The sequence below is a fragment of the Tiliqua scincoides genome, chromosome 3 (assembly GCF_035046505.1).
Source record: "Tiliqua scincoides isolate rTilSci1 chromosome 3, rTilSci1.hap2, whole genome shotgun sequence".
Lineage (NCBI taxonomy): Eukaryota > Metazoa > Chordata > Lepidosauria > Squamata > Scincidae > Tiliqua > Tiliqua scincoides.
The window spans coordinates 139,644,607-139,767,274 of NC_089823.1; the positions used below are offsets into that span (position 1 = coordinate 139,644,607).

Here is a 122,668-nt window from a genome sequence, read left to right on the forward strand (position 1 = left end):
TCTATTGGATTGCTTACTGTTTTAGACTCTGTCTCCGAGATTGCTGTGGTCAAACACTTCCTGGATGGACTGCACTATGAGCTTGCAGTGCAGGAATGCAACATGGGACTTCTGCAACACACAGCCTCCTGCGAATTTTTCTATGGTCTGGCAATGAGCTGAGAGTTCATACCATTGTACTTCACATTCGGGAATGCCACATTTAAAGGAACTCTAGCCTTTTTCCTTGAAAGCTGCTTTTAAGTGGGGGTACATCATAGATGAAAACGTTCCTGGTTTTTTTGCATCATTTGGGTGGGGAGAGAGGAGTTTGTCTCTATTCTGCATCATAGTTAGGTTCCCTTAATGCTACAGTATAATATCAACTGTGTGTCAATATCAGGGCTATAAGGGTCTGTGGCATTTGGAAATTCAAACTATTCCCTTCATATAAGAAGCAACTTTTAGAAGTAGGCTTGGCTAGCAACCTTTTCATCTGTTTTGTCTCTGTTGCCATGAATGAGAATTTATTTTTAAAAAAGAAAAGAGTATGCCAATGTCTGATTTGCGACAGGGTGATCCTCTTGTTTTGTATGTATGAAGAACCTTGAAACAGGTTGAAAAAATTCAGGAATATCACCATGGGACAACATGGGATTGTGTCAGATGCAACCAGCCCATCTGTGAAGCAGGAGATACAGCTTGAGGCGGGTGGTGGAGAGAGGCAAACAGATTTGAGATGCTCTTCAAGCCCGGTCTGCCAGCACTTCCATCTTGTCTCTTGTGGATGGATCCACTCAGATCTGTGTGATCCCCTTAAACAAATTCGGTAGTGCACAAATCAGTGAAGAAGGAGCAAGGTATACCAATCAGCACTGTTGCCTGGGCACCTATTAAAAACCACACAGAAAGCGGTGATCTGGTCCCCTAACTCTTCACTCTATTCCTTCTTCATGTGGTCCCTTTAAACCAAATAGGAAGTGTAGCACAATCTGGGAGCTTCCAGTGTGCCCCACACTTCCTGTTTATTGAAAGGTTTTGTGGGGGAAGAAGCAATGTGAGGAGGTAGTGAGCTGGATTGCCATCTTCTGTGTGTGTGTGTGTGTGTGTGTGTGTGTGTGTGTGTGTGTGTGTGTGTGTGTGTTTTAGTTTCTCTTTTTTGGAGGGGGGGGGTTGGATCAGCCATCAGATCCCCTTGGACCATGTGCAGTGATGAACCCAGAACCAGCATAGTAGAATGCTGAATGATGTCCCCCTCCAAAGTAAACATGATAGGATGAAAACCACTGCTGATGGCAGGGAGGATGTGGGGATTACCTGTGGTACCTTATGGAAGATCTTGAAAGATCTGTCAGCTCCACAGAAGGGGTGCAACCCTGCACTTGTTTTTGTGAGATGTGTTGCGGATGATATTTCCCTGCGATTAAGACAGATCAGACGGGCTAGGTCTGCTCTGCTCTGCTTGGCAGAGCTCAACTCTAGCTTTGGTGAGCTGTCAGGTTGTACCGCTACACTTCCTAGAGCAATAACATGTAACCGATTGCATTCTTTCATATATGTCCATTGGTAACCTTTCCATTCGCTTCCTTCATAAGAGATGAAACTTTGGAAAGTTGAAGTAATGAGGCTTTTGTAGTAATGATGTAATCGGCCGCCTTGGGTGCCCTTAGGGGAGAAAGGCGGAATACAAATCTAATAAATAAATAAATTTTGATGTCTGCATTCTGCTCCTGGTGTCATTCAAACCCACCAAAGTTAATGAAATAACTTTATAAAGCTGGGCCCACCTTGTTGTGTAGTTTGCAATGTCATCCTTGCCTTTCCCTGTGCTCCTTTGTTAACAAATGTATTTAGCTGTGGTCAGACTTGTCTTACAGGATAGAGGGGCAAAGGCAATTGTCCAAGAAAGGAAGTACAGACCCACACTTCAAAGCTGCCTACTGAGAATGAATGAAGTGGTAGGAAATGGGTTCTGAGTGTGCTCTAATTAAATAAAGTGCTTAGTACTACAAAGAGAAATAAAAATGGGACGGAGACAGAATGAGCCAGCATAGCTCAGCTAATTGCTTTCACCACAGACTGCATCAAACAAACATTTTGAGGGTTTTTGTATATCATTGAAAGAGTCGGAAATTGCCATTAAATCAGTTGAAGTCTACAGCAAAGGCACTTTATCAAATCGGCTTGTAACTCTATTTGGAGTTACATTGTAACTCTATTTGGAGAACATTGGTTCATGCCTTGGCTGTAGGAAGACAAGTGTTCACAAGACACACTCCTTCTAATCTGGAAAGGCGCAAAGTGAAGGAGGCTTTGGGCTGGAAAAATTACTCCAACGTGCAAAAAGTCAGCAGTGAAAGCAGCCAAGGTTGATCAGCTAACCTGGGACTTTCCCCATTTATTAAGTTTCATTCTTGGGTAGCATATGCAATTTCTCTAACATTCATTTTTCTTAAATGTTTCATACATGCAAAAAGATAGAGGAACAAATTAACAAAGCAACTGTACTGAGATAAACAGTGTTTCTGTATGAAATGGACAGTCTATGGCTATACTTACTGTAACTAAGTTTAAGTGTGGCTAACTGAAAGCACCACATCTTTTCCCTGCCTCCATTTACCTCCCATTCCTACAGCCCAATCCAAGCTAAGATTTGGGCTGCCAAGTGGAGTGTGTCATGACAGCAGAACACACTTTCAGTGTTGCAAAAGCGCTCCATCGGCAGCCATTTTGGGACCACTGCTGCCAGAAGTGGCAGCACTCCCAGGCCACCATCAGTTCTCACTGTGCCTGCTAGACTAAGTAAGGGTGCAAGACCCAGGAGGGTCGCAAATGTGCCATAAGGCATGTTTACACCTCCTCTGGAGGAAGCCGGGCTAGTGTTCAGAGAAGCGCCGGCCTGCGGAGGCCAATGCAAGCACCCGTGCTGGTTTCCTCTGAGAGACTTGCATCGGCCCTGCTGGGCTGATGCAAGCCTCTGAGTAGGCAGGGGAGCGGGGAGGAAGCGGGAGGGAGGCGTTCCTGGGCGGGCAGAAGGCGGGTGGTGGGCGGCCCTAGGGGTGGGCGGGGAGCGGGAGGCAGGGTTGGGATCCTGCAGTAAGGCCGGATCCCAACCCCCATTCCCTAGGAGGACAGAGCGGCTCCAAGCCATAGGGACCCGTAGGGGCCAGTGGTCCTTACCCAGAGGTGAGGGCAAATGTTTCTGGCCGAGCCGCTTATGGCCCCTATGCTGCACTGGGTCTTGGCTTGCCTGTTCCAGTGCAGGATAGGATTGCACTCTAAGGCAGAGGCAGGGGGCAAGGAGGGGTGAAACTGGCTGGAGAAACTGGTGATATGTACTGTTTAATTGCAACTTGCACCAACTGTATAGGAGAGCACAGGGCTGATCTAGGACTAAATGTTGGAAAAAGAGATCTGTGGATGTAAATCATGCAGAATCATGTCATGGAAGATCCTTTTTTTCCGGCTGCCCGCCAGTCCCCACTAGTTCACTGCTAACAAGAGCAGAGGCAATACAAAAGTTTTAAAGAAAAGTACATGATTTACAGTTTACAACCATATATATTTCTGTTATTTGTACAGGTCCTAAACTTGGAACAGGGAATCCTAGAGCTATTCCATTTGCATGGATACGTGAGACCCCACAGCACAGTGGACTCCATGCGGCTGGTCTGAGCTCATGGAGAGATCTTGCATGTTACAGGATCATAGGGGGTGGGGTGGGAAGGAAGTCAGGTAGGGATACACCCCATTGGTTAAAGGGAACAAGAATAAAGGTCTGAGATAGGTAGCCTCTGAGTCATCTGCCTCCTGTGTAGTTCACAGCCCTCCAATTGTGCAGGTGACATCATAATTTGCAACACTAGCCCCTTTCAGTAAGATGATAATGGATATTACTTTGGATATCTTAAGTCAGAACTGTCAGCAATGATGACTGGCAGTACTCTTTGGGGTTTCAGGCAGAGGTCTTTCCTACCCTACCTGGAGGTACTGGGGATTGAACCACAAGCTTTCTGTATACAAGGCCAGGTGCTCTACCACTGATCCATTGCTCTTCTTCCAATTTTGGGGATATTTTCATTTGGTAATTGCTGCTCCCCAATAAGTTCTAAGTGGTGTAGCTTCTGTGGTGTACAAAGACCTGCTCTCCAGTTTGATCAACCAAAGAATCAGTTGGACATACCATTCCTTTCTTAAAAGTGCATTTCTAGAATGTCCACCCAGAAATTGTGCAGCCTACAACTTTCTTTCTTTCTTGTTTGCATCCTTTGCAGTTGCCTTTGGCCTCTACTTTCCCAGGGGAGGATATTATGAGAACATCTACCTTGATGAACCAGAGGGCACCCCCCTGTTGCAGATCCATGCCTTGAAAGATTCAGAGGAAGAGGAGGTCTACTTTTGGCTATGCCCACAGCTCCGCATACCACAAGCTGGACTTAAAGACAACCTCTGGTTTCAGATTGGAGAGAAAACAGGACTTCTCTTCCTCAATAAGAGTCTGGAGAGCGAAGATGTTGACAAGCTCTGTAAGTCGTGAAGACAAAGCCTTCAGCGCAGGGGTGTAAATGGTATATGATGCTAACCTTCATTTCCATCAGGTGGGATTGAACTAGCAGCCGTGGATATAACATTGACATGTTTTTGTTAGTGAGTGGAGAGTAGTCTCAAACCTCTTCATACACAAAATGGATTTGGACAATATGGAAATGAAGACTAACGAGAGTTGTCGTGTTGCTAGTCTGCTGAAGCAAAACTTCTGGGGCCTGCATCCTAACCAGCTTTCCAGCACTAACTTAGGTGCGCCAATGGGGCATGTGCTGCATTCTGCAGTTGGTTGACAGCCATGGAGGCCTCCTCAAGATAAAGGAGTGTTTGTTCCCTTACCTCAGAGTTGCAGTGCCCTTACCTTGGTGCAGAAAAGTTGGTTAGGATTGTGCCCTGAGAGCCTTGTGGCACCTCAAAACCTCGCAGATTCATTGTGGCATGAATTTTCTGAAAGAAACTCCTTCTGCCCCCACAACCCACCTTCAACGTGGAGCTCAGCACCTTGGAGGTTATGGCGATGGCATGATGATGTCATCATGCCACCACCAAAATGTCTGGGTTGCTGACCTTTCCCTTTTTTTATTCAAAAAGCCTGCCACTGGCACCCCTGCTCAGCGGTTTTCTGCCCATTCTGAGCCTCATCTTGTTGTGTTCTCATTGACACATGTTTTCAACAGCAAGAACACGACTTGACAAGTTTGAGAGCAGGCCAAAAATTGCCAAGCATGTAAAAAATCCACGAAAGCTCAGCAACCTGGATGTTTTGGTGGGGCAGAGGGTGGTGTTACACATCCCAACAAAAACTGCACTGCAACCCACTTGTGGGTCACAGCCCAAAATTCAAGAAATGGTGCTATAAAGTATAGAGCACCATCTGAAGTATAGAGCACCATTTGTATTAGTCTGAAGGTGTCACAGCAAGAAGAAATGCAGTCATGATTGGCTGGTCTTGTTTCTGGTGAGCAGTAGCAGACCTCCCCAGCCCTGCACCCCAGAACAAAGGTTCATAATGGCCACCCCCCAACTTAGCCTCGCGTGACTCCAAGACGCATCGGGGATGCCTCCTGAAGGTTCCCTGATGCTTTAAGCCGTGCTTCCGGCAAAGCAGAAGCGCGGTTTCCAACCGTGTCGGGAGCCTCAAAGAGGCTTCTGCGGGGTCCTAAAGTTGCACGAGGCTCTGTGCCTGGGCCATTTGCCCCATCAAGTGAATGGCAGGTCTGCCACTGCTGGTGAGACCCATAACTTGAGATTGGTACGAAAATCTGCACCAGTCATAGACTTGCTGTTAACTTGAAGGGGGGGGGGTGAAAACTGGTGCTTATAAAAAGTCATCATATGATCATTGCCAAATGTGTTTTGACCAATAACCTTACTCAGAGTCAAAAGGTCTGCTTGTGTCATACTATAGTACATCGGGTAAAAGAACTCTGAATGAACTGTCCTTGACGGAATGATTTTAGTTGTTGTGTCACAAATACTGTGGAACTTCTACTTCACGTTGAGCCATAGAAATTATTGGGTTTGCTATCCCATGTTGAGCCACAGAACTTAATGGGATGCGTTCTCTTTCTGTGTTCTGGTATTCCCTGGTGTTATAAAATTTGAGGTTTAATAATGTGCTTAGAGTGGATAATACAAAATTAGTCTAGTTGGATCGAACAGTAGATGATACTAAGAACTCTTCTATACGTTTCTTTGTAATCTTTTCTTCTTTTTATAATAGTTGCAGGGAAATGGGTTCCAATGCCAAAGCTGACACTCCAGGTTTATCTCTCATCCCAGCCTTTCCAAGGGAGAGAATGCCTAGATACAACACACAACAGGGTGTGGGTTCAGCTCTCCGTTATCAGTGCCCCCATGCCAGCTTGCAGTGCGCTGATGCCAAGCCAGCTGTGTTTCGTCGGTATGGATTTTTCTTTCCACATCAAGGAGAACAAACCACCAGGAACCTTTCACCAGCTTCAGTCACGTTCTCTACAATACCTGTGTCAGAATGTGAGCGTTTCCTACATGGTGATAGCAGGTAAAGCAACAGTTTAGCCTGTCGGCTCCCAAACATGCAGAGAGAGCGCATTTACACTTGAAATCCTTGTTTTATTGGATTGCCTATACATGCCCGATCTCGTCTGATCTCGGAAGCTAAGCAGGGTAAGGCCTGGTTAGTACTTGGATGGGAGACCGCCTGGGAATACCGGGTGCTGTAGGCTTATACCATAGTCTTTCGAGACTGAAGGTTGCCAACCAACCGATTTGAGGGGATACTCTTTGGAAAAAGTTATGTACATAGGCAAAAGGCATTTGCAGGAGACGTCTGAAGCAGAACTTGTTCAGTGCCTTTGGATACTTATGCATGGTGTATCCTCAGATACAGTAGAAATGATGCCAAATTATTCAGTATGTGTAATTGTCCAGTCGAGACCTCAAGGGCCCAGTCCTAGCCAATTTTCCAACAGTGATGCAGCCACAATGTAGCCCTGAGGTAACAAATGTTCCCTTGAGGAAGACTCCCTGACTGTCCCCCAACCTCAGGACGCAGTGCATGCCCTGTTGGCATGACTGCACCAGCACTGGAAGATTAGATAGAATTCGGCCCTAGATGCGTATGTCAACTCCACCTCCTCTTGTGGCAGGAGCTCAACCTTCAGAAGGTTTGGGAAGCCAAGTAACATATTGGGCAGGACACATGGGGCGTGCTTTGCTAATGCAACCCTTTTATCTGTTCTTGGGACAACTGACAAAAAGGCAGTGGTTGTTCCTTCTCCCTGTGGTTTCCTTCATCTCGCTCCATCTTCACGGCTGCGGAGGGGTCACCGTACATGGGGGCATGCCTTCTGAATTGCAACCGGGATATGACCTCCTTGTGTATTCCAAGCCCCCTGTTGAACTACTAGAGTGCCCCAGTTCCTGCCAGGGATAGGGTCTCTGTCTCTGAGGCTCTGCCTCTTGAAGGTGTGGTAACTGAAGAAAGGTATTCCCATTCGGATTGGGGATCCTTGTTCATGTTCTCCTCCTGATGGTAGAGAGGCCATAGTTCTGCTTGCCTCTCCTGGCAGGCTCAGTATCCTCCTCTCCCCCACTGTTTCTCTCTGCTTCCTTGTTTAAGGGCTGGGCCCGGCCCCACACATGTTCAGGGAGGTGCTGCTGGTTTACGTCTGCCCCAGCATAAAACAGGTTTCGAGGGGTGGCTTCACCAGCTGTTGTTCCCTCCTCTCACTTGTGGGTGTGGCTGCTGTGTTTGCTCTCCCACCGGATGGCATCGCTGTGCTTTGCCACCCTGTTTGGTGGTGCTGCTGCGTAGGCTGTCTCCCAGCCAGCCAGCTGGTCTGCATCCTTAAGAACCAGTTTTAGAGCCATAATTATTCTATTGAGAATATTTCATTATTTTCTGAAAAGTACAGTATTAGATAATCATTGTATGAGTGATGGTTGACACTTCTTTCATCAGTAACATAAGAACAATTTATGGAGGCTTCTTGTAAATGCCTTATAACTTGCATGAAAAGAGCAATTTTTTGCTGTTTGCTATGGCAAAAATCTAGGAAATATATACATTATTTGCTAATAAAGTTAAGACATCAGAATGGATTCTGGAAAGGCCTCCCAGTGATCAAGTTTTTAACCTCTCTGAGCCACCTTGAGCACCTTGGAAAGAGGGGATAGAAACCTTTTGAATGAATGAATGAATGAATGAATGAATGAATATGGCATGGCTTCTACATATTTGCTATAAGGTGCTGTTGGTCTCAAACTGGAAACTCTGTCCATAGGAGGGTATAGGTGCTTGCTCTCTACAGTCTTGTGATAGCTTTCCATAGCAGGAAACAGTTGACTTGATGTTTGCTATCCTTTAGCAATGCTGCTATGGTTGATCACATTTCCAGTTTCTAACAAAAATGTAACTGAAAGGATCTAAAGTAATAAAAAAAATTGAATAAAATAAGGAATAGATATGCATCGTGGAAATGAATAGTTAATTCCAGGGATAAAATGTATTCATTGCAGATTATGGATTTCTGATGAGGAATTGCAGAATGCTCAGTCACAAGGTGTATAATTCGTAGCCCCTACTTTGTTCGTGTTTAATGAGAAATAGATTTTTTAAAAACTGTGTTCCAGATGAAGGTCTGCCATTTCGTTACGATGAAGACACCACAAGTATTAGCGTGACACAGATTCTGGATCGGGAGGAACGAGAGAAGTATGAGCTGATTGCTAAGTGTACGGCAAGAGAAGGTTCCATGGAGACTACCGAGGAGGTGCCCTTACTTGTCAGCGTACTTGATGAAGACGACACACCTCCCTTCCTTCCCAATGGCACTAGCACAGCAGATGCTGTTGTGGAGTTCAGTAGGAAAGAGGTAGGAAATGTTCCATGAGGAAATTACCTAGGGTGTTTGGTTAGTAATTTACAGCACAATGCAGTGCATGTCTCTGTAGAAGTAAGCCCCTTTGAGCTAAGTGGGATTTACTCCCAGGTAAATATGTGTAAGGTTGCAGCCTCAGAGTGTTGCATCTTGTACAAGAGCATCTTGTAGATACCACTTGTTAGGTGGTATGATTTTCTGCACTTATAGGTTCCTGTTATGAAGTGGGAGAGAATACAGCCAGTATAGAACATATCTCTGTTTGATAGAGAGACTGGATAACAGATCATGTACACAAGAGTTTGAGGCTTGACAGAAGTGCATTAGAAACATGGCATGTATGTCAGAGATATAGGCCCAAACCCTAACCAACTTTCCAGCACTGGCATGCTGTGCCAGTGGGGCATGTGCTGCATCCCGCAGTTGGAGGGCAGTCATGGAGGCCTCCCCAAAATCAGGGAATGTTTGTTCCCTTCCCTTGGAGCTGATTGACCTTATGTCAGTGCTGGAAAGTGAGTTAGGATTGCGCCCAAAGTCTTTACTGTCCATTTTATGCACAGAAGTTCTGAGAAAACTGTTCATCTTGCACCCTGGCACCTATTGATGTTGGCATATGAAGCTGTTGCTTGGTATCAGAGTTCATATAGTCCTTTATTATTATGCGAGCGCACAACATTACAAAGAATGGAAAGAAAACAAAGGAAAAAAAGAAGGCTGGAAGTAATGTGTCTAACAAAAGAAAATGTGGAGGGGGAGGGAGATTTATCCCTAAAAATATGGAGCAATGGGCGAGACTTAATTTGCTCAACTGATCAGTGAACTGAGTGTGCCGTCTTCAGTGCTCCCCTGAAGACTTTGTAAGATGCATGGGCTCCATAGCAGTATACAGGGCCTCCTTGGGCGATGTCACTGTAGAAGGGGTTCACCAAGACACTTGTTTAAAAAAAAAAGTATCCTTGACTCTTGAGAAACATTTTAAAATGTACATAGATTAGGTAAAATCAAGCCTTAGCCTCTTTCCACATCCTTGTTCTCTTATGAGAATGAAAATGAGGAGATATCAAGATACTTCTCCTAAGGCCAGGACCTCTCTTATGAGGTCCTGGTATTAGGAGAAAGTATCTTCATAGCTCCTCATTTTTTATTTTATCTCCAGTGCAACGAAAGAGCCGTCTGTCTGCAAACTCTTCCACTGTTTGGATACTTTTTTACAAACTTGTACAGGAACCAAGAGAAGAGGACTCTCCAAGGGAAAATGTGACCTAGCAACACCTTATTGGTGGGGCATTTCTCACCAAAACGCCCATTTCTCTTTAGTTCTTCACTGACCAAGACAGACAGACAGGCAGGCAGCCCAATCCACCGCAGCTCCCCATGCAGTGATGCAGCAGTGCCAACACACACATGCACTCTTTTTCTTTTAATACAGTTTTAAACATTAGGTAGGCAAATTGTTCCTTTGGCAGGCAAATTGTTCGTCCAACAGCGAGGGCAGTGCTCCACTTTTGGATGTTTGTTGCCCCCTACAGGCCAGAATTATCTTTGTTATTTTGTTTACCGCCAACTCTTTTCTAGCTATAGAGTTGAAGCAGAAGGACCCTTGGATACTGACAATGCTAAATGGTAATCCATGTACTGGCCCACTAGCAGGGTTAATTATGTTTGCAGTATTGGCTAGGGAAAGCACATCTGTGCAGCTCATGTAGGAGCCCTGTGAAAATGGAATTTACATAATAGCAGTACTTGTTGGTTTGCACTGTGATTCCACCCTTTTAGGTAGATAAAAACACACCGCCTCTAAAACTGCATTCACACCACTGTGCAAGCAGAAGATCACAACCTATTTTGACTCCACTTCTATTCTCTCTGTCACTAAAAGGAAAGTAAAATGTGCGTGAGCGACAGTAAGCTAGAGAGGACCATGCATCCCTGCTTTTAGTCATACATACCCATACATTCTCATGCAGTTCTTGAGTAAACTACCTATTCCTGGATTACCTATAGTAGAGGACCGAAAGGCCACTGTCTGCACAGCTTAAAAAGACTAACGTGGTGAACCAAAAAGGGAGGAAAAACTTCCACATAACCTAATCAAGTGTTCAACTTATTGAAAACATGGTTGTGTAAATCTGTTCCGCATAGGAGCACCGTCACCCAGATTGTTTTTGTCCAGTAGTAACATTAAAGACTATGCCAGAAAAGAGCCTTGTAATTGCAAGCAATTTTTCTCTGCTTGTACTCTCGTTCTTTTAAAGGGCACTGTCCTAGCAACACTGATGGTCTATGATGCCGACACCACCTCTGTTTACCCTATAGAAAGTAGCAGAAAGAAGTACACTGGTACCATCACTACCTCCGATCCATGGATAAAAGAAAGATTTCGAGTGGAGCATGACTTCCATGAGATCAATTTCAGCCCAAATGGCAGCCAAGTGAGAGGAACCCAACATGAATACAGTGAGTTTACATGCATCTTCCTTATTACCAAAGCAGATGTAGTGTGCTTATTTGCTACCATTGCTGCATCTATGCCTCACTTATCCTCATTTCTCTTCATAATTATTAGCTCCGGAGCACTTTAGACTCCTAAAAGGAGTTTGGGGAGCCTCGATGACACATGTGTGGAGTCTTGGGGAGCCCCAGTGCACGCAGAGAGCAGTGCAGCACCAAGTCTAATGCTGGATACCAGTGAAGAGCCAGAACAGGAGGGTAATGTGGAAGGAGAGCCACATAACGTAGAAGCGGAACTGATGAATGAGCAAACCAAGCAGGGGGGAGATGGCAGCCACTTATGGTGTGCTCATGGAGTCCCTGGTGGTGTGCTCATGGAGTCTCATTAAGCCCCAGGAGAAAGACTGAGCTAGAGGATTAATATGATGATGATGATAACGAGCATTTGTATAGTTCTTTCTGAGTGTATAAAATGCTTCACATGTATTAACTATATGGTATCCTTACAAGAACTCTGTAGAGAGGCTTGCCTACGATCTCGGAGTGAAAATTCATGGCAGAGATTAGATTTGACCTGGGGAAGTCCCATTTCACAGCCCAGTGCCTTATAGCCCACTACCCCCCTGTTGGTGCAGCAGTGCCAAAAGGGCAACCACTGCATCCTGTGGTGGGGAGGCAATCCAGGAGGTCTCCTCTGGGTAAGGGGACATTTGTTCTGCAGCATGGGATGGGTTCTACTCAGACCTGCAACTACTACACAGCTGGGGCAGGTCCACATGGATCCATGCTGCAGGATTGGGTCCAGGAAGGATATTGGTGCCAGTGCTGCTGATTCCACCCTTTCCTGGGCCCGATCTACCCACCCCAACTGCTTTTCTCCCTCTCCCTGTCCCCATTTCGCTCTCCTACTGACTTATCTTCATTGACGTTCAGCAGGAGATATAGTGTGGTTGGGAAGGTGCAGGCCTTCCCACTGGTGCTGCCAGTGGTGTACTGACAGTGCCCTTTGTTACTGGTGCTGACTGCTTTATGGCAGTTGGTGCTGGTTGAAGAGAAGACCTGATGATAGTAGGTAAGTTTAAGATTGGACTGTTAGCTGCTATAGCACACCAGGTCTCCCACATATCAGCCATGAGAAAAAAATGTCTGCTGACACAGTGATTCACTGAGGTTTAATGCTCAGAACAACAGAAATGGAAATGATGATGGCAATGATGATAAAATAGTAAAAATGCCTTATTCCAGCTCAATACAATCAGAGAGGTACCCAGTGAATAGTCCTAAGAGGGGATGTATCTTTCCATGTTCATTTGTAAACACAGTGTATTCAGTGTGGCCAGAATGCATTCTGCAGTGTGGAATTTTGTCCATCTTGAGATGCTCATCAGCTACACCAGCGGTTCTCAAACTTTTAGCACCAGGATCCACTTATTCTAAAAAGTGGGTCCTGGTGCTAAAAGTTAGAGAGAACCTGTCAGGACCCAGTGGAAGTGATGACATGGCCAGAAGTGACATAATCAAGCAGGAACACTTTTAACAATCCTAGGCTGTAATTCTACCCACACTTAACCTGGGAGTAAGTCCCATTTACTATCATGGTTAAAAGCATATAAAGTGCAGATCTGTTAACATTTCCCCAAATGCAGTCACATGCCATGGTAGCATCAAGTCTAACAGATTAAAAATAAAATATTGAAATGAATGGGGTCCCACTTGAAATTGGCTTGCAACCCACCTAGTGGGTCCTGACCCACAGTTTGAGAAAAACCGAGCTACACACATGGAACTTGCTGGACAGTAGCAACAGTTTATATCCACATTTCTGTAGTGGCAAAACAGAAGATTAAGTAGGTTTTTTTTTTTACCTCAAAAAAAGCCCAGACGGTCATCCAGCAACTGAGGGCCTAAGCCTATCCAATTTTCCAGTTCCAGTGCAGCCATGCTAATCTCCTGTGGTGGGGAGACAGTCACAGAGGCCTCCTTAACATATGGGAACATTTGTTCCCTTACCTTGGGGCTGCATTGTGACCGCACAAATAGTGCTGGAAAATTGGATAGAATTGGGCCCTGAGTCTTCTGCGTGACTGAGTTGTTTGTGTTGGAAGTCAAGAATATGAATGCACAAGCCCATAGCCAACCATAGGAAAGTGCCAGCTTTCCCTTGCCAACAGTAGGATGCCATTATGCCTGCCGCATGCTTCACTAGATCAGGGTCACCAGCTTCAATCCAGAACTCTCTTGTAGACACAAGTCCCAGTAACCTTATGGATTAAAAATGTATCCAAGAATAAGGTAAAAGACCCCAGTGTATTATTATTTTAAAGCTGCTGGTTGTTCCATAATACTTAGCATGGGTATAGCACTGCACTTTCAAAAATATATTCACTTGTTATAATCTTTACAACAACCCTGTAAAATAAGTAAATATTGTTATCCCCATATTGCAATAGAGGGCTGAGGAAGAGTGGCTTGCCTACGGCCAGCAAGTGAGTTCATAGCAAATGTGAGATTTGAACTAGGAAAGTCCAGATTTGCAACACGGGGTGCAATCCTAACCCACTTTCCAGCCCTGACATAAGGGCAATGCAGCTCCAAGGTAAGGGAACAAACATTGCCTTACTTTGAGGAGGCCTCCGTGAGTGCCACCCAACTGCAGGATACAGCACACATTCCATTGACACTGCTATACCAGGGCTGGAAAATGGGTTAGGATTTGGGCCTTGATTTTAAAGCTCTGCATCAACTCTTAGGCTATTTTCAAATGTCATGACACTGGATTCTTAATTGACAAACTTTCTTGATATTTTACATGGTGACAAACCAAGAGTTTTAATTGCAGCCTGTTGTGAAACCTAATGCTGATATCTTTACTCGTCCGCACAACGGGCTACAGTACTGAAGGCTAAATGGAAGCTTAGTAATACCAGTGTTCAAATGTATTCATTTTTCAGCCATCATTCAGTTCCTCCAGAGGAAACTTTCAGTTCAAAAAAGATTCTGTATAATGTTTTGTTACCATAGGAGCTTAGCAAAATGGCATTGTGACTGCACTTTAGTAAAAGCTAAAAGAGGAGGCAGCTACCCACGGAGAAGGAAGAATCCCCTGTTCCACAGGCTCTACTAAGCTGGAGATAATCCCCACTGATGCCATCTTAATTAGCTTGTGTGTGCAAGATCAGAATTACAATGGGTTCTGAGCTGTCGGATTCAGTTATGCCGTCCTTCAGATCCCTGAGATTTCCCTTGGTTCAAGGGTAGCATGAAGAAGGCATCACAGCTGTTTCACCCCCTCTCTTCCATTTTCAATCACAGCCTTAGGAGAGGGTTGCATGTCCTGTGTCACCACCCACAGGCAAATAGCTTCTGTTTTCTCTCCCTACTGGCAGTTTTTGGTTTGCCTTACAGAACAGTGCACGCTCATCTGTGTTTTCCTGTGAGCTTTTGCCTTTGCCAATACGACCTCTTCACTCCTGCCTGTCCAGCACTTGTTCTTTGCCCTGTCTTCTGTGTCCACTGGGTGTCTCCCTTGGTTGCTTCTTTGCTCTTTGTAAGGTTGTCTTCATTGTGATTGAGCCTCATCTTCTGTTTTGCAGAACTGGTGTTAAATAAGAACATTTCAGTTACGGAAAGCCGTGCCTTTCAACTGGACGTTGTAGTGAATGACACGGAATATAAGGGACCTGACAAATCCCTGATGCTCCACTTCAATGTCTCCATTCTTCCAATCAGCATCCAATTTTCCAATGTGTCATATCAGTTCAGAGTAAACAGAAATGCAGCCAACTTTTCACAAGTAAGGATGGCTTACTCTTTTGTTCTGCTTTTGAAAATAAAAGGTTTAGAATTGAGTCATCTTGCATTGAAACATGAATAAATTAACATCCTCCAGACCAGGGGTGTCCAAACTTTTTGGCAGGAGGGCCACATCATCTCTCTGACACTGTGTGGGGGGCCAGGGGAAAAAAAGAATTAATTTACATTTCAAATTTGAATACATTTACATAAATGAATATAGTAGAGATGGAACTTTTATGAATAAATGAAGGTCTTGCAATAGTTTAAGGCCCATAAAAGGCCTTACACAAAGCAAGGCTGACCTTTCTGTCACTGCTGCATCACAGACATGAAATAGCAAGCAGTGGAGGGAGCCTTCATCCCACAGTCCACACAAGAGGTTGAACACTGAGAGAGTGAGTCACTCTCACACTGACAGCAGTTGTGTCAGGCCAGCACGGGCTCCAGCAAGTCTCTGGAGGGCCAGAGACTCATTGGAGACTGGGAGCTCCCTGTGGGCCAGACTGGAAGTTCCAGAGGGCCGCAAGTGGCCCCCAGGCTGGGGTTTGGGCACCCCTGCTCCAGACTGATACCAGACTTTGTTCTCTTTCTGGTTTTTTAAAAAAGTGAACTGGGGAATGTTTCTTCTCATCCTGGGAAGGAGGAGATGTTGTCCTCCTTGGTATTATCTGTTCACTACATTCCCTTGAAACCCAGAGGGAAGATCTGGAAGAGCATCCTGTGCCTCTTTCTCCTCATCGCTCTCAGCTCTGATCTCAAGAGGTGTAGGGCTTCCTCCCTGCCTCTTGACCTCCACCCTCATGCCCTTTTAGGATGGTATAAACTGTACACATCAGGACCCAGCAGAGCCATACCTGCGAGCAATCAGTTGGAGGGCTCAGAAGCAACTAGTATGGTTCAGGGAAGGCACTGATCGGACAATGTTCCTATTGCAAGATTGGAGCCAGTGTGCTTGATTGTCTAGTGCAGCAGATGCCAAACCCCAGCCCGTGGGCCAAATCCAGCAGCTGGAAAAAGCCTTCCCCATCCTTCTCCTTCCTCTTATCCTCCCAGGCAGTCTTGTCAAAAAGTCATGCTGGGCAGCTCCTTCTGCTGCTCCTCGCCCCAGAAGGCTCTGCGCCCTGATTTCAGGGTGGAAGTGGCTGCTTAGAGAAACTTCCTCACAAGATTGGCTGGAAGGTTAGAGGCAACAGTGCAGAGCAATAAGCACTGCATGCAGTTGTCCCTGTGGGCCAGATTGAAGACTGCTGGTCTAGTGTAAATAGATGGGGGGGGACACCAATGGGAGCTTTTCTCCTGGGCAAATAGCAGCCATGTTGGAGGTATGTGATCTAGATGGAGACCATTATGGGACCAAATTTAAAAGTCTCCATCCTCCTGCCAGGGTTCCAGTCTGAATTGGGAGCCTGTATATGCTATTTATGTTAGAATAATCAAATATACGAGCCCCAATCCCACCATAAGTGTATCATTTAGTTTGGTCATCCGGAGCAAATTGTAATGGAGGAGTGGAATGACTCCTTTCTCTCCGTCATACAACTCATGTCTCAAGTGAGCCAAGCACTTCATGCAAACTCTCAATTGTGCAAGGATCCAGTTTGCATGATTCTTTCCTTGGGATGGAAACTCACTCTGCTGCCATGTGAGGTGTCTTCCTCACATATCACCCCCTCCTCCCTTTGAGTCGGATGGGAATGTTGGGAGTTTGGCAAAGGAAACTTAATGCAAGAACTCGGTCCCTAGATGGCACTCTGCATCCCTGAAGTGTTGGGTAAACTGAAATGATTAGCTTGCGCAAGGACTAGTGCAGGATGAAACTAATGTGAAAGTTACATGGCCTTTTGCCCAGAGGAAAATATGAATGTGTGGAGGAAGCAATTAACCTTTGGGCTGATGCCATTTCTCCATTTTGACAGCCAAATGGGTGAAACAGCAGGAACACGATTCATCAGCAGCCTGACCCATATCAAAAATTAGACTTAAGTCTTGGTTTCAGAGTGTAACACTGTCCACATTTGTGTGCACAAATAATCCCCTGTGATGATGATGAGGGGAAGTTGCTGTGAATCTTACTGTTCTGCAGAGTTTTCCATGTAATCTGTATGACAACAGATGCCTATGAAGGAACACACACGCACACCCCTCCTCTGTTTAGAAGTGTCTTATTGTCTATCTGTACAATAAAGACTTCTGTACATTTTTAAAACCTAAGGGCTGAACTAGACATTCATGCAGATGTGTCAAAGTGAAAGTACCTCATATTTATAAAAGGTGGCCCAGGAGGGGGCGCACACAGGGAGAAGCTCTTTCTTTCCCCATGGACCATTTTTAAACTGCCCGAAACAGCCATTAGACCCTAAAGTGGTGATTTGAGGAAATCCCTGATTCAGGGGAGTGATTTTTAGTTTGAAGACGACATGTGGAAAGAGTGAGCCACATTTTATAGTAAAGATGTGGCATTGCTGATTTGAAGCATGCTTCAGTTTCATGCGTTTCTGTGAGCGTATTGTTTTGCCGTGATGGAAGTATTGTGGCGAAAGCTTTCATGGACTCCTGCCCTCTTCGTCACATGCATGATGTGTTATCTTGAGTTGGCAGATGCAAGGGCAAAGGGGGGGGGGAATGTGAATAGTGGTCCCTCCAAGCCATGAAAGACAAGAAGTCTTGGCACATCTTTATGCAAAGCTCAGATATATACAGAATGAGAAGAGGGACCATTCTTGTTGCATACAAATGTCATGGATCTTTTGTACCTCTTGCATTTCATGGTCTTTTGGACTCGCTGTTTACCTTCCCCCCCCCCACCCCAAAGCTCTGTGTGTCTAATATCTGCCAGCTGAGAATAGCAAGTCATTGCATCTGATAAAGTGGGATTTGGTCAACAAAAGCTTGTGCCACAATAACTCCATTAGTCATTAAGCTGCCACAAGACTCGCCTTAGCCCAGAATGCTCCAGAATGTATCTGTTTTGCACAGTGTGGATATATCTGAAAGCTGGCACTACTGTTCAAAGACACATAAATGGAGTATAGTGGGGCCCCCCCATCCATGGGCTCAGCATCCTTGCGTTTGAATATCTGCAGAGGCCAAGCCTGTGGCTGGAGGGCTTAAAAAGGCCTCCTGGATGCAACCGCAAAGCCTGTTATGGTTCATGCCCCCTTCTGGTTTGCGCCAGTGACCTCTGGTTGCATCTGGTGGTATCCTCAGGATGCCTCCCAGACGTAACTAGAGGGAACTTCCGAGGGATGCAGTCAGATGCAACTGGAAGTCACCAGCCCAAACCAGAAGGGGTCACGAACCGGAATTGACCTTCCAGTTGTACCCGGGAGGCCTGCTGGCGCAAACTCGAACTGCCTTCCAGTTGTGTCCGGGACGTTTCTGAGGAGGCCAGGAGGCCACGTGTGTCTTCCAGAGGGTTGGGTGCAGTCTCCTGATAAAACCCCAAGGGTAGGGCTCTTCAGATGCAGAGGTGAGACTATGCCTGTTGGGACTGGTATTTGGCTCCCATTGTGGTCTTTGGGACAATGTAAGGAATTGCAGGGTCATAGCTGAGGAAGGGAAATCGACTTCTCCCTTCCAGCCCTGGATCAGCAGTGGCACCGTTAGCTTGTCGTCCTGAGTGTTTACTGTTTCCTATATCAGTGAATGACTGTCATGGGGAGAAGGACATTGTTTGGGAGCATGTCACAAGGGAGGTAGCATTTGCCCATTTGGCACTAGGTGGCCTGACCACCATCAGTGGAGAACTCATAAAAGAGTGATGCTACCATCACCACCACCACCCGCATCTTCCTGCAGGGAAAGGGGTAACATTTTCTTTGGACAAACCAGAAGCTGAATTCAGGGAGAGAAAGAAACAATATGTTGTAAATATGTGTGGGGAGTAGGATGTAGGAGAAAAGACCAGAATTCTCCATTCTTTTCTCCTTAACAAGCCTTTAGTTCTTTTCCTTATTTTGTATATTCTGAGATGGAACCTCTAAAAGACTGGATGCAACCAATTGATTATCCTTTCCTCTTCTTTTTGTTGGTGACATTTTTTGTCGGGCTTTCTTTTTTTGAGCCTAGATAGGAAAAATCTGCATCGACAACTGTATGCGGTTTTATGGCGTCAACATCACGTACAGCTTACAGACCCCTAATGTCAGCTGCTATGCAATGAAGATTGCACAGGGTCACGATGACAAGTATGGACGACTCTATGTGAATGATTCTGCTGTGCTGCAGAGACCTGACTGCAAAGAAATACAGTACCCTGTGCTGGCTAAAGAAGAGCGGAGCAGTAAAGAAGCCCGAGCCTATATTACAGTGGTGCTAGATGGAGCATGTAAGTGATTTTGATCTCTCTAGTGCAGTGAGTTCTGAATACCTTAGAGCAGTGGTTCTCAAACTCACCGGGAGTCCACTGGGAGGTAGTTGCAGAGGCGGGGACTGGGATGGCGGGGGTGTCCCGTCGGCATTGTGGCACTGTGAGCACCCAGAAGTATACCTGGGGGGAATATGCAGCCTCTTGGAGGGTCATGGGGCTCGCTGCCCCATCTGTGAGCCTCCCTCTGCAGCAGTGGGCTCCAATCTGCAGTCCAAGCCCACTTCCTGTTTCAGGAACTCCAAGCTCTTGAGCTCAAACTGCAAACCGGAAGTGGGCTCCAGATCGGAGGCCACTGCTGCAGAGGGGAGGCTCATGGAGGGAGCTGCAAGCCTCCAGGACCCTCCAGGAGGCTGCATATTCCTCTCCAGGTACTTTAAATGCTTCTGGGTGCCTGCAGTGCTGCGAATGCTGAGGCACCTTCGGGACACCCATTTCTGGGTAACACCCCTTAAGGGGAGTGTGACCCAAATATGTTTCAATGATAGGTCATGACCCACCAGTTTGAGCACCACTGCCTTAATGCCTGCACTATTTGAACATGAAGTGTATCCGCTTTCACCCTGTAAGTCACACTCAGGCCCAGAATAAACATGCAAAAAGCCCATGTAGAAATCTGCATTTCCCATGGATGTCGTGCACATTTGGATGCAAAACACTTGTGGGTTTCCTTATCTGTGAGTTTTCCCCCATGGAATAAGCAAGTACCTTTTCTACTTCTTAATCCATAAGTTCAGAATCATCCACATGAGTTTTGAACATATGGTTGGAAAGTCATGTGGTTGTCCAATATCTATGGGTTTTGAGCCCTTGATGAGGTGGTGTTTTAGACTGTATCTCCAGGGAATCTATTTTTATCCCTTTCCCAGTCCTTTAAAGGCTTTTAAATTCCTGCCCCTTTGGCAGGAAAGTGGTATTGGAATATGTGCAGGCACAGACATAGGAAGACCGCCAGGATGACTGGCAATGCTGGGGGATGGACTAGCATTTCTTTTTCCATGGGTTGAAGTGGATTTTTTCCAGACTGAAGTGAATGTGTAGTTGCAAATTCCATATGGATTGACTCACATAAATGTAACTCACATATGTAATTTTGTATGGATGTGTTGCACGTTTAGCCTGGGCCTCGGTTCCTCCTCGTCCTAGCGTGAACAGCAGCAAAAACTTTATCAGAATTTCCCCCTCATATTTCAGTTGCTCACGTCTGTGTGGGTGGTGCATAGGTAAAGAAAGACACAGGCAAATGAGAGTAGTCGCTGAGGTACATAAAGAGAAAGCTCCTGCTTTGTGTGTGTTTGTACAGTGGTATAGTGGTAAATTTTGAAGTGCAGGAGCTTCAGAAGGAGCTGTCATGACACCCCCATAGCTATGCACCACTAACACAATACCAAAAAATTTAAAAAAGAACTTTAAATTGCTTTATTAGAATATTTTTCTCCTCCTACACTTATTCCTACTCTGAAACTTATTATACTTCCTTTAAAGATCTAGCTAATTTCATCTCAAATTCTTGAAAGAGATTTGCAGTCGTTTAAAATAAATGTATAAAAATTGAAATAAGGGATAAATACTTTTTATATCTATCAGGGGTATCTTATGGCCCAATTCTATTCGGATACCACACCAACATTACTTGGGCACTGTCGTGATGTCCATCATATCCGAAGCCTGTACAAGCAGTGCTGTACCAGCATAACTCTCCGATTAATGCTGGAGCAGCCCTTCCCAGTAATGCTGATAGTATCCATGGAAACTCTGACACAGCCCACATGGGTGATCATGGAGCAGAGTCCTGACATTGGTGTGTCATCAGCATAATGTCCATGGATCTTAGGAGAGGTGCCCCAAGGGCACCACACATACACACGCACAAGACAAGGATGCCACACCACCCCAACCTCCTACAGGAGCTACAGTGGGATCTTTCAGTGGGTGAACTTCTAGGCCAGCAGGACTGTTGTGGAGATACACTAGTGTACCTCAAGGATAGAATTGAGCCTGCAGAATGCCAGCCAGAATGCCATGTTTATTTGGAAGTAAGTCCAACTGTGATTGGTATGGATCAGAATTAAATTTGGCTGGGATTGTAACCTTAATGTAACATGAGCTACATTCTTTCTCAGGCAGCCCTAGGCATAGATGATGATCTGGGCATTAACATATGTCCTTAGGCAACTTTCTCAGTCAGCTTCCTGCTGAGTCTGAAGCCTAGACTTCTTGTCTCAAGTCCTTTTGACAAAGTTTCAAAGGCAGAGTCTGAGTGCTCCTGCTGTAGGAGAAGTTCCAGAGCTGCTCCCCTTCTGCCACCTCCTCAACTACACTCTTCTGGGTGAATGAGGTTTTTGTGTTTCTGTGCAAGAGAAAGTCATATTGCATAATAAAGTGGGGGGGGGGAATTCACTCCACTTGTATAGTAAGGTGGGGACTGGAAGCTGTAGGCAAGACTTGAGAAGCACACATGAAGGTTAAAAAAAAACCCCACTGCTGAGTAGACTTCAGTTTATACAGACTCATTGTCTCTCTCAAGGAGGAGACAAGGATACCAGTGAATAATGGTGAGCAAATGCAGTTATGCATTTTTCAACCTTGGCTCATTAGGGGATGGGAACTAAAGGTTATGGTTGCAAACAAGAGGATTTCATGGATTCTGGTGGTGTGTTCCACCCCAAAATATTTTGAATTAGCTTGTAAAAAATAAACCTTCACATGCACATTTTTGCCTGTTGTTATATTAACAGTATTTATATACCGCTTTTCAACAGAAAGTTCACAAAGTGGTTTACAAAGAAAATCAAATAACTCATGGCTGCCTGTCCCAAAGAGGCTCACAATCTAAAAAGATGCAAAAGAACACCAGCAGACAGCCACTAGGAAAGACACTGTTGGGGTGAGGAGGGCCGGTTTCTCTCCTCCCTGCCCCCCTCCCCGGCTAAATAAAAGAGGAACACCCACTTGACAAAGGGCCTCTTAACCAGTTAGCAGGTATTTAAATGAAATGCTAAAGTTGTTCAATTGCAGCTGTGTATCAGAGGCATTATTATGGTAGCCAGATTCTGCTAATTGTCAGATGTTTTATAGTAGGCACATTCACTACACAATAGCAATTTGTGCAAACAGTAAGAAAATGGGTATTTGACGTTGAAGGAAATCCTTTGCCTTAGTTTGAGTCCAAAGGAGATAATTTTCCTGCTTCATTTTGATAAGAGCTTAGGAGAATTTTCCACATAAATATTGTGTGTTTCCCTACCCTTACAAACATTTCTGATGATGGCACAACTCTTCTGCTTCTCTCCTTTATAGTTAAACAGAATGATCATGACTGCGTAGAGTCCTGTGCTGTTAGCAAAAGCCGATCAAAATGTGAAGTTTGTGGTGGCCTTGGAGTGCTAACGGGGAAATGCCAGTGGAGACAGGGAAATGGAAAAGGTAAGCCCAGATTGTGCAACTGAACAGGAATCCAGAAGAGAACTGAACCAGCTTTGTGACAAAGAGAGAGAAAGTGAGGACTTCTGTCAGTGTGGGGACAATAGTCTGATGTGCAGGAGGAGAGAAAATGCGACACCCCCTTCTCCAAATGCTTATCCCTGAGCCACTGATGGAAATATCGCCTTGATTTATGAATTTGCTCCTTGTAATGGGCCTTTACTATCCCACTGTTTCCATATCATGCACAGAAGGTGGCGTTCTTTGTTAATGTCCTCCCTTGCCCATTCTTCTCCCAGAGAAAAAGGTTTGTATGAAATGCTGTGCAGAACTGGGGAAGGAATGACTGAGAATTCACATTGCCTACTGTAGAGCATGCAGTGCAGTGCTGTACATGTCGAAGTACGTCCTGTGGAGTTCAATAAGACATATTCCTGGGGAAATGTGAATGGTATTGCAATCTAAGACAGCTTAGTTTTCAGGGGCAGCACGTTAATTTATAAGTGAATTCCTACAGACCAATATAGTAAATTGCCATGGAAAAAGGTTATATTAGGATTGATTCAGTAGTGAATTAAGGCATGGACTGATTATATAACTATTAACTTTTGTTAATAATTTGCAGTGACCTCTGGATTTATAACCTAAGTGAAATTACTTTAGCAAGATTGTGTTTACTCTTGACATTATATTAGTTTAGCATAATCTTTCTAAGCTGTCTATGGAATCTGTGGTATTCCTGGTTGTAGATAGCGAGTCCTTTCTAAACTGCTAAATTAATTTAACAGTTGTAAAGATCTCAGGATAATTTTAAAATGGATCATCTTGCTTAGTTCTAAGAGTGACATGGGAAGGTCTTTCCTTTGTTCCTGTTTTTTAGGCATTACTACAAACTATTCTACTTGCAGCCCTAGCATCAAAACCTGTCCAGATGGCACCTGCGATGCTGTTGAGAGCCTGGAGGAAGGAATATGTCCTCAAGATTGCACAAGTATGGAGACTCTTTCACATCAGCTTTTCCACTGTTATGAGTTTTGCGCTTCTGCTTGAGAGCTGAATATTTTCTTTATCTTAAGTGCAAAAAGACAGAACCAAAAATATTGGCATTGACTGTAGGATTATGGCAGATAGATAGGTCTTGTGTAGCTCAGTTCCACGCTATTGAAACTCATTGCATTCAAAGAAAGAGACATAACTTTGGTTACGTGCTTTAAATTGCTTACAGAAGAGGAATCTTCTTGGCTTATTTGGTGGGTGTGTAAAATCATGCTGAGTTTTGGGTGTGATGCTTTATTTACTTATTCAACTTGTATCCAACCCTTCCTCCAAAAAAGCTCAGCCACATGTGATTCATCCCAGCTCCATTTTGCCCTTAACAACATTGCTGTGGTGTATGTTAGGCTCAGAGACCATGATTGGCCTGATGTCACGCAGTGAGCTGCATTCAGTAAGAATTTGAACATTGGTCATCTTGGTCCTCTTTTTAATACTATGTTCACCACTTTGGCAATTCAAAAAATTACCAGTAGTCCACATGTACTTGACAAGTAAGAATATCAAGTTACTTGGGCAAGTACATAGAAAGATAATTAAGGTTTTGGTAGATCAGTCATTAGCTGAAGTAGAAACAATTGTTGCACCCCAAACTGCTGAGCCTGGTGCTTCTTTTCACCCAAGATCCTTTGAAAAAAGTTACAAAAGCAGCACCTGAGGGCTTCTGCTGATTGCATTACTCAGACTTCCAGTTCCCTTGACTACATCCCTGCTCAGATCACATCCTGAAATGCTTGTGCTTAGTGGACTCTCGTCATCTGGTAGCACAATTCAGTTTGTCAAACCCTGGTGGAGATTTCTTTTTTTCCACACAGCTCTCCACGTCTGTATGTGGAAGGAAGTTGTAAGGGCAGCTGCTATAGGGTCTCTTGTGAGGAGAGAGCACTGGAAACTTACGAAATGCCTGTAATATCTGCTCACTTTCAATTATACATGTTGAACCCAGGGGAGAAGACAACATACAGAATGTAAAATAGAATCATTTGTCCCCAAAGCAAGTAGCATCCCCTTGGACCCCCTACCCAGGTTCCTTTCCAGTCAGTTTTAAAACTTGGGTCTTTGTCCCATTCATGGGCTACATTCTCCCAATGCAAAATGTAAGGTTCCCCCCTTAGCCTCATGCACACATCTGCACATGTGCACATACTAGCAGATCATTGGCTTTGACCTCCGCCTGGCAAATAGGTGTGCCTTGCATTTCCACCTCTAGAAATATCAATACATCATCCTGTCTTGACACTAACGCAACCTCATAGAGCTGTGCTGCGTTAGTGTCACACAACCCTTACAAATGCACACGTGCATGCCAGCCACATCGTGCTGGGGGTTTTGGTTTCCCCATTTGCATTCTCAGTGTATTAGGGCTAGGCTATCAGTTCAGATAGGCTACCACTATTTGTTTATTTATTTATTTTTTGACAATTTATATCCCACTTCTCTAGTCAAAGACAACCCAGACCTATCTCCTTCAGTCCCACTGCAGTGATCCTCTTCTTGATCATTTCCCTTCCCTTGTGGGAAAGGTGAGTGAGCAGGAAGAGGGTTATGTAGATGTAGCTGTCACAGTGAGCAGCTGACTGAGCCAGTAGAGGTGGTGGGCAGGCATGGGTACAGGGTGTCCCCATGGGCAGTGGGCAGGCTTGGGGTGCAGGGTGTTGCCCTGCCGCCCCCTTCTGCCTAAAGCATGAACTAAACCTGCCTCATGTGCAGGCTTGCCCTGCCCCTAACCTGAGAAACCATTCTCCCCCTTGAGATTTGCCTTAGACCGTTTCTGCTGACCTTTAGGCAACACTGCAGAAACTTTTTGTTTAAATATGCATGTAGATGTCTTGGTTTAATACTCAATTTAATATTGTAGCATTTGGGCTTTTAAACATGTAAATTGATACCGTCGATTAATTTATTGCAAGTTGCTTTAAGTTTATTAAAGAAAACAAAACAGGCATGATGCAATGTTTAAATATGTAAATGCATAAATGAAACACAACCTTAGCGAATTCTGCAAACGTACATACATTCTGGATACAGCGCAGGTTATGGTTGGGCTGCAGGTCATTTGGGGATGAAAACCAAGCAGTCATCAGGCATCCCCCAGCTCTTTCTCTGCCTACAGATCCCTGCCTGACAGCTCCATCATCAGTTTGCCAGCTTGGCAGCCTAACTACTTTCCCCGCTCCCTACCTGTCTACTATGTTAATCTGCCTGCTTTGCTTCACCTCCTTCAGACTGCCAGCATTGACAAGAACATTAGATAATTATGTAGGAATGGAAATCAACACTGTAACATGATTATACAGCAAATTTTTATACTGATGAGTGTTACTCAAAGTTGCATATAGATAAATCCCATTGATTTGATGGAACTTACTTGTGTTTAGGTGTGGACAGGGTAATAGCTTTGAAGAATATTTTCATTGAAATTAGCAATAATTTAACTGCTTTTGCATAATCTCTCTCAAAACACTGCTTTATTTGCTGAAATTTTGTTATAAATAAATGCTCCCTGAAGCATTTGGTGGGCCACTGTGAGATTCAGGAAGCTGGACTAGATGGGCCTTTGGCCTGATCCAGCGGGGCTCTTCTTATGTTCTTATAGAATTCTTTGGCCTTACTGTGATTGACAGCTGCTGCAGCCAATGGGAGCAGTGTATTTTGGCTAGTGTGAACCACTCAGTGCCACTTTCCTACCTTATCCTTTAGAGCAGGGGTGCTCAAACTTTCAACTTTACGGATGCTGGACCTTTAACAAGTGTATAGAAGAGAGAATTGCAGCAGGTGCAACTTGTCATCCCACAGATGACAAGCTACACCTGCTGAAATTCTCTCTTCTATACACTTGTTAAAGGTCCAGCATCCCTAAAGTTGAAAGTTTGAGCACCCCTGCTTTAGAGTATCTCCTATAGTACTGTTTTACAGCATTCCTTGGTTTTGCAGGAGCGTATCCCCATGTTATGGGAGGCATTGCTTATTCAGAAAATGTGTAGACCAGTATGAATTCCACTACACACCTACATCATTTTCTTTCCCTGTCTTAAAATAATAAATATACAAATGAATACATGTCTAAATCATTTTCTAATATCATATTTAAGGCAGGCTGTACTGTACCAGCCATTGTTACTCAGTTTGTTAGCTGCACAAAGCAAGCACTCATGCAACCTTACAGCTAAAGCCCAAAGAGAGCGATCAATTTTCTCACCCAGGGTTCATTTCTCCTGCTTTAAACTGAGCCAGATTTTTAATAGGTGGAATAAGTGCGTAGAGCATATTGACATGTGCTCTTATGCCCTGCCTATATGGAAAGGAGCTTGCTTACATCTGTATTTAATTTAGGGAATGAGATTGTTGGTGGCCATCAGAGAGGCATTCTTGGAATCAAGGCAGGACATGGAGTTTGCCACTGCTTCCATAGAGGGCGCTGTATTTGCGAGAAGAGTGATATCAGAGGTGAGTCTGGGGCTTATTGGTCTGGTTTTACGCTTGCAGTCACATGCTTCCAAAGCATTTCATCCTGGATGGATAATGCATGTCTGAAAAAGTATTAAAAGAATGGAAGGAAGTGTACTTAATCACAGATAAACACATAGATAATGTATAGCAACAGGGTAGTCTGGATCCAATTCAAACAATTAGGTTTCTTCTTGGTATGGAAGCATTTGACATGGGAGGAACTTTGGACGTAGAGCACATTTAAACATAAATGATTCCACATATGCATTTTGAAATCATGAAATAAAGTTTTAGGCTTATTCTAGGTGGGACTTTAAAAAAAAATTATCTGCCAACAATTGATTTATAGATGTGAATCAATTGTTGGCAGATAATTTTTTTAAGTGTTTAAAATGTTTTAACTGCTACCCTTGCCCCAATACTGATTATTCTTAGTAATTAAGGTTACAAAGAGATTACTATGAATTATGAAATTTGTGTCACTATGAATTTGATTTTGTCAATTACTTTTGCCATCATGATCAGTATTCCCTTTGTTGTAATGTAAAGCGAAACACATTGCATAATTTCGAGTCATCTGGTTGTGAGTCTCTCTTCTCCTAGTTTTTATCAATAGTAGCATCACATGACATGATGATCCCAACAGTTTTGGCAATAATTTGCTTCCAGAAGGGGGCAATACCTTGTTGTGAAAGTCAAGTATATGGACTGAATTTACTCAGTCAAGTGCAATCTATATTGATGGTAGTAATAAGAATAATATCGAGATAGTGATCGGCCTCTGTATAGATCAGTGATTCTCAAACTTTTTTGTCTCCTGAGCACTTGGGGAGCCCTGCCAGTGTGAGAGCACTGGTACATGTATGGAGTGGTACAACACTGAGCAGATGGTGGCCACTTATGGTGTGTTAATTGAGCCCCTGGAGGGGTTTCAAGGAGCCCCAGGGCTCCTAGGAGCACACTTGGAGAAACACTGGTTTAGATTATCGCTTTTAAATTGATGAACACAGAGGAAAAGTGAAGACTCCAAAATTCAAGGGCATTTTCTCACTTATAATGAATGTCATCTTCCTGCTAAGTCTTGACCAAGAGGAAGACTGACAGAATAGAGGACAGGGAGGAAACATCTGACTACTTTGGTGGCATAAACTGATACAGCCTGCTAATCTGAGGGGACAAGACTAACAAAATTTGTTGGTGATAGTAGAGGCAGTCGTAACATTTGAGAGAAAGCTTTCTTGGGATAAATTAAGTAGATGTTCTTTTATGTGATCTCCCACCAGCTAATTATTTCCTAGTCCTTGCCTCTGTAGAGGTGCAACATACGTGGCAGATTTTAAAACTTAAGTGGTGTAGAAAGAGAGAAATTGCAATGAATGACTTCATAAAATTATTCTTTATCTGCAGAGCCATTGTGCGATGACATGTGCAAAACTGTGATTGCCGGGGCAGTTCTGCTATCTTTCATTATTTCGGTGCTCCTTTCTTCCTACTTCATCCATCGTTACCACAAGAATTCTCCAAAGCCACCTATTGCCTCAGCAGAGATGACCTTCCGGCGCCCAGCCCAGTCCTACCCTATAAACTACCCATCTGCTAATGTCCGGCGACCATCAATGGATTCTGAAAACCAGGTGTCAGTAGACACATTTAAAATACCTGTAAGTTCTTGCAGTCTTATGATGCTTAGTGTGAAGGGAATCTCATGAACCTTTAGTTGTTCCATAGCCTTGTCACCAGAGAGTGTTTCATCTGAAGAAAGAAATAATTGCTAGTTGCTAAAATTATGTTATACGCTAGATTCAGCATCCTTGTCTTTGTATAATAACACCTCTTATCAGGACCAAAATGACATAATGAATTATAATAACATTCAGGTTATAGGGACATAATTCCTTGAAAATGGGGGGGGGGTGCCTTAGGAAGTAACATCATCAAGCAGGAAAATTTGTAACAATCTTATCCACACTTACCCAGGAGTAAGTCCCATTTACTATCATTGTTAAAAGCATATACAGAGTAGCCTGTTAACATTTTCACAAAGGCAGTCACATACCATTGCAGCATTAAGTCTAATATATTAAAAATAAAATATTGAAATGAATGGGGACCAACCTGAAATTGGCTCACGACCCACCCAGTGGGTCCTGACCCACAGTTTGAGAAACACTGCTTTATTGTATCTGCAGCAAAAAAACAACAAAAACTCTTGCAGTACTTTAAAGACTAGCCAACTGATTATATTAATAAATATATATTTATTATATTAATAAATAGAACTAAAAAGTAATTAAGGTGCCACCAGACACACTGTTGCTTTTGCTGCAACATACATGTGACTGCCCTCTGGAAGCTCTATTTGCAGATAATGACTGAGTCATAAACTTCTTATTTCTGTTTTGAAACCAACATGATGTAAGAGTTAAAGCGTTTTAATGAGTAATGTAATGTGCAAGGGAAAAAAGTTGCTTCAGCTCTGCAATTTGCATTTCCTTGATAAATTATTCCTTGATTACATTTCTATTCCATCCTTTCCAGAAGGCTCAAAGCAGATAGCATATTAAAATCTAAAGTTTTTAAAAAAAGAACCCAAAATCATTAGTTCAGTACCTCTCTACTGGATTAACTCCTGGCCATAGATACTGTAGCAAATCTCCAAAGGAAACTGAGGTGAGACTGCTTGTCTGTGTGTCTGATGTTTCAGGGTGGCAAGAAGATGCCTTAGGCTTAGACCATTTTTCAGCCATATAGGTAAATATGTCATCAACCTTTTTCCTAGAGCCAAGTGCAAAGAGAATGGTGGGGTCCTGCCTCTGGCAAAGCAAAAGATTCCAAAAGAGTTTTGATATGACTACCAAAATATCTAAGGAGAGTTTCACACCTTCCTGTATGTAGCACCCAGTTAGTCAGAGTCTTGGTTGAGTCATACCACCGCAATCCAGCAAGGGAGATCCTCTTTCAATAAACAATAATAATATTGTTTGCCTCCATGGACATGGGGAATGAAGATGCTTGGCTGGATATGCATCTGTTGTGCGATACTTATCCAGGGGCAGGATGTATCTTTTGGTACGCAGCCACATCCCCATCTGGGGCTACTAGTTTTTTTTTCCTCCCCCATATGAGCTCACTGGGTGGTCCCAGGCAAGCAACTCTCTTTCAGTCTCAGCCTCCCATCTGCAGTTTGTGGATAATAATAATGACCAACCTGACAAGATTTTTAGAGAGTTTGAGTAGGAGAATGAATGTGAGGTGCATTGAACATTCAAAGGTCCGCTATATAAATCTGAAGTGTTATTATCACAAGCTCCTCATTTCCTCCCTTTATTTCCATTTGGACTTGAGATTTTGGAAAACAAATTACTGTGAGTTTATCCACTAGAAAATGAGGCATGCATGAATAGCAAATGTTCCGTTCAATCCTGTGGCTGTTCTGTCAAATATAATAGCTTGTTTGTTGGTTATACGTCCTCTGTTATGGAACCATAAGTGATCACTTGTTCTACTGGAATGAACAACTAGATTTCAGCAAACTAGTTCTCCATAAAGGCTGCAACTAATTATTTTAATGTTTCCAAGCAACCCCACTTGGCTACACCCTGGTACAGCTGAATCAACACCTCATACTGGCCTAGCATAATATGCAAAGCTTATTTTGTGCTTGCTTGAACATTGCTCATCTTTATTTATACAGCATCTTTTTGAAATAGCATTTAAAAATTAATGTTTTTTAAATTAGATTTGGGGGCATTATTTCCCCCCCATTTTTGCACAGATATTGTATTGAGTATGATTTGATCATGTTCTGCACTAGAAATAGCACTACTGGTGCCCCCTCCCATATCTTTGGTACCCATATCTGCAATTTCTCTTATCCATGATTCTCAAATTCCCCCCCCCCATTGCGACAGGAGGTGACAGTGAGAATACTACCAGGAAGCAAAGTCTGCCATTCTTGCTGTCTGTCTGCTTCCTCTGTTGTCCTCTTCCTATCAGTGTTCTGTCACCTCCTCCAGTTTTCCTCTAGCACAGCAATTTTCCATCTTTTTCATCTCATGGCACACTGACAAGGTGCTAAAATTGTCAAGGCGCACTCTCAGTTTTTGGACAATTGCCAAGGCACACCATATTGTTGGTGGGAAACTTGCATCTCCCAATGGCCTACTAAGAAATGACCCTCCCCCAAACTCTGTGGCACACTGTGGCCTATTCATGGCAAGGTGTGCCACGGCGCACTGGTTGAAAATCACTGCTCCAGCAGTTACGAGTCTACGTTCTCGCTGTCTACCTCCTTTTCCAAAGAGTTCCAATGCAAAAGGAAGAAAAAGCTGCCTTTTGTAAAGCATTTGTAGATGAAGAGAGGTGAGTCATGAGTGCGACAGGGTGGGGAATTTGAGTAGGGTTTGTCCACAGTTTCAGGTATCCACAGTAGCAGCAGGAGTGTATCCCCCTTGGATACCTGTGCAGTTTTATTTCCTTGAAGATAAGCTACTGACAGGCAGCCAAGCAACCCCACCCCGGGGTTTTCTCAAAGTCCTGCTGCTCTTCCTATGCCAAACTAGGAATGTAGGGCTCACTACCGGTTCTTGTTTGACATTTTCCAAGGGTAGGGGTGTCTTGCACTCACAAATCTAGCACAGAAAGGTGTTGCAGGAGTTGGGAGAACCACACATTGTAGATGCTCCTTTCCTTGAAAGATGGTCTTTCATTTCTCAAAGAGGGCCAAAGAATGACTCGGTTCATCATTAGCGCTGATGCGCTTTTTTCTTTCAAAAATAGTAGCTCTTGGGGGCCCAAACCAAATTAAGATTGTAGGGGAGTGGAGCTTCAACCCTTTGCCCCTGCGTAGTCCCAGGCTGGAGCAGACTTTTTCCCCAGCTGCTGTTTGACAAGGAAAAAGGTTCCCATTGATGTCAGTGACAGGAGTAAAGCCCTCTCCCCTCACTTCAGTCTTGATCCAGATTGGCATCCTACAGGGCTGCTATTTTTGAAAGAAATGTTAAAACCAGTGGCACTAAAGACAGACTTGGCATAAAATCCCTGCCTGACTTTCACTCACTTTATGCAGTGCTGATTTGGCTAAAGGCAGCATATTAACAGCCCTAAGCCCTTGGGATAGGGTTAGGTAAAAAGCAAATAATCTTACATAAAAATGACACATGATCACACTAATGCTCTTCAGAGCCATATGCCATTTTAATTGGTTCAAAACGATGCCGTCCTCCGATACATTTCCACAATCAAAAAACTTCCTTAGGGAATTAATCCAACAAAAAACTGAAATTATGATCAGCAGATTCCAAGTTAATATTCTCTATTTAAGGGTTAATGCCCAAGCAAAACAAGATTCTGTCTATATACTGCACACAAGCTAAATGAAAATAAAATCAAAATTTTAGATTCGATTCCAGGAACATTGAGCCCAATATGCTTAGCTACTGTCATAATCATAAAACATTCCTCTTAAGATAGTGTCTGAGTTATAAGTATATGCATGATATGATTGTGTTTTGTTTGTTCTCTTTTTTAACCTGGAATCAATATGGAGATGTTTAGGGGAGCCCTTGCCAGTGAAACACTGTCTTTTTGTGCAGCTCATGCTAAATATTTAGATGGCAGGGTCTGATGCATCCACACACATGTATGCTGTTTGCTTTTCTTTCTCAGTTGGTTTATGCAACTTTTACTGTTCTGTGGCTGCCAGGCTTCATGACCTCCCACAATGGCCTCCTAGATGAATTCTAAAGAAAGAAAAAGCCTCTCCTCCCCTTCAATTTCCTTACATTTGTGAAGCAGGATAAAATATTCAGCTTCATTTTTGCAATGAATATTTAGTCCTCACTTCTGTCATCATTGGGGTTCAGAAAGAACAGAAATAGAGCCTACTGTAATTGGTATCTTCTATGAATAAAGATCCACCTTGCTCCCACTGCCCCGAATGGCTTTGAAGGTGAGGGTGAGGGAATGTTTACATAAACATTCAGGTGCCTGAAAAACTTGGCGTTTCCCCCCCCCTCCGGAACGCCACTGCTGCTGGTGCATAAGGAGTGCGTATCTTCAGCTTCTTTTGCCTGATAGGCAGGAAGAGGTCTCTGGATTGGCCAGGCCTCTTATAAATGCTAGACATTTGGCCTTCAAGTTTTGTTAGCCTCCTTTTGCTTCAGATTCCAGCTGCTCCTCTTTTTAGCTTGAGACACTGATCTCTGGGACCTGTGCTAGAGAATTTAGACTCCAGTTGTTCCATTTTAATACATATATTATGTATTGATCTCTGCTCAATAATTCAAATTCTGTCATTGGCTGCAGTTGTCCACTTGAAAGTTCTGTTCCAAAATATTGTCATGTCCCGTGTCCTAGATATTTCTGATAAGGCAGAGGGGACTTTTACTTATGCAGGATGATAGAAGTCTGTCTCGGGGAACTCACAGCCCCCAGCTGACCCAAAAGTGAACATCGGATCAGTTGGGCGTGACTTGGGCAGAACAAGATGTCTTCACATGTGCCCCCATATACACTGATGAATTTAACTGAACTGAACTGCCAAAATTCTAACAGTAATTCAGGTAGCTTGTCTTAAATGGAGAAGGCCTAAACCAAGGCCTTCTTCCTTCTCCACCGTGGCTTGGCCCAAGGCAGTCCAAGCAGTCCAAGCTGACAACAATGTCAGCTGATCTGCTGTGGGTGAAAGAAGACTTCAGTCTCATAGGATCTCTTTCCACTTCTCCCCCACAGGAGGACCCAAAGTGGGAATTTCCTCGGAAGAACCTGGTGCTTGGCAAGACACTCGGAGAAGGCGAATTTGGAAAGGTTGTCAAGGCCACTGCATTCAGACTCAAGGGGAAGGCTGGTTATACCACTGTGGCAGTGAAAATGCTGAAAGGTATTTTCTTTGTATGTAGAAATATCTGGAACTGATTTGGAAATTTCTTAATACGACAAGAGGTCTAGCTTAGAAATAAGCTGTCCAGTGGCCGGATGTCATAAAGTGTTCTATTTCTGTCCTGACATTTTTCTGAGCTGCTGCGATGAGGGCAGTCATTTCTGTGGGGGCATAAGGGCATCAAGACTTAGCCTTGCCAATGCAACTCATTTAAATTGTCACTTAACAGAGGCATTTCAAAAGCTTCCTAAATACATGCTTTCCTTTGTCTGAACTGTCCTTTAGGCATATTTTAAAGCACAAATACTGTGCCTTGCTATATCACAGAATGTAATATATCAAGCTCTCTTTCCAACTCTGTGACTACAAGCATGCTCTTGCTTTACAATACCCATTCTTCAGCTTCTATCAGATTCCACCGTTTTTGGTTTATCACAGTAGAGAGTGATAGAAGAAGAGGTATGACCGGGAAAGGAACTGGGAAAACCCATTCCTATTAACACATGTGCTCACTGCTCCTTTTTTCTACCAGAAAGAGAAGGCATGGGGCAATGTGCAATGCCTGTTCTCATTCCCAGTAGTTAAGGGATTAGACAGAGCATGCCTAGCACATAATAAGCAGTTGTTATGATTATTATGTTAATAAGAACATAATAGCAAAAAACGAAAGGAAAAAATTACAGGAAATGTAAAGTTTTAAAACTGAAAGGCTAGTTCTTTCTGCACTATGCCGAATCCTTGAAACCTTCAGCGTGTTTCAGACATTAGCTTGCATGAATCAGACTTTACTGTGACCGACCAGGAGCTAGTCGGGCACACCACAGCTAAGATGCCATGTTTACATCTGCATGACAAGGAACAAATATCTTGCCTCTCAGGGTCTACCCTTAGGTTCTTTTGAGTAACTATATGGTGCTTCTGTCCAGAGGGAGAAAGCTTAATCATGAGTGTACCTTTGAAGGTGGTGAGTCTCCTGGGGAATCCTTTGTTTCCGCACTATCCAATGAACACTTGAGACAATAGATATGGAAGAAAGGGCCACTTTATTGTACATTAAGCAAGAGGAGCAGAGGCTGAGACCTGCAGTATCCGAGGCAGATAAAGCCCCTGTGGTGCGGGGAGGGACCTCTGGGCGGTACCAGAAACCTCTGCCCCCAGGCGGGCATGCACCCGACTCCAAGTCGCGCCCCACTGCTGGGACGGCGCGTCTCATCCATGTCTATCCCTTAAGGGGAAGGCAGCTGGACCGCAGACTGCGCCACCTCGAGCTGCTGAGCCTCTGAGGTGGGCCCTGCGATCCCGGCCAGGGCCCCGTCTAAGTCCTTGTGCCGCCAAGCCCCTGAGGACTGAAATAGGGTTCTGCCCTGCCTATGCCACCTGAAGGTGCATGCCAGAGTCCCATTCACGCCTCCTAACCCGCACCACCTGCCACAAGGAGGGGTCAGCCTAGCGCTGAACAAATATCTTGCCTCTCAGGGTCTACCCTTAGGTTCTTTTGAGTAACTATATGGTGCTTCTGTCCTGAGGGAGAAAGCTTAATCATGAGTGTACCTTTGAAGGTGGTGAGTCTCCTGGGGAATCCTTTCTCACAAACGCAGAGGGTTCCTGAAAGAGGAGTGGTTTCAATTAGATCACCTCGGTGTTCGCTTGTGAAGTCCTTAAGGTTTCTCAGGTAGCCCTATCCACTTTCTTTTCCCAAACTATCCTTTCAAGCAAAATTGTGAAAACCATTAAAAAAAAAATTCACCCACTTTGGAGCCTGGGCAACAGCAGTTCAACCCATTTTCATTCCTTGCCTCCTAAATCTTCCTTTGCAGTAGAATGTTGGAGTTGACACATGAGAGGTCGACATGGTGACAAACTCCAAAGCCAAGTGGCAGTTTTAGAACCTAGCGGGCTGCCCCAAGGTTCTTTTAGAACCTTTTGCCTTAATCCATTTTTGCCCAGCCCACAAGTGTACACATTTGATCCCTTTGTGTATAAGCAACGTTGGGCAGAAATGGCTTAAAGGTGAAGAAATCCCCCCCCCCAGCTCACAGCCTACCTTTGTATTTCTAGCGCTCTGTCCCATCTTCTCACAACCTAAAAATAAATTTATTGTTGTCGGTTTTGAGGCCTCTTAACTAATATGGACCTTGGAAATAAAATTGCATGAGAAAGAATGTTTCATTTCATGATTCTTAGCTCCTAGGGCTTGAACAGGCTTAATTTTCCCTCCAAAGGGCAGTCTATCCCTTTAGGTCATCCCAGGCCTGTCAGAAATCCTAAGAAGTTTTCTTTTTTCCCCACAGTGCAGTCCTATTCCAGATTGGGCTATTGGGGGCAGGGTGTTGCAACAGCGGAAGAGCCTTTTTTTGTCATAAAATGACTGAGTGGAGCACACAGCACCCATCTTTGGCCATTTTGAGAATGCTGCTGCTGCAAGAGGTCATTAGACCTCCCTGTGCCCACCAGAAAAGGTATGGCAGCGGCAGGGGTTAGGTGAGGAGGGGGTAAAAATGGGGGCAGGGAGACTGGGTAGGAGGTGGATCCAGTGGCGACGGTGTATGCAGGATCCTGTTGCCTCTTTTGCAAGTTTCCCTGCCCCCTTTCTCGCCTCAGACTTGCTCTAACTGCAGAGCTGGCGCAGGTCCGAGGAGACCCATTGCAGTGTGGGAGGCTTACAGAGGGGTAAGGGGAAATAATTCCCCTTCCCCCTTTGATGCCTCCTGATATCCTTCCCCCCACTGGATACAGCAAGCTTGTTTTTGGTGTGGCTGCACCAATGTGGGGAGAAGGATTGGGATCTAATTCTTTTAAGCCTCATTTAACAGCAGAACTTCATCAGGCCCCCATTACTTCTTCCCTTAATACTCTAATAGATATAGATATAGATAAAGATATATAGTTGCCTCACTGACTGATGCAGGTTGGTCAGAAACTGAATACATATTCCTTTTCTCTCATAGTTGTTTAAATGCTTCCTTCTTTGGTCTCTAATATTTAGTTCATTTCTTCTCACTCCACTGATTTAGCTGTGCAACTTCATAGCCAAAAACTGTGTGCCATCTCTCGATGTGTCTTTTGATCCGAGATCCTCTTGAAAGACATTTTTCTTCTCAGTGACTCCAGTAGCTCTCAGGGACTATTGATTTCTGCAGCCATCAGGGACCGCTGATCTCACTGCTGACTTCATAGTGCTTAGATTGTATGACATGGTATAAAATTAAGATCAGAAACTATCATTGGGTGGTGAGATGCAAGGGAGGAGTGGAATAGGAGGTTCCAATTTCTTTAATAGTTCTGTAGAAAAGGGCAGCAATGTGGGCTACCTTAGTCTTGATGGGTCATAAGTAGTGCAGGTCTGTGGTATTAGTTATATTGGGCTATTCTTTTTTTTTTTTTTAAGAAAGCAGGGTAACAAGTTACCCTCCAGCCTGGATGCCTTTAAAAGGGGATTGGACAGATTTCTGGAGGAAAACTCCATCACAGGTTACAAGCCATGATGGGTATCTACAGTTTGAGATTAACTGGTTGCTCATTAAGAGGGCTGGGTAGGAATTTTTTTCTGTCATCCAAATGGCCATGGGTGGCAGTTGTTTTTTTTTTTTGCCTACCCCAGACTGGAGAGGGAGGGAAGGTGTGTTCAGAAGGTTTCATGCATTAAAAATTGTCCCTGTGTTAATAAAGTAGTACACATTCAACTCCATTGCAATCTGGTGTCTTTGTTGGGGGTGTGTGAGTGTAAATAGAACGCTAGGTGCAGGGAAGTGGCAGCAAGATGCAGGTCTCTGGTTGTCTTGTGTGCTTCCTGAGGCATCTGGTGGGCCACTGTCAGATACAGGAAGCTAGACTAGTTGGGCCCTGGGCCTGATCCAGCAGGGCTCTTCTTATGTTCTTGTTCTTAAGTATTTTAATATGTGTGAAAATTGAGCACTTGATGGAAGTTTCAAATTTAAAAAAAAAGAACGCTATGTCTATCAAGTTATGCTTGTAATTACTATCTGGGGGGAAAACACAGTTGTTTTGGTGGTGTGGATTTTTCTTTTTTCTAAAGCTATACAATAATCTTAATTTGCAGCTGGTCAGTACTGAAGAAATGCAGTTGGTATTGATAGTTTAATGTTACAGGGACTTTTTTTAAATTAATGAACTGGATTTGTCTCCTGCAGAAAATGCTTCCAACAGTGAGCTGAGAGATCTGCTTTCTGAGTTCAATCTTTTGAAGCAGGTCAATCATCCCCACGTCATCAAACTATATGGAGCCTGCAGCCAAGATGGTAAGTGTCAAGCCTCATTACATATAGTTAATACGACAAGCAAAAGATGGGGTCAGCAATGCCCACACAGTGTGCGGCAAGAGGAGAGCTTAGTAGGCCACAATAAATAAAGATTCCTGTTTGTGCAAACCCTGTTTGTGCCAGTACCCATCCACAGGTGAGACTGCTCATTGCGTTTCTGTACAATTCACTACTCTGGCTATACTTTCTTCCAATCATCCTCCACTGGGGCACTCAGGGCGCAAACCTAACCCCTTATGTCAGTGCTTTCTAGCACTTTCTAGCTTTCTAGCACTGACATAAGGGCAGTGCTAGAACTGACAGTGACTGACAGTGCTTTCTAGCACTGACATAAGGGCAATGCAGCTCTGAGGTAAGGGAACAAACATTCCCTTACTTTGAGGAGGCCTCCGTGAATGACACCCAACTGCAGGATGCAGCACATGTCCCATTGGCACTGCTATGCCAGTGCTGGAAAGCACTGACACAAGGGGTTAGGATTGCACCCTCAGTTTTGCAATGTCTGTGCATGGGGGTGATTGAAGAATCATGCAGCAGAATTAACTGCTCTCAGAGGAGCCGTGGAAAGTGGCTTATGCAGAAACATATGCCAGGAAAGTGGCTTATGCAGAAACAAAGAGTGGGCTCCTCTACAGTGGGAGTTCTTATGGACTGTAAAAGTTAACCTTTTGGAGTGCAGGAGTGACACATGCTTCCAACTTTAATCCAGAACCATTATTTCAACTATCAGAAATGTAAGGAAAGAGGTGGACTTTTCAAACAAACACACCCTTCCCTGTTGCTTACGTACAGATGGAGAACAGTGTTTTGAGATGGCAGGGCTTTGGCTTTCTAGATGGCAGCACCTTTGTCCTATAGGATGCTGCCACCTTAGAATGCTGTTCTGCACCAGAGGTGTTATATGGGGCATGCACTTCCCAAACAAAGTTGCATCCTGAAGTGGCACCCAAATCTCTCCTTTTTCCTTGTATATTGTGCATCTGTCTTACTGATCTCTTTATAAGACTAATTTATTAAATAACCAAGTGCTTAGTTCAGAGCTAATATTTAAGAGGGTGGTATAATAAGAAGCCAAAGGAGCATATTATTAGTTTGGTGACATGGTATCTGAACAGCTCTGATAGCAATTGCAGTTGCATAGCAACAGTCTCATGTTTTATAAAGAGAACTTTATAAAAGGAACTGGTGTACAATTTGCAATATTGCCATATTGGAGTTTGTCAGTTTGTGCAGCAGTATATTCCGCTGAACCCCGTAGAACAGTTTCTACATCTGTTATCTGAAATCCTAGTTAGCCATATTCATTATATCAGCACTGTCCTTAACAACAACAAAAATAAATCAAGTGTTTGCAGCCATTTGAATAGATATGGTTACATGGTGTTCTCTGAGTTATCCCTCCCACCCAATCCATGACTTCATTTCATTGTGTATTTAGCTCATTGTATACCTACCCTGGGCAGGGTTGTGCATATTCTATGATTCTGATCAATTGCTGTTGGCTAAAGATTTAGCTTCTAGAGCTGGGGTGCCCAAACCCCAGCCTGGGGGCCATTTGCAGCCCTCTGGCACCCCCAATCTGGCCCATAGTCTCCAGTGAGCCTGTTGCCCTCCAGAGACTTGCTGGAGCCCTTGCTGGCTCGATGCAACTACTCTTAGTGCAAGGGCCAACTATTCAACCTTCTTCATGAGCTGCAGGCTGAGGGCTCCCTCTGCTGCTTGCTGTTTCATGTCTGTGATGCAGTAGCGGCAGCAAAGGAAAGGCCAGCCTTGTTTTGTGCAAGGTCTTTTATAGGCCTTGAGCTATCACGAGACCTTCATTCATTCATATAAGTTCCATCTCTAGTATATTCATTTATGTAAATTTATTCAAATTTTAAAGGCAAATTATTTTTTTCCAGGCTCCCAATGTCAGAGAGAGGTGATGTGTCCCAAAAAGTTTGGACACCCCTGTTCTAGAGCATCTCAGCTTTCATGTTTTTTTTTTTTTTATAACCTAGCAAGATTCTAGTTCTTGTGATTATGAAAATAAGCCCGACAGTGGGTATAGGCAATTTTGGATAAAATTGCAAAATCCATTGGGGCAAGACTAAGGAGAATTTCCTGTGGTCTCTGTGAGGGAACCTTAGAGCCTGGCATAACTTCTTGCCTCTCCTGTGGTGAACATGAAAACAATAAATTATGCAAAAACACCACATGTGTGTTTAATATACATAATGAACACAGGATTCTGTTTTTGTTGATATCAAATATAGGGTCATTTGGCATAGAATTTCTTTTGCTTTTTAAAATGTCACACTGAGAGCACAAAGTCCTGCCTGAAGAGGTTAATATGGTGCTATGGGTAAATGTTGACAAAAGCTTAACCTGCAGAAAATGGTGGAAAGAGTACTGCTTCCGTTAAAGTGTTAGTCCTGGGATGGAAAGGCTTTGATCTTGCAGGCAGCACTGTTCAGCACTGTCGCACTGAAGAGATCATTCACGTGGGTGGCCCTGAGGAAATGCTTGCTAATGGACTGAAATGTCAGGACCCTTTTGTGAGAGCTTATACTTGAGAGTTTTAACCAGCCAGACTAATTAGTGCAGGAAGTACAAGATACAGTGAGAATTACCACAGGCTGCAGAAAGTAATGCACATGTCTTTAATGGAGCTCTCTAAATAGGCTCTTCTCATGCTGATCAGTTTTCATGAAAATCTGCATGAAACATCCTATAAGACAGTGGTTCTCAAACTCTCTGGGAGTCTGAGAATCTGGGGTAGGTGCTTGCGGGGCAGGGACTGGAATGGGGGGATGTTCCGATGGCGCCATAGTGATCATGGTACTGCGGGCACCCAGGAGCATTTAAACATGACTGGGTGGATTGTGCAGCCTCCTGGAGTGTCCTGGAGGCTCATAGCCTCCTCCGCGAGCCTCCCTTCCACTGCAGTGGGCTCGACCTGCAGTTGGAGTCAACTTCCAGTTTGCAGTCGGAGCTCGGAGTGCAGGGTTTCTGAAAATGGAAGTGGGCTCTGACTTCACATTGGAGCCCACTGCAGTTGGAAGGGAGGCTTGCGGAGGGGGCTGCAAGCTTCCAGGACCCTCCCAGAGACTGCACAGTCCCCCTAGGCATGTTTCAGTGTGCCTGGGTACCCGCAGCACCGTGATTGCTGCAGCGCTGTCAGGACACCCATTTATGGGTCACTCCCCTTAAGGGGAAAATGACCCATTTACATTCCAATGGTGGGTCGTGACCCACCACTTTGTGAACTACTGCTATAAGAACTAAAGCTGCACAGTACACCTTTCCCTCTTTATATGCACCAAAACTGTTCCTAAAAACTGCCCTTATAGTGAAAATCTGGATGAGTAAAATTATTACATTAATTTCAATTGGAAAAATTCTAACACATTCCAAAGCCATTTCAGGTTCACCCCAAAATTACTCTAACAGCTTAAGGAAAAAAATTGTGTTACACAGTGAAATGGAATAAATGACATTTAATAACAACATTATACAATATCAATAAAAGTGCAAATATTTCAGAAGTTCTAGCATCACATAATGAGGTTTAGCACCTCAAGCTGTAGTTTCACACTATGAGCAACAAACTCCTACATTTCACCTGTTTTTCCACTTTTCATCTTCTTCTGTTCTCTTGGACCCGCATTCACAGTACTTTGTAGGAATGCAGCACAAAAACAAAGGCACTGTAAAAGGGAGTGTGTAATCCATGTGCTTTGAAAGTGTGAAGAAGCGCTACCCATCAATACAGTGCCTCTCATATGGAGGGTGTCTCTTCCCCAGCCATACTCAGTTCTCTGAGGATCTTGAAGAACACTTACCTTAAAACCTGTAGGAGCACACCAGAGAAAGGGGCACTTCTCTGTCCTACCAGGGAAGACATGAAAAATGACAACCCTGCTGATAAAGCATTTTCCTGCCTTATTTGTGAGGGGTAGTTAACCTAACTCAACTTCTGGATGTTGTCTTTTTCTGCCCTAGGGCCTTTGCACTTGATAGTGGAATATGCCAAATACGGGTCCTTGCGGAGTTTTCTGAGGGAAAGCCGGAAAGTTGGGCCCAGCTATGTGGGCAGTGACACCAACAGAAATTCCAGCTACTTAGACAATCCAGATGAGCGAGCCTTAACCATGGGAGACCTAATCTCATTTGCATGGCAGATATCTCGTGGAATGCAGTACCTGGCTGAAATGAAGGTATAGGGCCCGCCTGCCTCCCCTTTACTTCTTGTTTTCCTGACCTCTAGAAATGTTGACATGACTGTTTAATTTCTTCTTTTCTTATTCAAAAGCTTGTACATCGTGATTTAGCAGCCAGAAATGTCCTGGTAGCAGAAGGGCGTAAAATGAAGATTTCTGATTTTGGCCTGTCACGAGATGTGTATGAAGAGGACTCTTACGTCAAGAGAAGCAAGGTATAGCAACTGCTCGCCGGTGTGAAACGCAGGCAAATCACTTTGTCACGGCGAAAAATGAAGGGTGAACCTCAAGCCACAGCCAAGAAAAGAATAGCTATGTTGCCCAATGCATTTCAGTCAAATTTTTCTCCAGGTGACAACTGCAAGTGCTCGTAGTTGGGTTAACACTACCTGAGTGTTTGCCTTACAGAAAAATTTTCAAAAGTGTGGGTATAATTATCCCTCACACACACATTGCCGGAGAAGCAGCAAGTTTTATGACTTGGATAGTTCTCCTTTCATGCCCAGATTTTTGCCAACTGACTTCTGCATGTCACCTGCCCCTTTGAATACCTTCCACTTACGTCAACTGTGTTTTGCCCATCACAATGAATTGCTGTCAGCTGCCCAGAAGTAGCAATAGTTCTGTTTAATCAGAAGTGTTTGTGGCACTATTCAGCATATGGCAGTATTTCAGTTGTAGGTCTATGGCATATAATGTGCAGCTTGTCCTGTGGTATGAAGAGTATTTATTTCACTGTAAAACTGTACATACATGTACAGTATAGATGCACCAGATCAGAAGCCAACATGTAAGCTGCAGTTTTATAATGCTAACTTTTTACAAGCTAAAAATATCAAGAAATTGCCTTTGCTGTAGCAATACTATGTTCACCACAATTCTGGCTTACTTTTATGTATACGTTTCTTTCATTTATGCCTTTCCCCCAAGTTGGATACACAATTAAATGCTTTGCTGTGATCAAAGCCATGGTCTAAAAATGTCCTGCAAAAAGAAAACAAGTTTAAAAGATTTCAGTACCACATGCTAAAGAGAAATAGAGCACTGCAGGGTCTTCTGGCATGGAATCTATTGCATCAATGTGTTTGTAGTTAAAGCAGGCATGTCTGCCCTCACAGTTGTACAGAAAAGAAGTCTGCTAAAAGCTAAACAATCTAATTTGCATCATGGTGGGACAAAAATGAGAATTCTTTAGCCTGTCCTTATCTCACAACCTAATGGCTTCTCTCTGATACAGCTATTGCTGTAAGAACAACAAAACATATATAAGAAAAGCAAAAGTAGTCTTTGATGCTGATGGACTTGACTTTAATGCACCATGTTAAAATGCATATCTCTCTCAAAGTACATTTTATATTATCCATGTGATGCGAAAGGCACTTGTTCCTATCGTAGATGCAGGAGAGGATGGTTGGCAACATGTACAAGATAAATGTGACAAAAGCAAAATGTTGCTGACAGGTGTGACAGATGAAGTAGTGCTAAGGAATGCTTGCAAGTATAATCTCTCTCTTTCTTCCTCCAGGGCCGAATACCCGTAAAGTGGATGGCAATAGAATCTCTCTTTGATCACATCTATACCACACAAAGCGATGTGTAAGTCTGTGTATTTACATTCCCTCTCTGTTCATCTTTATCATTCTGTTCTGTGCAAGGACACCTCAGGCTGCCAAGAGACCATCTACTCTGTTGCTCTGTTGTAGAATCTTGAATAACCAGTCAATGGCTGGGGAAGTAACACCAAACATCAATTTCTCAAGCAGAGCCTAAACAAGATATTGAGCATCTTGCCCTGAAGAATGGGATCAAATCTTAACTGAAGTATCTGTAACCTCTTCAGATTGGCCTTCAGCAGCCCAGGCATATCTGACTCCAACTTGTAGCTGGCAGCCTGCATTCACTCAGACACATGTGCTGGATGTGGGCAGTATATCCTGAAATGGACTAATATAAACTGGACAAAGCCCAATTTTCCCAGAATTAAAGTTCCCTTGAGCTTTAGAGAGACAAACTAGTTGTCCTTAATTGTGCTGAATAGAACTGGTTTTGTCTGCAAACAAAATATATGGTCAGCTTGGTCCAATTTTTACTTTGTGGAGATTCAGTTCAAAATATTGAGTCACTCAGTAGCCTCTTTTGGGTGGCGTCATTGCTTCTGGAAATGTTCTACTTCTGACCACATTATTGCTACCATTCTCAGTAGTGCAGACACTGGTAACTATTTAAAGGCCAACTTCCTTAGAGGAGAAGAAGCCAGACAGGCACACCCCTCTCACCTGTGTATTAGTAATATATATAGGAGGGGTACGATATCTTGAGACATCCCAAAGTGAGGGGGAAAGGCAAGATAATACCTTTTTGAAATGAATAAATAAATGCGAGATAATAAGCCTCTGGTTCTAAGCAGAAGCAACCCGGATTTGCTAATCATCTGGAACAGGTCTACTAGCTGGCCCTTTGCAAAGGTGCTCTTCAAATGCACAGCCTGCAGTGTAGGACTTGCTTCTGCATGGCACTATCCGATGCTACATGTGAGAAAAATGTGGGTGGGAGCTACTTATGTGGGTCTTTCCTGCCTGAATGACACTCTTGGAATTGGCTCCCACATTGCTAGCTGTGAAGGGGACTGGTTGACATAGGGGGAGAAATCTTTATTGACTGCTGCCTCTGTATAGTTCTTAGAATGTTGTCATGTTACTTCCATCCTTTGACCTACAGGACAAATGCTGTGAATCTGTGGTTGTGTGTCTTTTCCAATAGCCAGCTACTTATAGTGTTCTTTTCAACCTTTGATTGGCCCAGTAGACTTCATATGCACCCAGAACCGATTAAATTTAATATTTGCATAATTAGGGAGTGCAGCATAACCATCCTAGAGTAGCTGTGGAGGAAGAAACGGCAGCATCGTGTTCTCTCATGTAGCCCTTGAAGGGCAAAGTCTAGCCTGGATGGAATGGCAGCTATAGAGGTTCAGGAATCACTGGGTTTATCCATTTTCTTTTTTGCTGGTATTGTTAGTTTTCTCTTTCTTATCTCAGTAATATCCTGTAACTGCTCAAGAAAACAGCCTGTGAAGAAATTGTGGCTTCTTTTTTATGAGGTTAAGAACATGGGAGAGGAGGTTGCAACTGAAGGATTGTGCTGGGTCCTAAGCATAGTGAATACTTTCATACATAGCAAGCTTCTTGCTCACTTTCCAGTAACTGGGGGAGAAATAACCACAGAATACTGGGAAACAGCCAGCTTGAACTGTAACGAAAAAGCCTTTGCCACAAGGTGATGCAAGAAAACTTAAGAAATCAAACTTGGTAATTTAGTGTGCATTCATTTGGAGATGGTCTTTGACAAACTGTTGGTTTAGGCAATATCTGAGCTGATGAGTGTTTAACAGTTGATTAGCAATGATGTGGTAATAAGTACAGTTGTTTAGAACTTTAGTTGATAAATACATTTGTCATAAATGAAAATGACAAGAATGAAAGGGGGAGAGAGGCAGGGGTGAGTAGGAAAGCATATGCAGTTGTTTCAGGTGCACATTCGTAAGGGTAGTTACAGCGAGGGATGAGAACTAAGGCATGCCAAAGCCTTCATGAAAAAGGCAGGTTTTAAAGATGTGAGTGAGGAAGCATCTCTCAGGTGTTCCATGAGGCAGTTCCAAGCATAAGGAGCAGCAAGGGAGAAAAGACATAGGGAGGGAGCAGGAGACCTTTGGACAGTTGAAGTGGTGGTGCTGGAAAAATGAAGGTCGCAGGCAGAAGCATAGTAGAATATGAGATAGGCAGATGCAAGACCATGGAAGGCTTTGAAAGTTAAAGACAAGGAGCTTTTGCTGCATCCAGGAGCAGATACAAAATCAGTGAAGGAACGTTAGGAGAGATGTGACGTGGCTGTTCGACAGATGAGCAAGGTGACTCAGCAGAGTGCTCGATGGGAGAGGACTAAGGTGAGCCAATGAAGGAAGGGTGCTGAAGTCATCAGGGTGAGAGACAATTGGAGCATGAACTAGGAATTTTGCTATAGGGACAGAGAGGAAGAACTGAATTCTTGTAATACTGTCAGAGGATAAATGGTGACAGACTGCATATGATGAACAAAGGAGAGAGAGGAATCCAAGATGAAGCCAAGAGTTTGTGATTGTTCTACAGGGTGGATGGTGACAATGGATAGGGAGGAAGAGAGGAGGGCTTTGGAGGAAAGATGAGCAGTTCAATCTTGGGCATACTACATTTGAAAGAAGCAGCCTGACTGAAGTGTCAGACTGGCAATCAGGGATGTGAGATGGGATGGAAAAAACTTTGGGGCAGAGAGGTAGGCCGTCATCAGCATTCACTGGAATAAACAGAGAGAGAGAAAGAGAGAGATGGAAAATTACCGGTGCTGTGTTACAACATTCCTTAATTTCAAATGCCTTTACATAAGCAAAAGACTGCAGCAGTACTTGTGCAGAAGTTACATTTATTTCAGTGGGATGTGCAGGACAACTTCCCACTGGTCTGTGCCCAGTGCTCACAAGCTATCAGTTCAAGTAATAGCTGTTGGTACATGAAAAATGATTAATGCTAATGTCTTCCTCCACCTTTAAAGAAAAACTAAAGCTGTAAGTCAGTTTAACTATTAAAATTATGTGATTGAGTGGGTGGATTATTTCAATTTGACCAGGTTCTTCAAATCTCTACTCAGCCATGAAGCTCACTAGATGACCTAGGCCATGTCACTATCTCTTAGCCTAGCATACCTTACAGGGTTGTTGTGAAAATAACATAGACATAGAGCAGACTTTCAAGAAAGGGTGAAACAAAAATATTAACAATAAGCAGTGCTGTTCCCCATACAAAGGAGGTACTTTGAAATGACTTAAATCACTGCAAAACCCTGTTTGGCACAACCGTAGAAAGAATTACAACATGGTATGGAGGAGGTATTAACTCAAATTAAGGCCATGAAGGGAGAACAGATGAGCTTCAGAAAGTATTGTGCAAGGCTGCATGAATGAATCCAAGGAAGTTGTGGACGTTAAATGTTACTCCAAGGAGAAAGGTGTCAGTTGTCAAAATGTTTCCAAGAGTGGTTTTCTGAGGGATCCCAGGGAGTTAAATATGGCTTGTGACTGGAAAACCCAGACTGAGGAATCAATCCCTGCCACGTAGGCCGCAATCATTACGCATATTGTAAATCCCACTTGGCTCTGTGGGGAAGTGCTCAGCTGATCACTTCAGTACCACAGATTGCAAGGAAACAACAATGCCAAATTTTCATTCCATTTTGTTTTGTGACTACTGCCTGCTGATGTTTATTTAAGAGGTGAAATGAAACTTTTTAAAATAAATTTGCAATTTCAGACTGCAGTTTGGCCAGTTGAAATAAAAATTTGCTACCCTGAATTAAATTTCTAAACCAAAATGCAAAAAAATTCATGCCCCCCCAAATCCAAAATCCGCTACTTTTAAATCTGCATTCAAATTACACTTGCATTTGTTTCAGTGTATAACAAACCACCAGTTTCATCAGATTTTTAATTTATATGTTTCAACCATTTATTCATGTTCAGCATAGAGAGCTCCCATTTGAAATCTTTATATCCTGTTGTTCCCAGTAACTGTTGATTTCTTTTCTCCTCAGATGGTCATTTGGAGTTCTGCTATGGGAGATAGTCACCCTGGGAGGTAACCCCTATCCAGGTATTGCTCCTGAGAGACTGTTTAACCTCTTAAAAACAGGCTATAGAATGGAGAAGCCAGAAAACTGCAGTGAGGAAATGTAAGTAAAATCAAATTGCAGGCATTGCTGATCCAAAAGATTACTCAGAGGTTCCCAGATATTCCCAGTTCATGGCACCCTTAAGTGAGAAATTTTTTTCATGGTGCCCTGCCTAGACCAAAAGAAATATCTTGAAAATACCCGTTTTCTTGTCTACTGCAAAAGTTCAAAATATCCCACAGTGCTCCTGTGAATTCGCTATGGTATCCTTGGGCACCATGGTGTAGTTTGGGAACTGCGGTCTAGTCAGTCATAGATCAGGATCTCTTAGTGGCTTTGACTTACTGTTAGATCTTTTTCAGACAGAAGGTCTTATTCTATAGCAGCAAGCCTGCAATAATCAAGCAGTGGGCTCCGAAATACAGCTGACAAATTGGGTATGGAAAGAGATGAAAATTTACTGTGTTAAATAATACACACTGAGGAAACTGAATGGTGCTCTCAGCAGGCAGCTAAAAAAAGAGATTGAGTTTTTCTGCAAAGTCTTGCCTCTGCTCAACAAGATGCCCTATATTTCTATGGTAGGGTAGGCCATTCTCTTTTACGGATGTGTTGGATGAGCCCTTTATCTGTTTCTCTGTTTCCATGAAAAACTCCTGTGCAGCTGGATAATAGTCAACCTGTTGAACAGGACCAGGTCACATGAGAGTTTTCTGTGAAACTAGCACTACCACCCCATCACTACCAGCAGGATGCCAGTTGTATGATTAGGACCTGCAAAAGTGGCCCTTTCCCACATGATTGTGTTACTTAACTGTTACCCTAGCTGCATGGGATCTGCTTGTTGAAAAGTGGCTTCTAGAGGGATACAAGAACATTTAAAAGACGCTGGTGTCTCTTTTCTTTCCTCTCTGTCTTTTGAAAAGGAACTTGCTAGTTCAAGACTTTCGAAGTTTGGAGACTCTTAGAAACTGTGTGTGTTTGTTTCTTCATTCACATACACAATGGCTTACTTTTCTGGGTGAGCCCAGATAAACTTACTGCTGCTAACATATAGACCACAAGGCAACTTACAAAAGAGAGAGGTTTTTGTTGGAAAAAAAAATCCTCTGATCCATTTGACCACAATGGGTTTCTTGTTATTTGAACTTCCTGCCCGTTCCAGACTGCCAGCTGCTATGTATCTCTTTCCCCTCCCCATTCTCAAAAAAGGGAATAAGCAGGACTGTGTATATTCTGCACAAAAGCAAATTCTGCATCAGAATAAACTGAATTCTGTAGTCTGTATAAATTAGGCAAATTTACAAACTTTCTTACTCTTGATAATTGTTTCTGTACTTCTTATTACTTTACTTAATATGTTCTCATTTTGTTGGTCAAAAGTGCATACAAAGAAATGAAGCTTCACTGCCAGCTACTGTATTTATATTTGTATTTAGCTGCCACTCTGGTCGATTTTCTTTATTTTATACATTTATATCCCAGCTTTCAAGATGCACCAGTTTCACAAGGCCAGCATTAAAATTATGATAAAATGACCATGACAAAACTAAAAACATATTTAAAATATGAAGCAGTCATGATCGGTCAGCAAGATCAAAGGCCTGTTAGAAGTGTCTTCAGTTGGTGTATGAAGGCAGACAAAGAGAGGGCTAGGTAGATATAATCTCAAAGATCTCAACAGGCATTTCTCACATTTTTTCAGGCATGTTGCAGGTATAAGAGCTAACTAGAAACATGTTTTTAAGGAAGGAAAACAAAAAACCAGAGTTCTTCAGGAAATTGAATCCTGTGTCCTCAAATATCCTCTTACATATACAGTCCTGCCAGTAGGATGAGGAACGCCTGTCTGGTTCTGCCCTCTGTTACTTGTGTTTCCATAACACGTGTGTTGGTGTCTGCAATATTATATGAATGGATAGGATCAAAGGATCAAATTGAAATCCACACATGAGTCTGAGAAGCTCATCTGAAATCTGTGAAGGGATCTACATATGTAGGCAATTCAATGTAGCTTTTCGTTACTGTTAATACATTAGCATGCAGAATGTTAATCATGTGCACAGCAGGGAAATACTTGAGGAAGGAAAAACAGAAGATTTGGGGGGATAAGGAGAGGAACAGACATTCACATAAATTGTGTAGACACGGTCCACCTCTAGGGTTGCCTCCCCCCCCCCCCCAATTAGCACACTGATTTAGCAGTGTCTTCCCCCTGCCCCTGCATACCACTTCCTTGTGACTGGACTCTGTTTCTGCTCAGATCACGTAGAATCTATGTTTATAAGATGGTGAAGGATTAGTATATCTGCTTGTAGGGGTGTTCAATGCTTTGCTGTAGTATGCACAGGTATGCTGTATGCTGTAGTATGCACGGGAGCACAGGTAGAACCTTCCAGAAACATGGCATGGCTTGATGCTGTTGACACCACGTACTAAGCTTTCAGGGAAGTTTCAGTAAATGTATGTTGCTGTGCCTTATTCTTCACCTGCAGGGTATATTATCTTCCTTATTAAAAACATTTGACCAAAAAAGGAAAAATAACTCCCTAATACGCAATACATTATTACATGTTTTCTGGCAGGTACAATCTGATGCTTCGATGCTGGAAACAGGAACCAGATAAGAGGCCAACATTTGCTGAGATCAGTAAAGAGTTGGAGAAAATGATGGTAAAGAGTAGGGTAAGTGCCTTCTGAGCTTTATACTGTACATGAAAGTTAGTTGGGAAGATTTTCCAAGTTTGGATTTGTTTATGTCATTGGTAAGACTTCATTTGTGTCATTCTATGCCTTTTCCATCATCTGCTTTTGGAAAGAATGAACTCACCTGAAAAAAGAAATATCAGAAGAATAGAAAACCTGCCTGACCAGAGAAGCCTTGAAGGAGCTGGGCCTAACGTACCTCAGAAAACAAAAGCTGAGAGGGAAGATTATTATAAACCACAAATGTGTTTATGTGATTACAGATGATGAAATTTAAGTTAAAGGGAGCATAGGTACATGAATAAGAAGATATAAGGACTGTTTCACATATTACGTAATGAAAAAAACACACACTACCTATCATGCAGCCATAATTAGCTGTGGCTTCCTGCTGAGCGTACACACCCTGGCGAACCTCTCTCAGTGTTTATTACTGCATTGTGTGTACAATGCTCCTAAATTGTTCATCGAGGACATAGAATTCTAAAACTCTTTGCTTATTACTTTCCTTATTGTTTACTTAATAAAATACTTCTTAAATAAAGTGGGTAGCTGAAGATCCAACTCAAATAAGGAGGGAGGGTCCTTTGTATTCAAGAATCTCTTAACAACTTTACTCCATTCAGATGTCAGGACTCATCCAGACATAAGTCTCTCAAATGTTCCAACGCATATGTTTTCCCTAAGTTGCACATCACATCACATCCACAGTGCACTGAACATTTTGAGGCTAAATTCAGCTACTCCAAGTCCTTCTGTGCCTTTAGAAACTGTTACTCCTAGCAGCTGCTGCTCACAATCAACTCCAGTTCTTTTCAAGCTCCCTGTGATTCCACTCTCCAATCAGAAGCTGATGTGGGCAGGCTTTGGATCATTGGAGGCTTTCAAAAACAGAATTGACTGTGAGCAGCAGCTGCTGGGAGCAACAGGTTTTCAAGCTACAGAAGTCCGATTAGAGGCTTGGACCTTGGCCAAAGAGGAAGAGGAGGCAGTTCTCCCCCAGCAGTACTCTTTTTTTTATTAGACTGATAGAAGAGTGGGTTACAATGGGGAGACAGCTTTTGCTGTATGTGAGAGACTTGAAATCCAACAGGGGTTTTTACAAATCTCCTTGATTTGCACCCTCAAATGAAATAACAAAAATAAATGTAATCACAATAGGTCTTGCTTACCATCACCCTAAAAGGCTTTCCTTTAGTCTTTTAAGGGTGCCTCAATTATTCATATGAACCCAAAATATCTGTTTCTCAGTAAATTGTAGCACAACAGAATATTTAAAAATGAGTAAGTGCAGAGAAATGATTATAAAGTAGGATTATTAATAGGAAATCAGAATTACTTGGCATTCAGACATATAAGAAAAGGTGTTTCTAAATCTGGCTATCAAGTGAAGTCTTCTGTAAGAGGATAGTTAAGGGAACAAGGCACATACAGGCTTAATTATCCAGTTTTGAAGAATCCCTTTTAATATCCCAAATGGCATTGGTCATGTATTTGCTAAGCTACTCCCACCATCAGCCAGACCACACATGCTTCACCTAAGCATACAATAATATGAACACAAGGGACAAAGAGTGACTCAGGGCACCTCTTTTGTTTTTGTTTACTCTGGATGATTTAGATTAAAACAAGGTGCCTATCTCCCCCACCCCCCATGAATTGCCCAGTCAGTACTATACATGACAGCAACTGTTACCCTGCACATGCCCAATCTCATCTGATCTTGGAAGCTAAGCAGGGTCAGGCCTGGTTAGTACTTGGATGGGAGACCGCCTGGGAATACCAGGTGCTGTAGGCTTATACCATAGTCTTTCGAGACTGAAGGTTGCCAACCAACCACTATACATGATGGGCAAGGGGCAATGCTTTTGAAAAGTCATTCAGGGAAGCTTCTGCTAATAAGAATTTTTCCCACTCCTCATACTAATGAAGTCTGATTGGGTTAATTAGTTTCCACTTAATAATAAATGCATTGGTATTTTCATGAAGAAAATACGATGGCAGCCAGACCAGCAATATACAGATACTTCTGGGAAAGGCCTGGTCAGGAAAAGCTGCATCTGGCCTCTTGTGATGTGTGACAGAGTACCAATAAAACAGACTGGCTTTGCTGACTCCCCAAAATGGGCTTTGAAGCTTTTAATGGTGGAAGCCAGAATGTTGTGATGGTCAAACTTTAATGTATTCATCCTGATTCATCACACCCTGCAACCTGATTCATCACACCCTGCAACAAAGAAATAGCTGTTTGAGTCATGGCTAACTGGTCGAACGCAGTTAATGTGCTAACGAGGGATAGGTGACGGTGTTCCCCTCCACCGTTTAGTTACAAGTGCACATTCGCTATAAAAAGACACAGTCCTCTGGAAGGGTCCTGTGTGCCATGTAGTGTGCCATGTGTAGAGGGCTGGAGCAAACAAGGAGCACTACCATGGAGGTGCTTGCAGGTAAGGAAAAGCTGAATTTTAAAAGTAAAAAAATCGGAAAGATGATGTAAGTTGCACAATGCAAAAGAATCCGCTGCAGGGCAGTTCACTCACAAGAAGTGTGCTTTTTCTCGGTGGGAGATATACTTTGTTACCCTGAAATTTAACAATCATGAGGGAGACCGTGACTCATAAGAAAAGCCTTACTGGACTGGACCAAATGTCTGTCTGGTTATGTACTCTGATTCTACCACTAGTGGCCAGATGCCTCTGGGATGCTTACAGAAGGACTTGAAGGCAATGCCAAGGTATACAGAATGTCTCAAGAGAAACTTGCATATCTCTTTAACTGAATGAGGCCTATCTCAAGGAAATAGGACTAGCATTCTATCATGTCCAGCATCTTGTCCCCTGTTGTGTATCTCAGAAGTGTCACGTGACAGTAAGGCACAACTGATTAAGTTTTCTTCCTGATTCCAGCAGGCCTCTGCAGATGTACCAGTTCATCATACAGATTCAGTACTTTAGAAATGGGTCTCTTCATGTCAAATAAAGAATTCTGGTATAGCCCTTGATTAGAACGGCTGCTGTGCTGATACTCTTACTGAGTACCCTTCCGTTACCCTGGAAAAGGCACAGGATTATGAAGAAGAAGGTGGGGTTTCCAAGTTTGCCTGCCAGACTAACTGTGTTAACTTGCTGGCAAGGAACACCGCTCTCAGGGAGCAGTAATTGAACATATGTCTAAGGAAGCGTGTCTAGTGTTACTCCAAACAAATGTGTTGCCAAGGATACTACTCTTGCAGAAAGGAGGAGCTGATGATCTCATCCACACAGAGTCTCTAGTTGTTCAGTTTAGGGGATGTGAAATGCAAGGAGAAATGCATGCAAAGAACAGCATTGTTAATCATCCCTAACCCATCCTTCTCTTTATCTGTTTAGGACTATTTAGATCTTGCAGCTTCCACCCCTTCTGATTCCTTGCTTTACGATGATGGACTCTCAGAAGAAGAGACACCCCTCGTGGATTGTAATAATGCTCCCCTCCCTCGAACCCTCCCTTCCACATGGATTGAAAACAAACTATATGGTAGAATTTCACATGCATTTACTAGATTCTAGCCACACACACCCCAAAGTGATTTTCTTCTGCACTGTCCTCACACTCTCTGTAATACCTTTTTAGAGTGTTATTTGTCTGAATGAAATCAATCAAAATTTGCTTGGCAAGTCTTTTTTTTTTTTCTCCTTTCATTTGTCACTGTCAAACTCTGCATTAGGTTCTTACTTTAACTGTTTTTTGCAGCTGTGTTTAAAAAAATTTAAAAGGATGTGAAAACGTGCAACATTACTAAATATATATTGTATGATAAAAGAAAAAAAATTCCTAGATCAGGGAAGTACTCTCAGGGGAAGTTTAAAAAGTTAGCAAATATTCAATTTAAATACTTTTGTGTAACTATGAGGTTGGGAGCACTTGAAGTGCATTATTACATTTGGCATCTCTAATTTTAAGTGTTTCCTTTTTAAAAAAAATAACTGCATTTGCTTGAAGGTTTGGGGTTTCCCCCATATTTCATTATTAGAGTCCATTGCACAATAGTTTTGTTTTATTCGAATGGATTCATGAGTCTCAGCTTTTGTCAGGATGTTTTAAGTTCCCAGTGAGCCATGGCTGCTTACTAAGTAACAGAATTTAGGGAGGGGGTAGAGAAGGGGAGGCTGGGAGAGTCAGCTTACAATGTAGGGAAGTCAGAGCAGAGCAAGTGCAGCTGTATAGCTCTTTTGGAAGCTGAATCAGTGAGGACCACATGAAAGCAATCTCTGCCGTTTTCACATGCTTTTGTTTTCTCATGAAAATGTCAGCATCTAAGCCATGTTTTGAATGTTGTTGCAAGTGTCTTAAAAGGAATGTGCTTTAATATTGTGGTGGTGAGATGGACAGTAAAGATGGTTCTTGCCAAAACTCCTACATTTTTGTCTCATAATTAAATGCTCTATATGCCATTAATGCTTTTAAATTACTTCAGGCCATGTAGCTTCCCCCTTTACCCATTCTTTTTTGTTGATCAGCATTGTGGTAATGCTTTGAAGCCTAAACCCTGAGCCCAGATTGTCATAACAGATTCTTACATTCGTATTTAGACTCTCAAATTTATGGATATGTTGTGTTTTTTTTAAATGGCTAGATGCCAAGTTAATCTTGTTGGGATCAAGAAGTTCTTTGCATGCCCTTTTTAACAGTCTAGACTGTAGCAATTATATTCAGGTGACAGAGACACTTGAATTGGGGGTTTATTTGTGAGTGTCTTAGCCTTAATGGGGTTCTTGCAAGGAGTGGTCCCAGGTCCTGTCCCCTCAAGTAGAAACAACTAGACAATTCAGAAGGAGGAGGAGGAAGAGCTAGAGCCAAATCTGACATTCATGAATGTCAGAGGCCCTATGGAAGCCATTCCAAGGCCCTGAGTTTAAAAACAAAACCCAACACATATACATGCAGTCCTGTTGATTTCAATGGGATGAGTGCTTTTAGGATTGAAGTATGCATGCTAAGTGTTTTCAGGATTGGGCACTATATAGACTTGTTACTGATTTGAGCACTTTACGTACCACAGGAATACTTCATTGCTTCATAATCAATCTGCTGCTGTATTCCCACGAAAATATAACATTCTGAGATCCAAAGATTGATCAGGAACAAATGTAGTAGCTTGTACTGGAATATATCAGAAGAGCACTTTATTTTTATTTTTTTTAATGATTTTTGGCCTTCACTGCAACTTGTGCTTCTGTGCCTTTGAAACACAGTTATCTATTTGGGTGTTTTTTTTCTTTTGGTTGGGAGCGGAATATTATGTAATTTGGCTTGCAATTTTTGAAGGGAGTTTTGCCAAGGGCCTTACTGTCTGCACATGAAGTTTTGGTTCTTCAGTGCAGAAAAAATTATCTGTTTTCATTTTTAGGCATGTCATATCCGAACTGGCCTGAGGAGAGCCCCGTTCCACTCACGAGATGCGATGGCCCTAAGTCTGTGTTTTCAAGATATGCAAATGATAGTGTATATGCTAACTGGATGGTTTCACCCTCAGCGGCAAAATTTATGGACAAGTTTGATAGTTAACAATTTCTTGGTGAAAGGTAATGGACACAGAAGGGGAGCAAATGTCCAAAGAATGGCCTTCCCTTTGGCTTATTCTTTGTATAAATAGCAACTGATTAAAGCAACAGGAATTTCTAGACTGGGAAACTTTCCCCCTACTTTTGGGTAGTTCCTAAAGTGTTTTTCTCTCTCATGATGATATAATTGACTTTCTCCCCTTTTAAAAGCATATCAAACCGGGTCACAGTCCGGTTCCAGTACTTATTTTGGTTTTTGCCATTCTCCAGACAGTCCAGTTTGGTAGCTATGTATTCCTTGTGGCCAGTGGACTTCACGCTTACACTGTTTAGGGCAACAGCCCAGTACTGGAACTGTCATAATTGAGGGTGGGGGGAGTAACCTGTTGTTACATTTTAAACTGCTATTTCTGTGGTCATTGCTAAGAAAAAGCAAATTGATCAAAGTATGAAGCACAAATTACACAATGGGAACAATTTTCTCCAAAAATTCCTGAGCGTGCTCTAGAGTTAAGTGTTACCATGTTGTTGGCAGTTACAAATCCTGAGTTAATGGGAGTTTGGAACCAAGAGCATTGAGTGACTCATCAGTGTTGACATTCAATATTTGAAATCTTAGAAACCTATAGAAATATGTTGTTCTGTCTTGATGAGAAAAGGTTGTTTTAATCAGGGTTAAATTGTTCTTCTTACCTTTAGCACAATGGAAAACTTTGATACCAGATATACTGTATTAGAGATTTGATCTCAAAATGCCCACCTGACACAACTTATTTTCCTTCACTTCCGATATCTCAAAATCTGTCCAAGATGTTCTGAAATAGCCAGTTCAAAAGGACTTGGTTTGCAGTCATGGCCAATAGGTTTTAGTCCTCTCAGCTCACAGTCTTTATTCCTGCTATCCATTCTATGGTCATGGAATGATCCAGATACAACACTGATTCCCTGTTAACCATGGTTAATAAATTGGAAACTAGTCTCAGGAATGCATGTTCTCTCCCTGCAGTTCCTTTCCAGTTTACAGCAAATTCCTCCCTTGTCTAATTGCAGTTGAACAGTTGGTTGCCACCAATGTTAATCAAGTTTAACCGGAATTCCTCTGTAGTTTCAAACCATGGTTAAAAAGGCACACTGGTGTGAAAGATAAAATAAAAGCTAGGCCAGCCTAACCAGGGTCTGTGGTGGGAAGTACACATTCCTAAGGTTTCTCAGTTAGTCAAACTGCAATTAACAGAGTCAATGTTGCATCTACACTAGTCCCTGGAGAACATGTGGTTGACACTACTCCATTTTTTATTTTTCAAGGCGTGCAGTCAAATCTTTTTACTCAGTTTAGTCTCTGCTCCTTTTTAATTTATTCTTTTTTCTACATATATGTTAAACATACGTAAGTGTGTGTTTGGGGGTTTCCCCCCAAAAAAAGAACACTAATAATGGATATAACATTAACTTCAGCATGGCGTTTTGGAAGATAATCTGACTCTTACAGAGCTTATGTGAAATGGTTAACAGACAGGGCATTACATTACTATATTTTGTTTGTAGTTTCATAATGTTGAAGGGGGGAACCCTTGTTTTTCTAAAGAATGCTAGAACATTAACCCAATATGTTTATCCTTTTGGATAGTCCTGCATAATCAAAAATTATACCAAAGTATCGCTGTTGTCTCTTAGTTTCTGCTGTGTGGTTCGGTGTGTTTTCCATTACATGTCCCCATTATTTCAGAAATCAATGAGTCAGATTGCCAAAAACTGTAGCCACTCTCTTCATGCAAGAGGTCTGAACGTCATTAGGATAAAATGGTTTGAAAGGTAGTCTGTTCGCAGACAAAGGGGCAGGGGGTGTTTTCTTTCTGTAAGCTATCTACTACGCTAAACACTGTGTTTACAAAAAATAAAAAATAAAAAAGCATAACTGCCTACAGAGATGTGAAACAGCCCTGAATATATTGTAACAAGCACTCATGTCAAATAATAAAAATGTAAATGTTATAGATGTGCCCGTTCATTTTTATTGGGATGAACTATTTGTAAGAGAGAAACCCTTTTGTAAGTATGCAGTGGTTATTGCTGCTGATTTGAGGGGTCAGCTGTGTGCCCCCACCTGGCTGTGGACAAAGGAGGAAACTGCAGGAAGATCAGCCAAAGACTGTTTGCACAAGTAGGCCACAGTCTACATCAGTGGTACTCAAACTTTTCTGGCCAGTGGCTCCCTTGACCCCCTGTGGCTGTTGGCCATGACTCCCCATCATGTTCCTGAGGGTTGAAAGTGACATCATTAAACAGGAAGTGGCCAGAAATATTAACTATATTAATATTAATTATATTAATCATATCATTAATTAAATGCAGATCTTAAAAATATATTATTAATACACAGCAATATACATGCTTTATAAATGATCAGCTGCTGATCACTGATGGAGACAGGATGCTGGAGTAGGTAGATTTTGTCTGGTCCAGGAAGACTCATTTTTTTAACTTTGTAAGCATACCAATAGAATTGTTTTATCAAATGAACTTTGTGAACAACCAGTCTGACCAACATAACACACACACACACACACACACACACCTGTGGACCCCAATCCAACTAGTCATATCTCCCATTCTCCTTGGATAGGATTGAACCCTTTATTAATTTAATGAAATTAAATTTTTCCAGCAGCTGGTGGGGAAAACAAAAATAGACCATGAAAATATATCAGAGCTGATATGGGTTTGGTTAGGAGTCTGATTTGTCTCGTATACTAGGAGATGCACAGCTCAATCCTATGCATGTCTACTTAGAAGTAAGTCCCATTAGAGTCAATGGGGCTTACTCCCAGGAATGTGTGGATAGGATTGGGCTGGCAATCACCTCATCAATGGCTGATAAGTATTCCCTTCAAATAGCAAGATTCATCACTTTAAAAATACAGCCTTTCCTCTTCAAACAACAAGATTAATAAATCACTTTCAAAACAGTCCCCTTTTTCTGCTCCTGGCCAAGTAAAGTGTGTGCTTGTCTCTCCCCTCCCCCTTTGCCAACTGCATGGAAACAACTTTAAGACCCCTGGTGACTGGTAAAATAGGAAGCGTTTTATTTGGGGAGGGGGAGGAAAGCGGGAAGGTTTGGAGATTGAAAGGGGGGAGTGGAAGAGGGAGGGGGTTGAAAAGAGATTTCACTTTGATGAAAAGCAATAATAATAATAATAATAATAATAACTTTATTTTTACCCCGCCTTTCTCCCCGAAGGGACTCAAGGTGGCTTACAACAGATTAAAAACATAATTTAAAAACAAATAAAAACATATTAACGCATCATAAAAAACAGCAGTCAGAATAAAAAATAGGTTAAAAGAGCATAGAGCAGCAGCAAGTCATAAAAGAATCAGACCTGTAAAAAATATTAAAAGATGTTAAAAAGGCCGAGAACTCAGAAGGCTTGTTTAAACAGAAGGGTCATCAGGCCTCGCCGAAAGGTCTCAAGAGAGGGAGCCATTCTTAAGTCAAGGGGAAGGGAGTTCCATAGCGTTGGTGCCACTACTGAGAAGGCCCTATTTCTTGCCGCCGCCCCACGTACCTCCCTAGGCGGCAGCACTTGTAAAATCCCAGGCTGGGAACTAGGAACCAACCAGACAAGGATCAAGGAGGGTTTCTTTCTGACGGTCAGCAAGGACAAGGACTGCAAAATGAGCATGCTTGATATTTGCCAGATGGGGGTTGGAGTCGAAGAGCTTTGGAAACAACATGCAGCAAACACAGAAGGTGGCAGCCTCGGAGTGGAGGGAGAAGAGGGCTGTGAGGCAGCAGCCACTCTCGAAGTCACTCTCGGAGGGAGCAGCTGAGCAACTCCCATTTCTTCTGTTTTAAAAAAAAAAAGCAGAAGGCTCGTATTCTGCCCAGGGATGTGCCTGTATTGCTGCGAGAGGACATCCCATGCCTCACTTTTGAGTTCCTGGCGCCTCCCTAAGGAGCCACGCATCACAGTTTGAATAACACTGATCTACATGTTCCTGCTATAAACTTCTGGGTTCAGTCTCCTCACTCTTCTGAGCAACTAGCAGATCACCTGCTCCTGCTGAACTACAGGTTTCCTTTGTTCCCTCTTGACCTTTGTCTCACCCTTCCCTGTACCACACAGGAGCTAGGTCTGACACTATGTTGTCTATACCAGTTTTTCTCATCCTAATGAAGAAATCATATATATATATATATATCCTAGGAATATTCAAAGCTACCCTGGATACCTTGAATCCAGTTCTATTCCCAGTGTTAAGGCAGTCTCTAAACCAAGCACATTACCTGCCTGCTGTAATTATGCCAATACCTATTTGCACCACATATTAGGAATGACTCTTCCACATTCTTGTGAAGTGACTATTATTGAATTATATATTTTCTAAACAACCATTTATACTTTTGGAGACCAGAAATAGTTACTCCCTATCCAAACATCATCTGAAGTGTTCCAAAAAAATATTTGGTTTTGTATTGCATTTTGTTATTAGTGCAGCCACTAACAAGAACACGTCTGTGCAAGACACACACAGAACCTTCTAGAATAGGGGTGTCAAACATAAGGCCCAGGGGCCCAATGGGGCCCCCAGAAGCTCTTTATCAGGCCCTTGGGCACACCACTATCGACTGGTTTCAGCTGCTGAGCTATGCTGAGGTGTCACTGCTGAAAGGGTGCTTCACATGATAATTGGGCTCTTCCATATCTTGAAAATAAGATCAAGATTTGCAGTTTCTCATCTGTCATTTGCAGCAAATGAATTCCTAAGTGAGAAAGAAGTGCTTATTTCTGGTCATGACCAGCTTAATGACATAATTTCCTGCTTAATGATGTCACTTCCAGCCCTCAGCAAGCATCATGAATGCTATTCAGCCCGCTGTATGAAATGAGTTTGATGCCCGTTCTAGAAAGCTCAAGGGAGGATGAAGTGCAGACCACCTCCCTTCACCAAGGCATTGAAGGGCCATGTGATAGAGTGAGCAGGGCCAGAATCTTCCCACAGTTCCTTCGCTACTATCATAGCAGCAGCAGCAGCGAAGAAACTTGTCAAAAGAGCTCTGTAAGGGAAACAATTTTCCCCCCTCATTTCCCCCTTAATTTTATAGTTCAACTATTTAGTTTGATAGGGGTTTGTTGTCATTCCCTCCATGGTCAGTGTCCAAAACTCAAAGAACAATAACTAAGCTACTCTGATTATGGGTACAAATATGTTGGCAACCTTCAGTGTTGAAAGACTATGGTATTGCGCTCTGAAAGGTGGTTCTGGAACAGCGTCTAGTGTGGCTGAAAAGGCCAATTCAGGAGTGACAATCCCTTCCACACCGGGAGCAAGTGCAGTCGGTCCCTGGTCTGTCTCCCTGGCTATGGGCCTTCCTTCTTTGCCTCTTTGCCTCAGACTGTTGGCCAAGTGTCTCTTCAAACTGGGAAAGGCCATACTGCACAGCCTGCCTCCAAGTGGGCCGCTCAGAGGCCAGGGTTTCCCACCTGTTGAGGTCCACTCCTAAGGCCTTCAGATCCCTCTTGCAGATGTCCTTGTATCGCAGCTGTGGTCTACCTGTAGGGTGCTTTCCTTGCACAAGTTCACCATAGAGGAGATCCTTTGGGATCCGGCCATCATCCATTCTCACAACATGACCGAGCCAACGCAGGCGTCTCTGTTTCAACCTTGTTTTCCCCATGATGGAAATTTAGGATTACAAATTTTGATTCAACACCAAACTCCAGCTGAGTAATTGTGAACACTTTATGGGAAGTTTCTTATTCTGAAAGTCCATCTACCCGCCTGTATAGCTTTTACATCAGCTTCATTCGCTAGTCACTCGACCAACTGTTTTCAACCAGCGTGCTGTGGTGTGCCATGAATGAATGGTCTGCAAGTGTGCCACAGGCGTTTGGAGGAGGGCCATTTATTAGTAGGGTCATTGGGGGATGGGAGCACCCCATTTGTCAATTGCTTTTTCAATTGTCAAAAGTGATGGTGTCTATTGACAATTTTAGCACCTACTCAGTGTGCCATAAGATGAAAAAGGTTGAAAACTGCTGCACTAGACGTTAGCGAAGACTGTTAATGTTTCACTAACAGTACACGAACTAAGTTTACATGAAAAATGTAAATCACACATTTAGTACCCTATCACCATAGAAATTCATGGGCATATTATTTGCTACACACTAAAGAGTAATACAAATTGTATTGTTCATGGAAGTTCCAAATGCCAAAGAACTGTTTTTAATTTAAATATGTTGAAAGGTGACAAAATATGGCATACAGTATTCTGAATTCTCTACATTAATTTTCACATTTTTATACCACCTTTCCTCCAAAGAACTCAGGATGGTGTACAGTTCTGCTTGCTTTGTTGGAACAACAACCCTGTGAGGTAGGTGAGACTGAACATCCAAAGCTCACCCAGGAAGCTTCATGGCTGAGTAGGAATTTGAACCCACATCTAATTCCAACTCGTGAACTCCTGTGAATATAAACACCAGTGAAGCATCACTATATTAAAGGGACTAATACTGGAGTGTGATGTGCAGCAGAAAGGAAATAGCTTTATTCACCAGGAAAGGACTAGTGTTCATAGGATTCCAGAGAATCCTATTGCATTTGTTCTTGAAGCCTGAGCATCAAGTGTTTTAGGTAGTTCACCAGAACAAGTCATATCTGTTAGCAATGAACCTTTGTGTAGTGCAACTTTGGACAGGTTGATCACTAGTCACTATGGTGACTAAAGTTTCAGCACTCACCAAATGCAGGAATCATTTGTAAGCAAAATGCTAAAGAAAATACTATTTTGGGGATAGAGGGGAGGCTTCCAAGATCTTTTAGGGATGCCCTTCCCTCTAGCAGGAGGCAGGGCCATTTAAAGATGCAGTCTCCTCTAGAGAGGGCTTCTGCCTCTTCAGGACACAGCCAAGTTTTTAGAATGCTGTGCCTTTAAGCACAGGGAATGGTTGGATTTTCAGGGAATTTTTTCCCGACTTATAACCTTTCCTTTTTGTTAAATCTTTCAGTCTTCTCTTCAGTTTTTCAGTCTAACCAAATGCAGGAAGAAGCATTTGTAAGTGGTTAAAGAAAGTACTATTTTCAGGGATTTCTCATAATCAATGTGCTATGCATTATATGTACACTGAATTTCAGCTTTCTATTTGATGGGGAAGTACCCTAAGCATTTTGATACCCCAGTGAATATGTTGGTGGGTTACGTCCATGAGATCCAAACATTAGATATTAGATCTTAGTGGGAGTGTTTCACATTTTAAACGTACTCTGATGTGTTTTAAATAAACAAAAGACCAATTATCTCATTTTGTCAGAAATGCGACATTTTCTGACAAGATTGTAAATCACTGTCATGGAATCTTTCACAGTACGTTTCTGCGCAAAACTCAAGTTATTCTTAAACATGGGGAAAAATATTTTAGCTATCCCAACACATGTAGATGGGATAGATGTAGATGTGCATGGTTAAAATAAATCCTTCTTTGGATTCCTTTAGAAATCAGGTACCCTGATTTTCAGAGCTTAGCAGCCTGACATATTAGTCTCTTTTGCAATATCCAGCACTATAAATAGATCTGTGGGAATGGAAGATGGGAGCAAAGGTGTAGATTCAGAGCTGAGAATATATTAACTACTTGCAGTAAAGCAACTGTAAGCCACTAGCTCAAGCTAGTGCAGTGGTTCTCACACATTTAGCACCAGGACCCACTTTTTAGAATGAGAATCTCTCAGGGCCCACCGGAAGTGATGTCATGACCAGAAGTGACATCATCAAGCAGGAAAATTTTTAACAATCCTAGGCTGCAATCCTACCCACACTTACCCAGGAGTAAGTCACATTGACTATCATTGTTAAAAGAATATACATAGTAGCTTGTTAAAAGTACAGGTCTGTAATATTTCCCCAAATGCAGTCACATACCATGGTAGCATCAAGTCTAATATATTAAAAATAAAATATTGAAATGAATGGGGACCCAGCTGAAATTGGTTCGTGACCCACCTAGTGGGGTCCCAACCCACAGTTTGAGAAACACTGAGCTAGTGGAATAAAAAGGTACACTGTATATTTCAGAAATGGATTGCACAGCCGGGAATAATCATCAGTTATGGAAGGCAAAGACCCGTAAATCTAAGTTGTTCTATATTGGATAGAACGGTGTTCTGGATTTCAAGGATGGCAAGGATGGAAAAATCAATTCAGTTATAACACTATATCATATATGGCTACATATTTCCAGTGAAATACTAGATGGCAATGTGTGACTGATCAAGAATACCTGAATTTTTTTAGATTAAACAATACTAAATTGATACCAAAACTCCAGATGAGAGATTTATGATAAAATAGTTTAGGACTTCGAAAGTGTTTTTAGAATAATACTTTGGAGTGTTTCAAAATTGCTCCTGCATATGTAGGCTATGCCAATTATGACTAATTTGCAACAATAAAAGTAGCATCACATGGGAATCATTGTTGAAATTATTTCTCTGTTAAGATCTGAACCACGGAATTTTGAAAAAAAACCCTCTGGCAAATTAAGCTAATGACTGTGGGCCCAATCCTATCCAACTTTCCAGTGCTGATGCAGCCTCAATGCAGCCTCAAGATAAGGGAACAAATGTTCCTTTACCTTGAGGAGCCCTCCGTGACTGTCCCCCCACCACAGGAAGCAGCGCATGCCACATTGGCATGGCTGCATCAGCACTGGAAAGTTGGATAGGTTTGGGCCCTGTGTCTTTCAGTTTTAAGAGCTTCTCCAAAGTTGAATGCAATCTGTATTTTCTCAGAAACACCCCTTTGCCAAAATTACTATTACATTTAGAGTTACATTTTCTTTTAGAAATTAGAGTTCTAATTAGAGTTACACTAGAGTTACATTAGTTACATCTAATTAGAGTTCTAAAATTAGAGTTACATTTTCTTTGTATCTCAGTGGATTCTTCTGGCGTATGTTCCTACTTCACTTTATGTCTAAATGTATTATTTGTTGTGATATAGGATTAAGAATTTCTGTCTTCCTCCACCCAGGATGTCTTCCTCCACCCAGGAAAAACAACCCATCTTAAATTTCCAGTGGTATAAATAATGTGCCTCAAAATACTCAAATACCCCATTATGCTATTCCAGTAGTGACAACACTTCAACTGAGAATTCACAGGTTAGAATAATTTCTCTAGTTTTAACAAAGAAACAGTGAGCTGATCTTTTCCAGTAAAGCCTTGTAGATTAGTACATTTGCTAATATTGTGTGATCAAGATAAGATTCAGTTAGCACATTGCTGGTGTAAAATTGTAAATTGTGGCATTGTTTTCACATTGCAAGTCATACATTTCCTTAGTGCAAGAGCATGAGAGAACCATAGAAGCAGCTATCAATAACAGATATGGCATGGCTGCAGATGAGTATAAATTGGGCATAAAGAGAGGTGTTATGTTACCATCTTTGGTTATCATACAGTGACTCTGAAGTAGAAAGGATCTCTAGAGAAATGTAACAAGAGTCTTCTTCCGGGACCTTGCATTCCCAACCTTCCTGAGGCCCAATCTAAGGAAATCTGTGGGCCACCCTGAGAAAGGTGACTGATTGTCCCTGAAACCTGGGTCTCCAACTCCCCAAGAGACAAATCTGAAGCCACAGCAACTGCTCTTTGAATTCTTGGCTTGAGGGGAAAAAATGCGAAAGGTTGCCACATAGGAGTGCTTAGATTCAAGCTGGGACTCTGCTTAAGCCTACTGCTGAAAGATAGGATTTAGACACTGTGGATAGGATAGGCCTCCTTCACTATGAAGGAGAAGACTTAGATTCTGACCACTTATCAAAGCAATATCTATCCCAAGATTTCTACCGAATCCTGCAATGCCCAAACTTGTCCTCTACCTGCTGTCTGCTTTGCAGTGCAGGATGGCTCCCATTCCAGTTCTGTCCTGCAAAGCCTGCTCTGTACATTTTCATCCCTGCTACAGCAGGACAAGCAGGTCTGACTGGGAATCACTTCTGTGTACCATCCTAAAAGAACTTCAGTCATACTGGCACACTTCTATATAATTAATAATGATGCACTGCAATTACCCTAAAGAGTAGACTCCCCCACCTCTCCTGAGGGCCTTAACAATCCTGCTTAATATGGATCAAAAAGAAGATTGGTTCTTTTGCTGTGAAAGCACACACTGAACTCCAAGATAATATAGCCACCACTGCTGAGTTATTTTGTCTCAAGGACAGTAGGAGCCTTTCCATCAGAAGCAAATAGTACCGATAAGAAACCTTGCCAGTTTCCTCCAACATATACTCCTGTAATTGCACCACTCCAGCCCTTTCCCAAGGCCAGTTTAGATCAGGCAGAGCAGTGATCACCAAATTGAGAAACAAATGCATTGGTAAACCAGCATGTGTAACAACTGTAAGCTCAGGGTGGGCACTAATACCCAGTGCTAGTAAGTTCAAGGGGGGGGGGGGAAGCTTTGCAGGCTTCAAAGACTTGGGATCCCTTGCAGAGACTTGCAAAAACTACAAGCTTAAAATTTTGCTCCTTCTTCTCCAGCAGCCAGAAGCAGACTAACCACTCATCAGGGGCGGCCCTCCACTTCCTCCCTCTGTCTCCCAACCAAACACTTCCCATGTGACTCCTGGCCCCTCCTGCTCTTACTACTGCAGCCAAAGAGGGATAGGACCTCACTTCTTCCAGCATGGCCCACCCCACCCCACCCCAAGTGAGCCTATGTCCTTTTAAAAACCCTGCCTGTATGCTTATGCAGTGCAAGAGTATATGGACCAGTGCTACTTTCCCTTCTCTGCAGAGAGGTAGGACAGGGGTTTACTAGGTGAAGTCACTGCTTCCATCTCATCTTACCTCACTCACAAATGCACTTGATGCTCTGAGGCTGTAATCCTATCCAGAGTCCTATACACTACACCAGTGGTTCCTAAACTGTGGATCAAGGCCCACTGGTGGGTTGCAACCTTATTTTTGGTGGGTTGCCAAAGGGTGATGGAAAGATCAAATAAAAATCAGGTACTGTAGCTACTAATTACCCTGCAAAGAGCTCAGCTCCTCCTGCAGTTTGCAAGCATGTGTACATGTTGTGGGTTTTTTTCCTGGTTATTATTGCTTTGAAATAAAATATTACTTCTTACTAGATCTCCTTTATTAAAGTCTGGTAAACCTAGGAGGGTTCCAATAGAGTGTTGTTTAAAAAAAATGGGTCCTGATGCTAAAAAGTTTGGGAACCACTGCAGTACACACTTATATGAGTGCAAGCCCCACTGAACACAGAGGAAACTACTTCTGAGTGAACATGTGTAAGATTACACTGTCAGACAAGCCACTGTTCTCTGGGCCTATTCAACCAAGCACCTACTTGCAACATGGTGGCAATGCCAGCCTTCTTTGCAAGGCTGTTGTTAGGATCAACTGAGATTATGTGAAGCACTTTACAGCAGATCAGTGTTTCTCAATGTTTGTTCTTGGCCGTACCACTTTACTTGGTCCACCTATTTGGAAGTACCACTGGAAGTAACTGGCGATGACATCATTGCCAGTTACTTTTAGTTTGGGAGGCCAGATGTGATGCAACAAACATCAGTAAGAGCCTCAGGGTGGACGGGAAGGCTTTTTTGAGTATGGAAAAGCATGCTTTGAAGTCTCCTACCATTGTTTGTTGTGTCGTGTTCCTGGTCTCAATGCCAGGAAGCAGGGATCCAGGGGTCCCGCAAGTCCTACCAGGCACCACTTCAAGTACCACTGGTGGTACCCATACCACTGGTTGAGAAACACTGCAGTAAATGCTTCACAAGGCTGGGAGAGACCACTATGGCAGTGTGATAAGAGAGGTGTTGAAGGATGCCCCAGGAATGTCTGAAGAAGAGGGAATGATGTTTGGAGGAGGCTGAACTGTGAGGCACACTGTGACCCACCTCAGGCTGCAATCCTCTGCACACTTTTCTGGGAGTAAACACCACTGTGACTTACTTCTGGGTAGACAAGCATAGGATTGTGCTGTCAAGCACCTCTGCCTGGGCTCCTGTGTTGTGATGTGACTTAGGGTGCAATCCTAGCCTTGTCTACTCAGAAATAAATCCCCTGATAGTCAATAGGACTGACTCCCAGGTAAGTGTAGACAGGATTGCAGCCTCAGGGCCGAATCCTATGTGTGTCTACTCAGAAGTAAGTCCAATTGAGTTCAGTGGCATAGACTCCCAGGAAAGCATGCACAGAACTGCAGCCTTGTTCCTGGAGGCTCTGTGTGTATGGTGAGCAGGTGTTGTGTGCAGATAAGTGTGGTGAGTGGGTGTTGTGTGTTGTTGTATGTGGTGAGTGGGTGTTGTGCGCGGGTATGTGTGGTGAGGGGGTGTTGTATGTGGTAAGTATGTGTGGTGAGTGGGTTTTGTGTTGTGGCGAGAGGGTGTTGTGTGGTGTGTGCAGATATGTGTGGTGAAGGGGTGTTGCGTGCGCTCCGTGCAAAGGCAGCGCGCGGGGCTCTTCTCGGTGTCACCTCCGGGGCTCGCGGGCGGAGGCCAGGCGTCAGGGCGGGGACGGCAGACGCGTGTCCTCGGAGGGCGGGGAGGCTCCCTCGCCCCCGGGGCGGAGGAGGCTGGAGCCGGCGGCGGCCGTCCCTCCCGGTGCCTGTCGCTTTAAGGCGCTGTGGCGGCCGGGCGGAGAGCCACCGCGGAGGCGAGACAGCGCTGCTCCCGCCGCCTCCTTCTCATTTCCTCGCCTGCTCACAGGAAGTGGGGCCGCTGCTGCGCGGCGCAGCCTGCAGCAGCAGCAGGAGAAGCTGCTCGCTCGGCTCGCTTCTGCTCTGCGGGCGGGGCGGAGAAGAAGAAGCAGAAGCAGAAGTAGGGGGTGCTGCCTGCCTGCCTGGCTGGGGTGAGTGTCGCGCTTCCCTCGCTTGCCCCTTCCCGGTCCCCCCTTGACGTGACAGCAGCCCCTCTGCGTCTGTCGTGGGGAGGCAGCTCGTCCCTCCTCCCTGGCTTCTCTGTGCTGCCTGCCCGCCCCGCGGCTGGTCAGCAGGGGCTTCGGGAGTCCGTAGCGACGTCCAGGCAGCCCTGAAAGCACCCGGGAGACTTCAGCAGATCCAGCAGCGTGTATGGGAGGGAGCAGTCTCCAGGGGTGGCGTGTCTACTCAGAAGTAAGCCCCATTAGAGTCAGTGGGGCTTGCTCCTGGGTAAGTGTGGAGAGGATCGTAGCCTTGAGCCCAATCCTCTGCATGTCTACCCAGAAGTAAGCCCCATTACAGTCAGTGGGGCTTACTCCTAGGTAAGTGTGGATAGGTTTGCAGCCTTACAGCCCAATCCTATGTGTGTCTACTCAGAAATAAGTCCCATTATAGTCAATGGGGCTTGCTCCTAGGTAAGTGTGGAGAGGATTGTAGCCTTGAACCCAATCCTGTGCATGACTACTCAGAAGTAAGTCTCATTATAGTCAATGGGGCTTACTCCTAGATAAGTGTGGATAGGACTGCAGCATTAGTCAGAGTTGGCAACCTTAGCTGCTGCTCAAATCGTTCCTCCACCTTTTGATGAAACAGACCAGTTCTGGACCAGAGAATTTAGAGAAGATAGATACCATATTTTGATATTTGCTATCTCCTTATTCCCTGCCACCCCCCTCCCCAATGGTGTGTGTATTAATACAGTATGTGTAAGGTGTGTAGATTCCCACCACTGCCACACCCGTACACACACCCCTACTTACTTTAGTGCTTGTATTTTCTTTTTCTTAAATGTGACCTCCTTTATCCTGTGCCTTGCTGTACCTTTTTAAAATCTTTTCTCCCCCAACAACTTCTATAAACAAAACCTTTAATTTTCTTTTCCCCTGAACTCCTCTTGGAGTTTAGACTGCATGACTCTGAATGCCAATCCACTGATGCCTTTATAGTGCAGTCCTATTCAGACATTAGCCACACTGTGTTCAATGGGACTTGCTTCCTAATACTTGTGTGTAGTACTGCAGTCTTGCATGCTCTCAGACCTTGGTGGGGCAAACTTAAGAGTAAAAATGCATAGACTGTGCTTTCAGGGTAGCTTGGTAAAGGGTAAGTGTTCCCTTCCTACTCTTTCTAATGCTACATGGCCTATAATGTTTATTGCTTGTCAGTAGGACTGTTTGTCTAGCAGCTATTCTTAATGGGCTAATCCTGGTTATTCAAGAAAAGATTACTAAAAGTGTGTGAGATTTTCCAGTATTTTTCCTTTTCTCTTAGTTCTTAGTCTTTCTCTTTCTCTTAGTCATGCTTGCCTAGTCCCTTCTTGTAGGCTTAATGCATAAAATCTCACTTCTCTGTTATGCTGTTGCTATCATGCTTCTAAAGTCTTCCCCAGGAGGGGGGGAGCTGTTTGAAAGAATGGGAAAACATCATCTGTTTCTCCCATTCTGATTGTGTAGATCAGGGGTCTCCAAACCCCGGCCTGGGGGCCAGATGCAGCCCGCGGCCAGCCTCTATCCGGCCCATGGCCAGTCTCTTGTCCCCTCAAAGCCTCTGGCCTATTTGACCGAACATGATTGAAGCTGTGCTCTGGTTGCATCCGGAGGGTGTTCTAAGGGCCAGAGAGATTGAATGAATCAGTCCATTCATTCATTTATTCACTGATCTAAGTTCCATCTCTAATGTATTTATATAAATTTTACATTTAAATTTTTTTTGGCCCTCTACTCCGTGCCAGATATTTGATGCGGCCCTCTGGCCAAAAAGTTTGGAGACCCCTGGTGTAGATGAAAAGATGGTTAAACTGTTTTAATAGAGATGTAGCACTTGGCCATGTACTTTTATGGTATATTTTTTCTCTCTTCCTCAGACTGGAGTTATTGATACTTTAGTCCTCTTTTATTGGTTTTTGTTCTTTCATCTTTTCAGATCTCACCTCTGGGTATCAGTTCAGTCCATCTTCCTTCAGGCCTTCTTTCCAAATCCCTTCTGGAATAGGCTACCTCTAAGTACTGTTGTAGGCGTGAGAAGTCTGAGTTGGTAAATGAATAGTATGCTAGACAGCATTTAGAAATTAGAGCATGTTTCTTTAGAAACTGAGTACTTTAACAAAGAACAAAGATTTTTTTCCTTCTGGTGTGGGACTGGATCACTTGATCAGCAATTTTTATTAATGCTATACTGAAACAAAGCATCTCCTTATTCTCACATCCCCCCCCCCCCCCGGCCTTTTGGAGAAGAACCAACTGAACTGACTCTGTTACAGAATTGTGTAGTGTACTGGCTAGGAGACTGAGCTATGAATAAGCAAGTCCCTGGTTCAAATGTCGCTTCTATCATGAATTTCCTAAGTTGCCTTAAGCAAGCCTCTTTTCCCTGTCAACCCCATCTGTAATACGGGAATAATAATCTACATTACAGGGTTGTTTTGAAAGAATTGTAACAATATAATAGTTATAAAATGCTTTGGATGCTCAAAGTGCCATCTATCTATTATTTATTTCACTACAGTACTTATAAATAATGAAAGTGAGTAAGGCTGTAATCCTATGCGTTCTTTCCTTGAGTAAGCTCCATTGAATACAGTGGGGCTTATTTCAGAGTAAACATTGGATAAGATTGTACTGTTAAAGGCCTTTCTTTCTTTAGGAGAAAAGAGTGGCTACAATACTATTAGCAGCAAGTCTCTGATATCCAGCATGTTGTGTCATGTTTGGGAAAACATCTAGTAAATTGTCAGATTGTAGTCGCAGTTTCAGGGTCATTATGATTGAGAAGAAAATGTCTTATGGCTAGTGAAGAATTTTAATTTGGATCTACTTAAGCAAAAGTAATTTGCTTTGCAAAACTCTGATTTGCACCAGTTGAATTCAGCTGTATTTGAACTCCGTGAATTATGGACTAGTAGTTGCTTCTGGTAATAAGATGAAACTCTTAATGTCTAATTCAAAATCTTGGCTAATGATCAAGCGGGCCGGGCACCAGCTATGGCACTGCAAGGCATTCTGGGGTGTGATGCAGCCCACAAAGCTTTAGAAACCATGCTCAGGTTTGCTGACTGACGGCATCATATTGTTTAAATTATTATTATTTATACTGAACACTATCTCCCGATCTCGTCTGATCTCGGAAGCTAAGCAGGGTCAGGCCTGGTTAGTACTTGGATGGGAGACCGCCTGGGAATACCGAGTGCTGTAGGCTTATACCATAGTCTTTCGAGACTGGAGGTTGCCAACTAACTATTTATATAAAGTGGGTTATCGTGCTAAAAAGTTTGGGAAGCACTGGGCCACTAGTAGGTTGAAGCAATGTTTGATGTGGGTTGACTACCTTTTATGTTATTTGGCAAGTATTAAATATTCAACAAAGTCAAGACCGCCCTTGTGGTACCTAAGTTTTAATGCAGTTTTTCATACCTCCTAGGAGACCTGGGACTCAGACCCCTTCAGAAGTTCCACAGGCACACTGTGCCGCTATCTGCTTGGTTCTATGCCACTGTGTGGTGCTCCCTAAGAATCTGTGCATGCTCTAGTAGGGCTCTCCAAGACACTATTTGGGAGCATAAAGGGCTCCGGAAACCAGAAAGTTTGAGAACTGCTGTTTTAATGGATTGCTCTAATGGCAGTGAGGGTTCCTTGCTTCATAGTCCTGCAGGAATTAGGCGGATGTACTCCTTGTTAGCAGCAAGCACCTCCCTGCCCTATAATCTTTTCCAGATAAAGTTGCGCTCTTACACTTCCAGTTAAGTCATACATCCTGGGTTTCCCTACTGACCATACATTGTAACTTCAGACAACTGCAAACAGGGACACAGTATCAGTGGTGTAGAAGATTTTGAGCTACAGAAGCTTGTGTCACAACACAGTCGCAGCCATTGCCCCTTAGGCATGCGCCCCCCCCAGACTATGCCTAGAATTGTAGCATTAATGTAACAAGAGCAACGTTCTGTCTCTCAGGCAGAAAGATGTGTGTCCTTAGGCAAATTTCTTAGTTTGCCTTTTGCTGAGTCTGATGCTCTTTTGGGGTCGAGTCTTGAAAAATGTTTCAGGTAGCATCTGAATGCTCTTGACATCACAGCTCCTGCTGTAGGAGAAACCCTGGACCTCAGTTTCCCCTTTACTATATACTCCTGCACAGGATGATGGAAATAGAGAAGTTGTTATCACAGTGCCAGTGAGTTAGGGTTTCTCATAGCCAGAATGTGGGTAGACTAACAGTAAGCCTGCAGAGGAAAGGGAGTCTCTTCATTCCCTACGGTTTAATGACTTCTTCCTTGATTTTCCTGTAGGATAGGTCCCAGGGATAGTTCTTTTATTGCAAACTGTGGAACAGTAAAGTGTAAGCCTTGATTCAAGGCCTGTGATTTTCCTTTTGACAGTGCTGGGGAGCCCAATAAATCTTTCTAGTAAATTTTGCCAAATTACTGTTTTGCAGTATCTGATATGACTGTATAAGAATTGCTGAAGCAAAGTATTTTATTCATCACATCTGTTTAAACAATCTGAAATGATGTTAAGTCAAATAGAATTCTAATAGGTGGCATGCAACACCTTGAGGAGTGACATTTCATATGCAGTCATTTCTCATTGTCCACTAGGGTTAGGTTCCTGGAAAACGTAGTGGATACAGAATCATTGAGCCTATGATAAAAGTGGGGTTAGGTTTCGGGGACACTTTTCACCATACATTCTATGAACCTGAATCTTTCCTTGAAGTCTATGGGACTAGGAGATAGCGAGGGTTCAACACCTCCAATATCTGATACTTTCTTCTCCGTGCTGGCTATCTCTTGATTTGTTGAAAGTTGCGAATCCAAAAACAAGGCCTCAGAGTTCAGCAATAGGGAGAGGGTTGCTTCACCCTTCCTCCTCCTCCACCCGCCTTGTACTTGCTCCAGCCCCAGAGCAGCCCTCAGCCCTTTCAAGAGACTTCTCATCTCCAGGGTTGTGAAGGTTCAGCAATTACCCTTTCCCCCATCGACCATATATTGTTGTATACTGTATAGGCGTCTCTTCCTCTCCCCTTGCATGGCATTGGTACTACCTTCTGTTTGTGAGCAGACCTCTGGCTCTTCATCTCATCCTGCAACCTCTCTTGCCCCTGCTTGCCTGCCTGCTTGTGGCTGCACTGAGCCCTCCCATCCCAAGTGCATGGTATTAGCAGATAACGAGAACAGAGTCACAGATAATAGGAAGCAGGTGGCAATTCTGCCCCTTGCAGGTAAGCGAATTTGTGAATAGCAAATTTGCAGCTAGAGAGAACTGATTGTACTTTGTGTCCAAAGTCTTATGCTCATATGACATACTGAAGTAAGAACCTTGACGTGCTCGTCGAAAGTGACACATTATGTGGGTTTTATCAGTTGATCATTGTCATTTCAAGCACCCAGGCTACTGATACAGCGGTTTTTCTTGGACTTTTTAGCTCTTTCTTTTTCCTCTAAAATAAGAAGGGAAGTGACACTCTAAGGAAGTTGAGGTAAAGTATTCTTTCACCCAAACAAACCAGTGTTTAGTCACCATTTGAATGGAAAAACCAGAGGGAAACAGTCCAAGATGTTGTAGGGAGACTGGTTCTATTTTTATTTATTTATTTTTGGAATTGTCCAATGATTTTCAAGCTTGTTGCCTTTTCTCCAAGAGTATTTTCCTACTGCGATTTCTTTCACTTAGTGAAGAAAAAGAATCTGTTCTCTGTGAAAGGAGTTGCAGAAGGCAAATATTTATTTTTAACATGTACATATCACTTTACAAGCATGTTTCAAAGTAGTGTACAATACAAATACTTAAGAATTCAACTGTGTTAAGAACACACTATAGTAATTCCATCAGCATACAAGAGCAGAAGAACATTTTTTAAAGTAGAAAGCTCAAAGCATGTTGGGCAACTTTCTAAATACAGAACTGGTCTACTGTAGAATCTTGGAATATTTTCCTCCTTTGCTTTGAATTGGTGCAGTGATCCTGTTTCTCGTCCGTTTGGCTATAGTCACTCCATATTGTTCAAATTGTACTGTCTTTCTTGTCATGCCTCCTGTTTACTTGATGTGGCAAATTGCAACCTCTCCCCCACATTGCAGCTGTTTGGCCTTTTTTCACAGGCTCATACAGATCAGTTTTTAAAGTTATACATCCACTCGGTTCCCAACAATTCATCTGAAGTATTCTTCCCAAGTCCTAGATGTTAGGTTTTCCTTGACCAGAAACTTGGTGGAGAATGTGTGAACGTTATGTCACTATCAGGTTGCAGTTATGTTGTAATTCATAAAATGTGACAAATTAATATTAAACAAAGATCTATATAAAACAGTTTTCATGTGTTCCTTCTGAGCCATGTATATTGGCTCTATATAGTAGTGGTGTCTTCACCTGGTTGGTTCGTCTGTCAATGTTAATAGCTCACAGTATTTATTTGATTTGTACTCTGCCCTTCTCCCCCAAAAGTACCCAAGGTGGTTAATAACAATAATTTATAATATACAAAAAAATTAAATTAAAAACAATATATAAAATCAGCAATAGACAGTATAAAACAAGCAGAGAGTGGTAATTCATCAATAAAAACATTTAAAAATTTGAGTTACCAGATGTAGTGTTTATTTAAAGTATTAGTAAAATTAGTCGACAGCATATAAGTTAATGGACACTTGATTCTTTAAGAGTGTACTAACTGGCTATTCATGTATCCCATGAATAATAAAAGTTGTGCAACATATATTTACCTGTCTTGTAACACATCTTGGCATGTGATCAAAATGCAGCATACCTGATGGACAGCATTACATTTCTCTGAGGCCATTTCTCTTATCCTCCTACATTGTTTGTTTCATCAGTAGGCATTCAGTGCCTTTGAATGGCTTTCCTATTCAGCATAGTGATACCACCCAAATTACTAGGTTCTTTATTTTGATAGTTTAACTCTTGATTTTATACAAATCCTCAAATTATCACTTAGGCCCGTTACTGACCCCTCTCCCCTATCTCTTATTACAGGAGCCTTCTAGAATTTAGATGTTCTTAAACCTGAATTCTTTATAGTATAAGGCCATAAAATTTTCAACCTCAGTGGTTTGTATTTGGAAATATTACCTGTATATGCCATCTAAACTTCCAACAGAAGTAAGGCATAGTGTGAAATCCAACCATCTCCACTTATCCACCCAGCTCTACTCAAGAAAAGGTGCACACACATGCCTATTCATCACATGATGACTGCAAGTACTGAACAATGATTTTTCACAAGTGAGAATACCCAGAAGAAGGTTTTGTATTTCTTGAATGATATTTCTTAATCAGTTCAAAAAAATTGAGATTCAATTTATGGTACCTTCCCAAGTGGATGCTGAAATTCCTACTGTGTGGATCCTAATCAATCAAAAAATGCTCAGTACTTTTACAAAAAAAAGAGCTAGATGTATGTGTGAATAGAACTTGAGTAAGGGATCAGTAGTATAATAAGTTGGTTATTAACTAAGAGAATATATGTAATGGAGATACAGTCAATTCTTGTTATCTTTGGGGTAAGGTTCCTGGAAAACCCAGTGGTTACCAATTCATTGACACTATGGGGAAAATGAGGTTAGGAGAAAATCAAATTGGCACCCCTTTTTGTCATGATTACCCCAGCCTCAGGAAATGATCAGGCATTTGATACTGTACTGGGGTAGGGGTAGCTAATCTGTGCAGATGTCTTCAGAATGGCCACTGTCAGTATCTCCAGAATGGCTGGAGGTAACCAAGAGCAGCCAGTGAATGACATGATGCAAGATTTGGATAAGCGAATCTGCAGGAACAGAGTGCGTAGTGACCAAGGATTTACTGTATAAAGTATTGCTTTTAACTAGTTTAAATGCATAAATCCAATTCACTGTTTTCTTCAATCTACTACACTGCTTTTTCCATCCTAAATAATGGTCTTTCTCTCCCTTGCGTGCACACATACACATGCAGAGCTGTGGCCGTAGTTTTTTCCACCATTGTGTTGGGAAAAATTTTAAACTTTATTCCTGCAGGCCGAGTCCACTGTTCCCAGGCCCAGGATGCAAAGAACCTGTGAGAACTCAAGTTAGACACCCTGCAACATGTACAACAATTGAAGAGGTTTTAGTTCAAGAATCGGTATGTAGATTCCCACAGCAACACATAGATTTTTCCCACTCATACGAGTACAAACACATTAATGTGGAGACTCCTATCATCCCACACAAAGTTTCCATGCAGTGTAACATAATTTCTAAAACACAGAACAAGTAATCAGTTCCACTTTAAACCCCTCTTACTCATATAACCAGAGAACTGTTCCATCCCACATTATCAGTTCCCAAATGCAAAATTCTTAGGCAGTACACGATCCTATTGGATCACTTTATTCCTAACTTTATTCCACTTTATTCCTTAGCCCAATCCTATGCATGTTTACTCAAAAGTAAGCACCATTACAGTTAATGGGACTTGCTTCCAGGTAAGTTTGGATAGGATTGCAGCCTACATTACCTTAATGGCTTGTCCATGAGACTGAGCCCTGATTGATGCAGGCAGCCTGCTTTATAGGCACTTGAGCACACTGTCCACTCAAGCCACACTTCTTGGGCTCTTGTACTCAACATATTATAGACAGGAGTGTCCAAACCTTTTGGCAGGAGGGCCACATCATCTCGCTGACACTGTGTTGGGAGCTGGGAAAAAAAGAATTAATTTACATTTCAAATTTGAATAAATTTACATAAATGAATATATTAGAGATGGAACTTTCATGAATGAATGAAGGTCTTGCAGTAGCTCTCTTCCCTCAGGCAAGGCTTTCCCCTTCATTTTCAGGAGGGGTCTTCTCAACCTTTCCCTACTAGAGCCCCCTTAGTGTCCAGCAGACTTCCCTCTATGTTCACAGGACTTTCTCCAACTGTCATTATTTTTTCACCATGGTAACCAGAACTCTCATCAGCCTGTCACGCATGCTGATCTTCCACACTCCCAACTGGCCATTCCCCATAAAAGGTATGCTGTGCTAACTATGAGCTATTGTGGTGAAAGGAAGTTTGAATCATCCCTAGTGGTTCCTTTCCAGCCTAAGAACTGGTTTAAGATTCCCTCTCTAGAAAAGTCTCTAGAGCAGTGATTTTCAATCTTTTTTTATCTCATGGCACACTGACAAGGCACTAAAATTGTCAAGGCACACCATCAGGTTTTTGACAATTGACAAGGCACACCATGCTGCCAGTGAGAGGCTCACATCCCTCACTGGCCCTTCCACCAAATTTCTGTTGCACACCTGTGGACCACTTGTGGCACACCAATATGCCATGGCACAGTAGTTGAAAATGGCTACTGCAGAGCATATCCAATTTTTATACTTTTGTTGGAGTAAGGGCAGTTAATTCTGGTACTCCGCTCTCTGTTCTCCTGCCCCACATTAACTTAAGTGCTTTCTACAGATTGAAATAAACTGTAGGACATTTGGGAAACTGTTATGGAAAAAGAGACACCTGGTAATCCTTAGAGTCTCATAGTTCTTGACTGATGCAGAAGAGAAAAATGAGATCACCACTAGCCATTGTTACTTTAAAACAGCCTTCCTTGGCACAACTGACGCTTACCGTTCTGGTATGTCGCGGCTGTTGTTTGCTCCAGATTGGGACAACATGGCACTTTGGGCAGTCGTGTCTATGGTACAATGCTCTAGCGGGCATTGCACCTGGATTTCCGAGCAGATGTAACTACCCAGAGCGTTGCGTTATCCTGATCTGGGTTGAATAAGAGCTGCGGCGTGCCAAACGATAAGCGCCACTCGGGGGGAAGGATTCTGCCAAACCCCAGATCTAGTCCATGGGCTGCAGTTTGTAGGGACCTGTTTTAAAAGAAGAAAGTCTGGAACCTAGATTAAAAAGTAGATATACCACTTCTTGCCCTTATAAAAATGGAATCGGGCAATCGCGTTTTGGGATAGCAGAGCTGAAGAGATAGCAGATCTATGATGGTATAGCCAATAATGTCGATAATGAAAAGTGATCCCTAAGTATCTGAAGGATTTAACTTGTTGGAATATTAAGTTATCAATCCTCCAGGGGATTTAGAAAAAACTAAGATCTTTGTTTTTTCAGAATTGATCGACAAAAGATTAAGAAGACAATATTCTTGGAAAGAGATCAGCAGTCTACGAAGACCTAGCTTGGTAATAGATAGTAACACAGCATCATCTGCATATAAAAGGATCGGAATAGGGGTACCATTTAGAGAGGGAGCAGAAATTCCTGAGGAAGGGAGAAAAGAGGGAAGATCAGCAAGATAAAGGTTGAATAGAAAAGGAGCGAGAATACATCCCTGTCGGACACCCTTGCTCACTGGTATACTGTCTGACATGGCACCTGAGCGATCCAATCGGATGCGACAGGTGTTAGAAGAGTGTAATTGTTGAATCAAAAAGAGGAGACGGGGGTCAATCCCCCATTTAATCAGTTTCCTCCACAAAATATTCCTGTCAAAGGCACCTCTGAGATTGATAAAAGCAGAATAAAGTTTAGTGCCATGATACTCAGAATACTTGCTAGCTAAAAAGGAAAGAGTAAATATATGATCTATTGTGGAGGATCCCGGGCGGAAACCAATTTGTTCCCTGCCCGGGAGACCTATTGAATCAGCCCAGGATATAAGTTTGCTTAAGAGATACCTGGAATACAACTTCCCAAAAAATGAAAGGAGACTGATTGGCCGATAGTTGTTAGGAGAGGCCGGGTCTCATTTTTTTAAAGATTGGTACTATTACAGAGGCTAGCCAAGTAGCAGGGATTAAACCAGATTTATTGATGATTCTGAATAAATTGGACAGAGAAGTAGACCACCAAGAAGGATTATTGGTGAGAAACTCTGTTGGAATTTCATCCGGGCCGGGGGCTTTCCCAGATTTCAAGGAGTTGATAAGCTCCATAATTTCAGAAGGCGAGACAGGTGACCATTCCGGCAAGTCGGGAGGGCATAAAAGATAGTTAACATCTAGGTTCGGTGCAGAAAGGACTTTAGAATAATAGGTAGTCCAAGTGAAGGGAGAGATCAAAGAAGGAGGTGTGTAACTTGGCTGGGAATGAGTGCGTGAAACCAAAGACCAGAAAAGCTTACGGTTGTGAGAATGCATCACATCATAGAGTAGTTTCCAATTTTGGGGTCAAATACATGTTTCTTATAATCAAAGAAACTGCCACATGTTTTTTTTTAATAGGGAAAATTAACAGATTTTTTAAGCATTTCTTTAAGCATTTCTGGAGAAGGATCACGAGATACGGAGTGAAAGAATTGCCTAACATATTTCTTGGCAGTCCAACACTCAGCATCAAACCAAAAAGGAGAATGAAAGCGTGTAGTCAAGGCCCGAGGCGATCTCAATGACTGAACCAGCGACCGAGTGAGCAACTCATAGAGTTTAATAGCGAGGGAGGGCGATCGAGTCACAGATAGCTTTGAGTAAAGATCCATAACCTCCCTCGTTCTGGTCCAGTTTTGGAAAGCCTCCCCAGATTTAGAGGACCATCTAAGGCTGTGAGGTATATAAGTAGGAGAAGAGTTATGCCCCTCAAAAGGAGTGAAAGACAGATTCAAAAGAATTGGCAAATGATCACTATCAGACCGTTGATCAACAATAAAATGTGTAATAAAGGGGAAAATTTCTAAGGAGGTAAGGATATAATCAAGGACACTAGCCCCTTTATGAGAAAAGTGTGTCAATCTGCCTGGGATGTCATTTGCGAAGGAACCATTTAAAATATACAAATTAAATTCAAGACAAGGATCTACCAAACAAGGAGTATAGGCATTGAAGGAAGGATCCATGGAAGATCTGAGTCCTTGGAATTCCGGGGGAGTAAAATCTTCTAAGACCCAGTTCATATATTGAGCTAATGCTACATTATCAGGGCCTAACCTAGAGTTAAAATCTCCCAAGAGTAATAAAAACACAAGGAGGTTAGTCTTGAGATAGTCAAATATAAGGGATTTGACATCATCCCAGAACAAAGGACAATCCAGGTGGGAAGGTGGAACATATATATTGAGAACTAATATTTGGATGTTGTTAGTTAAAAGAAGGAAAGCTTGAAAAAAAGAGGACTGTGTGGACAAAGAATTTAATGAGAGTCTAGATGAAGAATTTAAGAAGCAACAAAGGCCCGCACATGGGTGGCCTCTTGTGTTAGTTTTAAAGGCAGGTACGGAATATGAAATGAAACCTGGCATATAAAGAGGGGTTAGTGACCACGTTTCTTGAAGAAAAATTAAATCGAAAGATGAAAGATAAAAAATCAGAGTCCATTGATTTATTTCTCCAGCCAGCATTATTCCAAGAAATTAATTTAAAAGGGGTAGCTGGAGGTGGAACAACTTGGACAGGAGTGGATAATCAACCACAGGGACTGGGATTTGGTGAATGGTCAAGTGATATAGTAGGAGATAAAGAGAATAGCTACAGGCGGACTGGATACATGCATGGGTAATTCAACTAATGAATGGATGAGGGGATTAGGAGAAGGAGGCCGTGTGGAAATAGGAGAATTGGGTAGGGTTTGGACTGTATCAGTAATTGGCAATGGCCCTTGAGGGTCAGGGCTTATAAAATTAAAGCTTAAAGGGGGTATGGATTGGGTTGTTGCATCCACTAATAAAAAGGAACCAGGGTGGGAACAATTTTCCACTATACAATTTGGGTATAAAGAAGTAACAGAATTACATGTTGGAGAAGATGGCAAAGAAGTACATCCCTCACAGGCATGAGTGAAACTGAAGAAGGCTGAAGAAGGTGAAACAATGGGTTTAGTCAAGGAATTTAAAATCACAGGAGAAGTTTGAAAGTTAAAAACAGGTGAGGGTTGAGCTAAATTCTCAAAAGTCTTTCCCTGAAGGTTAGGATCATCAGTTTCCATTTGAAGAAGGGAAAAATCAAAAGCTGTTAGTCGCTCCAAAGAATTGGTCTCAGCTACTGAAGACGGAGGAGGTTTCGACAATGGTTTCTGGTTGGAAGATGAGGGAAGAGTCGAAGTCCTGGATTCGTGCTTACAGGGAATAAAAGGAAGGAGGCTCGTAACTTGGGTATTCCTGAAGTGTCTTTGGAGAGGAATCCCATGTCTCCTTAAGGCTCCTGCATGCCAGAGCAGCAGCTTCGGGATGCGGATGGAAGAGAAATATAACAGGAACCTGTCCGTGGAGCTAGTTGGAAACAGTTTTTTGATTTTCCGAAGATCAATAAAGGAAAAAGTTGTTCCTAGTAGAGTAGCCAGATGATTCTTGACTGGCCTTAGTTTACTCCAATCAAAACGATTTCCTCCATGCCAAGGAATTATAATTGCAATGCAGTTTGGTTCGTAAATCAATTGAGCAGGTTTACTCTCACGAGTCAGTGAAAGTGAGTGCTTACATAAGGAGTTTGCATACAGCTTTTGTTGTTCCATGTGGCAGCATGGAGCACTTAACCGCAATGAAATAATTGTATGATGCAGTTCCTTTAAAAGTCCCACTATAGTCTCAGTTTGAGAAAAAATCGTCCTTACCGTGCGAGAGGTTAGGAGAGAATGTTGAGATTGCTGCAATAATAGTTGAGAATGCTGCAACAATTAATTCTCCATGCCATTTATCAGCTCCATATGGGGATGCAGGAGGATGCAGCTCATTTCTGTCGGAGTTGTTTGACGCCAAGGGCGGTGTCGGAGAAACTGCTTGACGGGGGGAGATAAAGAACTCGGTAATGCAGCTCCTGAGAGCTGAGGCAAGGAGAAAAATGTCTCCAATCTAGTTTGTTTAAGGTGCGGAGTTGAGTCAGATTCTGCATCCCCTGGAGAAAAGGTTCTTTTTTTCCCATTAAATTAGGAGGCAAAAGGTAGAAATTCTATGAAGAAGGTTACTCACAGGTCAGAAAATATGGAGGAGTTAATCATCCAGCTGAGTCTGCTAAGCTCCTGATAATGAACTCCAAAGAAGTCTAGTAGCAGGCCAAGCAAACACCTCAAACAGTCCGTTTGTAGGAAACAAGGTCCAAAAACAACATAGGAGATAAAAAAAGGAATTTGGATGACGGAGCTTCAGCTTCAGCGTCCTTGGCAGGGAATGTCCCACCCATACAATAGCAGCCTTTTATTGATTATTAGAAAATTATAGTATCAATATAGATGAATATAGATAATTCGTCTTCTGAATGCAGAGAGCCTGATGGGTATAGTAGTGTCAACATGGAAAATGAAGAAGATAATCTAACGTGTTGATGAGCGGAGGTCCTGCCAAGATATTTTTGAACATAGTTTGTAAGTTGAAGTATTTATTATTTGGAATAATGTGTTTTTCTAAGACCGACTGTGTTTGAATGCTCTGGATTTATGGATGATACAAGATTTTGTAATTTTTGTTTTAAAAAAAATAGTTATTTATGCTTGTAGAACAAATTGGTGATCTCATTTTACTAATTAAAGAAAATATATTCATAAAATCTCATTAAAACTGACAGTTGTCTCGCCCACGCTTAACAGAAGTTAATATTGAAATATCTCTTTCCATCTGCCCTTGTTGTAAGAGAAATTTTTAGTGAAACAAATTGAAAACTGATCTCTTTAAGCCATGTTGGAGCAAGTTATATGGTGGTCTACATATTTTATACTGGTTTCCTAATGAGTTTCAGCATTTGTTCATGCAAACAAAGTAACTATTGCACAGATCAATCTGGGTGGAAGCTGCTTAGATCAACTAAGAGCTGGTGCAGATGTGCCATCTGCAGAGCCGCCAATGACAGGGGTTCCCAAACTGTGTGTCACAATACTTTAGGGCATTGTGGCACACTTTTACAGACTGTCTCCGGTGTCCCTGCCTAGCTGTTTTCCTGGTTGCTGCCATCTTGAATCTCACAAAATCTCACAAGATTTGGGCATCACCATCCTGGATCTTCCAAGATTTTGTGAGATCCAAGATTCTTGAGCCGGGAAGAAGAGGCTGGGGGTGCATCGTAACGCAGTTAAGTTTGGGAACCACTGGTTATGGGATTGTGCACTGCCTTTTGAATGTTAATTCCTGTCACAGTTAGTCTTGTTTTGCCAGGATCTGAATTGGATTCTTAACCCTACATTTGAAATCACACTTATTTTGTAGCTGACATCAGTGAATATGTAATCCAAGCCATGGTTTCAAATGTCAGAAACTTGCATGCAAAAAAGAGAGCAAATTTTATAAGCTCATGTTTCATTTCTGGTTTTCCATGTTAAATAAAATGGAGCCAGTGGTTTTCTGTGTTGCCCTTCTCCCAAAAAAGATTTGACTATGCAATATAATAAATACACTGTTTCTGAAGACAAACACGGCATTACACACTCCTCCTAATAGCAGTTGAGTGTATTTTCCTGGCTATATGCTACAGTTAAAGTAAATACGTTCATGTAAGTGTGAAAGCATTTTAAATGTTAATTTTATGGTATGCTTAGCTTTTCTTCTTACTCTTGAGAAATAAGGTTTTGAATTATAGAAACAGATTCTGAATATCCTACCTTTCATAATTGGCTGCTGTTGTCATCCTGCTCCATGTAAAGAAAAGCCAAGCCAGCTTACTGCAGAAATGATTAAGGCAGAATAGTGACTGAGAATCTAACCAGCCAACTGGGAAAACTCAACTAGGTTTCCCAGAATATCCATAAATCTGCCATATTGTATGACTTTATTGGTGTCTCTGCTTTTATGCAAAGTGAGCAACCCTAGATACGTACTATGTGGATGAGTTAGAGATGATGTGGAAATTATAATTTTGACTAGCTGAGTTTAGAGCAGTTTAACAATTCCAAGTGTAATATTGTGGGACATTCTTTAGCACTGACTTGTCGTACTTTCAATGCTGCATTTAATTGTATTGCTTTAAGGCTGAGGTATTCAATCTGTGTGTCCCACCTCCCTAGTGAGGCGTTGCCAGGCATCTCGGGGAGAAAGCTGGCCAGCAGCTGCTCTGCTGCTGAGCTCTGCACAGCTGCAGCCTCCTGACTTGCTGCTTTTCCAAGGCTGAGAACTAGGTGGGCAGGGCATGGGAAACATGGTGGGGGGAGGTGGGAGAGAAGGCTGGCTGGGCAGCAGGAGGTGCTGCATCTCATCAGCACAGGCACGCTCCTGGCAGGCTTCAAACTGGGAGGGAAGCCTGACCTAGAGAGAGCAGCAAAGCGCTTTCCTCCGCTTGGGAAGGCGGTAGCCCAGCCTGCTCTTGGGGGGGGGGTGTTCAAATGCCCCAGCCTGCATCCCTCCGTCTTGCCTGGGGGGAATAGGGGTGGCACCTGCATGTTGGGGTGTGTGTGTGTGAGCATGTACTTCGGGTGTGAGTTGTAATCTTGCTCTGTGTGGCTGCAATCCTAGTTGCACTTTCCTGGGAGTAACCCCCATTGACTCAAATGGGACTTATTTCTGAGTAGGCCTACATAGTCAGTGTCAGGTTAACCAAGGATCCTCACCTTTCTCTTTTTCCTCCCCCTTCAAAAAAGAAAAAAAGCCACTCTTGATGACTGTCTCCAAAAATGGATTAAAAAATAAAAACACAATTCCTTTTCAGCCACCCCCCTTTTTCCTCCTGCCTCCTTTTGAGCGTGTGTGTGTTACTTCCCATGTTAGCTGCTATTATAAGACAAAAGACACAATCCTAGCTAGGTCTACTCAGAAGTAAATTCTATTGTGTTCAATGGGACTTACTCCCAGGAAAATGAGGTTAGGATTGCAGCCGCAGTTTCTGGGTCTCAGTTTGCATCAATTTGCAATTAGCAGATACACACAAAATGAAGTCTTCCCCTCCCCCAGCAAATTCATCACTTCTTCCCCCTTTCCAAAACCCTCCAGGTGTGCTGCTAACAAACTCAGGGCACAATCCTAACCAGGTCTACTCAGAAGTAAGTCCTATTTTGTTCAGTGGGGCTTACTCTCAGGTAAGTATGGTTAGGATTGCAGCCTCAGAGTGCTGGCAGCCTTGTTTCTAGTGTATAATTATAACACCTTCATCCCCATTTTGGGGTAACTGAGGTGAGGTGATGTAATGGGGGGCCGTGGCCAATGGCCACAAGGATCAGGGGAGCTGCAGGCTGGAAAAGTTTGAGAACCACTGCTTTAAGGTGTCTTGGGGGAGCTATTGATTTCTTTCCTACTAAATGAGATTCCAGACCTATATTAGAAATTTGCAGACCATTTAACTGCCCTTTGTGTTCATGTCCCAATACCTGAACCCTATGTGAATGGCCGTTTCAGTGAAAATGATCCACCATCCCATCTGATAGGATATGACTTGGATGAGGCAGATAGGATTAACAAAAGGCCCCTTCCCTTGCAATTATTTCCCCTCCCCAACTCACAGTGTGCCCCTCTCAACTGTTGTATAGAAACGGTTGTACAAAGTTCCTTCCTTTGCAATTGTTGCTTCCTTCTGTTATAATAAGTGTATCCCCAGTTGCATGGGAAGCATAGAGTATTAAGCTATTGGCTCTTTCTCTGACAGCTTTCTTCAGTAATTCTGGATGCTGAGAAGGGATTTGTGAGTCGTGGTGTTTTTTTAAACCTTGCTAAAATATTATGAAATTGACTATATATATTCTACCTATGCAAACAGTGCTGTTTCCCAATAAATATTTTTCAAAGTACATTTGCGTGTGCTTTCAGATCATGAAATTTAGAATGCAAGTAGGATAATTGTGCTATATAGTGTGAACATGCCACCTAGCTCCTCATAAAATACCTGCTCTTGTATGTTATCTTATAACAGCTGGAGGCTGTGTGTACTGTCTGCCTATAACAGAAATGTAGAGTGAAAAACGCTATGTAAGTAACTGGTTTTCGTGCTGCTATTAAGAGATGACTAGAATAAGGTATGGTCAATTGTTTGCAATCGGAAGACTTGGGTGATATACTTTTTGTTGTACTGTTTCACCCTATGAATTGGAGTATGTGTGACAGAGAGAGAACATTGTTCTGAATACGGAAAACCCTGCACAGTAATAGCCAGTATATTAAGAAGAAGGATTCTAGTCCTAATCTTAGACCTGTTCCAAACATGGGGGAAAAAATATCTGTGAGTTTCAACCCATGTGGGATTTACAACCACACAATCACTCCAATCTAGGGGTTTATTTGTGGGGACTAAAACAAGCTAATCTGTCTGGGCTGCAAGTCTGGCAGATTTCTGTGTTTGCATGTACCCCAGTAGCACTAAGGTTTTGCCTTTCTGAGAGGGTAGTAAGCTTTCTGGTCCTTCCCTGCAAGTGATAGCAGTATTCATTGTCCTGTTTTTTCTTCTGTGTGTTTACTCTGCCAGTGTGCACAGAGGGTTGACACAATTGTGTGGGCGCAGGCATGCTGCCTCTCTTTGGGGCTTGCTTCCTAGCAGGCAGACATAGGATCATAACTGTTCCATGTGCCTGCTTTTGGGTCATTGAAAGAGCTATTCCACACACCTTCACATCCACACTCAGAGAAGGAGACAAAGATTTTGATTCAAAACATAATTTTTAACATGGCAAAAATCTTTAAAAAGATATTAAATTGATTCCTCAAGGCACTTGAGGGACATAGTGAATATTTGATGTCATCTTCCTTTGCCTCTGGAAATCTTATGCACACATCATCTTGGGTAGTAAGCCCTGTTGAACACAATACGATTTCTGACTGGGCACAGTGCCCCTCTCAGCATGGAATTGGCTGCCCTTTAAAGCCAAAAATAAGGGGAGGATGAGCTCAAGCGAAGGTGGGCTCCACCAGGAGACAGTCTAGGGCAGAGGCGTCTAGCTCATTTCAGACAGTAGGCCAAAGTCAGCATTCATGGTGCCAACTGAGGGCAGGAAGTGATGTCATTAAGTAGGTAATGGCCTGAAATAGGCACTTTGTTCTCACCTAGGAACTAATTAGCTGCAAATGGCAGAAGAGAAAATATGCAAATCATGATCGTATTTTCAAGATATGGAGAAAGCCCAGTTATCACACTGGCCACCTTTTCAGCAATGCTGCTTTTGCTGAGCAGTTTTCTTCTAATATTTTTCCTTATTCTTATTAAGATGGTATGTCCTCCTGGGTGGTACTAATAAAGATATTACTATATTGTGACCGTTTGTGGTTCTCTCTTTCTGCTTCCCAGTCCAAACCATGTCATTTCATAAACCTATACCTTCTCCCTGCCCCCCTTTACCCCCAAGTTAAAAGCCCCTTATCATTTGGTAGCCCTTCTTTGCACCTCTGTACAAGGTACAGTGTTCTTTGTATATTTTTCCACAATATTCTTTTAGTGGTGGGGCAAAGAAAAACACACTTATATCTGCATAGCACACAAGCCAGCATCACTTCTACCAGTGATCTACACTCATGTCTGGGTACCAAGCTTCACTTCTATCAGCGATCCATATGCATTGCCTGACTTCTCTGCAGTGTTAGAGAACAATAAAAAGAGATAAGAGTGGATAAGAGCTTTCCCTGTTCTTATTACAACTCAGTAAGCTGAGAGCAGATAATGACCCTAATAATTGAGACAGCCCCATTATAAGGAATAAGAAGCTTCCACAGGCCTGATCTGGCCTGCAGACCTTAAGTTTGACACCCCTCGTCTAGAATGCTGTCTCACCTCTTCCAAGACTTCAATGCTAATGAAGCCCAATGACTTCAAAGCCTACATGGAAGGTTTGGCACTCGTGAATTACAAAGTGAAAAAGCTCATGGACAGGGAGAACATGGTTTTTGCAAACAAATGTGCAATTATTCCATGGGAAATACTGATTTCCACATGCATTTTTGCAGCCGCTAAGAGTAAGACTCTTCTTCCCTCTTCTGGGGGAATAAAAAGATCTGACCAAGCTCTTCACTGTCATTTCTGAATTTAAATCTTAAGGTATACCAGTGTAATTGGTCCAAAAGGTTTGTTCTTAGAGTGGGTCAGACTAAGAACTGCATGCCCTCAGGGGAGCCTACTTCATGGGTATCTGATCTAGGGTGGCGCATCGCCTCTGAGGTAACTTGGCTGTATCTGCATGTGGCATCTTTGAATAATCTCATTGCACTTGATGCAAAGACACAGGAGAATTATCCATTTCTAGTGCTGGCTGGTTGGAAGGGCCAGAGCAGTGAATCCTGCAAAGAAATACCAGGCAACCTCCTTCGTAAGTGAATATTTATACTTGCAGAAACGTATTTCTCAAGGTATATTAACAGTTCTCACTATGGTGTCCTGGTACATAGTTTTCAAGTAAGCGGTACAGAGAGGACTACCTACAATTCCACAGTTCCCAAACTGTGTCCCACCAGTGGGACATGACCCAATTTCTGGTGGGTCACACAACTGACAAAGCTATGTGCATCAAGGGTTAAACAACCTGCTACTTTGAGAGGGGGCAGTACTGCTGTCCAATCACCATAATAGCCACAGATTTTTTAGATGGTTCCCAATGTTAAAAAGTTTGTGAACCACTGAGCAATCAAATTTCACTATAAATTAAATTGGTAGAGTTTACTGCTGTTAGATTAAGTTGACTCATAGTTCATGTTTTGGAGGGGCTGTGGGAGAAGCAGAGAGTTATGGTAAGTTTTAGAACAGCTGAAATGAGAAACAGAACAGTTCCATTCTCACCTTTTTTCTAATGAAGTCTTCACTTTCATGTGCTTCTATCTGTGATGTTTAAAAAGTAAACTAGAAAGTCATCTTTGTTCTCAAGGTAATCGGCAAGAACTGATCGGGTGTTGTGTCTCAGTGAGTCTTATTACATATCACTTGTAGAGATAGCTTGGACAGAGTGAAAACAATTAAGTTGAGCCAACATCTTGACAGTGGGAGAAAATGGTACTTAACCCAATATTTTTCTTCTTCTTAGCTTGGAGTAACAAAAAATACACTTGCATGTTAGTGTGTATATGTTGTTCTGGTTTGGGTATGGGCTCACCCATAAAGCTTGGTGAATGACCTTGATCAAGTTACAGTGACTTAGGCCAGTGGCGTAGCTAATGATTGTGTAGCCCAGTGCCAAGCTCAAAATGTTGCTCCGGAAGTGATGTCACAACCAGAAGCGACGTCACACCCAGGCTTTTTTTAAAGTGAAAATTGGGAGGAACTCACCCCAGCAGCTTGCCACCTACTTGCTCTGCTGCCTCCTCCCAGTCAGTGGCATAGCTAAGGCATCTATCTGCTACCTGGGCTCAAAGAAGATTTGTAATCCCCCCCAGACAGAATCAAATTAAGTAAATAAAAAGTGTGCCCCTGATAGGTTCCAGGCACTATGCTGGGGTGAAGAGGGATGGTTATTCTCCCCTTGCTAAATATAAGAGGGGCACCTCTTGAAAAAGTGCCTTTTACCCAGTTAGCAGGGGTAACTGTATTATGATACATGGAAATGAGAGCTGATTCATATTACCACCTTATTAGTTTCATACTGTATCATGATAACATGTCATTGCAACATGTCATTAACATACTAATATGTCACTGGCTCTGAGAACAAAGAGTTTCATAGGTCGGTTTTGAGTTAAGAAAATCCACTTTTTGTTCCACAAGGCAATTGTGTTTCATTTTCTGGTTAATTGACCATAACTTTTGATAGAATACAGATATTCCTCTGCATTAAATTACCTTTCTGTTGTTATATAACATGAAGGTATTTATCATATATACCAAGATTTTCACAATTTTGGTTACTAGTGTCCCTGCTAACCCCTAATTAGTTAACCCCTGCTAACTGGTTAAGAGGCACTTTTTCAAGTGGGTGCTCCTCTTTTATTTAGCAGGGGGAGAGTAACAGGCCCACCTCACCTCAGCAGTGTCTTTTCTACTGGCTGTCTGCTGGTGTTGCATCTTTTTAGATTGTGAGCCCTTTTGGGACAGGGAGCCATTAGATATTTGATTTTCTCTGTAAACCACTTTGTGAACTTTTTGTTGAAAATCGGTATATAAATACTGTTGTTGTTGTTGTTGTTGTGTCAAGCTCTGCTTCTGGCCCCCCTAAAGCTTGATGCCCTGTGCAACTGCTACCCCCTGCACCACCTTAGCTACGCCACTGACTCAGGCTGCAATTCTATACACATTTTCCTGGCAGTAAACCCTTTTGAACACAGTAGGTTTTACTTTTAAGTAGACATGCATAGGATTGCAGTGTGAGCCTGGTTTAGCTCAGAGTGTTCCTGTAAAGCTAAAATGCTGTTCTGAGTTGCTTGATCAAAGGTTGGCGTATGTGTGCAGTAGAAAATATCAAATTTATTTTCCACTTATAAAGATCAAAACATAAAAAAATATTGTAAATCACTGAAGTTGAAAACTGTGGGAACCAACTGTGGAAAACTTGACTCATGAGATATACTGCATATTTTGAAATCTTTGCTGGGTTTATGAAGACCTTGGTCTTGCTGCATTTCCTACACACAATTTCTCTGCTGTTAAAAGCAGACTACTCAACTGTGTGAAAACATACAGAGTAATCATAGAATGTGTATCGGGGTTTCCTGTGAAAAATACCAATCAGACTATAACTTTGAATAGTGGAGTTAAGTATGGCATAATGTCTTTATTTATTTTAAATTAAAAACTACAACTGGAGAAAGTGGCTCCTGTAAATGCAGCATTTGCTGTGTAACTAAGGCTACAGTCTTATGTGCATGTATGGAGTAAGCCCCACTGAACACAATGAAACTTACTTCTGAGTAAGTATGCGTAGGACTGAGCTGTACATCATCTGATTTTTTTCCGCTAGAGAAATTGTTTTCAGTATGAGGCATTATTCTGTGTGTATGTAATGTTTTAACAAACCACAACACCCAAGAAATGTGGGTGGCCAGCACCTGGCTGCCTGAGAGGAAAGTGGCTGGGCTGCCTGTAATGATTTTGAATGGATGTTCTTGTTGGCTACGAGATTAGGGGTTGTACCCTAAGTTATCCTTCCATTTGTATAAGGGGGCTTGTGTGCACAGAAGTGATAGTGAGAGGGTCTTGCACATAGAACTCGGAATGCAATCCTGTCTTCACTTAGACCTGTGCAGCACACTGCACAAGATGTCATATAGTTATCAGTACCTCACTGCTGCCCAACTTCTTTTGCTTGCAGAACAGCACAAAATGTTACTTGTTTCCACATGTGCACCTTTGGCTACAATCCACTATATGCCATTTCATGTCAGTGGGGTGTGGCTGGTAGGTGTGGATTTTTGGTTATTTCATGTCATACATAGACTATCAGTATTGCTGGCCCTGTAGAATCTTGGATTTGGGTCAAAAGGCTTAAAAGTCTGTAGTTTGTTGAATTCAGAAATAAATTTTTATTACATGTGAAGGACTTCAGCTCAGTCTTGTAAACTTTACTTGGCTGAACCAAGAAGTTGCACTGTGACACACAACAGCTCTTTTTCAAGAGCCCTTTTATGACAAAAAGTGCAACAAATAATATTTATTGCTAAGGGAACAGATCACCCTTCTGCCAGACTTTCTACAGCAGCTAGTGGATAAACCAGTGATTTCAAGTCAGTAGCTTTATCCACTTTTTTTTTTAATCATTGGAAAACTGTTTTAATAGTTCCTTGAAGATTCATAGAGTAATGTTCCCTGTAAAAAAAAGTAAGAAGTTGGAGAAAAGCATGTCTTAATCTTCTTAAAATTGAAAACATAAAGTTTTAAAATGTGATTTGTCTCTTAAAGTTACAATTGCAGATGTTCTTAAGTACAAAGATTAATGGTCCAGTCCTGTGGACCAATGACTACATTGGATTTGTTGATCCAGTGTGGTACATCACTCTGCAAGGGCACAAACCTTGCATCCCTGTCACGCATGATGGAACCACTAGTGGAAGTGACCAGAAGCTCTGTACACATGCCACTGCCTGGTCACTCTGCTGGCCCAGGTAAGGTGGTGGAGGGGGCAGGAATCAGCTGGAGGAAGTGAATCTCGGCAGCAAAAGTGCCAGCTAGACCCTATCCCTGATTTTTCAATCTGTTCTGCCCCTTTCCTCTCCTAGGACTTACGCCAACAAAATCGCCTGTACTAGTCTGAGATCCATTGGTGGTTAGGCAGATTACCAGGAGGTAAGTAAAAAAGTTTTACTTGCCTCTGGCTTGCTAGCTGATTCCCCCCTCCCCCCCCCAACATTCTGTGTGTGCTCTGTTAGGGGAATAGAATTGGGCTGTGAGTCATATGACCACAAAACAATTAAGCCAAATGAACATCTTATCACCTGTATGAAGTGTTAAGATATTTTCAGGAAATGAAATGCATACGTTTCAAAAATATATGTGGTGTTAGGTCAACATTGGCTACCGTAATACAGATTGTTTTGAATTTTTTTTCTGGTTCACTTCTGTTTGCTTAGAATTTTAGTAAGATCTTGTATAATAGTTACAGGCGTGTTCATCCAAACTGTACATGAATAACTCATATTTGTCTTGGAGTTGAGTTGGTTGGATGCTTTTCTGAAAGGAGGGATCTCAAGGAACCAAGGCTAAGATGTAGTCTGGTGAGTTCTTCAAGGGTATAGATACTCCCTCAGAACTTGCTTCAGATCCCACAATGTTCAGTATCATTTATTGTTTACCTTGCCAGGATCTGTGCCTTGGCCAAAGTAAGTGTAAATGCCAGATGGTCAGTAGACCAAATTAATTTTTTACAAAAGCAAAAAACAAACCTGTGTTTTCACGATTCTGTGTTTACATTTTTGTTTGTAATTGTGAGCTGCTTTGTGTCCATTTGGAGAAAACAGGTTTTGAAAATAATTGCTACTCCCAAACTTGTGACTTTGCTGTCCTCTGCCTGCTGGTTCTATCTGCCTTATTCTGTTTGTTCACCCTGCTTCTGATGCAATAAATACCTGACTCATCCCTCCCTATTGTTTGACTGAGTCTTGATTTAAATGTGACCCAAAGTTTAAATTGTCCTTAAGTGAGGTTCCATATAGTTATCATCACATTTAAACTGAGTCACTGTTACTTATGTGTGCCATATGAGAACACTAGAAATCTGTGACCTAGTGGTTAATAATGCTGTAGATATAGGCACTAGAGTCCAGGTACTAAAGAGGGAGCACCACAATTTTTTATTCTTGTGGTTTTGTGTGTGTGTTTATACATTTAGCATCAGCATGCTGAAACTGGCCCTAACTGTTTCAGGCTTCCCTTTTCCTATTATTATTGACCAAAAATATAGATCTTTAGGAAAGGCTGCCTATAAGTCCTCACCTAATGCAACCAGTCTGCGAAGTAAATATTGATGAGTTATGCAATTTTTCACAGTCGCACAGTTCAGATTTCATGGCCAAACAATGACTTGGATGTGACTACTGGAGTGAACCAGTAAAACTGCAGCCAGAAGTAGAATGTTGACCCTTGTAGTCATTCCTCGCTTTTCTCACAGGTCGTTTATTACGTTACACATTATTTTAGTCAAGCAAAAGTTGTGGGTCAGGGCAAATTCAAATAGATGGTTGTAAAAGAAGAGCCTACTGTTGTTGAATTGGGTCTCAAACACAGCATAGGGTTTGTACTCCATAGGCATACATAGGCATAGCATAGGCATCTTTGTACTCCAGATTTCATATTTTAAAGAGCTAGGTTATCTGAAAACCACAATTCCATTGCAAATATTTGGAAATAATTATACCTTTTCCCTCCAGAGATACAGAACATGATTTTGTCTAATTATGATCTTGTACTCTTGTGTAATTCCCCTGGGGGCTGGGGATAAGAATAGGCCCTCAGTTTGGCTGTACTTGTCGTAAGAGGCGACTGAACAGCCACCGGGTAGATGGGACTCGTCAGCCTGGGAAGGCAGCTCATCTGAGAGAAGGAAAACTCTGATCCCAAACCTCCACTGCCTTGTGGCTACATCCAGTTATGGAAAAGGCTTCAGGAGTCAACCTCGAGGCAAAATCCGGAGCCGGAGTCCCTGAGGCAGTTCATGGCTGAACACAGTCACGTTCTGGCAACTCCTGCGACGCCACTGGAACCAACCGTATTGGCCTCTGCCTTTCCATTGGACCATTTCAGCGACGTGGAGAGGGGGGATTTGCTGCATGGGTAACAGCCTATCCTCCATACTTACTTTACCCAGGCTTCGCGCACTGGAGAGGACACGCTGTTCCAGAACCACCATTCAGAGCGTGACACCATAGTCTTCCGAGACTGAAGGATGCCAACAAGAACTCTTGTGTAAATGCTGTCCAACTCTGTGGGCTCCTAATTTTTACCTGAGGAAGTCTGCTGAGAAGTTTTACTGACTTCAGTTACAGCAAATCACTGATTGACTTTCCCAATCCCCTTCATCAGGTCACATGTAGTCTATGGACCTTGCGCTATGGGCCATTGGCACATTTGGAGAACTAGTAAGTTCTCTTGCTAGAGTCCCTACAAATTTATTTGGTTGGTTGTGATTAAAGAAGCAAGTTTCTAGTTCTCAGAATTGGACCCATAGGTCTGAAAATATGCGAACTAGGGTTGCATTTACTGGCCGTAGCCAAAGTAGTCATCTGTGTAGGTTAGTATTTCTACATTGCTCTTCAACATTACATTTGAGAAACCACACAGAATGGTGTGTTTGAAATCAGCATTCTTTGGGGTGTTCAGGTGTTTGGAACAGGGCAAAATTCAGTTAGAGGAATGGTGTGGCTGAGAGCCATATAAGCGGGTGACCAGTGGTCTTTTGTCTTCCTGGAATGCATAGGCATGTTTATATGAAATGCACATGGGTACTCATTGCCACTTTTGCTTTCTCGTAAAACTGATCAAAATTATTAGCATACTTCGATTTAAAATTTTGTAGAGCTACTGACATCCGGATCGGTTTATTTGGAGTGCTCAGTTTGAACTGCCAGTTGGCCATCCAGACTTTAAATGACAGTATGTGCTTGGCCTTTTTCAAATTATCCAGCTGTTGAGTCAATGGCTACCTGCCATATTCTTTGGAAAAGGGCCACTAGTTCCTCAAGCATATAATATGTTTGGAGGTTGTGGTGGCTAGTTAAATAGTGCTCCAGCAAGCTGTTGAAATAGAGTGAAAAAGATTGGAAGCTGGGGGTTATTTCATCCCTTGACTTGTCATTTACTTGATGTTACATTGTCTTCTCTGATCCTTCTTTACGATCACATCTGGACATTGGTCAATTATTTGGAGATACATGTGGCGACAATTATATGCGTGCAATTCTTTTATTAAATGTTCTCTAGATTCTTATCCTTGCATACTTTTTCTGTCGTTTACGTGAACATTGTCTTAGTTACTTAAAATTATTAACTAAGGAGAATCTCATTCCACCCCCACGTACCTGCCATCAAAAAACCAGGAAAAATAAAAAAGTCTTCTCCACTCTGGTGCTGGCAGACTTTTGAAGACAGAAACTTCACTGAGTGAATACCCCTCTTCTTGTATATTGCATTTCAGTTAAAATGGTTGCTGGTGTGGTTGTGGATTTGGGAAGAAATAGTTTGTACAGTGAGAGGGTAGGGTTCTGGTTACTTTGAGTTCTATAGGGTGAAATCAATACCATGAATTGTGGGTTTGATCTCTGCAACCCACTCCAGGAAGAGTTGAACTGTCCTTTTGTTGGGAGGGCAATCCCAGGTAGAACTAGATACAGTAGCTTCGCATTATTGTTATGACATCATGATGGAAGAAGCTAGGGCTTAAGTCAGCCAAGGCAATTAAACCCTTAGGGCCCAATCCTATCCAATTTTCCAGTGCCGGTGCAGCTGAATCAGTGGGGCATGCACTTCATCCTATGGTGGGGAGGCAGTCACAGAGGCCTCCTCAAGGTATGGGAACATTTGTTCCCTTACCTCTGGGCTGCATTACAGCTGCACCGGTGCTGAAAAGTTGGATAGGACTGGGCCCTCACTCACTAGGTAAAGGCACTCAGGCTACAGTTGCAACCTGTGTTTACAGTTTCATTGGAAGATCAATAACAGATGCAATGATGTATGGCTAAGGGAGGTCAAATCTTGTTAGTTAATGCACCACTTGATTGATTAACTCAGTTGTCTTTGAATTTGATCATGTTTAGTAAAAGGATAAAGAAACACAACCATATTGGCAGAAAATAGAACATGGTCTATAACTGTGGTTTGCAAACATTTTAGCACCAGGACTCTTTAGAATGACACTCCATTGCAGGGATCTCCAAACCCTGGCCCGGGGGCTAGTTGCGTCCCGCAGCAAGACTCTTTCTGGTCCACGGCCAACCTCTTGTCCCCTGAAAGCCTCTGGCCCTCTCAACTGAACATGACCAGAACTGTGCTCGATAGTGTCTGGAGGGTGTTCTGAGGGCCTGAGAGGTTGATGAATGAGCCCATTCATTCATTCACTCACCTAAGTTCAATCTCTAATTTATTTATTTAAATTTTTTTCCCCGGCCCTCAACACCACACCAGATATTTGATGCGGCCCTCTGGCCAAAAAGTTTGGAGACCCCTGCTCTATTGGGACCTACCTAGGTTTACCAGACATTTGAGATCTAGAAAGAAATATTTTATTTATTTATAAATAAGTAGTAAGTAGTAAAAACCAGAAAAAGACCCTCAAACATTTATCTCCCTATACTTACACATGCTTGCAAACTGCAGGAGCTGATCTCTTTGCACAGTAATTAGCAGCTACAGTATCTGATTGTTGAATAATCTCAGGTCTTAAGGCAAGATCTTTCCATCACCCTTTGGCAACCCACCAAAAATCAGGTTGCAGCCCACCACTGGTCTATACATTGGGATGTAATACCAGGAGAGTTCTTATAAGAGCAGTTGCATGGTTTCTTATGTGCTAATGGGGTGCTACTCTGTTCTGGGCTTGCTTGCTCTTAATTAAGAACATAATGAGGTCTTTGGGTCATCAGTTTGTAAATGGTGTAGTGTGCAAGCATAGTAAAGGGTCTTCAAACCCTAAGTAGCTGTTTCTTTTCCGGGATTATTTACTTTTCCCCCATCCCCACTGCTGCAGTTTCCCCTTCCTGCCCTTAATGATTCTCTCCCATCTATTTCTCTTTGCTCATGATAACCAATACTTCTCTGTCCTTTTCCCTCTTCTGCTTCACCTGCCTGCAGTCTTTTGATAACTTGAATGACTATAGGATGTTTTCTAGTCTGTAGAAAAAATGTTTCTCTTTGACCCCTTTGCAGATCAAAGGGAGTCGATTTGGTCTTCCTTTTTTTTATTTGAAAATTGTAAAGACCAACTCAAATACAAAAAACACAAAACAACCTGACCAATATATCATAAAATTCTAAATTCCTTTCATATGTGACCATCAGTTTCCATTATGTAAAAACCAGGTTTATCTTGGTACTGTTTTCAAAGGAAGATAGAAAATCTTGCAGAGAGACAAAAAATAAAATCAGAACTGGAAACTGAATTTGCTAACTTCTTACTACATTAAGAAAAATTGGTAATGGTGCTTTCCAGAAATGGCAGAATAACACAGAGCAATAATTCTGACAATCTTGTTATGTGGTTGAAAAGCTGGTTTTTATTAGCCCTTCATATGAGTTTTTTCCAGACGTTTCCATAAGGAGAAAATCACTGAAGTGTAATACAGTAGAACAAACTGGAGCTTTGCAATCCTCTCCTGTCCTGGATTGGCCCCAAAAATAAAATTTGTAATTCATTATGTGTACACTTTTAGGATATTAAAAGTTGCCTTCATGTGCTTTCCAGATGTCTGGCTGCTTTGTAGCTCTAACCAAGTGTATTTTTTATTTAATTTCAGGCTCTCCCTTTAATTTAATTCTGCTGACTCAGTCACAGATTTCCAAGAAGATGCAGCGTGAAGCCCAAGTGCCAGAGGAAAATAGCACACAAGCTGTCTAGTGAAAATTACTAGTACTGAGATATGAATGGCTCTTGTGGGGTAAATGGATGTGAGCCAAAAGTGCTTTCCCAGTATAAAGGAATCCAAATATTGAGAACTTTGTTACTTAAGGCTTTGCTTCTCCAAGTTTGATGACAAATGTTCAGCTGGTTGAACTTTATCAATCTTCCATAACTTCAATTTTTTTATGAATTAGACAAATAGCCCTGAATTTAATGGGACAGTACAATACAGTTTAGGCTGTAATTGATGACTATAATGGAAATTGTAGTAATATTGGGATTTGGGGTTTTTGTAGAATTACTTGAACAAGACATCTGTTGAACTTAATTTTTTTTTTTTTTTTTGGCTGCACAAATGGATATAACAATTTGAGAAAATTGTTTTGATATCAAGCTATGGGTCCTTGCAGATAATATTAAGCATGGTTATGAACAGAAGTATCAGTTGTCACATTTGGAATATAATTCAAATGTTCTAAGAATGCCTAGAAGAGGCTTAATATTTCAGGCCAGGACTCGATGGCTGTTGGTTGGTCTTGCTCTGCTGTTGAGCTTGTTGCTATTCATGTACCTTCTTGAATGTGCACCTCAGACAGATGGCAATGGATCGCTTCCTGGCATTGTAGGGGAGAATTTTGGTAAGGAACACTATCAAGCCCTCCTGCAAGAGCAAGAAGAACACTACCAAACCAGGGCTATGAGTCTCAAACGCCAAATTGCACAATTAAAGCAAGAACTGCAAGAAATGAGTGATAAGTTGAAATTGTTACAAGAGAGGAAAAGCCCAAGAGTCAACAGCATGGGCTACCAAGGCACCAAAGAACAGGCACCCAATGACCTCTTAGAATACCTACATTCTCAGATCGACAAAGCTGAAGTGAGCATGGGGGCCAAACTACCTAGTGAATATGGAGTCATCCCCTTTGAGAGTTTCACCTCTATGAAGGTGTTCCAGTTGGAGATGGGGCTTACACGACACCCTGAGGAGAAGCCAGTCAGAAAAGATAAACGTGATGAGTTGGTGGAAGTAATTGAGGCTGGACTAGAAGTAATTAATAATCCAGATGAAGAAGATGGACAAGATGAAGACGAAGGAGTGGGGGAGAAACAACTTTATGATGAAAATGATTTCATAGAAGGTACTCAGTAAACTTGAAAGTCTAGTTTGTGTAGAATGTCTGATCTCAAAATGAATTAGCAGAATTTGCAAAATAATTTAACATCTATTTGTTTATTTTTCCCCTGCCTTTCTCCCAGTAAGGGCAATCATGATGGCAAATAATAGACCTTAAGCTAACTTGTACCTTGTAACTTGAAAAATCCATTATGGGTTACAAGCCATGATGTGTATGCAACCTCCTGATTTTAGAAATGGGCTATGTCGGATACAAGGGAGGGCACCAGGATGCAGGTCCCTTGTTATCTTGTGTGCTCCCTGGGGCATTTAGTGGGCTGCTATGAGATACAGGAAGCTGAACTAGATGGGCCTATGGCCTGATCCAGTGGGGCTGTTCTTATGTTCTTTTGCTTTTATCAAAAGCATGATTGATGGGACTAATATGTATTGTCAGTGGCCTTGAGTCAAGTTTGAATTTAAGGTGAAATCAGCTGAATTTTAGCAATGGGACCATATAATGAGAGATCCCCCCCAATTCCTTTCCTTCACTTTCACAAACGAATTCCTCTAATTCAGTGGTTCTCACACATTTAGCACAAGGACCCACTTTTTAGAATAAGAATCTCTCAGGGCCCACTGGAAGTCATGACCAGACGTGACATCATCAAGCAGGAAATTTTTAACAATCCTAGGCTGCATTCCTACCCACAGTTACCCAGGAGTAGGTCCCTTTGACTATCATTGTTAAAAGAATATACATAGTAGCTTGTAAAGTACAAAGCTGTAATATTTCCCCAAATGCAATCACATACATGGTAGCATCAAGTCTAATATTAATATTAGTTAATTCCATATTAATAAAATATGGAAATGAATGGGGACTGTAATGTCCATTGCGGGAGGAGGCCCCTTCCTTGGGGTTGCCACCAAACTCGAGGGGCTTACCCGATCGATGACCAGAGGTCGGTGGTGGATTAAGGGATGGGTGGCAGGTATAGTTGCTCGACACAGGTGGTTTAATCACGTCAGCCGTTTTACATTCAAGTGGACTGTTACATCACAACCCACCGTACATCATGCTGACACATGCCTTTGTCGTCTGTTAGGCTCCGGACCCGACCCTGCCCGTTCCTTGGTGTTCTCAGCCCGATCTTTTCGCCCAGCGTCTCTGGGCCAGGGGTCAGGGTTCTTGAGGGCTGCAACACTGCTGGTCTGGGTCAGGCTAGCTGGCCTTAGGGGGACCCCTGATACCTCCGTGCTTGTCCCTCGGGCAGCTGGCCACCATGGGGTATAGTTGGCTGCGAGCCCCTGCCCTGATAACCCTGTCTCTCCAGAGGTCGCACTCTGGGTCCCTGCTGGTCTGGGGTCATGGAGCTCTCTCCCCCAGCCTCCTCTCTCCCAAGCGAACCTCAGTCTTCTCCCTCTGGAGGCCTCTCCTCTCTCCTTAGGCAGGGGTGGTTTCCCTCCCCCGGTTTCCCTATAACTGGAGAGGAGCCTCCTCTCTCTCCCCTCTCCAGGCTTCTTACGAGGCCATCCCCACCCCTTCTGACCACGTGCCTGCTTGTTGTTACCAGCTGGTCCTTGCCCCAACTCCCAGGTAGGTGTTCGGCCAGGGACCCCAGTCCTGATGACACTTGGGTCTTACTCCTGAGGAGGCCTCTACCCTAGAGGAGATCCCTGCTCCTGGAGAGTGTTTGGCCACCCAGGCTGGGCCCAGGTGACAGGGACCCACCTAAAATTGGCTCACGACCCACATAGTGGATCCCTACCCTCAGTTTGAGAAACACCGCTCTAATTGCTTCTATCCAGGCAAGCCCCTAAACCTGGTTTATGAGTTCAGGAATATATCAGGTTTAATTTTAATTTAGATGGCAGTCGCACAGCTGTCAAAACCAGCTAGACATGAGTACATTTCAAGGGTGTACAATTTTCTGTGGTCTGCTTTTACATACCAATCCTATGATCAGGCTGCACTGCCAGAACTAGCATTCTGGAAGAGCAGCCTGATCTAGAGCATTACAAAATGTGACGCTGTGTACCGCACAATTGGGCTACTGCCAGAAATGGCAAGTGGTGCTGGCCGTGTGGCAGCAGCCTGCCTGGAGTACCTGGCCCTGGTAAGTCAGTTGGTGTGGATTTGGTTAGGGTAATGTGAATTTGACATCTGCACCTTGGGATTTTGTCCAGTGCATAAAACCTTAAGCCACGTGTCAAGGGAAGTACCTGGAGAGAAGGCCGCAGACTGAAGGGAGTAGTACATAGTGGTTAGTACTCATGCACCCCTTCTTGCTCTCTGTGTTTTCTCTTTTCTTTGGTCAGCAGCAATATCCAATATCTGATATAGGTACTGATCTGGAATCTTCTGGTGTTCCAGTTATGCAATGGGCTGAACATAAGAACAGCCCCACTGGATCAGGCCATAGGCCCATCTAGTCCAGCTTCCTGTATCTCACAGCAGCCCCACCAAATGCCCCAGGGAGCACACCTGATAACAAGAGACCTGCATCCTGGCGCCCTCCCTTGCATCTGACATAGCCCATTTCTAAAATCAGGAGGTTGCACGTACACATCATGGCTTGTAACTCGTAATGGAATTTTCCTCCAGAAATTTGTCCAATCTCCTTTTAAAGGCATCCAGGCCAGATGCCATCACCACATCCTGCGGCAAGGAGTTCCACAGACCGACCACACGCTGAGTAAAGAAATATTTTCTTTTGTCTGTCCTCAATGCTCAATTTTAGTGGATGTCCCCTGGTTCTGGTGTTATGTGAGAGTGTAAACAGCATCTCTCTATCCACTTTATCCTTCCCATGCATAATTTTGTTTGTCTCAATCATGTCCCCCCTCAGGCGTCTCTTTTCTAGGCTGAAGAGGCCCAAACGCCGTAGCCTTTCCTCATAAGGAAGGTGACCCAGCCCAGCAATCATCTTAGTTGCCCTCTTTTGCACCTTTTCCATTTCCATTTATCCTTTTTGAGATGCGGTGACCAGAACTGGACACAATACTCCAGGTGTGGCCTTACCATCGATTTGTACAACGGCATTATAATATTAGCCGTTTTGTTCTCAATACCTTTTCTAATGATCCCAAGCATAGAATTGGCCTTCTTCACTGCTGCCGCACATTGGGTCGACACTTTCATCGACTTGTCCACCACCACACCAAGATCTCTCTCCTGATCTGTCACAGACAGCTCAGAACCCATCAGCCTATATCTAAAGTTTTGATTTTTTGCCCCAATGTGCATGACTTTACACTTACTTGCATTGAAACGCATCTGCCATTTTGCTGCCCATTCTGCCAGTTTGGAGAGATCTTTCTGGAGCTCCTCACAATCACTTCTGGTTTTTACCACTCAGAAAAGTTTGGTGTCGTCCGCAAACTTTGCCACCTCACTGCTCACCCCTGTCTCCAGGTCATTTATGAAGAGGTTGAAAAGCACCGGTCCCAGGACAGATCCTTGGGGCACACCACTTTTCACCTCTCTCCATTGTGAAAATTGCCCATTGACACCCATCCTCTGTTTCCTGGTGTTCAACCAGGTCTCAATCCATGAGAGTACCTGCTGTCTAATTCCCTGACTGTGGAGTTTTTTCAGTAGCCTTTGTTGAGGGTCTGTGTTGAACGCCTTCTGAAAGTCCATATATATAATGTCCATGGGTTCTCCCGCATCCACATGCCTGTTGACCTTTTCAAAGAATTCTATAAGGTTCGTGAGGCAAGACTTACCCTTACAGAAGCCATGCTGATTCTCCCTCACCAAGGCTTGTTCGTCTGTGTGTTCTGAGATTCTATCTTTGATGAGGCATTCCACCATCTTATCTGGTATAGATGTTAGGCTGACTGGCCTATAGTTTCCCAGGTCCCTCCTCTTTCCCTTAGAAAACTTGCCTAGCCCAATATGGCTCACTATTTATGATGGTCCACCATCAATAAATGTTCTGTTTTGTTTCCTCTCTGTGAGGCTTCAAAACCATGCAAGTTGTTGAGCTTCTGGCAGATCCGAACATGTGTCTCGTGAGCTATATCTGGCATAGTGGTTGCCAGTCATCAGATCTATTATCTGATTCTTCAGTGTTATGGCTTCTGACCAAGCATTTGGTATTTTGTTAAATAAGATTTCCCATAAGGTGCAAATAATTTTGTTTTTTTTTTTTAAATTAACTCCATCCCCTTTCCATGTTCTTTCTGATCTGGTTCACCCTCTGACCCCACTCTATTCACACACCAGGCATTTTAAAATCCCAAGTTGGCAGCTTTACTTTGATCAGTCAAAAGCTGTGCTGGCCTGTATTTGAAAAAGTGTGTTCCAATGGAGTTCTTTAGGAACATTTTTAGAGCCATGTAATGGGACATATTTTAGTGATTCCAGATTGGATGTACTTGGCACTGTCCATTGCATTTTGAAGCTAGTGTGTAATGTGCCAAAAACTCAGAAGCAGAAAACTGCACTGGCCATATTAGACTGGTGCATGAAACAGCCAACTGGCCTTGAAATTTTTGCAGTGGATTCATTTTGGTCTCTAGAAAGTTGCAGTAGTGGTTTTACTCTACTGCTCTTTCTTCAGGCAGCAGGAATGAGTTAGTCGTTTTCTATTTTGATACCCTGTCATAATATTTTACTGCATTCTTAAAACAAGGCAATGCATTCTTAGGCTCATTGAAAATGTTCGTGTCCAAGATTGCCTTGAGACATTCATTTTCAAGGTGTTGCATTAGCAGAGGTAAGTACTACTATTTTTATCTACTTTCTGGAATATTTTGTACTTTTGTCATTTCTGTTTATAACCATTTAAATAATCAAGTGTTGATACTTGTTTGTTTTCACTCATGTCCCCAGGCCCCCATGATGGTAAGCTTTTGTATTGTACATAATATACGTACAGTGCTTTGAGTCACCTGCTAGGGATGATAATTAGTGTAGGTCCCTGGAAAAAATATTGCTTTTCATTTGAAATTAACTTGTTCCCATTATGGTCAAATAGATGCCTTTGTACTTGAATCATTCTGTAGAACTCAGAAGAAAAACAGCTATGGGCAGTAAATAGCGTCAGTTACTTCCTCGCCACAGTAATATAGCATCTCTTCTCTTTAGCAAGAATTAGTGTTTGGGGCTTTCAGTTTTTTGGGCAGTTAACCTGCAGTTTTATGTGCATGAGGTAATAGCATTGGCTAAATTCTTCTGGCTGGCCAATAGAAGGTTCTTGGTCAAAATAAGTAACTAGAGTTACTGGTAACTAAATTTTCCCCTTATATTTTTGTTTCTTTTGGTGGTTTCAATATATTGAATAGCTGGCCACTTCTTTAAAAATCGTAGCTCAGTTGGAATGTTGCTAGCTTGTAGCAACAATTGCAGTATTTTTCCAGGCTCCTTCAACTGTCGTCTTCAGAAATTTAAATTGGAACGTTTTTGTCTCCTCCACAGATCCGTTGAAATAAATTTTATGATAATAAAAGTTTGAATACTAGGAATTGTGTATATCACATCAGCATCAAGCTCAATCCCAGATTTCTTAGCAAATGTTACTTCCTAATATCGCATCCAGAGGTCCTCTGAATGCCTGCTTTCAGTATCTGTGGGGAATCCAGGAACGGATCCCTCAAAGATAATGAGGGTCAACTACATGTTTAGGGAGGAACCCCCAGCAGTGGGTAATACATAAAATATTGTTTTAGTAATAAAGCAGATTTTCCCGCTCTGCACACCTGAGATCTCCTTATGTACAGCATACTCCTGCATGTTTTTTTTCTTTAAAGGCAGTTAGCTGAATATTTTCATTTAAAGACTGTGTAGAAATATCAATGAATTCACGTATTGGATAGGAATATGTGATTTTCCGTATTGGATGGGAAAATGGAGAGGAGGTGCAGCAGGTCTTTCCAGCCTTGGGGGACATAGAGGGGCAATGATGGGGGCATGGAATAATTACAAAAATGTTGTTTAATTATCACCAGATTAGTACAGATTAAGGTGGCAAGGCTGCTAACCGATCAGCAGAGGTCCATATATATTGAGGCCTGCAAAGTTGGAAATGCTGGAGAGAAAGACCTGCTTCACCTTCTTGCCATTTTACTTGGTGGCACTGATACACCTGAATGCTTTCATCTTACCAGTGCCATCTTACCAAAGGCTACCATGCCTTTATTGTGTCTAAATACAGCAGTGTACTGGACCATATGACCTAGTTGCTTCTGTATCATAAGTCCCCTGCTCCACATTAACATGCCTTCTGTTAACTACCTGCTGAAAATCTCTCATCTGTTTGTTGTAAATTACTTGTCAAAAGCAGATACTAAACTATTTTTTTTTCAGCAAGCCATTTTGCTGCTTGTCTATCTCTGGAATCATGACCACCATTTTTTAATAGGGTCTGTCAAGTTTATCGTATAATAAGTTTTGTACAAATATTATAGTTGCTTACATAAGTAAGCATGAACGAATCATACTTCTTGTGGTCCAACTTGCACATGGGGCCAGTTCAGATGGCTGGGGGAAGAGAGGCAAGATCATGCACATCTTGCTCTTGGTGTTCTGATGGTGGTGGTGTGGGGGAAAGAATTTAGTCCCTACTTATTGCCTCACAAATGTGTGAAGGGGTGATTTAGACTAACCTTGAGATAAGAACATGAATGATGTATCTGGGGCGGGGGCCTTCATTGTCCCACCTTAAACTGTGGATAGCTCAGGATGTATTGTCTGAACCAGCAGTATGTTTTCTGACTGCATCTAAAATTGTGATATCTCTGAGTAGGAGTCTGTGTAAATGCTGCAACTGGGCATGTCTCTGCTGGGGATTCTTAATCGGGGTATCCATATTCTTAACCCTTGAGGGTATGGGAACCAAATGGTGGGGCATAGAACAATTACAAAAATGTTGTTAGATTAGATTATTACCGTTGTTAGATTAATACAGACTGAGGCAGCAAGGCTACTAACCAATCAGTTGAGGTTTCTGTTTCTAGTTAGGCTGTAATCCTATCTTACTAAGTCTTACTTAATTCAGTGGGCTTACTTTTGTGGAGGGTAGTCATGGAGACCTCCACAAGGTAAGGAAATATTTATTTCCTTAACTTGGAGCTGCATCGTGGCTGATTGGCGCTGGAAAACTGGATAGGTCTGGCCCTTAGTCTTTTTGCCAGGAGTATTGTCACCTAGTCACCTAATTGGCTGAATATCCAAACAAAACTTTGAACAGATTGAACTTGACTAGATTTGCAGAAATCCAAGCAGGATTGATGGGCAATACTCCAGAGACTATGTATGAGAATCCTGTGTGCTTGTGGAGAAAGATTTGATGAGAAATCTGGGTATTTAGATTGCCTAGCCCTTTGCAATAGCTAAAGGCAGATAATTTTAGTTGTTCGTTGTCTGTATACTAAGAGCATGTATAGGAGTTGGGTTACTCATGAAGAATTGTATACTGGAAGCACTTCTCTGAAAATTACGCTTTTTATTCTTCCAGATAGGCAAAGATTTAATTCAAAAAGCTCAGTGTGAACAGCATGATTAAAAATCTCTACAAGGACAATAGTATTTATTCAGTTAGAGATCTGTGCCACAGTTGATTTATCACTGCACCCATCAAAGAAACATAGGGGGAGAGAATAATTTGCCTCTTGCAGCTATGGTTTCTGAGGCTGACTGTAAGAAATTGTTTGCAGTTTTGATTTTTTAAATGTCTGAATAGATGTTGCTTGGGGGGCAGTACGAGTGCGTTGCCAGCGACTGCCCAATGTATCATCCTTTAGTGCAGTGTGTCTAAACTGCATTAAGGATGTGAGAACCACCTAAAGAATAAATGCTGCTGTGTTCTGTCACCCTCCTTACCCAATAATTTGGATGAGTTATCTGCAACAAAGTTTAATAAACATAAAGAGGTTGCTTCCCCCCCAAGATGAATTGGAATTGGTTAAAGAGCCAAAGAGCTTTATAAAAGAGAATGATTATAGATTATCATTACTATAATAGAATTATCTGTATTGTATTGCAATCTTCGTTAAGAATCTGATTTAGTAAAAGGCAAACTGGAATTTTAATAATAATAGTATGGACTTGTTGTAAGAAACTAAACAGATTTCAAAATGATAATCTTAGAAAAAAGTCTAGCATCATAGCTAAGTACAGTCAAGCCCAGTCATCTGCTGTTGGTGTAGGATTTGACCCACTAAGCAGTATAATCTGTCAATAAAATTCTGCAACAGAGAATGACATGTGCTCTAGAATCTTTATGTACAGACAGAGCCATGCTCAAAAGTGGAATCTGCAGCAAGCAGCCTGACTGATATTTAAGAGACAGCTGGAGAAATGTCCATTTGATCTTGTTGCACAAGTAGTTAAAGAACTGCTCTGTAGAGTCGGATCACCGCTCTACATGTTCTGACTTGCTACAGCAGCTTGCCCAGCATTTCAGATTAAGGTATTTCCTTGTTTTGGTACCTTATTGGGAAATTGGACACAGATGCTTCAAGCAGAAATGCCAGGGACTGAAACTGGCATAATTGAACCGAACCTTATATATGTGAGGCTTGTGCTCTGCTGTTGATTGTGGTCCTATTTTTATAGCTGGTGGTTTTGGGGTTTTGTGCTTGTTCTAGTAATGTACCTGACTGAGCCCAACTGAATCTAGCAGAATTCTACACAGTGTAGTAATTTCTGAAGCAGCAGACTTTATCTCTGGATTTAGAATTTGTGACTGAATCGGTTCCTCCTGTGAATTATTCTTAAGGTTATTACCGCACTGAAAGAGACAAAGGGACACAATATGAGTTGTTCTACAAGAAGGCAGATGATATGGAGTACAGGCATGTTACATTGTTTCGACCATTTGGGCCCCTAATGAAAGTGAAGAGTGAAACTGTTGACATCTCCAGGTCAATTATAAACATTATTGTTCCCCTTGCTGGAAGGACAGAGGTATTTGCGCAGTTCATGCAAAACTTCAGGTAAGTGCCTCAGGAATTTGGCCCTGTACTGTGCAGTGTAGCTTTTTTCTGGATGATAAGACAAGTAGAGTTTTACCTTCCAGTGGAGTGGTTAGAACCTATACAACACTGATACTTGGGGGAATGGGAATTTCCAAAATCATGTGTGGCGAAGCATCTTCTTGGTTAAAAGTTTTTGTAAAATGCTTTTGGTTTTGTATACCAGCCAGAGTGGCAGAACTGAAGATAGGATACCTGAAATGTAATTTCTTGGTTCAGTGTACTGCATGAACCAATTACCCTATTTCTAATAAGAGGTGGTAAAGGAAAGAAGGCAAAAGGGAAAAATTGGCTGGAGGAGTTATTTGTTGCTAAGTTGTACTAGACAACTGAGCTACATGTCTTTTAATTGAAGAAAGCAGCATCATAACTTACGGATTTGCTTTAGTCAGATTAATTTATAGAGTGTAAAAGGTAAATTATTTATAGACAGTACAAATCTATTGAGTGATCTTTACTATTCTAAAACACAAAATACTTGGTTGAGGCCTCTCCTTAGGCTTTTTGAAATAATGGACACTGTCATTCTTGCTTTTAAGGGAAGTGTGCATTAATCAAGACAAGCGGATTCACCTCACTGTAGTATATTTTGGACAAGATGGTCTTTCTGAAGTCAAGAGCATCTTGGACTCAGTTGCTAGGTGAGTTGAAAAAGTCCAGACATGTAGGATGCTGTAAGTAAAACAAAATGTACAATGTATTATGAAGTAATAATTAGCTGCTTGCCTCTTGTTTCAGGTTGCAGTTAGTACAGTGCCAGGATACTCTTTTTGTATTATTCGGAAGGAATGTGGTGACTGGGAGGGGGCTTGTGATGACCACAAAAGAGGTTAACGTATTTTAAACAAAAGTTGTAAGATGTTCACCTCTCTACAGTCTGAGCTAGAATTTTGCTTCTTAAAGAAGTCTCATTTTTCTCTTTCAAGAGAAGTCAAGGTAGCTATTAAAGTTAACAATTAGAAGAAGAGTCAATGTAACTCCACCTATATATAAGCAGCATGGATGCCCATAGCAAGTGTGAAAGGCAAGCTATAAATGCATTAAATTAATAAAATAATAAATGGGTAAAAGGGCAGTCCTTGAAGTTGTTAGGTTAATTAGTGGCTGATACAATTTCCATCATGGTTTTAGCGAGATAGCAGTATGTGATTATTCCATTAAATGGCTACCTCTGTACCATCTCCGTATTTTCTGTTTGCTGAAATCTTGCAGGAAAATGTGTTTAGAATTGTAACTTCGTAGGCAGGAATTATATTTCACTCTATCTTAATCCAGAATATTTCTGCTATGAATCTGACTATATCCATACGATATATTTCTCCAAGCTTAAGCTGATATGTCATGAATTGAACCATTTAAACCCCTCCACCTCTTTTCAATTTGTTTTTTATTTTCATTTGCAGAGAGGCTAATTTCCATAATTACACTCTAGTTTCCTTGAATGAAGAATTCAATCGTGGTCGAGGACTAGATGTGGGTGCTAGAGCCTGGGAAAAAGGCGAAGTCTTGATGTTCTTCTGTGATGTTGATATTTATTTCACAGCTGAGTTCTTAAATAGCTGTCGCTTGAATGCTGAGCCAGGTGTGTTCCTGTTGAAGGTTCTGAAGGCAGTAGGAGTGTTACAAGCCCCGCCTACCCTTGCAAGCCATGTCCCTCACAACTTCTGTGGCTCTGCCTTCCCAAAGCTGCTTCACCTGCTCTACCCATGGAAGCTTGGCCAATCTCATATGGTGGCTGAATGCTCCGAGACCTCCAGTCGATGGGGCAAACAAGGGCAATATTATTGCTCTTTCATCTGCTTGTAAACTTCACTCAGGTGTTTGGTTGGCTACAGTAATGGTGGGGATGAGACAGTGGTTTGGTGAGAACTTTTACCTGGAATTTTTGAACTCACTGGGCTTTCAGTGTAGTAGTGTAAGAAACCTGTGCATATTGCAGGGGAAATTTGTTTAATGCATTTTTACCCTTCCTTGTCCCCACTAATGTGGTTGCCCAGTGCAGCTTGCCTAAAATCATGAATATGCAACACAGGGGTTGTTTTACATATATAAATGTAGAACTTATGGAGGTTACATCCATTTTTCTCTCGCCCTGGTGTTTATCCTAATAAGTAGCATCTTCTGCCAGGACAAATTTTGAATATTGGTGTTTTGCACTTCTCTAGTTGTCTAATCCTGTCTTACACACAGCAGTGTATTTTGGCACTGAATGGTGGTTTCCCCTATATTATTTAACGCTGAATATAATGGATTCTTTAAGAGGCAAACCTGCCTTTTATGCTTTGCTTGTTAAATGAATTAATAAAAAAAGGAGAACTGCAGCTGCTTTTTTCTGCTCCAAGTCCCACAATGAGTAACAAATGTCTCCTGTCTTTGTAGGCAAGAAAGTTTTCTATCCTGTGGTATTCAGCCTTTATAATCCTGCCATTGTCTATGCTAATCAAGATATACCACCCCCTGTGGAGCAGCAGTTGGTAAGTGACTAGAGTCTGAAGAAACTTGACAGACTTGCTTTCCACATGAACATAGTTGGTTTAGTGCAGCATCACTCTGTTGCCTTCAAGATGAAGCACATCTAATCCTAAATAGTTATGTCCTTCCACATCTAATAAGTTGCAGAATTTCCCTCAAATGTTTCAGCAGAAAGGATGGAACAGTATTGATGGATGTTGCCCATGAATGTTTGTAAGCTCTGCAATCTGCAGAATTGGGTTTTTAGTTTTTTAGCAGCAAACATTGGCCAAAGGTGAACAGTGCTACCATATCCATCGCAGTGAATCGTGGGATATTGTGAGTGTATATTTGTATTTTAATTGAATGAGAAGTGTTGCAAGAAGGTAATTTTTCTTATTGCAGTGTAATGTAGAACATATTGGCTATGAACTGTAGGGCAGCCCAATCCTATTCTGCCCAGAGTGCGGGGCTGCCGCAGCACCGAAAATGGCTGCCATGGCATTCTGAGCATAACCAGGCAGCCACCTGCGGGTAAGGCAAGCAGCCTCACATTGAGGCTCCTCGATTCTGCAGCAGCCTTTGGGCTGGTGCAGAATCAAGAGCCTTCATGTTGGGCGCTGGCCCGACACAGAGGCTCTGGATAAACAGAGGAACAGAGCTGGTCCCGTCTCCTCCCCCTGCAACCCCACCTACTTCTCTGTTGTCTGGCAGTCTGTGCGAGTGGCAGAGCACCAGTGATCTACCAGTGCTAGCCCAGCACCAGCTGGCACTGGGCTGGTGCTGAGGGCCATGAACATGCTTTATAGCACATTTGTGACACTCATTGCTGGCGGAGGGAGCTCAGAATTCGGCTCTGAGTGATGATGTGTTTGACCTTGCGCTTATGGACTGAAATTGGACAGGACAACAAACATGAAATGAAAACAGGTTCTGGGGGCACACCATGGTGTTAGGTCATGTTACAGGAGTGGGGAACTTCTATGGTTATCACTTTTGGCATTATCACAACATTGGTTGTCGAGTCTAGTCCCACCTTCTTTGGGGGATCCTAAGTCCCAAATCTGAGTGACAGTTCACACCACAACGTTTAAGAAAAAGAACTTGCTCTGGAAAATGTCAATTTAAAATCTAAGTCAGTGATTTTCAGTCTTTTTCGTCTCATGGCACACTGACAAGGTACTAAAATTGTCAAGGCATACCACCAGTTTTTGACAATTGACAAAGCACACCATGCTGTTGGTGGGGTGCTCACATCCCCCAATGGATTACTAATAAAAGACCCTCCCCCAAGCACCCAGGGCACACCTGCAGACCACTCACAGCACACCAGTGTGCCATGGCACAGAGGTTGAAAATGGCTGATCTAAGAGATGGTGAGAGTGAAGCATGAGTGGAGAATTGCCTAAGCAATGGGTCCCAAACTGGTGGATTGTGATCCACCAGTCTGGGAAGCATTTGTTGCTGGCCCCTTAAGGGGCGGGTAGAGGGGGAGGTAGTGATGTGATCCCCAGGATTGTGCTGCTGCCAGGTACAGGGGGGCTTTCCACTTGCCTCCACCTGGAGCACTCTCCAAGCCTTAGAAAAGTTAAAAATAACTATCTGAAACCACTTCCAGTTTCACAATCCTGGGGATCGCATTGCTGCCTTTTCCCTGTCCTTGCAAAGACTTACTGTTTCTCAAACTTTCTAGGAGACGTTTGGGAACTACTGGCCTAAAGATATAATTACTTTCAAGTTCTGTTTTGATGCTTCTTTCTGTGCAATCCTTGAAAGGTGTAAAATGTATGTATATATTTTATAATTGTAGGTGCACAAAAAAGATTCTGGTTTTTGGCGGGATTTTGGCTTTGGAATGACTTGTCAATATCGGACAGATTTCTTGACTGTTGGTAAGATGCATAAACTTGAATGGTTGCTTGAGTTAAGAGTATATTTAGTGACCTTTCTGGAAATATTGCTTCCCATTGAGTTTTCTACTCAAATGCACAAATAAAGTGACTCTTGCACTAATTCAAATGAAAGTTATTTCTTTCAAGAAGCTATTTTATTTAAAATATTCTGCCGTTCAGTTTGAAGTCCCACTCCACTCTCCCCCAGGGTCTGTAATTTAAATTCCACTTTTTAAACTATATAAACAAAAATGTATGAGTTAATTCACACAGCAGACTTTTATCACGTCACTATTATACATTTTGAAAGCTACCATGAATTATTGAAACTCACAGAGGTTTGTTAATGAATTTTGGCACCACCTTGTGGTTTAACTCAGTTTTTATATCAGAGTAAGAGCCTTATGCTTAGTGACATTAATACAATATTTTACAGTGCTTGAATTTTAATAAAATACAATTTTCAGTAATGTTCTTTGCTTCATATTCTTAAGGTAAATAAAATTAACTAATCATTATTACTGCCTGTGTGCATCCAAAGCGAAAATTCATGTGACCCTCCTCTTTTGGTTTCTTCATTTCTGGTCTTTGGAAGATCTTTAGATCCATAGTTTGTCCTACTTATAGGATTACTGTAGTTCTCTTAAAGAAGTGAAGCAACTGCTCACAATCACATAGTCATAATCAGAAGAGGCAAATAAAGCAAATTAACGAACAAGTGAAGAAATTGAAGGACAAAGAAAATAATTTCTAAGACAAGTGAAGTGGAGAGAAGAATGTCTATCACTTGACTGTCTGCATTTGTCAGTGTGCAATTTCTTCCCACCCTTTATTCATATAGTTACAGCAGTTGTTTGTGTTGCATCTGTAAATTACTTGTTTGGTGCCATTCTTCTCTCAAGTAACATGTAACTATTTTTTGGATTTCTGGTTGAATTTTATCTTTTTTTGAATTTTGTTAGGTCTGAAGTAGGTTTGTTAGGTTTGATGTCCTTTTGTAAGCTAAAGTCCTTTTCTCATTGCCCTGTTTAACTTGCCTTCTGCTCCTAAATTGCATATCTTAATCTTTTGTTTGTTTTATTTCTTGCTTTGAGTGGCAGAAATTTCTTGAATAAATGAATGGGTACACATGTATAAAAATTGCAGTGATTTCCTGTAAAATACATGTAAGTGGCAAGTGAGCAAGATTTGGCATGCTTGCTTTGTATTTTGCAAGAAACCTCAGATTTATACATATGAACACTGCCAAGAAATGATGCAATGCAGATTAATTTTCTTTTTCTTGAAACAGAAATTAGTCCCTGGGAATGAAACTAAAGAGTATTAAACAAAGTTTAGAAAATGTTGTTTCAGTGCACATGCCATCAGAATTGCTCTGCTTTGCTTTGGTATCTGCTGCTAACTGGCATGTGTATGCAAACAACTTAGAGATGCATTAATTCTGGGTAATGAGAGGATAAAAACTGTGCCCAATAAGTTTTTGCAGAGATTATGAGTATTTTAGATTCCTTGGAATCTTATCCTTCATTTTCAAAGAGGGATCTCATCCTTTATGTCTTGCAGTGGTTATGCTTGAAGATATAGTGGATGCTTGCTAGAATTTTCACAACAACCTAGGCTTTTAAAGTAATTCATGGATGAGGACAGCAGTTAAGTAAAAAACATTGCTGTGTAGAATAATTTTAGGTAAAATGTACAGTGTGACCCTTCACACTGAACAGGTTGCCAGTGTCTCAATTAAAGTAGTTACAAAAGCAACATTTTGATGTCTTTGTGTTGATTATTGAATCTGAGACAGTATACCTCTTCCAGTGTAAGACCATCTTTTCCCTGCTACTTGAGGCCTGAATTTTTACCTTATGATTTCCATTGTTCTTCTTTTCTCTTTCACTTGTTCAGCTTTTCTACTGCCCTTACTTAACCTTTCTTAAACAATAACAAATAGCTGAGGTGCCTGTGGGGCAACCCAATTTAGGTTATGCTAAAGACCTATGATCTAGGAAAAAGAAAGTCTCGTCTTCCCTCCATGATTTGTGATCTAATTTTGTTTGCTTCAGAAGTATATTCTTTGATATCTTGTAGGTGGTTTTGATTTGGAGGTCAAAGGCTGGGGTGGAGAAGACGTCCATCTTTATCGAAAATACTTGCATGGTGATCTAATTGTGATCAGGACTCCAGTGCCAGGCCTTTTTCATCTGTGGCATCAGAAGCATTGTGCTGATGAACTGACTCCAGAGCAATATCGCATGTGTATCCAGTCTAAAGCCATGAATGAAGCATCTCACTCTCACCTTGGGATGCTGGTATTCAGGGAAGAGATTGAGGCCCATCTGCGCAAGCAGGCATTCAGGACTAACAGTGAAGCAATAGGTTAAAATGACCCTTGGTGCAATCCTAAGACTCTGCAGTTGCTGTGAACCAGCATTGTTCTAAAGCCTTAATTAACTCAGCTAAAAAAAATTACAGTGCCTGTCCCTTGCGGAACATGAGATAAAAAAAGATCTTTTTTCTCTAGCCAGCTGTTACCTGCATATCACACCAGACTAGGCACTTGAGTAAAAGGAAGTATTTCTGTTCACTTTTATGAGTCCAACTGCACACAGAGGGGAAAAGAACAATAGCAACATATATGAACTCTTCATGTTTTAACATTTGTCGCTTCTCAGATTTGCATCATGAGAGGGTAAAGATTGTAAGTGAATGATTGTCTTCTCCACTGCCTATGGAATATTCATACTGCTTATTTCACTGTAGTTTGTAGGAAGGACTCTTTAGGTTTGCACTCCATGAGAAGAATAAAACACTGAAACAAAAGCCTCTGGAAAATGTAATAAAAAACATGGTTTGCTTTGCAGCTAGAAACACAGAATTTGCCTTGTTAAACATCAGGTGCATAAATCAATTTGCAAAAGTATATATAGTTTTTTTGAAAGGCCATTGGACAGTTTACAATAATATTATGATGCTGTTCATTGTTGGATCGTAAATGTATTAAGCTTGTATGCTATTTGCTTATCCTAGCTATTGGCCAAATAATTTGTTGCATGTTTCCGGATGTACAGAGAGACACTGTCTAGAACACAAGCAGTTCACTTCACTGCCTCATTATGTCACTTCTGCTGTCTTTTGTTCTTGAAATGAATACTAAAGGCTATTATGTTGCCTGGGTGAAGAGAGAAGAAATTGGAGAGATTGCATTTAAAGATTAGAGGGCCATCACTTGCTAACTATGCTAGCATTGGGCTATCTTTATTTTACTCCCAGCAGTTGGCACAATAATGCCTCCTGCTCAAATCCTGTTGAACTGAACGATGCTCACAGAAATTCAGCGCTTGGTTTTTCTGTTGTCCCTGTCCATTTCAGATGGAGCTTGCAGAGGAGACACTAGCAGCATTGTCTTTCTTATATTCATGGGCAATGAAAAGATACAGCTTTTGAAACTGAATGACTCTGTACTGTTTGAAAATAGTTCTGGCCATGGATCCCTTTTTTAACATGTAGTTTGCCTTTCTATAACATTGTGGAGAGCAATTTAACTTGTCCCGTGAGGAGAATGTAATGCAAGTTGGCTTGCTGATGTGTTCTCTTAATTAAATTGAATACTCTTGTGTTTTAATATTTGAATCTTGTGTTTTAGTATTTGACTGTTTCTCATTTTGAGGACATAAAACAACATGCCACATGATCCTAAAAGATCTCTATAATTGAATGTGTCTAGAGCAGTGGTTCTCACACATTTAGCACCGGGACCCACTTTTTAGAATGAGAATCTAAGTCCCTCCGGAAGTGATGTCATGACTGGAAATGACGTCATCAAGCAGCAAAATTTTTAACAATCCTAGGCTGCAATTCTACCAGGATTAGTCCCATTGACTGTCATTGTTAAAAGAATATACATAGTAGCTTGTTAAAAGTACAGGTCTGTAACATTTCCCCAAGTGCAGTCACATACCATGGAAGCATCACTTCTAATAAAAATAAAACATTGAAATGAATGGGGACCCACCTGAAATTGGCTCACGACCCACCTAGTGGGTCCCGACCCACAGTTTGAGAAACACTGGTCGAGAGTGATGTGGCTATATGTTTGTGGTAAGATATATACCTGTGTAAGGTATGTGGGCAGATCCATCTCACTATGCAGCGAGTGGCAATAGGATCCTAGCAAGTCACCATCAAGATTCATGCTGAGGTGTAATTTGCACTCATGTCTCTGGCTTCATTTGTGAATGGGTTACATGAAATGTTGATAGAAAAGGTTCCATCTGACCTGTTAAGTAGGATGATGTGCATATCCTCTGCAGGAAATAGTTCTATTTCCCCCATTTTCACAAGGTCCAGAAATAGCGGAAGAGAAGCTGCTGAATTGCCTGTGCTTTCTCTACTGCCACTTTTGTGAACAGTCTGAAGCACCTTGCTAAAGGCCATTCTTGAATTATTCCCAGGCATGCCTTCTCCTGGCTATTTCAGTGCCATTAACAACTTTTTGCAGCATCTCAATATATCCGGTAGTGACATCGGCCCAAAGCACGACATCAGTGCAACATACTAAAACTGCTTACAGCTTGCTGCAGTGCTGCTGGTCCTGACACTGCACTGACAATCCCACAGAATTACAGGTTCAAGCACTATAATACATTTTGGGAAAGAATGTGACTTCAGTGTATATTTGCATTAACTCGTACTAGCAAAGATCTGTCTTTTTTGGAATACATTTTCTGACAAAAACTAAAAGTAACGCCATATATACACAACTGATTTTGGATTTGGTTTGGGTGTGAGGGAACCATAGACTGGGGTGACACTTCAGTGCATGAAATCCTGATTTTTCCAAGGCAGGCTGATCAAACCATCACAAAGGCTTCCTAGAGAATTCAGTTGCCAGCCTGCAAACTCATCTGGGGTTCAAACTGCTGCTGGGATCCTATAAGGTAGGATGTTTTACTTTGAGTTGAACAACTGATTTCTATCCCTCCCATGCTATATTGCAAACTGTTTTTGAAACTTCTCTCAGTTTGCCATACAGTATTGTAGGCAGGGTGCTGTTTGGGAAAACAAGTCAAAGGCTTCTTTGGGGCTCATGAGGGCATCACAGTTCATTTGGATGCTCTTTGTCTACAGTCAGTAAATCTCAGCCCAATCCTATGCATGTCTACTCAGAAGTAAGTTCCATGGAGTTCAATGGGGCTTACCCCCAGGAAAGTGAGTATAGGATTGCAGCCTGTGTGTCTCATGTGCATCCAAGCATTGCCAAAATAAATGCTTTTTAAACTTAATACAACATAGGGTGCTGCAACAAGAGTCTATAGCTTACAGTATGTAAGTTTATTCTTGATCTTGAGATGGAGAAGTCCAGCAATTCTGACTGGGGGCAAACTTGATTGTTTTGAAGAGGTTTGCCTTAATGCTTGTGTAAGCCACCAATGCTGGCAATCTGTTTTTTACAAACCAATATTGTAATGCTTGACCTTGTCTTTGTTGTGGTTTTTGTTGCTGGTGCCTGTCTCAGGATAAACTGATTTGTTAATCTCTTATTAAAGAGATTAGGACTTGCACATGAATTCAGTTTGCTTGAACAAATGAAACTTGGACCAAATATCCATAAAATAGCTCTAGTTAGAGAAGAGCTCCTTGTCATTCATGCTGGGTGTTATTTTGGGATTAATTACAGCTTTTATACAGGACCTTAACCTGTAGTCTTTCACTGAGAAAGAACGAGGCACTGTTTTTTCAAGGTTAATGAAAAGTAAATTACGGTGTGCAAGGATTAGGCCTGCATATCTGTCACTTTTTATCTGCAAATAACCAGTGCCCAGGGTCCGATCTTCTTTCTGTTGGATTGGGAACTATCAATTTAGCTTAGTTCGTTCATTCTGATACACAGAAGACAACTGCAAAAGCAAGCATTCAAAAAATTCTGCAAGTCAGAGGGAAATTACTTTCTAGAAAGGGTAGTCAAAACTGCATGGCACACTGTATTCTAAATGAGGGTATGCTACAGACTTTGTGTTTAATCCATTTCCTATTAATCTAATATTGAATGCATCTTTTTTCCACTGTGGTAGTAGCACACTAACATCACTTTCTATGAACTTCTGTAACCCCAAAATCTTTCTTATGTGTTACTGCCAGTATTAAATAATATGCACAATTCATATACATTTTACTGTTTAAATGTTTAAACATAATAAAACAGGGATGATAACTGGAACAAAACTACCCATGGTGGTGCAAAGTGGTGAAGGGATTGCTTCTTTCTACCTATAAAATGGATACTTTTTACTCTAAAAAATGGGATGTGGTTCCAATTATGACAGAGTTAGTTTTGTTAAATCTGACCCTTTCAACAGAATTTATATATTTGTTGGGGATGCCTGACATTTTCCAGTATGCTACAAGTTCCTCCTTGTGAGAAGCAGAGTTTTCCATCAGCACATATGAGAAATTAGGAGTGGTTCTGGCTTTGCTGAATTTTTGCCACATTTAGACATTGGTAAAAATGGGATTTGGAGTAGGGTGAGCCATACTGTCCCTAAAATCTTCTCATCACATTGCTGCTGTTTTACTATGATGCCCAGCCCTAGTTACCTGCTACTGTGGCACTGTTTTAAAAGGAAAAAATTGCCTTCATTCTAGAAACAATGGCATTATACAGCCAAAAAGAGTTGGCTAAATGACAACATAATTGAGATCAGATGAACCTATGCGATGTTAAGGTACTGCCCATAAACTTTATTAGCCCTTGATGATGTGTCATGATGACTCCACTGTTTCTAGGATGAAGGCAGCAGCAGATTGCTCTTTAAAAATAATTAAAACTGCCAGAGCAACAGCCCATTGGAGCTGCAAACCTATTGTTAAAAGGTGCTGGGGGGGGGGGGGAGCACAGACTGGTGTGCAGCTGCTACAAGTTGTGAATACAGCCCTCTATTTGTCATTTTTTACCAAGAATATATACCACTTTTCAACAAAAGTGTTCAAAAGTAGTTTATAGAGAGACTTGGGGCCCAAGTCTGAAGAGTGTGCACCGGCTCACTGCCAATGCACACTGTTGCAAATGTGCCATAAGGCACACTTGAGGCAGTTAGTGCTGGTCCCGCGGTGGAGCAGGCTCGGCACAAAGGCTGGTGAACCACCGCCCGGTGCTCTGTGTGAAGCACCAGGCAGAGAGGTAAGTGGGAGCATGGGGGAGGCGTTCCGGGGTGGGGGGGAAGCGTGGTGGGGTTGGGAGAGGGGCAGACATGGTGGCAGGCTCTGCTGCCATACCCTAACCCCCCCCCGGCTTGGGAGACCCAACACAGGTCTACTCAAATCTGTGCCCACTCAGTAGTGGATTTGCAGATCCAAGGAGATCTATTGGGGCTGCCTGGGTTAAGGGAGCACAAGCTCCCTTATTCTGAGTAGCCCTAGCAGTCCTTCTAAGCCTCTTGGGATGCAGCAGTAGCCATTTTGGTGCCATTGCGGCCCTGGGTGCTGGGAAGCTCAGGATTGGGTTACTAAATGGCGCCTTGACCCCAAAGGGCTCACAATCTGAAAAGATGCAGAAGAAACATCAGAAACAACCACTAGAAAAGGCACTGTAGTGGGGTGAGAAGGGGCCGTTACTTCCCCTCTGCTAAATAAGAGGAGCAACACTTGAAAAAGTGTGTCTTTGCCCCATTAGCAGGGTAAACCCACCTGTGATGGCTCAAGCAGACTAATTTTGCTCTGGAGTTTTTTTGTCCCTACAATAAACTTCCTGTTCCCATTCTGTGGCTTATTTTTCTGTTCTTGTGTACATTTGGCCTGTTCTTGCAACTTCTTCAGATTCATTGTGTGAGTTGATTCACTGAGTACCTATATAATGCTCCTGGCTTACTCAGGAATATTATAAGCTCATTCCATTAATTTTCACACCCTCCTTTTTTTGAAGTGGCGTAATTGGTGGTACATGCGATTATGATGTTCATGGTAAATGCTTAATACTACTGGATGCTTAACTTGCTGATCTCATAAAAAAGTAGCTATTCTGATGATGTAGGTCAGTCCCATTTGTTCCTGCTGTGTTCAGTGAGAAATGCTGATTTCAGTGGAAGTGTAACTTGTTTTGTGGTGAGTGAAATGGCACCCAAGAGAGGGCTGCTTCGCACCATCTATAGCAGCAAGCCTAAGTTTGCCACCACCAGGGAGCAGCAGACACTGTGCTAAGTGTAGCTATAGAGGAAGATCTGAATTTTCAGTTTTTCACATTTACACATTTATGTTTTTTGGTGTACCCTTTAAAGAATTGTGAAATGCACACCTAAAAAAATAATGTGTGCAGAACTTTAAAAGCAAGAGTTACTGAGGCACTGTGTATATTTTGAATTTATCTGCCTACAGAAGCCACAACATTCCTCACTGAGCATTATTGAATTCTCCTCCTGGTAATAATCTGCACCCCAAAATTCTAATAGATCTACCCATCTGCTCTACCAGGGTTTTCTGTCATAAAAAAATCAATGCAAATGAAAGCCAATCCTTTCCAAGTTGAGTTATTCATGGATCACAGTTCTATCAAGACCTACTCTACATTGCTTTACGAATATGGGAGGCAATTTCTTCATTACCCACTCTCAACTTGCTAAGTGGATCATATCAGTCTTGTGTTGCGTTGCATACAGATAAATTATCCTTGTAATTTTCACAATGCTGTAAGGTGGGCCAGTGTTATTTCCCCCACCCCTATAGGATTAGAGGTTGGAGTATGTGCTATGAGATTCTGAGCTTGTCTGTTTGCTAAGATGATGTTTGAATGGGAAATTTCCTC

The 122,668-nt window shown here is 42.3% G+C and overlaps 2 protein-coding genes and 1 pseudogene across 3 annotated transcripts; all 3 read left to right on the forward strand.

Annotated features, from left to right (window-relative positions):
• Nucleotides 1–3,376: 3,376 nt before the first annotated feature.
• Nucleotides 3,377–56,902, forward strand: RET (ret proto-oncogene). The gene is made up of 20 exons (XM_066621383.1): nt 3,377–3,401; nt 4,254–4,505; nt 6,248–6,547; nt 8,641–8,882; nt 11,144–11,345; nt 14,933–15,132; nt 19,203–19,461; nt 22,801–22,926; nt 23,804–23,914; nt 27,310–27,423; nt 28,834–29,087; nt 34,159–34,306; nt 38,458–38,565; nt 42,571–42,785; nt 42,881–43,003; nt 44,314–44,384; nt 48,408–48,545; nt 51,071–51,170; nt 54,560–54,707; nt 56,581–56,902. Exons 1-20 carry the CDS (start codon nt 3,377–3,379, stop codon nt 56,736–56,738), a joined length of 3,294 nt encoding a protein of 1,097 aa, XP_066477480.1. The 3' UTR covers nt 56,739–56,902.
• Nucleotides 52,873–52,989, forward strand: LOC136646592 (5S ribosomal RNA; annotated as a pseudogene).
• Nucleotides 56,903–69,596: 12,694 nt separating the features above from the next.
• Nucleotides 69,597–117,496, forward strand: CSGALNACT2 (chondroitin sulfate N-acetylgalactosaminyltransferase 2). Of its 2 annotated transcripts, none has more exons than XM_066620398.1 (8): nt 69,597–69,610; nt 99,335–100,577; nt 109,282–109,498; nt 110,077–110,178; nt 110,941–111,119; nt 111,917–112,011; nt 113,799–113,880; nt 115,963–117,496. In XM_066620398.1, the coding sequence occupies exons 2-8, from the start codon at nt 99,920–99,922 to the stop codon at nt 116,253–116,255; spliced, it is 1,626 nt and encodes a 541-aa protein (XP_066476495.1). In that variant the 5' UTR covers nt 69,597–69,610; nt 99,335–99,919; the 3' UTR covers nt 116,256–117,496. The 2 variants fall into 2 exon arrangements, with proteins under 2 accessions (XP_066476495.1, XP_066476494.1); XM_066620397.1 differs by lacking the exon at nt 69,597–69,610 and adding an exon at nt 93,610–93,677.
• Nucleotides 117,497–122,668: the final 5,172 nt, after the last annotated feature.

Excerpts from the sequence above, each read along its gene's own strand:
- RET (XM_066621383.1), top strand. The coding sequence starts at position 3,377 with ATGTTGGAAAAAGAGATCTGTGGAT. Across the intron at positions 23,915-27,309 it reads ATGTCCTCAAGATTGCACAA|GGAATGAGATTGTTGGTGGC; the intron begins GTATGGAGACTC and ends TATTTAATTTAG. Across the intron at positions 27,424-28,833 it reads CGAGAAGAGTGATATCAGAG|AGCCATTGTGCGATGACATG; the intron begins GTGAGTCTGGGG and ends CTTTATCTGCAG.
- CSGALNACT2 (XM_066620398.1), top strand. The coding sequence starts at position 99,920 with ATGCCTAGAAGAGGCTTAATATTTCAGGCCAGGACTCGATGGCTGTTG. Across the intron at positions 109,499-110,076 it reads CAGTTCATGCAAAACTTCAG|GGAAGTGTGCATTAATCAAG; the intron begins GTAAGTGCCTCA and ends CTTGCTTTTAAG. Across the intron at positions 113,881-115,962 it reads GACAGATTTCTTGACTGTTG|GTGGTTTTGATTTGGAGGTC; the intron begins GTAAGATGCATA and ends GATATCTTGTAG.